This window comes from Bombina bombina, chromosome 9 (genome assembly GCF_027579735.1).
Source record: "Bombina bombina isolate aBomBom1 chromosome 9, aBomBom1.pri, whole genome shotgun sequence".
Taxonomy (NCBI): Eukaryota; Metazoa; Chordata; class Amphibia; order Anura; family Bombinatoridae; genus Bombina; species Bombina bombina.
The window spans coordinates 74,330,090-74,474,268 of NC_069507.1; the positions used below are offsets into that span (position 1 = coordinate 74,330,090).

At 35.7% G+C, this 144,179-nt stretch overlaps 1 protein-coding gene across 3 annotated transcripts; it reads right to left on the minus strand.

Moving 5' to 3' along the window:
• Positions 1-14,512: 14,512 nt before the first annotated feature.
• Positions 14,513-116,518, minus strand: A1CF (APOBEC1 complementation factor). 3 transcript variants are annotated; one of them, XR_008399276.1, is made up of 13 exons: positions 116,439-116,518; positions 96,103-96,246; positions 71,720-71,854; positions 69,773-69,903; positions 60,713-60,951; positions 58,748-58,912; positions 46,180-46,277; positions 41,643-41,922; positions 37,909-38,126; positions 20,350-20,486; positions 19,303-19,427; positions 14,741-16,133; positions 14,513-14,696 (listed from the first exon to the last, which is right to left on the minus strand). XR_008399276.1 is itself a non-coding variant. In XM_053692226.1 (12 exons), exons 2-12 carry the CDS (start codon positions 96,199-96,201, stop codon positions 15,982-15,984), a joined length of 1,755 nt encoding a protein of 584 aa, XP_053548201.1. In that variant the 5' UTR covers positions 96,202-96,246; positions 116,439-116,518; the 3' UTR covers positions 14,513-15,981. The 3 variants fall into 3 exon arrangements, 2 of the variants coding, with proteins under 2 accessions (XP_053548201.1, XP_053548199.1); XM_053692226.1 differs by having other exon boundaries at positions 14,513-16,133; positions 37,909-38,102; XM_053692224.1 differs by having other exon boundaries at positions 14,513-16,133.
• Between the last annotated feature and the right edge of the window lie 27,661 nt (positions 116,519-144,179).

The following is a 144,179-nucleotide window of genomic DNA, read 5'->3' on the forward strand; positions in this document are numbered from 1 at the left end:
CTACAGAAATATTTGGGAATTCATTTATCCAAGTTATACCAATGCCGGCGAATAATCAATAGTGGCATGGTAAGAACAACCATCAACATATACCCAAGGTAATGTTTGACAATGGTCCTCATTGTATATCTTATACGGGGAAAGCAATTGTTCCTCCAGGAAATCATCTTCTAATAACTATTCCCCATGATCCTTAGCAGTACAGTTGTGGAGCTCAGCAAGCCCCTGTTCAACTGGATTCTTTTTGTTTTGCTTATAGAGGATTTCTAAAGGCCAGCCTTGTAAGGAGTCCATGCTGTTATGCATGTATTAGACAAATTCCCATCTCTTATTCTCTCACTTTGCAGATATAGCAAAGGCTGGTGGGCCGTTTCTACAATAATTTTCTCGCCCTGTATATAGCTGCAGAAATTTTGTAGAGCCCATACAGTAGATAAGAGGACTTTCTCGCAATCACTAAATTTTATTTCTACTGGGGATAGAGTTTTGCTTGCATAAGAAATGACTTTGCTTAAATTATCATGCTTTTGGTATAAAACAGCACTGAAGCTTATATCTGTGTAACCTGTTTCTAAGTAGAAAGGTTTACCACCTTCAGGGTACGCTAAGCAAGAAGTAGCAGTGGTTTAGCTAATTCTGCATAATTATCAATACATTTGCGAGAATAATTCGTCATACCCAGGAATGATCTCAATTCCTTTAAGTTAGTTGGGTTTTTAGAATTTATTATAGATTCCACCTTTTTCTTCTGAGGATTTAACCCTTCAGAAGTAACATTAATGTCCCAAGAAGATTACATGAGAGTGGCACCATTGAGCTTTTTGTAGGGATAATTTGACACCTGCCCTTTTAAGTTGGCTGAGGACATGTTTAAGCTCTGTGATGTGCTTTTCAAAGTCTGTGCTTTTGATTAAAACATCATCAACATAATATAAGGTCCCCCTTTCCAGTGCATCAGGCATAGCCTTATGCATGAATACAGCAAATTCATGTCCTGAATGTATGTATCCAAAAGGAAGTCTCTGAAATGCATACTGGATCTTTTGGAATGCGAATGCCAGCTTATACTGGTCCTCTTCATGTACCTTTATGGTCCAATATCCCTGTGCACAATCAATGGCAGTGAATGTTTTAGATCCCTGCATCTGTGCTAGGCACTGGTCAATATATGGCACCGGCCAGCCAGACATGTACACTCGTTTGTTTAGCTGTCTTAACTCAGCACACAAACGCCAATGTCCATTGGGCTTAAGAACACCTAGAATAGGATTGTTATAAGAGATGTGCACCTTGCGAATAATACCTCTTTCTTCCAAGTTCCTTATGATTTCTGTGAGAGAATCATATGAGGCTAAAGGAAGTCTGTATTGTTTAACAAAGGCAGGTGGTGCATTGGGATTTGTTTGGATTCTTGCAATGTGCAAGTCTGTAGTCCCACAGTCATAAGAATCCCTAGCAAAAATATCCTTGTACTCCATCAGGAGTTCTCGTAGCTGTCGGCGTTCATCATTACTGGAACAGCCATTAGCTAAGGAGATTTGCTCTTTGACTATTTGTTGAAATCCTGGAAAGATTTCAGGCTGTCCTATCTCATAGGCTTCTTCCAACCTAGAGGTGAGATCCCCTTGATTATAATTTACATTGCCCCCATGACTCTGGGTATTGGGGTATTCTTGATCTTTGATTGGCTGATCAAATACTAGAGGCTTCTTCAATTTTACAGATGCCTTCCTCTGAGCTGAAGGAATAAATAAATGGAACCTCAACAACTATTCTTGTTTGAGAAGAGGCCCACTCTGATAATTCTTGAATATATCATAGAGCTTTAGATTATAGATTGGCAAATTCGCCTCCTGAGTAGACCAAACCCCCTGCGTTTTCTATCGCATAAGTGATATTTTGCGCTCAACTTGTAATCTGGCCCATAGTTAAAATAAACTCCAGGCCAGCAGTGTACTGCTGAAAGCTAAATGTACACATCAACAATCACTACCTAGTTCCCAGTAGTGCATTGCTGTTCCTAAGCCTACCTAGGTATGCTTTTCAACAAAGGTTACCAAAGGAACACAGTAAATTTGATACTAGAAGTACATTTAAAAAAAAAAATCTATATAAATGGGCAGTTAACCCAAAAATGTTCTCCCCTTTAAATTGTTCCCAATTATCCATTTTACTTGCTGTAGTGTATTAAATTCTTTATAAGTAGCTCCTTTACCCCTATTTTGGCATTTGAAATAGCTGATTTAGTCTGTGGTGTCCCCACCTATAGTAAAAGTTTGTATATTGGAGTCTCAGCTATTGATAAGCCTAAGAAAACACAGCCAGCAAAAGAAATAACACTCTCAGTGGGGTGCAGGATAGTAAAATAAATTGATACTTTGGTTTTCCATTAATAAGATAAGGAAGCATGTGTGTGTACACAAAGTGATAACATAATGAGATATGATAATATTACCTGAAGCTCAACCCATTGTAATAGGCTGTGGTTTAAAAGCACAAAACCAGCTACTTCATATACACAAATAAACCTGAAAATGTAATTTCTCATACATTAATGTAAAAACAATGTTACAGTGTACTGTCCTTTTAAATTGCATGAGAAATCAATAATTTAATCAAATTAATTTATTTCAACTAAATATATTTTGTACTATTTACTAATGTAGCAGGAGCTACTAACCAATAATAATTATATATGTATGTGCTTCTTTTTATACATAAGGACAATATACAACAGTATTATTATTTCTTTCTATAGCGCCGCAAAATTTCATTGCGCTGAGAACAAAGATAGGCGTATAAAGTGAAAAACATTTGTGATAAGATACAAAAAATATAACAGACTAAACAAATCTAGTACAGTAGGACGAGGGCCCTGCTCCGGAGAGCTTACAGTCTACAGGTTGAGGGTGCAGAGACATAAGGTTTGGGGTAGCTTGTCACATGGATTGTAGTCGCATCAGTTAGTCAAGGCAGGTTAAGATTTATTTTGGGTAGGATGAAAAACAGAGTAGAAATGGTAATCCTCTCTGAATAGGTGGGTTTTCAAATAGTGTCTAAAGCTATACAAGGCTGGAGACAGTCTGATGGAGATAATAAGAGGGGAGACATGTAAGAGGTTGCTCAAAGAGGATAGGTCAGGGAGTATTTAGAGATCAGAGAGGGAATAAGGCTGGTCAGTGCCTTATAGGTTAGGTTTAATACTTTAAATTGTATTTTAGAGTGTATGGGGAGCCAGTGTAGAGACTGGCAGAGCGGAGCAGCTGATGTGGATCAGCGACTTAGGTGGATGAATCTAGCTGAAACATTCATAATAGATTAGGGGGGAAGAGATGGTGTTTGGGAAGGCCATTTAGAAGTAGATTGCAGTAGTCAATGCATGACAAAATGAGGGAATTAATTAGTATTTTTGTAGTGTCTTGTGTAAGAAAAGGATGAATTCTGGAAATGTTGTGTAGGTGAGCACAGCAGGATATGGTAAACGCTTGTATATGTGAGTCAATGTGAGTTCAGAGTCAAGTGTGACCCCAAGACAGCGGACCTAGGGTTTGGGGTTGAGAATAGTCTCCAACTGTCAGAGAAATGTCAGGTGCCTAGTGTCTCAAAGAGTGGGAATAAGAAGCAACTCAGTTTTAGATAGATTGAGTTTGAGGTAGTGCAAAGACATCCTTAAGAAAATCGCAGAAAGACAGTTGATAATCTGGTTTGGTAAAGAGGGAGAGGAAACATAGATTTAAGTATCATCAGCATATAAGTGGTACTGGAACCCAAAGGAGGATATAAGTTTATGAGAGGATGGTCAACTGTGTTGAAAGCAGCAGTTAGGGCCAGAAGAATTAGTAAGGAATAGTGGACATTTGCTTTAGCTGATAGCAGATCATTTGTTACTTTAGCAAGAGCGGTTTTTGTTGAGTCTTTAGGGCAGAAACAAGATTGTAAGGGATCAAGTAAGGAGTTAGTTGAGAGAAATAGAATTATAGACTAGTAATTCCAATAATTTGGAGGCAAAAGTAAGTAAGGAGACCAGCCAATAGTTAAGAGGGGTCGAGGGGTCAAGTGAGGGCTTTTTCAGGATTGGTGTGATTGACACATGATTAAATGTATGAGGAAATCTGCCAGTGGTAAGAGACTGGTTAAAGAGATGAGTTAGGACAGGGGTTAGAGAAGCAGAGAGAGAGGGGAGAAGATGTGAAAGAATAGAGTCAAGAGGAAAGATTGTGAGATGAGCAGAAGATTGAATTCAACATCTTCTAAAATTGATTTTAAATGTATAAATGCAGTTTAACCTAAATAATAAGGTAAGTAATAAGTAATTCATGACAATCAAACTTTTTGAAAAAAAGGAAAATATACTCAGACAAGCAGCTGCTGAGTTATTTGTATTCAACGCAGCTTCAGGAGCACCCTTTCAAAAAAGGCTCAGCTTTTCCCTGTGATATTTTTTATTTTTTGCTGCTACCACTTGTTTACATTCTCATTCTATTCCAATTTTACATTTTCTTTTATTTTGGACTAGCATGCTACTAATTATGACAGGTTTTTTTATTTTACTACTTGAACTATTGTAGCTCATAACACCTTTAAGGTTTGAGAAGGTAAAATTATGTACTTTTAGCAACTGTTACCAAATAGTTTTTTTCCAAGTAAACATAGACTTAGATACAGCTGCAGGGTTTTTGAATATTCTTGCACAGTATGAGTTTAGACCACATCTTTTTGGGAGTGAATTACCATATACCAGCACCCATGTTTTAAGTGTCTTATAGGGTTGGCAACTTTTTTGGAAGAAAATAAGAGGGACTAGGAATTTGTCAAATTATACAGTAATTACTTTGGAAAAAACATGTTTTTTTTACAATTTGATACAGTTTGGTACAACAAAATTTTTCATACAAATCATCTTCATTCACACAAGTCTAACTTAATACATTCAACAACTTTCTGCAAATTAGTAAATTCTATATCTAGTGTCTCATGACCAGTTAAACTCCTAGGGGCATATTTATCAAGCTCCGTACTGAGCTTGAATCCCCGTGTTTCTGGCGAGCCTTCAGGCTCGCCAGAAACACCAGTTATGAAGCCCCCTGCTAGCGGCCGATTGGCCACGAATCTGCAAGGGGCGGCGTTGCACCAGCAGTTCACAAGAGCTGCTGGTGCAATGCTGAATGCGGAGAGCGTATTGCTCTCTGCATTCAGCGAGGTCTGTCAGACATGATCCGCAATGTCGGATCAGGCCTTTCATAAATAAGCCCCCTAGTGCTAAACAAATTACCAGCAGCTGCATACCACCTAGAAGCAATTAAAGGGACATGAAACCCAACGTTTTTCTTTTATTGTTCAGATAGAAAATACAATTTTAAAGAAAGTTTCCAATTTACTTTTATTATCAAATTTGCTTCGTTCACATGTTATTGTTTGTAGATATCTAGATAGGTAGCGTGCACATATCATAAGCACTACATAACAGGAAATAGTGCTGCCCTCTAGTGCCCTTGCTAATTGTGACAAAACTGCTGCCATATAGAACTGCAGACGGGCGCACACAGCTTTTGAACAAAGGATAACAAGAACATTAAGAAAATTTGATAATAGGGTTCTTGTCCCTTTAATTGTGGCAGCCATTACTTTCAATGAGAGTGAAAAATCAATTTAAAGGGACAGTAAACACCTTGTAATTACAATACATTTCAGCCATGTCAAATTGACATCCTTTTTTCTGCATTTATTTATTAGTAGTCAAACTCCCCCCACCATTTGCCTTATTTGGTGGAGCCAATCTGGGCTTTAGTCAGCAGACAACAAGGCTAGCTATGGTCATAATGTTAGTATAAAATGCATTTATTTGCAGTTGCTATCAGCTAAAGCTAACTAGGGGCAGATATCTAGCAGATATAGCCTTGAAAGGTCAGCAGGGTACATTTCAAGTTCTGAGTATTAGAAATTGCTCAATTTTCATAGCAAATTTACATGAAAAGGGGGCAAAATAAATAAATGAAAATAGTTTCATTATGCCTAACTAAACATTGTATATAAAACAAGCAAGGTGTTTACTGTCTCTTTAATGGCTCCTATAGTACTTAAAGGGACAGTCTACACCAGAATTTTTATTGTTTTAAAAGATTGATAATCCCTTTATTACCCATTTCCCAGTTTTGCATAACCAACACAGTTATAATAATATACTTTTAACCTCTGTGATTATCTTGTATCTAAGCCTCCGCAAACTGCCCCTTTTTTCAGTTCTTTTGACAGACTTGCAGTCTAGCCAATCAGTGCCTGCTCCCAGATAACTTCTCGTGCACGAGCACAGTGTTATCTATATGAAATACGTGAACTAACACCCTCTAGTGGTGAAAAACTGTTAAAATGCAATCTGAAAGAGGTGGGCTTCAAGGTCTAAGAAATTAGCATATGAACCTCCTAGGTTAAGCTTTCAACTAAGAATACCAATAGAACAAAGCAAAATTGGTGATAAAAGTAAATGGGAAAATTGTTTAAAATTACATGCTCTATCTGAATCATGAAAGTTTATTTTGGCCTAGACTGTCCCTTTAATTGTGATCTAAATCTTTTACTACCAGACACTACCACTGGGAAGTTCAGAAGGATTTGGGGGGGGGGGGGGAGGGCAAGACCTACACTGAAATCTATTAAGGGAAAATTAAAAAATGCAGAAAGTTATTATTATTTTAATTAAAATGAAAAGCTGAATTTTAATTTTATATTATTGGGTCATGTTGGTAATTATAAAAAAGTGCGCAGCTGTCTGTGGGCATTTTTACACAAAAAAACATTGTTAAAGTGACAGTGTACTGTAAAATTGGCTTAACTTTAATGTGTTCCTGATGACTTGTGATACCAACTGCAGACTATAACATTTATGAAAAGCTGGTCCTTAATGTTTATTTTTGTATTTGAAATAGCAGTTTTAGATACTTGATATCAAAACTTATCCAAATGGGCTGAACTTACAAGGAGAGCAGACAACCATAACTTTTTCTCTCTCTTTAAACAATGCCTTCTTTATCTTATCTCAGTCTGGTGATACACAGAATAAATAAATAACAAGTGCAATTGAAAATGAACATTTTACTACAAATATCTACATAGCTTTAATACAGCCAAGACTTAAAGTGATAGAAAGATTAAAAATTAAATTTGCAGGGGTGCATTTCAATTTGAATTATAAGCATTTTTAAAAAAGACTTCCATTAGCAAAAATGCTTCTATTAAAAGTATTACTATTGTTCTGCATCATATGCACGTATCCCGTGAGGGCCCGTCCCCAAGTATTTAAACAAAACACCGTCTCAGAGAGTCAGCAGTAGCAGGAGCCAGGGGGTTTCTAGGTCCGGTCTTCAAACATTTCCTAGGGCTGGTCTGATTTCCCAGTCTGACCCTGTTTATGAGTCAGCACTGATTGGCTAAAATGCAAGTCTGTCAAAATAACTGAGATAAGAGGGCAGTCTGCAGAGGTTTAGATACAAGGTAATCAGAGGTAAAAAGTATATTAGAGAGAGCCGCAGCACTTGAGTGTGTATCCACGTAACCCGGAAATGATGCCTCACAGGGAGCCCTTAATGAACAGAATATTGTTAACAACCCGGAGTGCCGTAGCAAGTAGCGGTGGATGGGGCCGCAAATATCATACACGAGTGACAGGAAGCAGGCAATGCACAAAAGCCCAAGAAAAAGTAATAAAATCCAGAAAGTCTTTATTGAAGTCAATTAAAAACCACAAGCAGACATGGCAGGACAGGTAAAGCAGACCATCTAATGCGTTTCGCACCCCCTAGTGGCGCTTACTCAAAGTATATTAATATAACCGCGTTGGTTATGCAAAACTGGTGAAAGGGTAATAAAGGGATTATCTATCTTTTTTAAACAATAACAGTTTTCAAGTAAGAAAGAAAGATGTTTCTGTAAGGGGGAATACTGTTAGAAACATAATTATGTATTCAAGGGTCTCATGGGTGTATGAAATTTATATCTACAGAGAAAGAATAATTTTACCAACTTCATTGCTATATTATTTTATTCATCTTTTTGCATATGGGTTAAACTTCTAGAGGGTCAAGTGACCTTTCATTTATCCTCTTTATGTATGGCTGTCATGGGTGTATGCATTTATTTTTAGTACAAGTTCAGAGCCTTCCCATAATTATATGAAAAGCTGTGTTTGGACACTGGAAGATTTATATGTCTTATGCTGATGATATCACAGTCAATACAAGTCATTTATTTGACTTTGAAGTTACTTTCTGACATTCAGCACAACTACTTAGTTTTCTGTTCATAAAACAATTAAAGGGACAGTCAACACCAGAATTTTTGTTGTTTTAAAAGATAGATAATCCCTTAATTACCAATTACCCAGTTTTGCATAACCAACACAGTTATAATTATACAAGTTTTACCTCTGTAATTACCTTGTATCTAAGCCTCAGCAGACTGCCCCCTTATTTCAGTTCTTTTGACAGACTTGCATTTTAGCCAATCAGAGTTGTCTCCATGGTAAATTCACGTGCATGAGCTCAATGTTATCTATATGAAACACGTGAACTAATGCCCTCTAGTGGTGAAAAACTATCAAAATGCATTTAGATTAGAGGCGGCCTTCAAGGTCTAAGAAATTAGCATATGAACCTCCTAGGTTTAACTTTCAACTAAGAATACCAAGAGAACAAAGCAAAATTGGTGATAAAAGTAAATTGGAAAGTTGCTTAAAATAACATTCCCTATTTGAAACATGAATTTTTTTTTTTGGACTTGACCGTCCCTTTAAATGATTTCCCATCTATAATCTACCATGATTTATCCCATTAAATTATTGAATAGCATTCTTAGCTTTGCTTCCAAATGCTCTTCTTGAAATGCTGCTAATTTATCTAAGCAGGACCCATTTGAGTTAATCTTAACAATGAACCAGCAAGATGCGCAACTTATGTACAACAAGCAAACTATCTCATCCTACACATATTTCCACTGATATTATAATGCTCAGTGACGTTATTTTTGTCTTTCCCCTGAAAAAAAGTTCTATGTAAACCCAATACTCCCATACATAATTTTACATGTCTATATTTAATTACATTTGCTGATAATCAAAAATGATTCTGATCCGTGGCTCACTGGACTTTTGCCTTTTTAAGCTATAGGGCTCCATTTATTAAGTAGCGGATGTTGCTTCGAAAGCCCATTACTTCAGGCTTGTCTGAAACGAAAGTTAAGATATAATAAGACCACTGCTCCTTAACCTCTCCCGGAGGATTGACGGTCCCTACTAGCGGCCGATTGGCCAACAGTGAGCAGGGGGCGGCATTGCACAAGTATTTCACCAGAAATGCTTGTATAATGATAAATGCGGACAGTGTATTTAGCGATGTTGAGCAGACATGATTCTCTATAGCGAATCATTTCCGCTCAACACTTAATAAATCTACCCCATTGAATCCCCAGTTATATGGAACCGTTTCTTAGGATTCAGACTCTTGGAAAATAAGAGAAGAAGCTTGGCATTTATGGAGGACATGTTCCAGTTGGGCCTGTCATTTCTATACACTTTATTTGATCAAGTTTATTTTTATTTTGTTTAGAAAGTTTTGGGTAAAAATACGTGTTTTATTTGTACATTTTTGTGTATGCAAAAGGTAATAATTTAACCGTTTTGTCTTTGACAATGCTGATTTACCTAACGTTGCTAAATTGTAGTCATTCCCCAATCTTTATTCTTTTTACCATGTATGTTCTTTTTATTATTATTATTTTTTTGTTTTTTATTATGAAGATGTAATTGCCTTTGAAAGCTTTAACACAATATTATATACCTAGAAATACAATTTTCTAGCAACCTGTCTGAATTATCTATATACGTTTTTTTTTTGCTTTATTATCTCTTTTTTAACTCATGTATTGAGCTACCTGAGATTTAAACATTAAATTATTTGATTTAATTATTATATCACAATACAATTGATGATTTATTATAAAAAACAAGCACAACAAAATAATTTAGGCTATTTTTTATTAAACATTTATTATGTCTTTATAGCTTAAATCATTGGTTAGATGTTTATTCATCTGAAATATTTGTTTGTTAAATGCTCAGCATCCCCCCCCCCCCAAAAAAAAAAAGAATGAAACGACACAATCTCATAATAATATGTACATGTTTATTAAATGGAAAGATCTAATTAATGCTTTGTCAGTTCATAATCAGCAATTGCCAATACATTAGTATTCATGATTAACTTACGCATTTCATTCATTTCCCTGTTTTACCAAATTCTTACAAATAACACTTGCAGTGGTTGAGGGGCTTATAATACAGAACTGTGTCTTAAGCACCTGAGTAACTCCTCAAACACCAAAAAAATCACATAATTTCATATATCCCTTTACTGCAAAACAAGAAAATGTACAATATATTACTTTAAAACTGTTCATTATCCAGCAGTGAAGAGATTTGTTGCATGATTGTGATGTTAGCCAATTGACTGTATGATTCAAGAGATTATCTAGAGTGTGAGAGTTCTTTACAAATATAAGTACGACATATACAAAAATAAGTGCTTCTTGCACATTTCTTAATACTGTTCTCATCTTTTTTTTTGTTATACCCTACAAAAGCTTAAGTTTTGTGGATAGCCTCACAAAGGCCATGTAAGCATTACATTTGAAAGAGAAGCACAAATCTTCTTGTTTAGCTTTCAATTGTATTTCTTTTTAATTAAATTATAAAATATATACATTTTGAGTGTAATCAAACCCATCTTTTGGTATAGTTCTCCTATTTACAATGGTCAGACCCTCATAATTCTTTAGCTTAGAGGTGAATCAATAATATTTGATAAACTGGATAATTGTAATATGTTGGGTTTCCTTAAAATATCTACAAAAGTTCTGGGATTTCAATTGAAGTGTCCTTTTTTATATGTCTTTCAACCTTTATTTCTATAACCCCAGCTCTTTCAAGTATAGAATTTTAAAAATTCTAACCATTGCAAGTGGTTTAATTCCAATCAGTCATTTTATACTTTTTTTTGAGGAAGAGATATTTTTATCCCTTTGTTCCCTTATGAACAAGACTGAATATTTTCTTAATAGCAAATACACATATACATTAATTTGTAAGTGTCCAGTGTCTCGTTTATACACACAATCTAAATTTGAAATTAAAGGAAAATCATGAACATGCTAATTTAGCACCGAGATTTTATAATTACTAGTTTCAGTATGTACTGTATCTCACACAGTGCATACATTTTGAGACACTTTTAGAATGACTTATAACAACTCTAAAAAGTTAATTGTGTATCACTTTTATTTTACGGTTTAAAATGGAAAGAGAGTCATGGACTAAACTGTCCATTCGACATGTTCTACATTGGTGTCATTTTTATTTTTAATTTGAACAGTAATATGGGTATTAATGATAATTTAAAAATATTCAAAAATGTTAGGATACACTCAAACAAAATTAAAAATACTTTTCTTTTGCGGAATTTTTTTTTCATATAAATGTAGAGTGGGTTTTAAAATCTCAAATTTTGAAATTTGCTAGGTGCATTTTAAAAAAAAATAATACAATTTTTAATATATACTAATTTAAATTTTCACTGTATACTAAATATTTTCAAATATGATGTGCATTTTCTGAGTTGGTAATATTGAAATCAATAAGCTGTAGTATTATAGTTTACAATTAACATGAAAGCCTGTTACCATTTTCCTTTTGAGTATATTAAGGGTCAAATGTTGATTAATAAATGTATAACTATATTTAGGCTGTTCTTGCCCAAAACACGGGCATATTTCATCAAATACAGGGATACACATATTGATAGCATACAGTTTAACACTACTAAAACATAATAATCTTACAACATTACAGATGATAAAATATTTTTTTCTAAACCATGAAGAACAGAAATAATATAAGAATTTTTAACATGCAAGTCAAATTTGGTAATATTTCACTATCTGTAAAATGAATGTTGCAGATTTCTCCTATAAAAGTGCACTTAAAGGGACAGTCAACCCACAAATTTGTATTGTTTTAAAATATTGATAATCCCTTTATTACTTATTCCCCAGTTTCACACAGAAAACATAGTTATATTAATACACTCTGTGATTACCTTGTTTCTAAGCATCTTCTGACGGCCCCCTGATCACATGACTTTATCTATTGACTTGCATTTAAGCCAATTAGTGCTGTGTTGTTAGAATCTATATGGCTCACATGAACTAGCTTCCCCTGATGTGAAAAGCAAATAAAAAAGCATGTGATCATGGGGCTATCTTTAGGGACTTAGAAACAGACAGAAATTTAGAGATTTAAATGTTATAAAGTAGACATGTGCACATCTGAAAATTTTGTTTCATTTCGTATTGATTCAGTATTTTTTTATTTATTTTTGGATGCATTCGGATTCATTCGATATAGCAGTCATTAGTTTTGAATGCATTCAGATTGATTAGATATCGGATGCATTCAGATGCATTCGTTTTGGATGCATTCAAAAATTCGGAAGTTCGATATGTTCGGATTCATTCGTTATGTTACGTTGATTCAGATGGTTCCAACCAACACAAAAGGAATTATTTCACTGTTCTCTCTAACTATATTTAATTGTAATATATCAATATTCGTTTTTTTTTATAATAAATATGGAATGGCAAAGGAATTTTGATTAGTCCAGAAAGTCAGACTATCGTGCCATGGCCATTTGAATAAAACAAATGAATCCAAACTAATTTGGATTTTTCGTCACAAATTCATTCGGATTAGTTTAGTTTCATTACTAGGGTGATTCGGAAATTTGGATAAATTCGAATCTCTGAATCACTCTAATTTCGTCCGAATTTCGATTCGGAACGAAACGAATTGCACAAGTCTATTATAAAGTGTGTTAATATAACCATGTTTTTTGTGCAAAGTTGGGGAATGAGTAGTAAAGACATTATCTATCTTTTTGAACTATAACAATTTTTGTGTTGACTGTCCCTTTAATATTTAAACAGTGTATACAGATTGTAAGGGCATAAAGGTTCAAAGGCAGTTAAATAGCAATTCTAAATTCTACAAATAAATACCAAACACAATGGTCAAAGCTTTAAAGGGATGGTGGAGAAGTTGTGTGTTATCAATGATCTACAACTGAGGTAATTTCTGAAGAAAAAATGGCATTGTTTATGCTTTGTAGAAAGGTAACATGGATGTTAGTTTGTATATGAAAAAGCACCAACAGCAGACAGAAAGAGAAAGCTATGTCTTTTTATACAACAGATCAGTGCTAAGGGTGCATCTTAAATTCTATTTTCATCTCTGACCAGTGGGATTTATTGTTCTATATTTTTCGCTTACTTTACCAAAAAAACAAACAAGCAGCTAATTAATATCATCAATGCTGAGTTTACACTTTGCTATGATCTTGTGAGAGTTCATAATATTCTCTCAGGATTTCACTGTGATCTCACAAGATTTAAGAGTAAATGTACCAGAAAATACAGTAGCTTTGCATAATCAACAAATGCATGACAAAAAGACAATGCAATAGCACTTAGTCTGAACTTCAAATGAGTTATTTGGGGGGGGGGGGGGTTCTGACAAATTTCAGTTGTGTCTATTTCCACTACTCCTATATCATGTGACAGCCATCAGCCAATCATAAATGCATATATGTATAGTCTGTGAATTCTTGCACATGCTCAGTAGGAGCTAGTGACTCAAATAGTGTAAATATAAAAAGACTGTGCACATGTTGGTAATGTAAGTAAATTGAAAAGTTGTTTAGATTTGCATGCTCTATCTGAATAATGAAAGTCTAATTTTGACTTGAGTGACCCTTTAAGTAAAGGAGTAAAAAAAACTGACTGTGCCTGCACCTGCACCTGCAAAATGCATGCACTCCTGCTAGTCCCAGAACAAGCATGCGGATTGGATGCTTTAAGTCTCACTATAATGTGATTACCTGGGACATTTTGAGGTAAGATATCTTCCTTTTTTTTACAAAAAGATGTTCATGTGATATTTTCTAGTCAGCTTTTTACATATAAGCTGCACTGCTTTCAAGGGAACCAGCATATGGGTAACATGTTCCTTTAAAGTGAAGGTCAATTTTCAGCAATGAGTGCCCGGTTTTTAAAAATACTTTTAAAAACAGGGGCACTTTCATTGATGAAAATTTACATTGCACCGGATTTGTAGAAATACTTACCTTTTACCCCTGCAAACCCGGATCGGCGATCCCAGCCTCAGTTCCTCTGTACTGACGTCAGAAATTACAAAACCGGCTTCCTCCAATCATGGCTTGCACCCCAGAGCGTCCATCTTGTGATACCCGGCTGTGAATGGAGGAAGCCGGTTTCGTCATTGCTGTGGTTGTACAGCAGGAAGAAGAAGGCGGGGGATCATCGATCCGGCTTTGCAGAAGTAAAAGGTAAGTATTTCTACAAATCCGGTGCAATGTAAATTTTCATCAATGAAAGTGCCCCTGTTTTTAAAACTATTTTTAAAAACCGGGCACTCATTGCTGAAAATTAACCTTCACTTTAAGTGTAAATGCACTTTTAAGCAACATTGCAAAGTTACAAAATACCCAATTTCCAAGTGTCAGTTGTTCTGTACTGTAAATATATACAGTTACCTTTCCAAATATCAGTTGTGCTGTACTGTAAATATATACAGTTACCTTTCCAAATATCAGTTGGCTGTACTGTAAATATATACAGTTACCTTTCCAAATATCAGTTGTGCTGTACTGTAAATATATGCAGTTACCTTTCCAAATATCAGTTGTGCTGTACTGTAAATATATACAGTTACCTTTGCAAATATCAGTTGTGTTGTACTGCAAATATATGCAGTTAACTTTCCAAATATCAGTTGTGCTGTATTGTAAATATATGCAGTTAACTTTCCAAATATCAGTTGTGCTGTACTGTAAATATATACAGTTACCTTTCCAAATATCAGTTGTGCTGTACTGTAAATATATACAGTTACCTTTCCAAATATCAGTTGTGATGTACTGTAAATATATACAGTTACCTTTCCAAATATCAGTTGTGCTGTACTGTAAATATATACAGTTACCTTTCCAAATATCAGTTGTGCTGTACTGTAAATATATACAGTTACCTTTCCAAATATCAGTTGTGCTGTACTGTAAATATATACAGTTACCTTTCCAAATATCAGTTGTGCTGTACTGTAAATATATACAGTTACCTTTCCAAATATCAGTTGTGCTGTACTGTAAATATATACAGTTACCTTTCCAAATATCAGTTGTGCTGTACTGTAAATATATGCAGTTACCTTTCCAAATATCAGTTGTGCTGTACTGTAAATATATACAGTTACCTTTCCAAATATCAGTTGTGCTGTACTGTAAATATATGCAGTTACCTTTCCAAATATCAGTTGTGCTGTACTGTAAATATATGCAGTTACCTTTGCAAATATCAGTTGTGCTGTACTTTAAATATATGCAGTTACCTTTTCAAATATCAGTTGTGCTGTACTGTAAATATATACAGTTACCTTTGCAAATATCAGTTGTGCTGTACTGTAAATATATACAGTTACCTTTGCAAATATCAGTTGTGCTGTACTGTAAATATATACAGTTACCTTTCCAAATTTTAGTTGAAATGTAAAGATATATAGTTATCTAAGTATATATAAATTCCTACTGTGCAATATATGTAAACAATTAAAGCAAGAGCTAAAAAGCTAAGCAACATTATAGTTTATATAAACTATGGATTAATAAGTAAACAACGTAATTTCCTACAATACTAAATATTATACTGAATATCTATAAAATTAGAGGCTAAAATCAAAATATCTACTTTACTAAAGTTCATCTTATATCTAGTTACATATTTACCCATCTAATAATGGTCTGTGTCTACCATAGTATTTTTTTTTTTTTACAACCCAAAACAGTTTTTAGCTGTCAGTATTAAACATTAAAAAGCTCCATATGCATCACTACGTGCTGCAACTGCAAACGCTGGATACGTTTCATATGTGGCATAAGCTCCAAGATCTTGACCGAGAGCGACCGCTTGTTTAAGGTGTGTAGCAGCCACAGTTGCAGGTGAATTGGCAATAGTGTACCCTGGAAATAAATGTAAGATAGTGAATTAATAAGAAAGAATAAATACAAAGTAGCCTAGCAGAAAACTGAGATGTTTAAGGGACATTATACACTAATTTTTTCTTTGCATAAATGTTTTGTAGATGATCTATTTATATAGCCCATAACGTGTTTTGTTTTTTTAATGTATAGTTTTGCTTATTTTTAAATAACATTGCTTTGATTTTCAGACGCCTAACCAAGCCCCAAAGTTTTAGGAGAATACCGACAGATACCTACTCCAGCTTGCTCCTGTTTATGTAAAGGGTCTTTTCATATGCAAAAGACGGGGGAGGGTCTTATTTCCCACTTGCAGTGAGCTTTCCAGCTATCTTTTCAACAGAGCTAAACTGATAGCTTCTAAGTAAGTTTTTAAACAGTTTTATACTGGATTTTTATATCAGTATCTGTGCATATTATTCTTTATAGTAGTATCTATTACATGCAGTTATATGAAAATTGGTGTATTCTGCGTCTTTACAGTTATACAGTATATATTTAAAAAAAATAGTCTTCATCTGATTTTTTCTAGTACATTAAACAAAGCAAATTAAAGGGACAGTGAAGACATAATTAAATGATTCATATAGACCTTGCAATTTTAAACAACTTCCAAATTGATTTCTATTATCTACTTTGCATCTTTCTCTTGGTATCCTTTGTTGAAAAGCATAACTAACTCAGGAATAGCAATTAACTACTGAGAGCTAGCTGGTGATTGGTGAATGCACATATATTCCTCTTGTCATTAGTTAACCAGAATGTACAGCTAGTTCTTAGTACTGCACTGTTGCTCCTTCAACAAAGGATACAAAAAGAATTAAGCAAATTTGATAAAAGAAGCACATTTAAAAGTTGTTTCAAATTGTATGCTATATCAGAATCATGAAATACATTTTTGGAAGTTTTGTCCCTTTAATGTTTTAGCAATTAAAACATAAATTTTGTTATCTGATGATAAGTATAAGACACATCTATTATGCTCACAATCTGATCAAAATTAACTTTACGATAATCATCTTCTGATATATTCTCAAATTTCCTTGTTGTTTTTATGTTTGTTAAATATAATGGAAAGTTATTCTGTGTAACAACTCTGCTTTGATAATCTTTATCAAATTACTTTTGAAGCTACCACCCAAATTTGAAATCTTTATATTTTTATTCTGATTGCTTGTTTTAAAAAACAAAACAACAACAAAAAAATAATTTAATTTGAATTTTAAATCCCTCAATATATAATTGTTCTATCATATTCCAAATCTCACTTCTTATAAAAATTGAGATAATCAAGTCTTCTATTCTTCAATATTTACATTTTTGTCTGTAGAACTCTTATGAAATAAATTGTTTCAATTAATGAAATTCTTCCAAATGCTTAATATTTATTTAAGACATTTATTGTTGAATAATATGTTAATTATAATTAAATATTTATTTTGCAAGATAAAAATGAAAAAAAAAATAATATAATAAAAATATTTGTATATTATAGCAAGACAGGAAGCTTAAAGGGACATGAAACCCAAATTTTCTCTTTCATGATTTAGAAAGAGCAAGCAATTTTAAACATCTTTTTAATTTACTTCTATTATCTAATTTGCTTCATTCTCTTGATATGCTTTGCTGAAAAGCATATCTAGATATGCTCAGTAGCTGCTGATTGGTAGATGCACATAGATGCCTCGTGTGATTGGCTCACCCATGTGCATTGATATTTCTTCAACAAAGGATATCTAAAGAATGAAGAAAATTAGATAATAGAAGTAATTTGGAAAGTTATTTAAAATTGTATTCTCTACCTGAATCATGAAATAATTTTTTGGGGTTTAGTGTCCCTTTAAAATAATTAATTAAAAGTTTTGATTGTGGACATTTATCACCTAGTAATTATTCCATCTTCAACTAACAATGCTACCAATATTGACAGATTCTGTAATTTATTTGATATATTGTTCATGGTATTAAAATTTCAAATATAAAACACATTTATTGCAGAAAAATAGCTTATTTTACCTTAAATTGTAGGTTTTAATGGTTGATTTGCAGAAATTGAATTATGTACGGTTTAATTCTGTTCATAAATTGAATCCTTTGTTGTTAAAGTGAAGGTAAAGTTATTCAAATGGAAATATCACTTTATGTTACTTTTCTAACTTACAAGGGAGTCGCTATGTTTTTTTTTTTTAAAAACGTTTATTTTACCATATTTACCAACTTTTATTTTAATGAGCCTTACGATCGTAATCCCCTCCCATCCATCTCTTCCGTGTTTTCAATACATAGACGTATAGAGCGGTCCCACCCGCTCTATACGTCAGAACTACACTCGTGCACATCTATACTCTGCTTGCCGCGCATGCGCACAAAAATGTTTGCCCTCAAAAGCGCATGCGTTAATCGCGCTCAACGAAGTCCTCTTCAGCGCATGCGTCCCAAATAAGCAACATAGTATTGAATGAGTTGCGAGACTCATTCAATATTATATTTGTGAAGCGACACTAATGCACAACTGCAAAACGAGTACGCGCTCGATTTGAAGGAGGAGAGAGAATCACTCGCGCATGCGCACAATCGAGCATCAGCTTGTGATGTCAATTGACGGCCGCCTAACGGCCAGAAAATCAATTGGCTAGATAAACAACGTGATCGTTGTTTATAAAAAAAAAAATATAGACGGGTTGATTTTTGAGAAGCGAAATCGCAGCTAATTATAAAAGAAAACGAAATTAATAAATAAAATTATGAAAAATCATGAATGAACCTCATATTAAATTATAATACTTGATCGATTAGACCATAGAAGAGAGAGTAAGTTTACCTTCACTTTAAATGCTTCTAACTAAAGTATTATTTTTAGACCAGTTACAAAGTATGAGAAATAGGTCTGTAGACTAGAATAGATACTTTGAAATACAAACGCAGGTAAACAAAAATAATATTGTGATTTTAAAATGCAAATTCATGAGAAATTATACATATATTTATGTGTATGAATAACTTGAACAGCTGAATTAATTGAGAGATAACTTTTATATAGTTATTTATTGCATGTATTTGCATGTTTCTAAATGTCACCAAATTACAAATATATATATATATATATATATTTCTATTTTCTTTCAGTGCTCTGTACGTAAGGCTATATTACCTGCAAAGGCTGCTGGGGGCTCAGCCGTCTCAATTGGAATACCTAATGTCTGAAGGGTAAATTCTGCTGCATAGTTCTTTGCTTCCTCCACTGACACACACAGTTTTGGTGGTGTAAAAGGATGTCTTGAAAAAATAAATAAATTATATTTTAAGATATTTCCAGATTATCACATTACTTTATGTATACAGTACGTCTTTCATATATAATCAGCAGATATTATTGCAACTAACCATCCCATATTTTTTAGGAGAGTCTTGATTGGGGGAACTCTGTCCCGGTGTATCTACCACTGTTTTCCCTTCTAGCTAAATCTGACCCAGAAACATTAGCCAAGACTTTGTAACTCCCAGTTTTGTATATTTAAATGAACATTAAATAGTTTTAGACCATAATCACGAACATGCAATATACTTTAATAATTTATTTTGTCCCTTTTTCAGTAATTTAACTCTGAAAAGTGTTGATTTTCTTAATTCCACTGAGTTTCTATAAAGCAATGGGCACAAATATGTTCAAACCTATGTTTCCCTCTTTATCGTTTTTTTTTCTGCTGAGAAAAATTAGGGACAGATATGAAACAGGCAATAAAAGAATGTGTGCAAACAAGCCTGAGTGGAAACCCTTTTAGGAGGTCCCTAAATAACCCTATATTCCATACAGTCTTGTTTGCACACTCTCTTTTATTGCATGTTTTATATATGTCAGCAGAAGATATAGATAAGGGCAAGCCTATCTTTCAACATGGTTGCTCCTATTACATTATAGAAACTAAAGTGCTTAATATAAACTAAACCTTTATATTTACATATTCAATATTTAAAGAACTAATATCATTTTAAAAAATACCTCTGGATATCATTTTCAGGCTAATATTTGCTTTGAATACAGCATTATAGCTAGCATGTATTTACTGTTAATTACCCCTTCATTTAAGTCACCCTCCAGGCTCCAGCTTCCAGGGGTGAGACCACTTCAGTGTAATATTTTATATAATGGCCATATCTATGCAATTAAAGAATCTAATACATTCAGACTGTCACTTACATTGTTGGGTTCTGGGTTGCAAGGAGGGGAATAGTGATCTTATAGAGAAACAGTTGTCGCTGGTCTTGACCAATGGCAGAATGGAGCTGATAAACTGGCTGACCCCAATTATTTTTTTGACATATTTCTTCAAGAACCTAATAAGGTAAAAAAATAGAAAGTTGCAGTATACATTTTATAAGATATAGTCTGCAACAATAAAAAATATATATACAGGTACAAAACCCTTTATCCAAAGGGCTTGGGACCGGAAATTGTTTTATTTATATCTGTAAAATGGACAGCTGGGAAAGGTGATGGGATCAAGTGTAAACAACAATATTTTATGTAATTTAGGTAATATTTCCATGTCATAATACAGCTTACACATGCAACCTAAAGTTATTAATACTTATACTTACATAGTACCATCTACAGTACAGTAATCAGAAGGGTAATAGTTTCTGTAGAAATATAGATAATCCCTTTATTACCCATTCCCCAGTTTTGAATAATCAACACTTATATAAATATACCTTTTACATCTGTGATTACCTTGTATCTAAGCCTCTGCAGACTGCCCCCTTATTTCAGTTATTTTGACAGACTTGCATTATAGCCAATCAGTGCCCTCTCATAAGTAACTCCACAGGCATGTGCACAATGTTATATATGTGGCACACATGAACTAACACCCTCTTGCTGTGAAAAACTGTCAAATGCATTCAGATAAGAGGCGGCCTTCAAGGGCTTAGAAATTCGCATATGAGCCTATCTAGGTTTAGCTTTCATCTAGGAATACCAAGAGAACAAAGCAAATTTGTTGATAAAAGTAAATTGCAAAGTTGTTTAAAATTATATGCCCTATCCAAATCATGAAAGTTTAATTTTGACTAGATTGTATGGTAAACTCTCCCCTTTTTAAAATCAGATCTGGAATGTAAGCGCTATTTTAGATGGGGTTTAATTCATCATGTTCAATGAAGATGCGCTATAACTTAGTTATTTATATAGATAAGAAATTCAAATACCCCACGTTACACCACCCACTTCAAAAGTCAATTTTCCTGTCAGCTAAATGATTGAATTACTCTCCAATCAATGCTCTAGCTACAACAAAAGTGCCAGATGGGGAGAGCGCTGATTGGACAAGAATTCAATCTGTTAGCTCACAGAAAATTTTACTTTTGAAGTGGGCGGAGGAGCATGCAGTATTTGAATTTCCTATCTATATTAATAACTAAGTTACACTGCATCTTCATTACAGCTAATGAATTAAACTCCATCTAAAATAGCGCTTACATTCCAGATCTGATTTTAAAAAGGGGAGAGTTTACCATCACTTTAAATAAATATAGGCTAGTAACTGCATTTTAGAACACAAAAAGAAAAACAAAAGCAAAGATTCAGACAAAGAAGTATATGACTTACTGGTTGGGAATATGTAACTTGTAATAATTCATTTTCATAAAATATATTCATTAAAAAGTCTGGATTTCGGAATAAGTCTGTAGTTTGGAATTCCGGATTTGGGGATATGTACTTGTAAAATTTTGGTTTTGTGTACGTGGCAGAATTTATTTTTTTACAACTATAGTCCGGCAAATACATTTGTAAAAAAACTCTATATTTTGAAATACGTAATTATGCTTTGTCTTCTGTTCTAAAACAATGTGTGTATGGCCTTAAAGGGACAGTAAAGTCAAAATTAATCTTTCAGATAGAGCTTGCGATAATAAACAACTTTTGATTTTACTTCTGTTTTTAAAGTTTCTTCATTCTCATTGCAAGCTCAGGAGTAGCAATGCACTACTGTGAGCCAGATAGTGGTTGGTGGCTGCAAATATATATATGCCTCTTGTCATTGGCTCACTAAGGGATATATTACTAGTGGTGTGCTATCAGTTGTGCATGAGCCAAAAGGGGTTTATCGCAGCTCTTTGTGCTCATCGGAAGTAGTGGACGTTCACTTGAGCACAATTGAATTTAACTCATGTGACATCAGAGCTCTGGTTAACTGTTACACTTGATTAAAAAGTTGCACAAAACACATCAAAATACATTTAAAAGTAGTTACACTTATTAACACTATCTAATAAAAATAATTTTTAAAAATAATGCATTATAAAGTTATAAGGGCTAAAAAATATGAGGTCTCAGCCGGTGTTAGGAAGAAAAAAAGGCTGAAAAGGGCTTTAACACAGAGATACATACATACACATGTCTAAATATGTATATGCATGTATATATATATATATATATATATATATATATATACTGTATATATATAATATATATGTATATAAATGTATATATGTGTGTACATATGTATTTATGTATTTATATGTTTATATATGTATTTACAGACAAATATACACATATAAACACATAAATACATATATATGTATGTATGTATGTATATATATATAAATATATATATAGTAAAGAAGAACTGGATCAAACGGACGGCCTCCGTTGTTAGATGCGATCCGAGAACAGCCGGCACACAGGAAATTTTTCAAACTCCGATTTATTCACAAAGAAGAGAAACCAGACGTTTCAGCTCTATCGTGAGCCTTTTTCAATGGTATACAGACCGGATAATGTGAACCTACATCCACCACCCCTAAATACCAACACAACATTTAGTGATAGCCAATCAGCTTGCAAAGTGGTGCCGCTCCCTCCCGCGCACCTCAAACACACCTGGACATCCGAAGCCAGCTGATTCCCAGCACGTGCGTCATGACGTCATCACGTCATCACGGCAGAGCGCGCTGTGTGGGAATGTCTGTGTCACAGGTATCCATGGCAAACACCGGGTAAACACATACCTCCGGTTGTCATGGTGATGCGTACGAGACGTCGCAGCAGCAGCAAAACATCTGATGGGCGCAAATGTACAGTGACATAGTGGTAAACAAAAACAAGAGCCCAAGATAAGAGCCCCATACAAACATTAGTGCAGCAACTTATAACATAAAGACAGGTATCTATAATACTGGTAATTAGCCACAATTTGTAGGCAATAACTAATCAAGCTACAAAAACCAACGATTCAACATATATCACAGCCCTCTATACCCAATCTGGTATCAGGGCTTGTGGGTTGTAGCTGACAACTAGAAGCTAAAAATGCTAAAGAAATTCATTAACATAGTATTGGCATCGTACTCTAAAGGAGTAGGTAGAAACATATTGTAACCGGATGACTCCCCTAGTGTCCATGGTTATTTGTAACAGCAGCCAAAGTCTATATTGGCATTCAATCCTCGGGGTGTTACTGTGTCCAAGGTGAAAATCCACCAGGCCTCCAGTTTCAGCAATGCTCGTCCTCTGTCCCCCCCTCGCCTATGACGAGGGACATGATCAATAAGAATTACTCGTAGTGAAGAAACACTGTGGCCAGCTTCCAAAAAGTGGCGTGCCACCGGCTGTTCTGACCGTCCCTTATCGATGGCCTGACGGATCGCCGTCTTGTGGTTGGCCAGACGTTCCTTGAATGGTGTCACAGTTTTTCCAATGTAATATTTGGAACATGGGCAAATGATAGCGTAAATCACAAAGTCCGTGGAGCAGGTGAGTCTATATTTAATTTTATACCTCTTGTTGTTGTGAGGATGTTGGAAGGTGGTCCCTGCTAGGAGATTATTGCATGTGACACAACTGCCACATTTGTAGCAACCCGGTTTTCCTCTGTTCAGCCACATCTGTTTTTCATAGCAGTGTGTAGGGTCGCTTAGCACCAGCAGGTCCCTCAGATTACTTGCTCGTTTATACACCACCCTTGGTTCCGGCATATCCTTGAAGGGAAGGCTTGTGTCCTTGGACAACATAAGCCAATTCTTATTAATCACCTCCTGCGTAAGCCTCGATCGTGGGGTGTAGGTAGTTATAAAATTCAGTCGTTTAGGTTGTTCACGCCTAACTCTTTTGGTGGTGGCCAAGTCCTGAGTTAAATCCAGTGCCTTACAGCATTGTTGTTCTATCAGCGTTGGTGGGTAGCCCCTCTCGAGGAATTTTTCAGACATTTCAATCAACTGTTTTTCCTTACGGGAGTCATCCGTATTGTTACGGACCACCCGCAGGAGTTGAGAGGAACTGACACCTTCTTTTTGGAATTTGGGGTGAAAGCTATGATAGTGGAGAATGGAATTTTTGTCGGTCGGTTTCTTAAACAAAGTGGTTTCTAATCTGTAGCCCCTCATGGTTCTGACCTTGGAAATTTCCAAATCCAAAAAATGGATTTTATCCCTGCTGTGTTCCATCTTGAATCTGATGGTTGAGTCAAGGGAATTCAAGCCACTAACCCATTCAACAAGACTCTCTGATGTGCCATTCCACACCAGAAAGACATCATCTATGTACCGTCTGTACAATCTGATGGGGTTCTGTCTGGAGAACACATGATCATCCTCATACATCGCCATGTAGATGTTGGCATAGGATGGGGCCATATTCGACCCCATCGCTGTGCCCATGGTCTGTAAGAAATATTTGTCCTCAAAGCGAAAGTAGTTTTTCTCCAGACAGAATTCCAGCAGATGTAAAATAAATTCAATAGGAGGGCCTTTGTACATGTGGTTGTCTATTAGAATACGTTTTACCATGTCAATGCCATGAGAATGGGGGATCACGGTATATAAACTTACCACGTCCATAGTGACTAAAATGTCAGTTGTGGTCAAGTCATCCATATTTTTCAGCAATTTGATCAATTCCGAAGAATCTTTCAAGTGTGCTGACGTGTTCTGTACTACCGGTTGGAGATATGAGTCAATAAACTCTGCCAGCGGTTGCATGAGTGATCCCCTGGCAGAGACAATCGGTCTGCCAGGAGGATCCTCAAGCGATTTATGAATCTTCGGTAGTAGGTAAAGGATTGGACAAATCGGATGCTCTACCGTAAGGAATCCCAGTGCATCATCATTGATGACTCCTGACTGGTGGGCCAGTCCTAAGAATGAGTCAATTTGTTTTTTAAACAGTAGTGTGGGGTTGGATTGAAGCGGACGATATGTATCGGTGTCTTGTAGTTGTTTATACGCCTCCCCTCTATATTGTGAGTAGTCAAGTATCACGGTGGCACCACCCTTGTCCGCCGGCCTAATGACTATATCCCTGTCAGTAGACAAGGATTTTATGGCCCGTCTCTCTCCACTTGTTAGGTTATCCCTAGCCATGGGTAGGTTTTTATGTGATTCTATGAGTGAAGTGGTACAGATGTGGTGAAATGTTTTGATTGATGAATGGGTATTACTGGGTTCAAAAGTGCTTTTTGTCTTAAAAGGTTTTGGGGTATATTCCTCAGAATCCTTAAAGAAATCCTTAAGTTTTAATTGTCTTTGGAATCTCCCCATATCAACCAACAGGTCAAATAAATCACAGCGTGGGGTAGGTATAAAGGATAGTCCTTTATTCAATACTTTTAATTCGTCAGAGGTAAGTGGGCGTTTGCTTAGATTATAAACTATTGTATTTTTTTCTTCTGGCGTTGTTGGTTTTTTCGTCTTGCCCCTCCCCCTCCTGAGGCGTCCGCCTCTGGGCCAGTGGCTAAAGGGGGCTTCTGGGCAGAACGTGTGGTTACTCCACTTTGTGAGCTGGCACTAGGGGTCTGATTTTTGCCCTCTGATGAGTCTCCCCCACTACTATCCACTGTGGTGAGGTTAATACGTCTGTTTTTATTAAAGGGTTGTCTCCTACGTCCAGTCCACAAATTATCCCTGCCAAACAGCCAACTGTATACTTTTTTCTCTCTGTAGTCGTTTTCAACTGTCACAAATTTTTTATTTTTAAAGGTCAGGAGATCTTGTTTGTACTTGTCTATTTGGGTCTTTAATTTAGTGATCCAGTCAGTAGTGGTGTCAGAAGTAAGGATGGTCAGCAGAGAGTCTTTTACAGTGTCAATTTCTTTTCTAATGTTTGATTTAAGCTTAGAAACCTCCTCTATCACAAGCAGCATCAGATCATGAGAACACTTGTTTAAGATGCCGCACCACCTTCTACAAAAATCAATATTATTTCTACCCAAAGTGGGAATGTTTTTTATCCTAAAACCTCTAGGTATAAATTTTAGTTTATGGTATTTGGATATATAAACCGCATGCAAGTGAAAATCAATCTCCTTCTTTTCAAGGTGTAAAAGCTTATGGTAAATATTGTTAGGTGTCTCACCTCTAGTTTCCTCTAACTCCTGCAGGTCCGCTTCACAGCGGATGCGAGCTGCATCAGCCTCAGTGAAGGCAAAATCCTCTATGTGTCCATATGGGTCTTCACTCACAGGCACCTCCTGTGTAGTGACTGATGTTTCCATGCCAAAATAGTCAGGTGGTAAAGAAATCTCCAATTACCAGTAACTGAGTGGGTCCTGAGTATGATCCACAGGTATATCAGCAAATGTCAATATAGTAAATAAGTGAGTAGGTGCACGTTTCGAAAAATGTAAATACAAATCGTTCGTGGGAAACGGCACTCGCCAGCTAATCATCCACCAGGTGCTCGGCAGAGTAAATACATATAGTAAAGAAGAACTGGATTTATATGTATATAAATGTATATATGTGTATATATGTAAAATGTATATATGTGTATATATGTGTGTACATATGTATTTATGTATTTATATGTTTATATATGTATTTACAGACAAATATACACATATAAACACATAAATACATATGTATGTATGTATGTATGTATGTATATATATATATATATATATATATATATACAGTATATACTGCTGCCATATACTGCTACCAAGAGAACAAAGAAAATTTGATATTAGCAGTAAATTAGAAAGTTGTTTGAAATTGCATGGTCTATCTGAATCATGAAAGAAAAGCTTGGGGTTTCATACCACTTTAATTATTGCAAACCTTCTATTTTATAATGTTGCATGTGAATTTGCTGACACAGCACACGGGCAGGAGCCAAAAGTGCATATAATGTGCTTACTGCAGTATGCCCTAATCATCCATTGAGGTCTATTCATTAAGAGGTGAATGGCAGGGAAATGAAACATTTCAATTCCCGCCATTAACTATGCATTATGAAGGGCCGAACCCATTGAGTATTTCCTGCAAAAAGAGCAGAGTTAGCCCTGCACAATGCATAGTTAATGTGTACAATTCACAGAAAATAGGAGAATTGCAGGTGAATTGTATTCAGCATTAACTATGCATTGTGCAGGGCTAATTCAGCTCTTCTTGCAGGGGATATTAACTGGATTTGGCCCTTGATAATGCATAGTTGATGAAAGATTCCAAGTCACCTACTATTCATCTGCAATTCTTCTATTTGTGTATAGAACCCATTGTATTGCTATGCTGTTATGTTTGTATGGAAATGGGGCTTTGATATAAACCAATTTATAGTAGAATACATTGCAATTACAAAAGTTATTCTTTATGGCACTATAAATTTCCTTAAAAAAATGTAGATTGCATAAATCAATTTTGTAGTCTCAGTTATCTGTATATGTTTATTTCCCTTCATGGCTAACAGACACAAACCTCAGCTAATATAGGGTGGCAAAAACCTTGAAGGGAAAGTTTACATTTAAAAAACTGCTCTGGGGCGGAGCCAGCTGCCGAGGAACATGGACGCATTTGGAGTGTGCTCTTTAAATCTTGCCCTATATTCCCAGTAAGCACAGAAACTCGGTCAGCCTATCAGCTACAAAACAGCTTTACAGGCATCCCTAAGCGACGTTGATCAGTTTAAGAGGTTTCATACTCTTCTTGGCTCCAGCATTATGTAACCCGCAACATTGGCCTACCAGATTACCCACACGCAGGTAGCACAATACAACCAGTGAGACCGTACCTGTCTACTGCTTTGAAAGATAAGCCCAGATTGTGAAGCCTCAGACTGCTGTCACTCACCTCACACCTGACCCAGGATCCAAACAACGATCCGAAAACATACCGTGAGGCTGCTTTCTACTCACGTGGCCCCCCGGGGAAGGAAACTATTGTTGTCCGACCACCAAAAGATGACAAACTAAATACTCCGCTTCAAGTATGGCTAGTGGAAAAAGCTCCAGGGTAATGGCAGCCGTAGAGTTCTGGGAGCAGAACATGCAAGGACTAGTAGATCTTTATTTTCAAGATATCAAAAAAGACCTTGAGCTGATTCTAATATTATCCAAACAAACACTGCACAACCAGCTGAAGTCAGTTGCGGACCAAGCATGCAGACAGCCCCAGCCTCTAAGGGAGATAGCTACTTGGACACTAAAACACTACCCTTACAACCTATTACAGCATTCCCAAACACCCTGAGTGAGAAATGTTCACATTCAAAAGAAGACCTTCTACAGAAGCCCCTGGGAAGCTTGACCGATTCTAGATGCTTCAGATGCACAAGCTCCAACATACCAGCAAAATTTAAAGAGGACTGCTCTAAGATCATAAATGGTGCTGAAGAATCCCTGCCTACAGTTTGGGAGAAAAGGTTTAATATGGATGGCGCAAGTGACCATGTAAAGGGTTGTCAACAGCTTGTCAATTGTGGGCCCCTACCATGCATATATACCCTTATGTCACTAAGTTCATCGATGCCCATCACTCAGCCTTTTGCGGAACTGGTGAAGTCATCGCCTAGGCTAGGCATCGGGTGAGATGTAACATTGCCTCAGCTTACAAAGAGAGGCTGCTGTTGTTGTTCCATGACTCTCTTCTACTTCAAATATCCCAGAGACTGGAGACTTTCGCTTGTACACAGTACATTCAGTAAAAAGAAGGAACGCTCATACATAATACTACCTTACCTCTTACAGTTTCCCACCATATAAACTTTGAGTCTTTAAAATACCTCTTCATATATATTATTTGTTACATGTTAAGAGCTGTTTGTTTTGCAGTCAACAGGTTTTAATGTTTACTATTATATATTATTGTATATCATTTCATGCACCGTCTAGACCTGAAAAGAGATGGGCTGCTACCTGGTTCTTGCATGAGAGATTGTTAATATAGCTTAAATTGTTTTATGGGAGTTCATTTTAACAGAATGTTTAACCTAGCTTGTCGCATATCTCCCTCAGAACATCCTAGAGTTGTGGGATACTGACATAACAGCTTTTCTATATCAGTACACAGGGGAACCACTAATGACCTTTAAGCTTTCTGCTTATTCCTTTTCATGCCCATGCATTTTCTTATACTCGCTGTGTTGTTTATTTCCTAATTCTTATAGGTTGTTTCTCAAGCCTAGACTGCAAATTAAGTTTTCTTTTTTTTTACATTAACATAGAGTGGAATGTTATGCTAGGGGGTACATAATAGTCTTAAAACTAAAGCTGTAAAGCATGAGGGTTCATAGTCAAACGTATATCCTATTGATTATCATGGTGTGGACCGGAAAGAGTTATTGTTTTTCTTACAAACTTACTGCATATATCTGATGTTATAGTTAGTGTACTAGCTTGTCATTTCTTACTTATAGCTAATTGTGAATGAGTGCCATAGTCTAGTTGGCAGACCTATTTAATACAACACACTCCATACCTCCTGCAATGTATCTCTTATGGTTAGCCATTCAGAGTGAAATATAACGCCATGCTATCAGCTGCTGGGACAGGGTGGCTAAGTTTTTTGTCTATTATACCATGCACAACAGATCCATCTACATTGCAGAGCTACTATTACATGTTTGCTTTTGGGGTAACTATTTGTATTTTTATTCTACCTTTATAGCTCTATAAGTTAACCTCCATACCACTAAATGTATACTACTCTCCCTATTGACTTACTGGTCCCAGGCACACTGCCACTATTTTATTAGTAAGTATTATAGATGATGGATTGTATATGTGTTGTCTTCACTGTACCTCATAAGCCCTCAACTTACTTTCACTTAAACTATGCTTTCTCATTTCCATAACATAAGGTTTTACCCTACTATATATTTATGTACTATGTATTTCCAACACCTATGGTTAACTCTCCACTTTTAACTCTAAAAGATCTAAGACTCATACTAAATCCTCCCTCTGGACTACCAGTTTGTCCAGCTACTATGGTTTGGGTCATTCTTTATACATGTTCAGGCAAATGTTTAAGTGTGGCTTATACTTGTTCAAATGACTAATATTTTGAATATTTTAGTTTCTTTTGTGGTATCACACAGCACCTTACTCCTAAAGTCCCTATATGTATATAGTAACAAAATGTTGCAAAACTCCATTAATCCTATACTTTGGAACATTCTGATCTTCAGGAGACAAAGAGTTAAACCACACACTTTACCACCTTGCAAAGATTTGTCACTGCCGGAGCTCTGCACTCATTTACCAGATCCCCATTATATATTGTTTCCAATGCCCTTATATTTATATCTCTAAAAGGACTTCAGTCCAGTATTAATTATTATTCAATAGTGTTCTGACCATAGTCTCTTAATATTCTATATTCTCTTGAGTTTTGACATTATGGAACTCCTCAGCCTCAATTTTAAAGTCCTATAGGTGTATGGATTTATGATGCAGACTACTATAAGCCATAAGATTGCCTTTCCCTAGCCTGAATTTCATACAGTATATCTTTACCCCATTATGTGGTTCTATACGAGCTTTCCTTACACAGTAGGCATTATCTCATTTTTACTGGAGTACAAGTCTTATCTTTCAGTTGACTATATTACTAACCAGGTTAAATTCATTGATATCTACATGTTACTGCAGTAAACAGGTATAATAGCATCTTTATGGTTTATAGATTTAATAAAGTTACCCATACTCCTTAATGGTTCCTTATCTCACCACATTACTCTGTCATCCTAGAAGGCTCTGCCCCTCCCCCCCTCACATCACTCAGAGCGGCAATTGATCGCTGTACTTACCCCCCCTATCAATATTGATTACATGTTTTTGTTTTAAACAAATTTGCAATGTTTGCCAAACCTTCATCTATATATTTAAAAAAAAAAAAAAGAAGAATTACCTTTCAGATGTTGAATGTAGCATTTGAATATTGGAGTTTTAAAAATTTAGGGCCAGATTATAAGTGGAGCGCAATATTGCACTTACGCTACTGTGATATTTGCACTACACTTAAATATGTGATGGTATTACAAGTGCAGCACAATGCGAATGCAACATCACGTTCACATTGGCGAAAATCCAAGCACTCACAAGAGCATGCTTCCATAGGTTCCAATGGGAGCCTCGTTTTCATGCCGGAAGCCACAGCAAACCACCTAGCACATCGCAGGGGGCAAATTGCGCAGCGCTGGGCAGCAATAAATAAATATATATATATACATTTATATTTATGCGTTAATATGTGTATATACACATATTAACACATAAATATATACGTATAGTAGCAGATACATATATATTTATAGTGAAAAAAACACAAACCTCCATGTAAAGGCACTTTAGGTGCTGTTTTTTTTTTAACATCATACATCCCCTTATTTTAACCCCTTATAACTGCTTTGTGCAGTTTTTATAAAAAAAAATAATTAAGACGCTCATATATTTCTCTTATGTTATAGTACTGTATATTTTGGGGGCAATTGGGGCAACTTTTTCTTTTTAACCAGAAGTCTGTCCTTTGGTTTGGGAAACATCATACAGGGGGTCAAGAGAAGTATCCTGGAAATTTTAAGTATCATAGGAATTGTAGTTCTTTGCAGAGTCAAAACGGTACTGGGTGGGGGGCGGAGCCAACAACGCATGAGGACAGTTGCACTTTTCTTAGAGCTCCAGCTATTCACGCTATTTAATTAAAATCAAATGCTTTTCAAAGCAATTTACACCCTCTAAACACAAGGGGATGCTTGTCAGACCTCAGCTTCATAATTGATAAGGGTCATAACATAGTACAGACGCTGCTATTTTAAACCAAAACCGGAGGCCTTCTCAGACACTAATCGGGTGTCAGCCATTTTAACCACGCCATACAAACTAACCCATACCTTCTGGCCTGAATCGCAACATTCCTTAGTGTCGCTTCAAACCTCTACATTCAGGATGGTGGATGCCTTTTGGATTTTGGCCGAACTAAACAAACTACTGGCAACTTATAGACCTGCTATTGCCCTAGTCTTGGACGGAACCCAGGAGCTTGAGGACATTGGTAGATTGCAAGAGGAGATACCTATGGGCTTGGCTAATAACAGAAATGCTGACGGTGATGCTTCGGGGCCCCGGCATCCACTGCATGCATTAAAAATCTCAGCAAAACTGGCTAGGTATGAGATATTTCAAAAAGCTGAATGTCCGGTAAAGAAACTCTTGACAACCACTGCTGTCCCCGCATACTATTCCGGAGACGATATTCCCCAAGAGGAATGCTTAACTAACCTAGGAGGTGTGGGTCCTCCAGTGTTCTTGGACTTGGCAGCTGTGACGGCCGCTGGAGACCGGTCGCCCGATCGGTGCGGATCTCGCGAAGATGGAGCTGAAGGCTTGAGGTCAGAATCCATCACTTCCCTGTGCAGCTTTCCCGCTACTGCTTTGCCGCAGGCCATAACTACGCAAGTACCTAGCACTTCTATCTGTGCGCTGACCTCGGCGGGGGTGCACGCTTCACAGCTCAGTTGCCATGGGACAGAGACTGTACATAGCTATCCTCATGGCCATACACCTAGATGAGAATAAGTCTGGAGTTGGCTTACGATCCGGGGGGCAGACTTTCCTCAGGTTAAACTGTAAAACACGCAACATGTTTTAATTGCCATAGCGGATTATAATATATCTTTGTGGGACTAACTTCCCTTAAAGGACTTCTACATGCTCAAGCCCACTTGCTTAAGTTGTATGCGAGAACTTAGAGTGTAACTGCCTTTGAACATATACAACGGGCGATTGGGACAAACGCCTCGCATCGGGTTCCACAACAGTTATTGACTTTTTGAAACGTCTATGCAGCATTATTTACTAACTGTGAGTCTGGGCGTTCTTTTCACCGTTGGATCCATATGCAGCAACATATGTCCAGATTATCCAGCTCCCTTGTCTGGGAGAACAGGAATGACCTTACGTTCTGGAGTGGGGTAAAAGCTTCTTCTTCTCAGTATGTCGCCCCACTGTGTCATCCCTCACCCAGGCTGCAAATTGGTTAGGGGAAACATAAGGGAAAACGGACACCCTGACTTACATAAGTGTCCTATTAATCTCCTTTCATGGAATCTTAACTTTCTATCCCACTTATAGAGAACTTTATAGAACATAGGTAATCCCTTCCTTGCTGCTGGGACATTGGGGATACTCTCTCCTCCTACCATAATGACCTGCTGGTCTGTAACATACCCTAGGGAAGAGGAAAGATGTTATATTTCACCCTGTGCTCATACTATTTACTACTTAGCTCTGTTAACCTAAGATGTATTGCTCTCCAACTGTATACTAAGTGTGGGATATACAAGTGTTTGAAGTTAGTAGAATCTAAACTTTTCATCATATAATAATTTCATGTCTGTAGGTTGCTATTCTTTATGCATATACCTAGAGTTTGAATGAAGCTTCTAGACTTGACACCTTGCTGCCAGCGGCCGTGGCGGCGTGGTGCCTGTACTTTACATACTTATAGCTCAGAACCTTAATAACAGGCATGGTTCTATATTATAATGCAGATTAATGTTTATCAGTAAGGTTTTTATTTCTTGCTTTTTGTTAAAACTTTTGCAATGTTTCCAGTCTTATATTCACATTTGTTGTACGGGCATGGTAATCACGGGTGACCTAGAACATAGATTATGTTTGGACATACATACAGAAGTGCTATAACCATACTAATTACCAACTTGTATCGTATGTACAGATCCTAGCTACTCCAGGAGGGCTTGTCCTCTAACGCAGGCTGGACCTGCACTAGTATATGGATGCACAATCTTTTCCCCATATATTTTATACTGAAGCTGCATGACCCTAGTTTTCTGTAAATCCCATACCTAATTAGGTCTTACCCACACTAATGTAATGCTTTGCTTCACTATAGCCTGTTTTTGGCTGCCAACACATGGTATATGCTCGATATCCCTCACTTCACACATATCAGCTCTACACAAATAGTTATTTACCTTATCTAATATATTTATATTGTGCAGGATCACCAAATCTGTCTATAGTCGGTACCTAATATTTAAAAATTCAACTTACCTCCGATCCCCCCCCCATAACAATATACCTCCTAATTTAGGAGGTCTAACTACGCGGCTCATCTAACCTATGCCGCAACCTAATTACTGTTTTCTATTAATAATTCCTGTGGTTCTGTATTGTATTGACCTTGGTTATCATATTTAGTGCCGCAGGATTGCTTGAGTTTCTAGTATAATTCTACTTATATATTTTCTCATACTATTTACATAAGCTTATAAACCCAAATGTGACCATTCAAACTGCTAGTACTAATCTATGTAAAATAGAGAAAAAGAGGTTCCAGTTTTTTCCATTAGATTTATTATTGTTGGGAATTTTATCCTTCTGTGTATATGGAAGTCGGCATTTTTGAAATGTAATATGTATGTTTGCTCTCATGATATGTCGTTTCTTATAAGTTGTATTGTTTTCGCACAACCTCAATAAAAATTATATAAAAAAAACAAAACAAACAAAAAAAAAAAAACGGTACTGGGTGATAAGTTGTTCAGTGACTTGAGAGAGCTGGCTTAGGCACATGGAGAGAACAGACTGCCAGATAAGTATCAGTGGTACATTTACCACAATTTGGCGAGGTCAGACACATTTTATGAAGAACATTTTTAAGTGAGGTGTACAGGTTTTTCAGCTATGCAAAATTCAAAAAATGGAAACTCTATGAGGCCTATGTATCAAAGGTCTTGCGGACCTGATCCGACAGTGCGGATCAGGTCCGCAAGACCTCGCTGAATGCGGAGAGCAATACGCTCTCCGTATTCAGCATTGCACCAGCAGCTCACAAGAACTGCTAGTGCAACGCCGCCCCCTGCAGACTCGCGACGCCAGCACGGAGGTGTCAATCAACCCGATCGTACTCGATCGGGTTGAATTGTGGCGATTCCTGTCTACCGCTGCTTCATAACTGCTGTTTCTGGCGAGTCTGAAGACTCACGGGCCCACAAGCTCCTTCCGGAGCTTGATAAATGAGCCTCTATTTCTTTTCCATTTCATGGCTAAAAAAAAAAAATCCAATTTGGGGATACTGCAGTTACCACCACAGAGTACTATTATTACAATACATGATAAAAAAAAATGTTACATCTTAAAAATAAATCAACTATCTTTTTATGGTTATTGGAAAAACACTGCAAATATAGTGTAAAAGGGATTATAAAAAATGTATGTCCATATAAAATGTAGAATCTAAATATGTGGAAATTGTTTATACTTGCATGAAAAAACTGTGAAATAAAAGGTTTCTGAGTTTAAATTGTAATTAATACAGCCGTATCAGTTGTGTACCTCCTGCTAATGCTAATTGGTCAATACACAATACCCAATAATATTTACTGGGTGATAGGCACCTATTTTTAAACAGCTTTTTTATAAAAAAAAATTTCAAGCAAAATGTCTACACAATTGAATGCTGCATTTTCATATGCATGACAGAACAGTTTTGGATAGTGTCCCTTTAAGGATTACAAGCCAATACCCAAGGTGTACCTATATTAAAATATGCAATCTGATGAATGTCAATCTTACATGGATACATTGTGTGTCTGTATATATGTATATATATATATATATATATATATATATATATATATATATATATATATATATATATATATATATATATATATATATACTGGATAGATAGACATACTATACACTTTTTCTGTAATAATATCTTTATCTAATACATTTTCCACACATATATCTAGCCCTATGAAGGTCAATAGCACTATTTAAAAAGAAATTAAGTTGTTGTATTTGTAATTTTGTATTTGTCTATATATTTGTCTATATATGGTGTGCAGTGTTTTTCAAAACAACAGTGGTATAAAAGGATGAAAGACTGAAGGACAAAAATGCAATTTTTAAGATGCACTTACATCACTAGTGCACAATCCTTACTACTTCCATTTTGAGTTCTTATTACAAATCCATATTTATTTTTTTATTACTTGAGGGCTAGTCTAGTTTGTGCTAACATCTGCATGTCAGCTAGCGCAGGTACAATTCTTCCCTCACATAATAGACTTCTACTGGGTCATGTAGTAAAATTCATGTTGGATAATACTCAAGTGCTAAGCTGATGAATCGCAAGTAGTGAAGTTCTTCATTTAGTTCACTGCAATACTTTTTTCAATAAAAGTTAAAGGGATACTGAGCCCATTTTTTTTCTTTCATGATTCCGATAGAGCATGCAATTTTAAGCAACTTTCTAATTTACTCCTATTATCAATTTTTCTTCGTTCTTTTGGTATATTTATTTGAAAAAGCAGGAATGTAAGCTTACGAGTTGGCCCATCTTTGGTTCAGCACCTGGGTAGTGCTTGCTGATTGGTGGCTAAATGTAGCCACCAATCAACAAGCGCAATCCAGGGTTGTACCAAAATAGGCTGGCTCTTATCATTACATTCCTGCTTTTTCAAATAAAGATACTAAGAGAATGAAGAAAATTGATAATAGGAGTAAATAAGAAAGTTGCTCTATCTGAATCCTGAAAGAAAAAAAAATGGGTTCAGTATCCCTTTAAGTATAAAAATTACTTCACACATACATACCCAGTCCAGCCCTTGCCATATACCATATCCCTTTAATTCTGCAACAAAACCTTTGTGTCATAATTAAACCTTTTGTTTCCTAAGCATTAAAGGGACACAAAACACTAAATAAATGTCATGCACCTCCCTCTAATCATGGGTGCTGCCGTTCTGAAACTTAGGTTACACTGCAGGAATTTTGAAGGAGAGTTGCTGCACATGTGCAAACAGGTCGGCACTGGAATTTAGTGAAAGAAAGATTTCAACATGGCGGCACCCATGACTAGTAGGAGGTGGGAAAAAGATTTAATAATTTGCTTATAAAATGTATTTAGTGTATAATGTCCCTTTAAGTCTAAAGATAACTTAAGTCCTTTATTTCTGTAGCATATTTTTGTGTTTTGTAATGAAAACTAGCAAGCGATTATCATTTACTTCAGGTGTCACAAATGCTAAACTTTAAAGCATTTATTTCTTTTGGATTGCACATGAGCGTCACACTTTACTAACCACTTGTAATATTAGCCCAATGAGCTTGATAATACCACTCTGCGCTATCCATTAAAAGTATAGGGCCACACTAAAAAAGTTTAGGCCATGTTAAGATGGGGGGTCAAAAACTTGACAAACAAGCTAAATATCAAGGATACAGAAGGTACTGCTGTGGATGTTGTCTCCTACCTCTGTCCTTGCTAACTGTAGGGCACTGGACATGTAAAAAAGTAAATCATTCCAAATTCCTAACAGCTGACACCAAAAAAGGTTTGGAGCAGTATAGTAATCCATACTAATGCATAGCAACCCCCAAGTTCCCCCTAGAGCTACCACTAACCTTGGTGCCCAAGATTTGTTAAGCGCTGTTGTAAATATTTTAAAATATTTGTTTCACAACACATTCCATGTAATACATATGAAGGTTTAATTATTCACACCTACCTGTGATGCTGGTTTAATGCCTTGTGGTTTTAATGCAACAGTACTCATTGGTGTGAGTTCCATTCCAGGTAAAATGTCATAGAGTTTCTCATCGCCCCTTTTGTCTATTTTCACTTGGTATCCAGCACATCCACGTCCCAAGCCAGTGTATGCCAAATATCCCCGTCCTCCTAGTCCTCTAACTCCCGCAGCCCCTACAGGTACACTCATGTAAATTTCTAGGAATGTAAAAAGCATTAAGCTGTATCAAATCAGCAGAAAATCACCCTGATTCCTAATATAATGAAGAAATTACCCAACGTACACAGAACTGGAATGAGAAAATGCAAGTAATTATTTGTAAGGGGTTATTGCAAAATATAGGTATATGATATACAAGTACTTACCCATTCTTGATTTTACTAAAGGTTATTTGGAAATTCAAACTTCTTAATTTAGTACATATGTACAAATCAACTCATGAGCTTTGTGTTATGTGAGATACAATTGTGTTAAAACTATAGTAAAGATAACATAGTAGATGAGGTTGAAAAAAGACAGAAGTCCATCAAGTTCAACCTATACAAATCTTAATATACATACAATAAAAACTTCAGTTAATCTTAAATTAATCCCATTATGAAAGGTAACCCATTTAACACCAGCAATCATATCCCTGAATTCTGTTTCTAGTCAGAAATGTATCTAAACAATTTTTAAATGTATCTAAGGTATTGGCTTTTACTACCTCCTTAGGTAATGAGTCCCACAATTTGATTGTTCTTACAGTGAAAAACATTTTCGTTGTTGGAGATTAAATCTCTTTTCCTCCAGCCTTAAATTGTGACCTTTTGTCACAAACAATTTTCTTGGAATAAACAGCGCTTACGCCATATCTGTATATGGGCCTTGAATATATTTAGATGAACTAATAATGTAACCTCTCAAGGTAATTATTTTTATTTCATCGGTTGAATGACTGACCTTTCTCATTGTCCTTAATCAAATCCACAGTTTCCAATGCAGCAGTATATATAAATTAACTCTAGTAGGACTGAGTTTCCATAGTCTCAAAATCTTCTATCCAACTAATTTTTTTTTATATTAGTCGGTACTGCCAATCATAAGCCTTGCTACCCACCCTATTTACTTACTTTCATTGCGCCTCCAATTAAATTGCTAAGGCTTGAATGCTACTATCAAGATAGGTGGGGCATGTGCTGTTGTACATCTTGCTAATAGTATAGAAGTTTCAACAAGCACTCACTTTTATTAGCAGGGGGTATGGATTCTGGATGGCCTTAAATTCTGGTGGCAAAACAATAAAAAAGCATTAGATGGGTGGGTAGCTGGGGTACTATGGAAATGCACTACTTTGCTTGTTTAAATATATTACAGATGGCAAAATCTATAATAATGTCAGAGTTTACGTTTCCAATCAAATGTTACTAAAGCATGGAGATTTTGAAATTAAATTTCCCCACCACAGAAAATGTAAAAGTATTATATATTAATAATAATTAATTTTGTAATGTTAAAGACTTAACTTAATATCACTTGGGTTAAAAAGCTATTTATATGAATGATTTATTATTTATACTAATTATTTACCTTTGTAAAATCTAAAAAAGGCAAACAAAAAAATATATAATTCTGTATATATATATATATATATATATATATATATATATATATATATATATATATATATATATATATATATATATATATATAAAATTAATAATGTGAATCCCAGTACTCTACAAATTCAATATTTTATTGCCAAAGTAATCCAAATTGTATTAATATTAAAAACATTTTGAATCTTAGCCTATATGGGTCACAAAACACTCAGACATTCATACAAAAAGCCACACACTCAAAAACAAAATGAACGCCCAAGGCATCATTGGGGGGGGGGGGGGGCACATTTTCATCAACAGGTAAAAAGGACCCTCAATTGCTCTATTTAATATAACTATATATCAAATATGATAAGATTGAAGAATATACACAGATAATACAGCAAATTGAGAAATGCTGTTGCTCTCTTTAACTTATTCATAATCAAAACAATATGTAAGTCAATATTAACATATTTTCTTTCATTTTCCCTTTTTCCTGTTCCATGTACGTTGGTTTCACCATGTTGTTAAATTCATGCACAAATTATAATGTCATTTCCAGCCTTATTTTAAACCATATATGGGGCGTAAAAGAGAGGCCTACCTCAAAAAAATGAACTTCCCAGTAGTACATTTGTATTTAGTATTTCTATAAATTTGATTTATTTTAACTTCTTGTAACTTCAAAGGACATTAAACACATTCAAAATTATACATAGAAATATTAATCATTGCAATTTATTTTTACTTTAGTCCACATTTCCTTTAATTTAATACTGAAAGGTGTGTTTTTCCCCACTGCCCCAGAGAGACTGCATACTTTACAACCCTGATCCTGTGGTATTCCTCACAGTAATTGCATGATCACTGTAGGAGCACATTTATCTATTTTCCACATCAAATGGAAGAAGAAAAATATATTCAAAAGGCTTGTCAAGGGGTATGTCCCTGAACTGCAAAATAATGAAAATTCTGCTATTTTGTAGACAGAAATTATGCAATGCTGTACTTAATTGCTTATATAAGCAATGTATATATTAAATGACTTTAATGTCCCGTTAATAATAAATTATACCACAACTAGTCTATAACAATAGTTTACTGTTTCCTTTGTTTTATTGAAACCAGTTTTTAGTACCCAAATGATGTTAATATATAATTAATAGGGAAATAATACTATTGATAGATATAGTATTTTACACAACACTGGGATAATCAAGCTGTATACAGCTACCTTTCTCACTATTGTGTAGTAAAGGACTGTTGAATTCAGAAGAATTGCATAATCAACAGACACGTGCTAAAAAGTCCATGCAAAAAAACTTAGGGCCAGATTATAAGTGGAACACTAAATATCGCTTTGATAAAAGCAATATTTGCGCCTCACTTTGTAATGCAAGTTTTCAGCAATACGAACGCAACCTCACAAGAGCGCGCTTCTATAGGCTCCTATGAGAGCCTCGTTCTGATGCGGTCAGACACGGCATTAGAACTCGTGCAGAGCAGGGAGTAAGTAGCGCGGTGATGGACAGCAGTTTTAAATATGAATGTATATGATTATATACATATATATTTACTGGGAACACACAGTTCCCATAGATCACAATGCAAAGGCACTTTTCAGAGCCGTTAATTTTCTAGCACTTCACTCCAACCAACTTTAGCCTAGTGCAGTAATTTTATTAAAAAATAAAGATGCTGCCTTCTTTATTTTTTAATAAAATACACTAGACAGTATTTTGGGGGCATTTGGCTGACCTCTGGTTAATTTTATAAGTGCTAAATGCTACCGCGAGCGCGCGGTAGCAATAACCAGCCACTTGTAATGGCTGATAAAATATTATTTGATAATTTAGCGCTACACTCGCTGCGGTCTAAACGAACAGTAAAAGTCAGCTCCAGAACAGCTATGCATTACTGGGACTTAGCTGAGCCAATGGTAAGAGATATGTGTATGTAGCCACCAATTAGCTGCTATCTCCCAGTAATGCATTGCTGCTCCTGAGCCTACCAAGGTATACTTTTCAACATAGGATACCAAGAGAACAAAGTAAACATAAACATTTCATTTTTACTTTCATGTCCCTTTAATAAAGTGTGCAGTAATTAATAGCGTATGATAAAAATTACCTCTAACTGAAGGAGGTCTTAGGAGGCCGCGATTGCTGACATATCCTTTTGCAGTAGGAAAATGAATGCTGGGAATTGCCGCGGTATAGGCTGGACTAGGTGCATAAAATACAGGTGCACCTAGATAGGCAGTAGCTGGGTCGTAAACATGTCCTATAGTGTACGCATACTCTCCTTGTACAGACCCTCCTCTTCCTCCTGTTCCTCTGGTGTATCTTATATAGCTGTCTTTGTCCACTGGTTTAGCCAAGGTAACTTCTATTGGTGAACCATCTATTAACTGGAAGAAAATATATATACATATTACATAAGAATGGCACAAAGGATACTTGTTAACATGCGGCCCCATTGTATGACATAACACTCATTGCCTACCTATAACACAACATGCTGCATAATCAAAGAATGATTCCAATGTTTATGTACAGATTATCTTTCATAGCAATATGCTGCCATGTAAAGGTGAAATGGTATTAAATTGTGACCATTTGTACTTGTAACTTTATGATTTTGTAAAATTGCTGATTTATATATATATATATATATATATATATTTATATATACATACATATATAGAAAGGGCAAAAGGCTGAGGCAAGTAGATGATAAGAGTTAATTCTATTCTATTTTTCTTTTATATATATATATATATCAATTTGAAAATATGTGTCAAATTCAATACATATTTAGAAATATAATGTGACATCCATACAATATGTGCAATATGAATAAAATAACTAAAATGTCCAAAGTATACAGCAACATAAATTGTTAGATATCATTACAAGCTTGGTATCCACCTGTGTTGTACTGATATGCAAGCTCTCCTTATAAGTGCACACAACTTATAGACAGAAGAGCTGTATGTTGCGTTCTCAGACAATCTATCACTAAAACGTAGCTTTTACTTAAAGGGACATAAAACAAGTTGGGATAGAGAGAAAATATAATAATATGTACTTTAATTACTTTACCTGCAAATTTATACTGCAGTGCCTCACGATTAATTCTTTCTTTTTAGTTTTTGAATTGTAAAGCTCTAACTCCCCCCACACATTTGCTTCTATGGGGCCCAATTATCAAGCTCTGAATGGAGCTTGATGCCCCTAATTCTGTACGAGCCTTCAGGATCGCCGGAAACAGCAGCTATGAAGCAGCGGTCATAAATGGTCTGCTGCCTCTAAGGCTGCGGACATCAATCCACCGGATCACATATGTTCGGGCTGATTAACACCCCCTGCTAGTGGCCGATTGGCCGCGAATCTGCAGGGAGCGGCATTGCACAAGCAGTTCACTAGAAATGCTTGTGCAATGATACACTGTTGGCATTCATCAATGTCTGTTGGACCTGATCCCCTGAGCGGATCATGTTGGACAGACCGATGATAAATCGACCCCTATGGGGGATATTTATCAAAGCGTCAACTGATAATACTCTGGAATCCCGCATCGTATTTGGCGCGAGATTGATCTGCCATAGTTAACAAAGCATCAAAATCGTCAAATGCTGAAATGTGTGGCAAAATATACGCTCCCACGATCTCAATCCGACGCAGATCGATGCTTGCGTCATTACAGATGTTTTGAATTCCCATTCGACTCTATTTGACCCTTTTCCCAATTTATTAAACATTTAACAGGTACGCTTGTGTCTATTCTGATGCTGCGTACCTAGTTTTCAAACTACAACCCTTGAGGCCACGGATGCCATAGAAATCAATGGGAGTCTGAAAACACAGAAAGCTTATGTTCGATGCTGCAAGAGAATGAAGCATATTACATAGTAAAAGTAAATTAAAAACTTTATTAAAATTGTATACCCTTTCTAAATCAATCAATATTACTGCTCCACATTTAGTGCACTAGTAGATATAGGGATAAAAAAAAAAAATACATTACTACTTATGGATTATGTTACATCTTTGTCTCTCATTACAAAGCAAAGGGACAATATTATTTCTCTATATTTGGTGCAAAGTTTTTCCCCAAACTTGTTGCACTAATAGATATAGAGCTAAAAATAAAATAAATACACAACATAATATAGCTAACTTCCTTTTTATTTTTTAAATAAATCTAATTGCATCATAATAATACCTAGTTCCACTCTCCACTTCGCACCAAATTTGACGCAACACTTTTCTCACCAATTATGACGCCAACTCCTAAACAACCCATACACTAGTGAATTTTTAAACCACTTTTGATTGGAATATGCATAATCACATGATTTATGACATCAGCCAATCTGATTCAAATATACATTTTAAACTATCACTAATGAATCAAATTGCTCGATACTTGTGTCATTGATCACTCATCAGAACTTGTAAGTGCCATTTGTTACATTGTGTATTATACTTTGAAAGTATGTATATGTGAAATTAGTATTAAAGATAAGCATTGATGCTGACATTAGGACACACAGTGTAATATTTTAGACAATGATTTTAAAATTTGAATGATGTTTGATTCAATATAATCTTAAACTCAAAGGGATAGCCCACCTAACATTAAACTGTCATGAATCAGATACAGCAGAAATTAAAATCACCTCTTTAATGTCATGCTATTTTCAGTGTATTTCTTCCTTCTCTTGAATTTCTTTTTCAGTAAGAAATGTCATCTTATATTCCAGCCCATTTTGTAACACCTGTGTAGGGGTGGTTTTTAAAACTAGATTGCAATCAGGAGGGGTTACACAGGTACAGAGAGAAAACTGTCCCAGCTCTTAAAATATCCATTGATTGCAAATAAATACATATGATACCCAGATTACATGTTATATTCATTAGTATTCCTGCTCAGAATAATAATACATTTACACTATATACATAAAGTAGTATAAATGAACACAGAGATATAAAAGACAACATTGTTTAGAACAAAAAAAAGGAATTTAGGACATATAAATATGTTTGCAAAAGATTTCTGACATAACACACACAAACACACACACACACACACACACACACACACACACACATATATATATATATATATATATATATATATATATACGTATATACAAATATGTGCAAAGATATATGTACAAATTATAGCATAAATAATAATTTATAAAAACAAAACTAAACATGAGATAAAAGCATATCATGACTGCTAGAAATAAAAATATACATTAATTTATGTGAAAGTCTTATATAACAGATTTTTTTGTATAACAAGTAAATATAAAAATAACTTTCTATGAGATATTGTTTGTTGAGGTATAAATCTAGCTATTTCTTGGACATTAACAGATGAAAAATAAAAGATTAGCTTTAGAGAAATGTGCTTGTTCATGGACAGTAATGAAATGGTATAAATAAAGTTAGGGAAAAACAGAATAACCGCAACATCAATGACTGTTAGTTAACAACAGTCCGATGCTCATCACGCCGTACTTGACGCACGTGTTTTTGACTGTTTTTTTTAATAAAGAAGGGCATCATATGCAGATCAGCGGCAGCGATGTCTGGCGAGCGTATTGACGCCGGCGAATGCACCGAGATTGAAGCTTTGATAAATATCCCCCTATGGCATCTATATCTATTGTTGTTTTGGTAGAATGCAAAATTGCAAAAGGGATTATCTGCTGGAGCATGCCTAGAAGCTGTGAGCTTAGTTGAAATACAATGCCTGTGTCTAAACACTGATAAGAGGGGGGGGGGGGGGGAGTTGGCTGCTCCATGCAGCTTAGCTGTGTAATTCATTTTGCTTATTTTTGAAAATTATTTTAAAATACTTGATAGCAATTTTTAAACAATTTTTTTTAATGCAACCTATTTTTAATTAATTAGCTCTATAGGATATGTATAGATCTCAACCTGTTTTATGTCCCTTTAAAGGGACAGTTAAGTCAAAAATAAACTTTCATGATTCAGATTGAACATATCATTTTAAACAACTTTCTAATTTACTTCTGTTATCAAATTTGCTTTGTTCTCTTGGTATCTTTTATTGATCATTGTATAACAAAGCTTCAAATAATGTTGCAAAACACTGCTGCCATAGAGCACTAAAGATACATGCACACTCCTGAGCTCTTATGGGCTTACCTAGTTTTACTCTTCAATAAAAGATACCAAGAGAACAAAGCAAATTTGATAACAAAAGTAAATTGGAAAGTTGTTTAAAATTGTATGTTCAATCTGAATCATTGAAGTTTAATTTTGACTTTACTGACCCTTTAAAGGGACATTAAATAAATTGTAATTACAAGACATTTCTGTGGCGGGGCGAAATTACCTGCAGGTAATTAACATTGCACACGAGCGCAATTTTGCGCTCGCGTGCAATCCTGCCCCCTGCCCGTGCACAGCCAATCACGCGCGGGCAGGAGCTTTCAATCTCCTCGGTCGGATTCGACCGAGGAGATTTCATTTCGCCACAATAGAGGTGGCGAAGATGTTAGGGAAGCAGCGGTCTGGTGACCGCTGCTTGATAAATTGCGGCGAGCAAGTTCTTGTGAGAACTTGCTGCCGCAGGGGCTTGATAAATCTAGCCCTATGAATACTTATATCTATATGTTTCCTACCTTTCCATTTAATACATTCATTGCTTCAACTGCATCACCACGATTGTTAAAGTGTACGAAAGCATAATCTCTGATTTTCTTTACTCGTTCAACTGCACCTGAAAACAATAAATATTTGTAATGAGTAAAATTGTTCATGATTAGCAATGTTAATAATAAAAAAAAGAACATACATTATACGGTTGAACATAAAGGTTTTTTATCTTATTGGAGACATTTTTAAAAAACAGAACAGGAAGCAAATATGTTCTATCTTAAACATTTTACATGATTATGAGGTGTGGATTTGCTTTTGTTTAGTAATGTGTAAGCCAGGTGTGTACCCTTTCGGCAGGGCAATGGGGCACCTGCCCTGGGCCAAACACTATAGGGTGTCCTGCACTGTCATCAGGGGTGAAAGGCCTCTTGGATGTTGATGATCTTGTTTCCTTTTCTGTATCCAATTAGGTATAGATATACAGTAAATGAGCTCCTGCATATATGAACTAATCACTGTGCAGCATGTAGGAGTGTCAATGTTCTGCATTGTTCAAAGTGCACACCAGCATTTCTGGAGAGGGGGTGTATAATAGGGCTGTACTGGGAAACCAGACCGGCCCTGAAAATGTCAGAAGACTGGTCCCAGCCCCTGCCTCCCCACCCTCCTACCTTGCCTAAGGCAATTTTTCATCTGGAACAGGCCCCCGAACCCCGCCACATGCCCTCACATACTTGTCAGGAGCTGAGGTGCCATGAAGAAATGCACTATGCATGTGCATAAGGCTCGCTTTGTGACCTCCCTGACCAAAGATGTGGCCCTACAGCAATGGCAGCCCACTGGTCCAGCACTGGTTTGTAAACACTACAATTTCAGTGTGAAATTACAGGAAAAGCAAAATAATGAAAGTGAATTGCAATTCTTTTTAATATACATGATTAAACATTTTAGGCTAGATAACAAGTGGAGTGCAAAAATATAAGTGCTATAGGGGCCAATTCATCAAGCTCCGTATGGAGCTGTATGCAGCTGATTCCACGCGAGCCTTTCAGGCTTGCTTGAAACAGGAGTAAAAAGAAGTGGTCTTAAGACCACTGCTTCTTAACTCGTCCGCCACCTCTGAGGCGGCGGACAGCAATCCGCCTGATCGCAGCATACGATCGGGTTGATTGATACCCCTGCTAGCGGCCGATTGGCCGCAAATGTGCAGGGTGCGGCATTGCACAACCATTTATAGTGAAATGCTTGTGCAATGATAAATGCCGACAGCGTATGCTGTCGGCATTTATCAATGTGCGGCAGACAGGATCCACTACAGCGGATTATGTCCACCCGCACATTGATAATTCGGCCCCATAGAGTTAAATCAATAGCGCTCCTAATCTTGCGCTCATATTACAAGCTGAAAATAATATAGCATGAGAGTGAAAGCCTCAGACATGCTAACATCTGGAGTTTAAACTGTGTGACCACACAACTCCCTTTCCCCATAGACTTCTATGCGACGCGCTACAAAGCCTCTTCTGGCTTTCGCTTGCCTGCTAACCCAAAAATGTTCTAGCACAACTGCGCTAAAGCTGCAGGTGCGGAATTAAGAAATACTTAAAAAACATTTTTTCTTCATTTAGAAGAAAATTTTCCTTTTATTTTAAAAAATATATGTGCCTATATATTTATGTATGTGTGTATATATATTTATGTATGTGTGCATATATATTTATGTATGTGTGTATATATATTTATGTATGTGTGTATATATATTTATGTATGTGTGTATATATCTTTATGTATGTGTGTATATATATTTATGTATGTGTGTATATATATTTATGTATGTGTGTATATATATTTATGTATGTGTGTATATATATTTATGTATATGTGTATATATCTTTATGTATGTGTGTATATATATTTATGTATGTGTGTATATATATTTATGTATGTGTGTATATATATATTTATGTATGTGTGTATATATATTTATGTATGTGTGTATATATATTTATGTATGTGTGTATATATATATTTATGTATGTGTGTATATATATTTATGTATGTGTGTATATATATTTATGTATGTGTGTATATATCTTTATGTATGTGTGTATATATATTTATGTATGTGTGTATATATCTTTATGTATGTGTGTATATATATTTATGTATGTGTGTATATATATTTATGTATGTGTGTATATATATTTTTTATGTTTTATTTTAATAGAAATACTTGAAATATTTTTGTTCTTTACTTAGAAGAAAATGTTTTATTTTTAAAAAGGATATTTTATATGTCAAGGTGCTTGACTAAGAAGGGCTCAAAGTGTATATATTATCTATACAGTTTGAGCTCTTCTCAGTCAAGCACCTTGACTTTTTACACGCATACATGTGTATATACAGTATATACATAAAGTCCCTTATCTTCTGTATACAGTATTTACACACAGAATATATCTTCACATACATATGTACACATATAAACAAATATAGACACTTCTGAGCCCTTCACAGTCAAATACCTTGACATATACCATATCCTTTTTAAAACCTTTTTATACATTTATTTAAATAATAAGCATACATATAAATAAATAAATATATATATATATATATATATATATATATAATACTAAAACTTTACTTCAGGTCTAAAGTTGTGTTGTTTTAGCACAACACATAACTTTCATAACTTTCAACTTGTAATATGAGCAATGTTTAGAGCGGTTGTGATATTCAGAGAAAGTATAGGCCGCACTAAGGGGCCTATTTATCATCTGTCTGTTCAACATGATCCGCTCAGCGAATCATGTCCGACAGACATCGATGAATGCCGACAGCATACGCTGTTGGCATCTATCATTGCACAAGCACTTCTTGTGAACTGCTTGTGCAATGCCGCCCCCTGCAGGCTCGCACGGAAACAGGGGCATCAGGAGTCATTCGGCCCTTTATATATCGGCTCCTAAGGGGATGTTTGCCACTCTAAAAATTCTCTGGTAATTCTTCTTTATACCGATGTGTGCTTTAATCCTAACGTAGTCCAGTGATATTGAAAGGAATGTTTCTTAAAACTATACACACACACAGTTATCCTGTTCTTTGCAAACATAGATCCATTTTTATTGTAGCCCCCTTAGTATAGTACCACAAAGGATTCTGGGTGATATGCCAGTAAGGATTATGTATGTGCTACACAACCCCAGTGATGTGCAAGGTTTCTTCTTGAAAAAGGCTGGAAAACTAGATTTAAAAAGAAGCATATTGCTTTATTCTTTTACAGAGTGACTCACTTAAGAATGCTATTTTTCTATTTTACTTTTAAGACACTTTTAAAATGTGAAGTTGGCAAAGTAAGGAAACAATAATATGTTTAAAGGGACAGTCTAGTCAAACTTAAACTTTCATGATTCAGATAGGGCATGTAATTTTAAACAACTTTTCAATTTACTTGTATAATCAAATTTGCTTTGTTCTCTTGGTATTCTTTGTTAAAAGATAAACCTAGGTGGGCTTATATGCTAATTTTTAAGCCCTTGAAGGCCGCCTCTTATCTCAGTGCATTTTTATATTTTTTCTCAATTAGACAGCGCTAGTTCATGTGTGTCATATAGATAACATTGTGCTCACTCCCGTGCAGTTATTTAATAGTCTGCACTGATTGGCTAAAATGCATGTCTGACAAAAAAACTGAAATAAGGGGGCAGTCTACAGAGGCTTAGATACAAGGTAATCAAAGAGGTAAAAAGTATATTAATATAACCGTGTTGGTTATGAAAAATGAGGAATGAGTAATAAAGGGACTGTCTATTTTTTTAAACAATAAACATTTTCAAGTAGACTGTCCCTTTAACATATTGGTTTTGCTTGAAGTTCACTGTCCTTTATCAGCTAGATTTATTTAATAAAACTATCGTTTGCAACTGAAGCTCTATTTTATGTCTTTGTCAACGTATTGTATCATGGGATATTCTGATTTGTGCTTATTTAAAGGGCGAGTAAACACTTAGCATTCGGAAGAAATAACTGTTATCTTGATGTAGAATAACATATCAGCCAAGTCTAACCATTGTAAAAACAAATTAACATCATATTAACTGCAATTTATTTTCAATAACTAAACACCACCACCACTTGCCTCATTTGGATGAACCAATCTGGGCTTGAGTCTGCAGCTGACAAGACTAGCTGCAGTAATATTGTCACTATGAAGTGCATTGTTTGGCAGTTTTTATCTGTTAACCCCAATTAGGGAAACATTTGTAGCAGGGTTATCCTTCATAAATCTGCAGAGTGCTTTATCAGTTCTGAGAATTAGAAAAGTCACAACAAACACACAAAAAATTGGCAAAATAAATAATTAAAACATGTGCTCTTTTACTATATACTGTATATATATATATATATATATATATATATAAAACCAAACATTTTATATTAAAATCTCATAGGCCTAGATTTGGAGATTGGCGGTAGCCGTGAAAACCAGCGTTAGAGGCTCCTAACGCTGGTTTTAGGCTACCGCCGGTATTTGGAGTCATTCAAAAAAGGGTCTAACGCTCACTTTTCAGCCGCGACTTTTCCATACCGCAGATCCTCTTACGTCAATTGCGTATCCTATCTTTTCAATGGGATCTTTCTAACTCCGGTATTTAGAGTCGTGTCTGAAGTGAGCGTTAGAATTCTAACGACAAAACTCCAGCCGCAGAAAAAAGTCAGTAGTTAAGAGCTTTCTGGGCTAACGCCGGTTCATAAAGCTCTTAACTACTGTACTCTAAAGTACACTAACACCCATAAACTACCTATGTACCCCTAAACCGAGCCCCCCCCACATCGCTGCCACTCGATTACATTTTTTTAACCCCTAATCTGCCGACCGCCACCTACGTTATACTTATGTACCCCTAATCTGCTGCCCCTAACACCGCCGACCCCTATATTATATTTATTAACCCCTAACCTGCCCCCCACAACGTCGCCGCCAGCTACCTACAATAATTAACCCCTAATCTGCCGACCGCAAAGAGCCGCCACCTACATTATAGCTATGTACCCCTAATCTGCTGCCCCTAACACCGCCGACCCCTATATTATATTTATTAACCCCTAATCTGCCCCCCACAACGTCGCCTCCACCTGCCTACACTTATTAACCCCTAATCTGCCGAGCGGACCGCACCGCTATTATTATAAAGTTATTAACCCCTAATCCGCCTCACTAACCCTATAATAAATAGTATTAACCCCTAATCTGCCCTCCCTAACATCGCCGACACCTAACTTCAATTATTAACCCCTAATCTGCCGACTGGAGCTCACCGCTATTCTAATAAATGTATTAACCCCTAAAGCTAAGTCTAACCCTAACGCTAACACCCCCCTAAATTAAATATAATTTTAATCTAACGAAATTAATTAACTCTTATTAAATAAATTATTCCTATTTAAAGCTAAATACTTACCTGTAAAATAAATCCTAATATAGCTACAATATAAATTATAATGATATTATAGCTATTTTAGGATTAATATTTATTTTACAGGTAACTTTGTATTTATTTTAACCAGGTACAATAGCTATTAAATAGTTAAGAACTATTTAATAGCTAAAATAGTTAAAATAATTACAAATTTACCTGTAAAATAAATCCTAACCTAAGTTACAATTAAACCTAACACTACACTATCAATAAATAAATTAAATAAAATACCTATAATTTTCTACAATTAAACCTAACACTACACTATCAATAAATAAATTAAATACAATTCCTACAAATAAATACAATGAAATAAACTAACTAAAGTACAAAAAATAAAAAAGAACTAAGTTACAAAAAATAAAAAAATATTTACAAACATTAGAAATATATTACAACAATTTTAAACTAATTACACCTACTCTAAGCCCCCTAATAAAATAACAAAGCCCCCCAAAATAAAAAAATGCCCTACCCTATTCTAAATTACTAAAGTTCAAAGCTCTTTTACCTTACCAGCCCTGAACAGGGCCCTTTGCGGGGCATGCCCCAAGAAGTTCAGCTCTTTTGCCTGTAAAAAAAAACATACAATACCCCCCCAACATTACAACCCACCACCCACATACCCCTAATCTAACCCAAACCCCCCTTAAATAAACCTAACACTAAGCCCCTGAAGATCTCCCTACCTTGAGTCGTCTTCACCCAGCCGAGCCAAATTCTTCATCCAAGCGGAGCAAGAAGAGGTCCTCCATCCGGTAGAAGTCTTCATCCAAGCGGGGCAGAAGAGGTCTTCCATCCGATTGAAGTCTTCATCCAAGCGGCATCTTCTATCGTCATCCATCCGGAGCGGAGCGGCAGCATCCTGAAGACCTCCGACGTGGAACATCCATCCTGGCCGACGACTGAACGACGAATGACGGTTCCTTTAAATGACGTCATCCAAGATGGCGTCCCTCGAATTCCGATTGGCTGATAGGATTCTATCAGCCAATCGGAATTAAGGTAGGAATATTCTGATTGGCTGATGGAATCAGCCAATTAGAATCAAGTTCAATCCGATTTGCTGATTAAGGTAGGAATATTCTGATTGGCTGATTCTATCAGCCAATCAGAATATTCCTACCTTAATTCCGATTGGCTGATAGAATCCTATAAGCCAATCGGAATTCGAGGGACGCCATCTTGGATGACGTCATTTAAAGGAACCATCATTCGTCGTTCAGTCGTCGGCCAGGATGGATGTTCCGCGTCGGAGGTCTTCAGGATGCTGCCGCTCCGCTCCGGATGGATGACGATAGAAGATGCCGCTTGGATGAAGACTTCAATCGGATGGAAGACCTCTTCTGCCCCGCTTGGATGAAGACTTCTACCGGATGGAGGACCTCTTCTTGCTCCGCTTGGATGAAGAATTTGGCTCGGCTGGGTGAAGACGACTCAAGGTAGGGAGATCTTCAGGGGCTTAGTGTTAGGTTTATTTAAGGGGGGTTTGGGTTAGATTAGGGGTATGTGGGTGGTGGGTTGTAATGTTGGGGGGGGTATTGTATGTTTTTTTTTACAGGCAAAAGAGCTGAACTTCTTGGGGCATGCCCCGCAAAGGGCCCTGTTCAGGGCTGGTAAGGTAAAAGAGCTTTGAACTTTAGTAATTTAGAATAGGGTAGGGCATTTTTTTATTTTGGGGGGCTTTGTTATTTTATTAGGGGGATAAGAGTAGGTGTAATTAGTTTAAAATTGTTGTAATATATTTCTAATGTTTGTAAATATTTTTTTATTTTTTGTAACTTAGTTCTTTCTTATTCTTTGTACTTTAGTTAGTTTATTTCATTGTATTTATTTGTAGGAATTGTATTTAATTTATTTATTGATAGTGTAGTGTTAGGTTTAATTGTAGATAATTATAGGTATTTTATTTAATTTATTTATTGATAGTGTAGTGTTACGTTTAATTGTAACTTAGGTTAGGATTTATTTTACAGGTAAATTTGTAATTATTTTAACTATTTTAGCTATTAAATAGTTCTTAACTATTTAATAGCTATTGTACCTGGTTAAAATAAATACAAAGTTACCTGTAAAATAAATATTAATCCTAAAATAGCTATAATATCATTATAATTAATATTGTAGCTATATTAGGATTTATTTTACAGGTAAGTATTTAGCTTTAAATAGGAATAATTTATTTAATAAGAGTTAATTAATTTCGTTAGATTAAAATTATATTTAACTTAGGGGGGTGTTAGTGTTAGGGTTAGACTTAGCTTTAGGGGTTAATACATTTATTAGAATAGCGGTGAGCTCCAGTCGGCAGATTAGGGGTTAATAATTGAAGTTAGGTGTCGGCGATGTTAGGGAGGGCAGATTAGGGGTTAATACTATTTATTATAGGGTTAGTGAGGCGGATTAGGGGTTAATAACGTTATAATAATAGCGGTGCGGTCCGCTCGGCAGATTAGGGGTTAATAAGTGTAGGCAGGTGGAGGCGACATTGTGGGGGGCAGATTAGGGGTTAATAAATATAATATAGGGGTCGGCGGTGTTAGGGGCAGCAGATTAGGGGTACATAGGGATAATGTAAGTAGCGGCGGTTTACGGAGCGGCAGATTAGGGGTTAAAAATAATATGCAGGTGTCAGCGATAGCGGGGGTGGCAGATTAGGGGTTAATAAGTGTAAGGTTAGGGGTGTTTAGACTCGGGGTACATGTTAGAGTGTTAGGTGCAGACGTAGGAAGTGTTTCCCCATAGCAAACAATGGGGCTGCGTTAGGAGCTGAACACGGCTTTTTTGCAGGTGTTAGGTTTTTTTTCAGCTCAAACAGCCCCATTGTTTTCTATGGGGGAATCGTGCACGAGCACGTTTTTGAGGCTGGCCGCGTCCGTAAGCAACTCTGGTATCGAGAGTTGAAGTTGCGTTAAATATGCTGTACGCTCCTTTTTTGGAGCCTAACGCAGCCATTCTGTGGACTCTCAATACCAGAGTTATTTTAAAGGTGCGGCCAGAAAAAAGCCAGCGTTAGCTACGCGGGTCGTTACCGACAAAACTCTAAATCTAGCCGAAAGTGTTTACTGTCCCTTTAAAATGAAAGTAAACACATTTTGATATAAAAGGAATTAGATGGAGGGCGCCACATAGTGCAGATCAATGAGATAATAACAAACACAGAATGATCACAAGAATCCTACTCACAATTGGAAGCGCACAATAAAGTGCAGAAATAGCAGTCCGGAACTACACGTCGTCCGGTCGACCACAGTGGGTGGGGCACACAGATGGAGATCCTCGTCTCACCAGGGAGAGTCCAGGGATGTCCAAAATAGGGGGTACAGGTGGAGCTGAACAGCAGATACCCAGCTAGATCCTATAGACCAGAGATCCAGCGGAATTCGGGTAATAGAGGCCAAAGGAAGTTCACCAGGGAGATAAAAATGATGAGGCAGCAACCGGAAATTTAAATAAATATTAAAAGGTTTAATAACAATAAAAACAGCAACGCGTTTCTCAGTGGTACACACTGTTTCATCAGGCTAAGTGTGTACCACTGAGAAACGCGTTGCTGTTTTTATTGTTATTAAACCTTTTAATATTTATTTAAATTTCCGGTTGCTGCCTCATCATTTTTATCTCCCTGGGCTGAGCCTGGTGAACTTCCTTTGGCCTCTATTACCCAAATTCTGCTGGATCTCTGGTCTATAGGATCTAGCTGGGTATCTGCTGTTCAGCTCCACCTGTACCTCCTATTTTGGACATCCCTGGACTCTCCCTGGTGAGACGAGGATCTCCATCTGTGTGCCCCACCCACTGTGGTCGACCGGACGACGTGTAGTTCCGGACTGCTATTTCTGCACTTTATTGTGCGCTTCCAATTGTGAGTAGGATTCTTGTGATCATTCTGTGTTTGTTATTATCTCATTGATCTGCACTATGTGGCGCCCTCCATCTAATTCCTTCTAGATTTTCCATCTGTGTTCCTGGCATAACACTCTGGAGGAGCAGCCTATACTTCATCCTTTCTCTGGACTTCATCTTTTCTCTGGATTTCTGCCCACCCTCGCATCATCTGGGCCCTTACCATTAGACTCTGCTGGACTCGATAAGTCTCCTTTTTGTTTGGACTTTCATTTATTTATTATTTATTCATTATCATTATTTTTATTTTCTATATTTTTATATTTACATATATATTATTTGTTTTTGTGTTATTTTATACCATCAATAATATTTTTATATCTTCACTTGATAGATTTATCCCCCCCACATTCATTATTTCCTTGAAGGGATTATTTATCCCAAGTTTATTAATATTACTCATCTGATTTTATTTTTATTTTTGCTATTATAGTCTAGGCGCCTTTTATTAGTGCCCTGGTGACTTTTGTGTCCCCACTAGCACTGAATTCCTTTGTTTTATATACATTTTGATATAAAATGTTTAGGTGTAATGAAACAACTTTTCAATATATTGCCATTATTTTATAATGCCCCTTTTTCATGTAATTTAGCTCTGAAAATTGAGCCATTTCTAATTCTCAGAATTTAAATGCACCCTGTTGACTTCTCAAGGCTATCTGTTCCTAACAGGCTTTATCAAATAACAACTGTAAAACAATGCACTTTATACTAGCTTTATGACAGTGGCTAGCCTTGTTGCCCGTGGGCTACAGCTCAGATTGGCTCCTTCAATTATAGCGACAGTCTACACCAGAGTTTTTATTGTTTAAAAAGATAGGTAATCCCTCTATTACCCAATTCCCCAGTTTTGCATAACCAACATGATTATATTAAAGGGACAATATACACCAATTTTTATTTAACTGCATGTAATAGGCACTACTATAAAGAATATGCACAGATAATGATATAAAACTCCTGTATAAAACATTTTAAAAACGTACTTAGAAGCTCCCAGTTTAGCACTGTTGATGATATTAGTCTGGAACAACCACTGAAAGGGGCTGATATCAGAGCCCCCCAACTCCCCAGCATATGAATAGACCCATTATACAAACAGAAGCAATGTGAAGTCTGTAGACATCAGTAAACATCTAAAACTTTGGGGCTTGGTTAGGAGTCTGAAAATCTGCACAATGTTATTTAAAAATAAGCAAAACTACACATTTTTAAAAATGCATCCCCATATGGGCTATATAAATGGATCATCTACAACACATTTATGCAAAGAAAATTCTTTAATATACTTTTACCTCTGTGATTACCTGTATCTAAGCCTCTGCAGACTGCCCCTTTATTTCAGTTCTTTTGTCAGACTTGCATTTTAGCCACTCAGTGCTGACGCCTAGGTAACTCCATGGGCGTGAGCACAATGTTATCCATATGGCACAAATGAAATAATGCCCTCTAGTTGTGAAAAAATGTCAAAATGCATTGAGATAAGAGGCGGCCTTCAAGGGCTAAGAAATTAGCATATGAGCCTCCTAGGTTTAGCTTTCAACTAAGAATGCTAAGAGAACAAAGCAAAATTGATGATAAAAGTACATTGGAAAGTTGTTTAAAATTACATGCCCTATCTAAATCATGAAAGTTCATTTTTAACTAGACTATCCCTTTAAGGCAAATGGTAGATGGAGTTATTGGAAAATAATTGCAGTAAATTGTTAATTATCGCATACAATGTCCTAAAAGACAAGGGGAAGAGGCGCCAAATAGTGTGATAATGTAATGGATACGATCTGAAGGATAGGATGTGCAGATGGATACTCACAAAAGGCGTTGCACATCCACTGCAATAACTAACGAACTGAGGCTTCAGAGCCGCTAGGCTGACTCAGGTAATCCGGCAGGACAGCTGGCTAACCACGGAGCTCCTCTCCAATGACGTGTCCCCACCTGGGCTGAACTTGACCAAACAGGAAGTAACACCTACGATAGGTCTACTTGATTGGGATGTTCTCAGCTTCTGTAAATCTTTCTGAGGTCTAGGTATTGCTCTGCTTGGGTGGTGCTGTGCAGCCCACGTGGGGACACGTCATAAGAGAGGAGCTCTGTGGTTTTCCAACTGTCCTGCCAGATTACCATCCAAGCAGCTCTGAAGCCTCGGTTCGTTAGTTATTGCACTGGATGTGTAACGCCTTTTGTGAGTAGCCATCTACACATCCTATCCTTCAGATCGTATCCGTTACGTTATCACACTATTTGGTGCCTCTCCCCCTTGACTTTTAGGACATTGTATACGATATCTTCACTATCTTTTGAGAGAGCTGCTTCACTACAAACAGGGTCTTGTAGACCCTGCTAAGAGCACATGTTACAGACACTGTTTGGCTCATTAATGGACTCATCGTGAATATTTTTATCCTTTACATATATTTGTTTTTTCTGTTTGCTCTGATTGGTATTGATATTTATAGTACCAATTGTCATTGTCATTGTTTCATTTACTATTTTTTATGCTTTATTTTTTTATGTATTATTTTTAATTATATTTTTAATCATAGCTTATCAATTTTATAATCATTTTAATTTATATTATTTTAGTTGGGGCTTTAACTGGCACTATTATCTAGTACATTGTTTATTTGGATTTTAACCAACATATTGGTATATAGGTATATAGGTTTTGATTGTATATTTTGCTGGCGCACCTCTTGGCCTCTAGTTATCAAGCTCCGGCTGGAGCTTGACGGCCCCTGTTTCTGGCGAGTCTTCAGACTCGCCAGAAACAGCAGTTATGAAGGAGTGGTCACAAAGACCGCTGCTCCATAACCTGTCCGCCTGCTCTGAGCAGGCGGACAGACATCGCTGGAAATCAACCCGATCGAGTACGATCGGGTTGATTGACACCCCCCTTCTGGCGGCCTATTGGCCGCGAGTCTGCAGGGGGCGGTGTTGCACCAGCAGGTCTTGTGAGCTGCTGGTGCAATGCTGAATACGGCAAGCGTATTGCTCGCCGTATTCAGCAAGGTCTGTCGGACCTGATCCGCACTGTCGGATCAGGTCCGACAGACCTTAATAACTAGAGGCCCTTGTATCTACTCCTAGTGCTAGATTGTGTGTAAATTGTTAATTTGTTGTTTTTTTATTCTATAGCAACACAACAGAAATGTCTTGTTAGTACAAGGTGATTACTGTCCATTTAATGCAGTTCCCATACCTGGCTTGATGTTATTAAATTCTTTTTCAATTGTCTCCTCTGCTGTGGTTAGCATAAGGTTTCTCACATACAGGATCTTTACAGATGACATTGTATCTTCATCAACTTCAACTTCTGGTTCTGCCCAGTCTACAGCAATTGGGTGACCCCAGAGCTGAATGCGCCCTGTTAAAAATAGCCATTAAAATAAATGCAATTTAGAAAGTATCAAGAGCAACAGTACATTTTCTAAGCTATCCCTACAATTTACTTTTCTTAAAGGGACAGTCTAGTGTCTACATCTTAGTCATCTTAAAGTGTTACCTTAGAGTAAGCTGCAAATAGCCTCCTGCACTCTTTTCTATATCATGCAGCAGGAACGGTAAACAAGTTATTTTAGAGATGAATATTATCTCTGGTCACTTTGAAATGGCTGCCAAACTCCACCCACTAATGACATCACAATCCAAGCTGCATCTGGGCACTCTTCTGAATAGCATTGACAGTCTGCTGAATCCAACTAGTGAGGCTTTTGTGATTGGATACCATATGCAGCTCGGATCATGTAAAAAAATTAAATTAGATTATCTCTTTAATCTACTAACATTGTTGTGATTTGCTGTTAACTCCTGAAAAAATAATATATTATGAACTAATTATAAAAAAGTTACTACTGATTTTATTCATAACTATATATTGCGTCATTTCACGCATCCTCTTCAGTACATATAATTCAGAAATCAATTTCACCCCTAATGCCTCTAGCTCAATATATACGTAATTTGCATAAAGTAAAACCCCAAAATATAAGGCTCAGAAAGAACAAACTTCCATGTTGAACCTAGGGGCATGATTAAAACAAAATTAACTATGTACACTTTTATTATTTTGCCAGATTTATTCTGTTATTTACTTTGAAAATTGTAATTACTCCACTTTCCCCAAAGAGGCTGGAGTGCAGTCTATAAAAATCTGACCCTTTGCCACAGCAAACAAGATAAGATAAGCTTTTTTATTTGTATTGACTGCAAAACAATGGAAACTGTGCTAACAAAATGACAGTGTTAAATGCATTTAAAACATTAATTTTGCATTTGTGATTTACATATAAAATATGAAAGTCCCTTTAAAAAACAAATACAGGTTCAAAACCTCAAATCCGGAATTCAAAAACCCAGATTATTCTGAAATCCAAACTTTTTCATAAACATTTTTTTAAAAGTAAAATTATTAAAAATGACCAGTTTTCAACATCAGTAATTCCCAATATTCTCTGCCTGCGTCTTTTGTTTGCTTTACCTTTCTAATTAACACAATGAACTATCTTTCTGATGTTACTGTGTATATAAAAAATATTTAAAATGATATAAAACTGCTTTTAGGTTACATGTATAAAATGTATTATGACATATAAATATTGCCTAAATCAATGGTCGACAAATCTGTTTAAAAATTAGGAGCCAATAAGAATAATTAGGAGCTACACATACTTTAAAGAGTGAGACAGTGGTCTTTGTATATAGATACATAGAGAATAACCCTAAAAGTTAGGAGCCAGGGATAAAATACTAAGAACCAGTGGTTCCCTGGCTCCTGGGTTTGTCGAGCCCTGGCCTAAATGACATATTATTATTTACACTTGGTCCAATTTTACAGATGCAAATATACAAATATTCTGGAATCCAAACTATTCTGAAAGTCAAACCTTTTCCAGTCCCAAGCAGTTTGGATAAAAGGTTTTGCACCTGTATTTTACTATGACAACATACTTGTTTTGATGACATAAATAAAACAATCATTGTATTTAGTCTGACATCACAGAAACATAAGTTAAACTTAGCTATACATATGAAGTTCAGTTACATGGAATATGTATATATTTGCAGAAAATGGCTTAAAATAATTATTGTGTATCTATTAGACTTATTACCACTGCTTAATCAATCATTATATTAGGATGAAATATTTATAATGCTATATTTATACCTGGTAACAATTTCCTTCTAGCCATTGCCGCAGCTCTATGACTTTCATATTCTACAAATGCGAATCCACGATTTTTGCCTTTATCCGCTGCACTGGGGTATACAATGACATCAAGAACGCCATCTGTGACTTTCTTCATTTCTACTAAAATTTCTTCTCTCTTTTTAGTTTTTGGGATTCCACCAACAAACAGCCGACAGTTATCTACACTGGCGCAAACCCCTAACAGGCGACCATTTCTGTAAAGTGGAAAAAATAGTTTTTACTACCTTGTTATTTAAAAAAAAACAAAAAAAAAAAAACATTTTTTTTTACCCATTATTTACTTTATCTCTTTATGAGAGCCTAGTTTATTTTTTTGTATTATTTTGTGTCCCCTTAAAGGGACATTATATTGCTGAGTACATCTACAATAGAATAGTTACTACTCACCATGCTATAATATTTTCTTTTGTACTTGCATCTCCCGTTAAAGGCATTCTCTTGTTTTAACCCCTTATCTACCGGGACTTTCAGAGAAAAACTTGCCCAAAATACCTTAGAATTTGTAGCATTTTTGCTATCACTCTATTTAAACAGAAATAGAGCCTTGTTTTTTTTATTTTACCTGGCAAAACTATAAATATTTCTCACTGAAATTATTTACATATTGCTTGTGAAATCATGGCACAAATGGTTGTAAAAGTTTATCTGGGACCCCCTTTGTTCAGAAATAGCAGACAAATATGGCTTTGCTGTTGCTTTTTGGTAATTAGAAGGTCGCTAATTGCAGCTGCACACCACACATATTATTCCCAGCAGTGAAGGGGTTTATTAAGTAGCTTAAAAGGTCAATTTTAGCTTTAGTGTAGATATTACCCTCCCATCTGACACTTCCCATCCCCTGATTCCTCCCAAACAGCTCTCTGCCCTCCCTCATCCACCCACTGGTCACCGCCATCTTAGGTACTGGCAGACATTCTGCCAATATGAAAATGTAAGGCTTTTTTTATTTTTTTTAAATAAAATGTACATATATATTTTCTGTGGTGTAGGATCCCCCCTTACCCCCAACCTCCCTGATCCTCCCCAAACAGCTCTCCAAACCTCTCCCCAGTATCTATTAGCCACCATCTTAGGTACTGGCAAATGGTTTTTTTTTTCAATTTATTTTTTTATTTCTTTCATTTTCTGTAGCGTTGTGTGTGTCCCACCTCCCCCATCCTGCAATCCTTTTGTTAGGGCACCCCACATCCCATTTTCTGTAGTGTAGTTGACCCATCCCTCCCTGTCCCTGTAGCGTTTTTCTGTAGCGTAAGGCCCTCCCACTTCCTCCCCTTCCCTCCCCCCTTCGCTGCTGAGCCGCCCACCTGCCCACACTTCCCACCGGCACCAGCAGAAGATCATTACAGACAGTGACACACACAGTGTCACCGTCTATAATTATCAGGCATCTGCCCTCATATGGAGTTGGAGCACCGATCGCACTCAGGCTCCATATGCGGCAGATGCCTTAAGCTTCAGGAACTCCAGCTGTCGGCTGTAACTTAACAGTCGAGAGTGCTGAAGCTTCATGAAGCTAGGACGTATATATACGTTGTGAGGTACGATAGCCAAAGTACAGCACAACATATATATATATATATATATAGATATACTTCCAATTGGGTGAAGGGGTTAACCCATTACAGAAGCCAGTTGGTAAAGCTCTGCATCTTTATACTGGGTACCACCATCTTGGTACACACCTGTGTGCTTTCACAGATTAGTGAGGTTGCTGTCTTTTTAATAGCTGTACGTTACACTTTGGATCAGCTCACACAATAGAAAGAAGAGTTAAATTTTTGTGTTATTTTTCCTAGTGTAAATGTTACATAACAAATATAAAATAAAACCCTCGGTAATAATATAGAGTAATGCAGCCAGTAAAAAAATTAACAGCCCCCGCTCTGTATTGTGTCCACTAAACTGAAGTACATGATATGACTTGTCAAGAAGACAACAATATCACTGATCTGTAACTGTGCACTGCTTCTGTCACATGGTATAAGAATACTTAAATTCCAAGATGGCAGAGCCCAGTGTAAAATGCAGAACTTCAATAATCAGCACTTTTAAAGGGTTAAAATAAGAGAATAGCTTTTATGAGAGTTGCATGCAGGAGCAAAAGCAGTAGCTTGGGGTGTAGTAACCATGTTACTCTAGTTGTACCAAGTCGATTAATGTCCCTTTAAAGCTTTTAATCTACTGATATTACTTGGTAACTGAAAAATGTTTGAACCAATTCACACCTCGATAAAACATTTTCTTATAATTTAATTGATCAATATCTCAAACACAATACACATATATTTATTAGTTCTTTCAAATTACCAAATGGAAGAAAATACTTGTGATCCACAGAAAAGTGTGATCTCCTTAAACCAAGGAGAGTAGAAAATATCCCACTGGAATAGACTGGAAGTAATACAATTAAACATATATTGAATGTAAATGAAAATAACACAGCAATTTAGGTGACAGTAGTTGAAAGAAAAAGCAGTCAACGCATTTCGTACCTTGACTTATTCAAGATGAAGACTATCACAGATTATGCACTAACTATAACTATATTATCATTTCAAATTAATTGATAACTATAAAAAGAATGAAATATAATGAATAGTTATTGTACCCACATTATTTCTTCCACTATTCAGATAGAGCATGAAATTTTAAGCAACTTTCTAATTTACTCCTATTATCAATTTTTCTTCGTTCTCTTGCTATCTTTATTTAAAATGCAGGAATGTAAAGCTTGGCAGCCAGCCCATTTTAGGTTCAGCACCATGGATAGTGCTTGGTTATTTGTGGCTGACATTTAGCCAACCAATAAGCAAGCATAACCCAGGTTCTCAACCAGAAATGGGTCGGCTCCTATGCATTACATTCCTGCTTTTTAAATAAAGATAGGAAGTGAACAAAGAAAAATTGATAACAGGAGTAAATTAGAAAGTCGCTTAAATTTCATGCTCTGTCTGAATCATGAGGGAAAAAATGTAGGTTTTAACGTCCCTTTAAGGTCTAGATTTTAAAAGTGAGTGAACAAGTCAAAATGAACTGCTTACATCAGCAATTAAAGGGACATTAAACCCAAATTTTTTTTTTTATAATTCAGATAGAACATGCAATTTCAAACAACTTTCTAATTTACTTCTGTTTTCAAAATGTCTTTGTTCTTTTGGTATCTTTTGTTAAGAAGCAGTGAAGTAAGCTCAGAAGCGTGCATGTGTCAAGAGAACTATATGGCAGTTGTTTTTCAAGAATTCTATCCATTTGCAAGAGCACTAGATGGCAGCACTATTTCCTGCCATAAAGTGCTCCAGATGCCTACCTAGGTATTTCTTCAACAAAGAATATCAAATTTGATAATAGAAGCAAAATAGAAACTTTTTTAAAATTGTATGCTCTGTCTGAGTCACAAAATATTTTTTTTTACGTTTCACATCTCTTTAAAGGGACAATATAGAGTAATAAAATGGTTCAGAAAAAGCATACAACTGACGTATACTATCAAATTGACTTTGTATTCTTGGTATCCTTTGTTGAAAAGCATACATAGATAGACTAAGGCAGTGATTTTCAACCTTTTTTTTGCCACGGCACATTTTTTTACATTAAAAAATCCTGCGGCACACCACCATCCCAAAATTTTACAAAATCACACATTGTAGTCTAATTCAGCATATATATACTATGTATGTATGTGTATGTATATGTGTGTGTATATGTGTGTGTGTGTGTGTGTGTATATATATATATATATATATATATATATATACACAATTTAGTCAATTCAATTAAGCTTTATTAGCATGACAATAACTACAACTGTATTGCCAAGGCTAGAGGCACAATAATAACAATCAAAAGTTCCACATATTGAGGCTGTTAGGGGGGTACCAGAGATGAAAATAAATTATTAGGTGATATGCAGTAGTTCTGTGCAAGTAAAAGTTCCACTTGTTAGGGCAGTAAGCAGTGCACAAGTATTGAACCCAAAAGCAGAAACTACTGGGGCCCAAGTGATCCTACTGTTAAAGTCCCTAAGCTTTGGGGGCACCAGTATAAGAGTTTCACAATCCGTGGAGGATAAGCACCAATTCACGGCGGCACACCTGACGATCTCTCACGGCACACTAGTGTGCCACGGCACAGTGGTTGAAAATCACTGGACTAAGGAATAGCACTGCATTACTGGGAGCTAGCTTTTCCCTGGTGGCAACACATATTGTCATTGGCTCTGCCGATGTAGTCAGCTAGGTCCCAGTAGTGAAATGCTGCTCTAAAACAGAATATGTGTTGCAGGGTTAGTTATACGCAAGCAAAGTTCTTTTCTGTAAAAGCGCAATTCGGCTAAAAGAAGCTGCTCCCAGGTGGTAATCGCGCCATAGAGCAAGCCACTGAGTTGTTGTTCGTTCCTGACATACTGCTTCCCTTTCCGTATTCATTATGACATATGCCTCATTTTTGTATCACAAATTTGTCTATAAAATGAGCGGTGTTATTGCATATGATATATAAAAGTGTACTATGTTTGTTGTTGTCTAATTTTGTATGTAAATGAATGTTGTGAGTTTTATGTTTCTTTTTTCCTCAAATTTCATGCTCTGTCCAATCCATAGAAATTTTATTTTGACTTTACTCCCCCTTTTAGAAAAATATAATATATCCACACCCCATTTTGGTGGCAGGGGATGATCGATCACAAAGGGCCCGATTCTCAAAACATTTGTCAGCATGGAGAGAAATCATCAGCTAATTTTACTGAGCACTATATTATAAATTAAGTGTCAGCCCTTAAAGGGACATGAAACTCAATTTTTTTTTCTTTCATGATTTAGATAGAGCATGCAATTTTGAACAACTTTCTAATTTACTTATATTATCTAATTTGCTTCATTCTCTTGATATACTTTGCTGAAAAGCATATCTAGATAGGCTCAGTAGCTGCTGATTGGTTGCTGCACATAGATGCCTCGTGTGATTGGCTAACCCATGTTCAATGATATTTCTTCATCAAATCTAAAGATTGAAGCAAATTAGATAATAGAAGTAAATTGGAATATTGTTTAAAAATGTATTCTCTATATGAATCATGAAAGATCATTTTTGGGTTTAGTGTCCCTTAAACATAAAGCATATTAGTGAACTCACCTTAAAGGGGCAATAAACTGCTGAGTACAACTACAATAGAATGGTTACTACCCATCATGCTATTATTTTTCCACCTGTGCCTGAAGCTGTCTTCAAAGTTGTTCTCTTATTTTAACCATTTACAATTATAAGTTAGTGAAGCTCTGCATGTTCACACTGGGCAACGCCATCTTTGAGTTTATATTTGTTATGTAACTTTTAAACTGTGCAAAAAACGACAAAACGTTAACATTTCTACTCTCTATTATGTGAGATAAACTGAAGTGCACAGATCAATTAGCCAGTAACAACACAGATCTGTGGAGGTTCACTGCTTCTGTCACAGGATGCAACAATGGGCCCGATCCAATATACGGCGCAGGTTTCAGAAACCCGCGCCGCCCGTAATTTCACCTCGCACATCGGGGTGTTACATATATGGCGCCAGCATTTCCTCAGTGGCGTAAGTCGGATAAACTGGCGACGTTCAGAAATGTGCGCAAATACACATTTCTGGAGTCACTTTAGAAACTGCCGGCGCCAAAGAAAAGTCAAGAAAATAACAAATCTCCCGTAAAAAGTCTAACACGCCTCCCAAAAATAAGTCTGACACGTAAAACCCCTATATCCGCAATCCCCCCCTCTCACTACTAATAATAAATGTATTAACATCCCCCACAACGCAATATGCCTATTTAAACTATTAACCCCTATATCCGCCATCAAACCCACACTGCAAGTAATAACTAAATGATTAATCCCTAAATCGGCCAACCCCAACATCGCAAACTACCTATTAAAACTATTAACCCTTAATCCACCATTAACCCTCAATGCAATAAACCTATTAAAGTATTAAACTCTAAACCGCCATAGCCCACAATGCAATAAACCTATACAAGTATTAACCTCTAAACTGCCATAGCCCACAAAGCAATAAACTTAACCCCTAACCTAACCCCCCCTAACCTAACACCCCCTAAATGAACCAAAATTATCTTATTCACAAAATACTAAAGTTACTCTTAAATTACAAAAAACTAACACTACTTTAAAAATACAAATAAACTAAGTATAAATTAAAGGGGCAGTCTAATCAAAATTCTGGAGTAGACTGTCCCTTTAAGATAGAATTAGAGAAAATAAAAAAATCTAAGATTACAGAAAATAATAAAGAAAATTACAAAATTTAACCTAATCCCTATGAAAATAAAAAAGCCCACCCAAAAAAACACCCCCTAATCTAATAAACTACCAGTAGCCCTTAAAAGGGTTTTTTGCAGGGCATTGTCCCAAGATAATCAGCTCTTTTGCAAAACAAATACACAAAGCCCCCCCTTAACAGTAAAACCCCCCCACCCACCAAATCCCCCCAAAGAAACCTAACACTAAAAACCCTAAACTACCCATTGCCCTGAAAAGGGCATTTGTTGGGCATTGCCCTTAAAAGGGCATTTAGATATATTGCTGCTCACCCTATCTAAATAAAATAACCCCCCCAAAAAACCTTAAAAAACCCTAAGTCTAACCCCCAAGTGGTCCTCACCTGTCCTGAAGACCGGCGGAGAAGGTCCTGTTCCAGGCGGTGAAGTCTTCTTCCGAGCGGAGACCTCTTCTTTCTTCTTCCAGGAACCAGCCAGCACGGAGCGGAGGGCGGAGTTGAAGACCGATGTCCGCGGAGCTGAAGAGCGGCAACTCTGGAACTGAAGACCGGCGACTCTGGAACTGAAGACCGGCGACCGCGGAGCCATGGAGCGTGGAGGATCCTCTTCATACGATCTCTGCCGTACACTGAATAGGAATTCAAGGTACGCAATTAAAAATGGTGTCCCTTGAATTCCTATTGGCTGATTTGAGTCTTCAAATTCAAATCAGCCAATCGGATGAGAGCTACTGAAATTCTTTTGGTTGTTCAAATCAGCCAATAGGATAAGAGCTACTAAAATTCTATTGGCTGATTTGAATAGACCAATAGAATTTCAGTAGCTCTCATCCGATTGGCTGATTTGTATTTGAAGACTCAAATCAGCCAATAGGAATTCAAGGGACCCCACTTTTAATCGAGTACTTTGAATTCCTATTCAGTGTATGGCGGAGATCGTATGAAGAGGATCCTCCACGCTCCATGGCTCCGTGGTTGCTGGTCTTCAGTTCCAGAGTCGCCGGTCTTCAGTTCCATAGTCGCTGCTCTTCAGCTCCGCGGTCATCGGTCTTCAACTCTGCCCTCCACTCCGCACCACACCGGCTGGTTCCTGGAAGAAGAAAGAAGAGGTCGCCGCTCGGAAGAAGACTTCACCGCCTGGAACAGGACCTTCTCCGCCGGTCTTCAGGACAGGTGAGGACCACTTGGGGGTTAGACTTAGGGCTTTTTAAGGGGTTTTTGGGGGGGTTTATTTTTAGATAGGGTGGGCAGCAATAGAGCTAAATGCCCTTTTAAGGGCAATGCTCAACAAATGCCCTTTTCAGGGCAATGAGTAGTTTAGGGTTTTTAGTGTTAGTTTTTTTTTGGGGGGGGTATGGTGGGTGGGGTTGTTTTACTGTTGGGGGGGCTTTGTGTATTTGTTTTGCAAAAGAGCTGATTATCTTGGGGCAATGCCCTGCAAAAAGCCCTTTTAAGGGCTACTGGTAGTTTATTAGATTAGGGGGTGTTTTTATTTTGGTTGGGCTTTTTTATTTTCATAGGGATTAGGTATAATTTTTTTTAAAATTTTGTAATTTTCTTTATTATTTTCTGTAATCTTAGATTTTTTTACTTTCTGTAATTCTAGCTTAAAGGGACAGTCTACTCCAGAATTTTGATTAGACTGCCCCTTTAATTTATACTTAGTTTATTTGTATTTTTAAAGTAGTGTTAGTTTTTTGTAATTTAAGAGTAACTTTAGTATTTTGCAAATTAGATAAATTTTGGTTCATTTAGGGTGTGTTAGGTTAGGGGGATTTAGGTTAGGGGTTAGGTTTATTGCGTTGTGGGCCTTGGCGGTTTAGGGGTTAATACTTGGATAGGTGTATTGCGTTGTGGGCTATGGCGGTTTAGGGGTTAATAGTTTTAATAGGTAGTTTGCGATGTTGGAGTTGGCGGATTTAGGGGTTAATAATTTAGTTATTACTTGCGGTGTGGGTTTGATGGTGGATATAGGGGTTAATAGACTTTATTAGTTATTGCGGTGGGGGATTGCGGTTGACAGGTAGATAGACATTGCGCATGCGTTAGGTGTTAGTTTATTTTTGCAGGCATTTTCGGGAGTTACGGTGCTCCCATACTCAGTGCAAGGCTTGCTACGGCTGCATTTTCTGACAAGGTGAAAATGGAGTAAGAGTTCTCCATTTTCGCCACGTCCTTGTGCTGGATATTGGATACCGATTTGCGACGCGGTTCTATGTTATCTTATGGGAGTAAAAATTGCGGGCGATGGGTGAAATATACGCGCGTAACTTGTATGTTACGCCGTATATGTGATACCAAAACAGCGCAAAAACCGGCATCGCCGGCTTTTGCGGGCGACGCTGCAAATTGGATTGGGCCCAATATGTCATCTACAAGATGGCGGCACCCACTATAAAGATATATAGCATTACCAGCTGGATTCCATAATGAATTTAAATAAGAGAATGGCTTTAAGGAGAGCAGCAAGTATAGGAGTAAAATGAATAGCAGTAGTTACCCCACTAATGTAGCTGTGCCCAGCAGATTCATGTCATTCATGTCATTTTAATGAGATACAAAGTTTTCAAGGTACAAATTCCCTTTACAACAATCCCTGTGGAGCCTCATAATACTGATGAGACATTTTATAGAATCCCCCCAGACCAGAGAGCTTTATAGAATTTGACCCTATGGACAGACATATTCTTGGTATGACTTCCTGGGTAAACAGCATATTTTCTTGATAAAACCAATATTCTTACCTAATTTCATAATTATTTAATTGTTTGATTGCATTCCTGGCATCGTGTCTGTTTGTGAAAGTTATAAATGCATATCCCCTATTATTTCCATTGAAGTCCATCATCATTCTCATTTCATAGATTCTTCCTATCTGTAAAAAGAATGCCCCATAACATTATTAATCATTCAGAATTAAAGGATAAGCAATTACATTATTATTTGCCGTTATAATTACATTAAAGGGACATAAAACCCATTTTTTTCTTTCATGATTCAGATAGAGCATACAATTTTAAACAACTTTCTAATTTACCTCTATTATTAAATTTGCTACATTCTCTTGGTATCTTTTGTTGAAAAACAGCAATGCATTACTGGGACCTAACTGAGCACATTTGATGAGCCTATGATTGCAGACATATATGTGCTGCCACCAATCAGCAGCTAGCTCCCAGTAGTGCATTGCTGTTCCTGAGCCTACCTTTGTATGCTTTTAAACAAAGGATACCAAGAGAACAAAATAAATTAGAGAATAGAGGGGAATTGGAAAGTGGTTTAAAATTGCAAGCTCTATCTGCATTATGAAAATGTTGGGTTTTATGTTGTCTGTATGCTCTTTGTTGGGTTGTCAATTTCTTTTAACCCCAAAGGGCAGTAAAAATATTAGGATAGCTATTAAATTAATTATATACAGCTGCAAAAAAAGTTTGTGAACTCTTTGGATTGACCTGGATTTCTGCATTGATTACTCATAAAATGTGGTCTTCATCTAAGTCAGAATTTTAAACAAACGCAATCTGACAAAACCAATAACACTTAAACATTGTACTTTTCAAAATTTCACTGAAGACATTGAGTAATCATTCACAACACAGGGTTGAAAAGTTAAGTGATCTCTGTGTTAATGACATCACTTTTTGGAGTCAGGTGTTACAGTTAAGTAGATGAGATTGGACGTGTTGGTAGTACAGGTGCCCTGCCCTTTAACTAAAAGCAGACAACGCCTGGTTACTGACAAATCTGTTTTTTTCAAGAAAGATTGGTTAGTCTAAATCATGCATTGATCCCAATAACTTTCACAAGACCTTATAAAATGCATTATAGAGATGCAGGGAGCTGGAAAACGTTACAATGGTATTGCTAAAGTCCTAGGTGTTCTTCAATCCATGGTAAGACAAGATGAGAAAATTCAGGACTGTTAATTTTCTCCCTAGGAGTTGACATCCTGCAAAGATCAATTAAAGAGCACTATAGGAAATCCTGAAAGAGGTAAACAGAACCCAAGGAAAACAGCAAAATAGCTCCAGAAAACTCTACAAGCTATGAAAGTGTTTGTCTATGTGTCCAATATTAGAAAAAACTGAACAAGATTGGCTTTAATGGAAGGACACCATGAAAGAAACCAGTGATGCTTAAAAAAACCATTGTATCACATCCAAAGTTTACCTAAGACCACCTGGATGTTCCACAATGCTTCTGGGAAAATATGCTGTGGACAGAAGAGAAAAAAGATTACATTTTTGCAAAAAATGAAAAAAGGGCACTGCACACCAACACCAAAACCTCATCCGAACTGTATGGTGGAGGGAGCAAAATAGTTAGGGACAGCGTTGCTACTTCAGGGCCTGGACACTTTGCAATCATTGAGGAAACAATGAATTCAAAAGTCTACTTGCATGTAAATGGCCACAGAAAAACAATAGCGTGCCAGTTATAATATATCCCTATATAACAAGATAAAACCTACAATTAGATTATATGTGTACATTGTTGCATTTATATATTGGTCTCATGACATGTTGCATTTATATATTGGTCACATGACATGTTGGATTTATATATTGGTCACATGACATGTTGGATTTATATATTGGTCACATGACATGTTGGATTTATATATTGGTCACATGACATGTTGGATTTATACATTGGTCACATTGCAACAAATTCTGTACTTTATTCTTTACCGTTTCACATAATGGTATAAGTTCATCCTCAAAAAGATCTCTGGGAAGTTTGCCGACAAAAATCTCACATCCTCTTTCAGGTGCTGGACCTTCCCATCCAGGTGGTGGACCTCCATACCTTCTCTGTCCATTTTCCTATGTCAAAACCCAATGATATGATTTATACTGAAAAATACATCACAGAAACTGTTTCAAATAAAACTCAAATAGCATATAAGTCAAATGATTACATGCTTGTCTGTATCTTTAAAATTATATATGTTTAGAATATTCTGTTAGATAGAATTCCGTAATTTTAAAAGGATATTGATCGCTACAGGAAATATGTAGATAGATAAAGAGAGATACACACACACACACACACATATATATATATATACAGTATATATATATATATATATATATATATATATATATATATATATATATATATATATATAGGCATACCTAATTTTATTGCAATTCGTTGATATTGCTCTTGCTACAAATTTAATGTTTGTGGCAGCCCTGTGTCGAGCAAGTCTATTGGCGCAATTTTTCCAACATATATACACATATAAATCCATAAACACACATGAATGCACATTAGACTTGTGCGCAGTGAAAAAAAATTTGTTTTGGTTGGTTTCGGATCGATTCGGATGTTTTCGAATTTCGTTTTCGGATCGAATCGAATTTGGATACATTCGAATGCATTCGTTTTGGATTCGTTCAGATTCATTCAGATTCGAATACATTCTGATGTATTCGGATGTATTAGGTTCGGATTCGATTTGTAAATTTGTAAAAGACTAGTATTATGTACTGTAATATTAGGTGTAACCTATAGCAGAGTGATATAACCTAATATACAGTACAATACTAGTGTAGTTGTGATTAGTCCATGGCCATCTGAATGTTACGAAAAAATCCGAACTAATTCAAATTTATTTGTTAGATTCGGTGCTACGGTAATTCAGAAATTCGAATCGATCCGAATCTCCGAATTTGACAAATTTGTCCGAATTTAAATTCTGAACGAAACGAAAAGCACATGTCTAATGCACATATATACACACACTTTTAAATACACACCACCAGCAAAAAGATTACAATTTGCAGAAGGCTCAGATGATGTTTAGCATTTTTTAGCAATATTTTTTAATTAAGGTATGTACATTGTTTTTTTTTTAAGCATAACACTATTGCACACTTAAAAGACTACAATATCGTGTAAACATAACTTTTATATGTACTGGGAAACAAAAATATGAGTGTGACTCACTTTATTGCTATGTTCGCTTTATTGCGGTGGTCTGGAACCGAACCCGTTTAATCGCCCAGGTATATGTATATATATATATGTGTGTGTGTGTGAGTTTATATATATATATATATATATATATATATATATATATATATATATATAAAACAGAGCACACTCTCACCAACAGTTTCAACGACCAGGGTGAAGGCAAAGAATTTAATAATCCAAAAAAACGGCATGCACTCTCTGAATTTTTAGTAGTGCTTTATTGTGCACAAAAAAGATGATGCAGGGACGTTTTGGGGATCTCATCCCTTCATCAGACTCAGGTCTGAGTCTGATGAAGGGGTGAGATCTGCGAAACGTCACTGCATGATCTTTTTTTGGGCACAATAAAGCACTACTGAAAATCCAGAGAGTGCATGTCGTTTTTTGGATTATGTATATATACAGTATATATATATATATATATATATATATATATATATATATATATATATATATATATATATATATATATATATATATATATATATATAGCTGGAAACTTTCAATTGTCCTTGTTAACCGCATTTCAAAATTTCCAGGCAACCTCAGCTCCCTTTCTACAATACACTGCATTTCAAATGCACTTCCCTCCCATCCACCTCACTACCACCCACCATTTGATATAATCACAATTTAATTTTAATCAGCTCCAACTGTCACAAAATTTGATTTAAAAATGAAAATAAAGACTTGTACTCTGTCACACTGTATTGCTATTGTACTACAGTATCAGTGCTACATATATGTATGACAGTGATAAATGATTGTTAATGAGCACAAATACATGTAGCTGCAGCAAATATTAGTCATATAGCATAAAAACCTGTCATAAAATGACAATAAAAAGCTGTTTTACTCTAGTTCAATAGTACTACTGCACAGAATTATACAACATAATGATGTGCAGCTTTCTCTTTTTGTAGTATTTACAGTAAATATAATACCAATATCCTATGCTTTAAAGTCAGAATTTACTTTAATCTCACAGCTCACAAAAGTAAATAAATCTTTTTCAAACAGCCAAATATTTGAGTTTGTGGGTAAAAATCATAAAAAATATGTGTTAGAATTTTAATTCTCAAAGATTTTTTTCTTTTCCATTTATTTTGCACAATGCATGCATTATCTGTTGCTTGTGCAGTAAAGAGGGGGATGAATAGAAAATGAATGTAATATTGTCAGCAAAGGCAGAAAGGAATGAATATATTAGCCAATACTGGAGTACTAAATACATTCCTTAGGATTCAAAATACATTTAACTGTTTTACGCATTATGGGCTAGGTTACAAGTGGAGCTCAAAATATCGCTTCCAAAAAAAAAGCGATATTTGCTCTTAACTTAGTAATAGAGCACACGCAAATGTGCACTGGAATTTCAAGTAAGGTGCAATGTGAACGCTTCCATAGGCTCCAATTGGAAGGGGGTAAGTCACACAGTGATGGGCAGCAAGTATAAATATATATGTATATGATTATATATATTTATGTGTTAATATGTGTATATACACGTAGTAGCACATAAATATATATGTATATAAGCATATAAATATATATTTACTGGGAACACACAGTCCTCATAGACCACAATTTAAAGGCACTTTTCAGAGCGTTTTTTTTTCTTCAACACCCCACACCCCCCTTTTGAAGGGACCTCTGGTCTTAAAGTTCTGATCTCTGGTAGCAATAACCAGCCACGCTTGCGGTAGCAATAACCAGCCACTTGTGATGGCTGGACATTTATCATGCTCCCATAAACTGTGATTTTGCGCGTTTATGGGCGTGCAAGAAATTAGCGCTCCACTTATAATCTAGCCCTATATTCCTTTAGTCACATGCCAATCTCAGGCATGAATGAATAACCACTGATGCCCCTTTATTACTGCAGATGTGCATGCAGGGAAGACAGTACGACAAATCTAACACGGTCTCAAGCAATTTTATGAATGGTTGCTGTTTCACTTGATAAAACTTAAATCAGTATTGCCTCTCCTGATTGGCCGCAACTGGAATCCCTCTTTCTGCCCTTTAATAAATGCACTATTTATGGGAAAATCATTACTGACCACTATGAACACTTCAGATAAAAATGATGTTAGTCAAATATATCATGAAAAGAACAGACACAATAAACAATTGGTTAAATGGTGCCAGGCACTTTCATCAACCCAAGAACTGACGTGATGCTTTAATGACTTATTGGTAAATCAATAACATATGGGATTTCTGTTGTTTTGGTTCTTTGATAATATAAAACATCCACAGAGTTGTCAGAAGAATTCATTTAAAAAAGAAACTATGAAATGAATCTCTCTCTTTATAATATCAGTGTATTTTATACTATACAATGCAAACTTACTCCATCAAGCAAGAAAATGTAGGGATTTAGTTGTTATATCTGTTGTTGTTAATTAGCTGCAACTGTCACAAGTTATTTGATTTCAAAATTTCTGTCACACTACTTCTTTAGTATTTCCAACCTTTCTACATTCTGTTAAACCTTTCTTAGGCCTAGATTTAGAGTTCGGCGGTAAAAGGGCTGTTAACGCTCCGCGGGTTTTTTTCTGGCCGCACCATAAATTTAACTCTGGTATCGAGAGTTCAAACAAATGCTGCGTTAGGCTCCAAAAAAGGAGCGTAGAGCATTTTTACCGCAAATGCAACTCTCGATACCAGAGTTGCTTACGGACGCGGCCGGCATCAAAAACGTGCTCGTGCACGATTCTCCCATAGGAAACAATGGGGCTGTTTGAGCTGAAAAAAAACCTAACACCTGCAAAAAAGCAGCGTTCAGCTCCTAACGCAGCCCCATTGTTTCCTATGGGGAAACACCTCCTAAGTCTGCACCTAACACCCTAACATGTACCCCGAGTCTAAACACCCCTAACCTTACACTTATTAACCCCTAATCTGCCGCCCCCGCTATCGCTGACCCCTGCATTACACTTTTAACCCCTAATCTGCCGCTCCGTAAACCGCCGCCACCTACGTTATCCCTATGTACCCCTAATCTGCTGCCCTAACATCGCCGACCCCTATGTTATATTTATTAACCCCTAATCTGCCCCCCACAACGTCGCCGACACCTACCTACACTTATTAACCCCTAATCTGCCGAGCGGACCTGAGCGCTACTATAATAAAGTTATTAACCCCTAATCCGCCTCACTAACCCTATCATAAATAGTATTAACCCCTAATCTGCCCTCCCTAACATCGCCGACACCTACCTTCAATTATTAACCCCTAATCTGCCGACCGGAGCTCACCGCTATTCTAATAAATGTATTAACCCCTAAAGCTAAGTCTAACCCTAACACTAACACCCCCCTAAGTTAAATATAATTTTTATCTAACGAAATAAATTAACTCTTATTAAATAAATAATTCCTATTTAAAGCTAAATACTTACCTGTAAAATAAATCCTAATATAGCTACAATATAAATTATAATTATATTATAGCTATTTTAGGATTAATATTTATTTTACAGGCAACTTTGTAATTATTTTAACCAGGTACAATAGCTATTAAATAGTTAAGAACTATTTAATAGTTACCTAGTTAAAATAATTACAAATTTACCTGTAAAATAAATCCTAACCTAAGATATAATTAAACCTAACACTACCCTATCAATAAAATAATTAAATAAACTACCTACAATTACCTACAATTAACCTAACACTACACTATCAATAAATTAATTAAACACAATTGCTACAAATAAATAAAATTAAATAAACTATCTAAAGTACAAAAAATAAAAAAGAACTAAGTTACAGAAAATAATAAAATATTTACAAACATAAGAAAAATATTACAACAATTTTAAACTAATTACACCTACTCTAAGCCCCCTAATAAAATAACAAAGCCCCCCAAAATAAAAAATTCCCTACCCTATTCTAAAATACAAATATTACAAGCTCTTTTACCTTACCAGCCCTGAACAGGGTCCTTTGCGGGGCATGCCCCAAGAATTTCAGCTCTTTTGCCTGTAAAAAAAAACATACAATACCCCCCCCCCCAACATTACAACCCACCACCCACATACCCCTAATCTAACCCAAACCCCCCTTAAATAAACCTAACACTACCCCCCTGATGATCTTCCTACCTTGTCTTCACCTCACCAGGTATCACCGATCTGTCCTGGCATCCGGTGCTGAAGAGGTCCAGAAGAGGCTCCAAAGTCTTCCTCCTATCCGGCAAGAAGAGGACATCCGGACCGGCAAACATCTTCTCCAAGCGGCATCTTCTATCTTCTTCCATCCGATGACGACCGGCTCCATCTTGAAGACCTCCAGCGCGGATCCATCCTCTTCTTCCGACGACTAGACGACGAATGACGGTTCCTTTAAGGGACGTCATCCAAGATGGCGTCCCTCGAATTCCGATTGGCTGATAGGATTCTATCAGCCAATCGGAATTAAGGTAGGAATTTTCTGATTGGCTGATGGAATCAGCCAATCAGAATATAGTTCAATCCGATTGGCTGATCCAATCAGCCAATCAGATTGAGCTCGCATTCTATTGGCTGTTCCGATCAGCCAATAGAATGCGAGCTCAATCTGATTGGCTGATTGGATCAGCCAATCGGATTGAACTATATTCTGATTGGCTGATTCCATCAGCCAATCAGAAAATTCCTACCTTAATTCCGATTGGCTGATAGAATCCTATCAGCCAATCGGAATTCGAGGGACGCCATCTTGGATGACGTCCCTTAAAGGAACCGTCATTCGTCGTCTAGTCGTCGGAAGAAGAGGATGGATCCGCGCTGGAGGTCTTCAAGATGGAGCCGGTCGTCATCGGATGGAAGAAGATAGAAGATGCCGCTTGGAGAAGATGTTTGCCGGTCCGGATGTCCTCTTCTTGCCGGATAGGAGGAAGACTTTGGACCCTCTTCTGGACTTCTTCAGTGGATGTCTAGCCCCCGCTTGGGTTGGATGAAGATCTTGGAGCCAGGACGGATCGGTGAACCTGGCATGGTGAAGACAAGGTAGGAAGATCATCAGGGGGGTAGTGTTAGGTTTATTTAAGGGGGGTTTGGGTTAGATTAGGGGTATGTGGGTGGTGGGTTGTAATGTTGGGGGGGGGGGTATTGTATGTTTTTTTTTACAGGCAAAAGAGCTGAAATTCTTGGGGCATGCCCCGCAAAGGGCCCTGTTCAGGGCTGGTAAGGTAAAAGAGCTTGTAATATTTGTATTTTAGAATAGGGTAGGGAATTTTTTATTTTGGGGGGCTTTGTTATTTTATTAGGGGGCTTAGAGTAGGTGTAATTAGTTTAAAATTGTTGTAATATTTTTCTTATGTTTGTAAATATTTTATTATTTTCTGTAACTTAGTTCTTTTTTATTTTTTGTACTTTAGATAGTTTATTTAATTTTATTTATTTGTAGCAATTGTGTTTAATTAATTTATTGATAGTGTAGTGTTAGGTTAATTGTAGGTAATTGTAGGTAGTTTATTTAATTATTTTATTGATAGGGTAGTGTTAGGTTTAATTATATCTTAGGTTAGGATTTATTTTACAGGTAAATTTGTAATTATTTTAACTAGGTAACTATTAAATAGTTCTTAACTATTTAATAGCTATTGTACCTGGTTAAAATAATTACAAAGTTGCCTGTAAAATAAATATTAATCCTAAAATAGCTATTATATAATTATAATTTATATTGTAGCTATATTAGGATGTATTTTACAGGTAAGTATTTAGCTTTAAATAGGAATTATTTATTTAATAAGAGTTAATTTATTTCGTTAGATAAAAATTATATTTAACTTAGGGGGGTGTTAGTGTTAGGGTTAGACTTAGCTTTAGGGGTTAATACATTTATTAGAATAGCGGTGAGCTCCGGTCGGCAGATTAGGGGTTAATAATTGAAGGTAGGTGTCGGCGATGTTAGGGAGGGCAGATTAGGGGTTAATACTATTTATGATAGGGTTAGTGAGGCGGATTAGGGGTTAATAACTTTATTATAGTAGCGCTCAGGTCCGCTCGGCAGATTAGGGGTTAATAAGTGTAGGTAGGTGTCGGCGACGTTGTGGGGGGCAGATTAGGGGTTAATAAATATAACATAGGGGTCGGCGATGTTAGGGGTAGCAGATTAGGGGTACATAGGGATAACGTAGGTGGCGGCGATTTGCGGTCGGAAGATTAGGGGTTAATTATTTTAAGTAGCTTGCGGCGACGTTGTGGGGGGCAAGTTAGGGGTTAATAGATATAATACAGGGGTCGGCGGTGTTAGGGGCAGCAGATTAGGGGTACATAAGTATAACGTAGGTGGCGGTCGGCAGATTAGGGGTTAAAAATTTTAATCGAGTGGCGGCGATGTGGGGGGACCTCGGTTTAGGGGTACATAGGTAGTTTATGGGTGTTAGTGTACTTTAGGGTACAGTAGTTAAGAGCTTTATAAACCGGCGTTAGCCAGAAAGCTCTTAACTCCTGCTATTTTCAGGCGGCTGGAATCTTGTCGTTAGAGCTCTAACGCTCACTGCAGAAACGACTCTAAATACCAGCGTTAGAAAGATCCCATTGAAAAGATAGGCTACGCAAATGGCGTAGGGGGATCTGCGGTATGGAAAAGTCGCGGCTGAAAAGTGAGCGTTAGACCCTTTAATCACTGACTCCAAATACCAGCGGGCGCCCAAAACCAGCGTTAGGAGCCTCTAACGCTGGTTTTGACGGCTACCGCCGAACTCTAAATCTAGGCCTTATTATTTTGGATTGCAAGCACGATTTTTTACATAGAAACATAAAATTTAACGGTAGATAAGAACCAAAAGGTCCATCAAGACTACACATATTACATGTTACTGTTTTCTTAGACCTTATGCATGTCCCAGGCATTTTTGAATTATTTTACAGTCCCTGTGTTTACCACAACTTTTGGAAGTTTATTCCATGAATCCACCACCCTTTTTGTAAAAAAATGCTTACTCACATTTTTCCTAAATCTGCTACCGTCTAATTTAAGATTGTTGTGGCACGTGTTTTGGTATTTTTTTATGTGAAAAATGCTTTCAGCTTCCACTTTATTAAGTCCCTTGGTATATTTGAAGGTTTCTATCATGTCACCTCTGTCCCTTCTCCCTTCTAAATTATACATATTTAGATAAAAGAGTCTTTCTGTCATGGATATCAGATCACCAAGGCAACCGCCACCCCCTACTACCTGGCTAACTCCTTTTTACTTCGGATTTGGCCTTTTCATGGGTTACGGGATCTCCTAGACTCTTGCTGTCTGTTGTTTTGCTATGTGTACTTTGTCAGGAAAAGTGCCCGTATCACCCCGGACACCCGCTAACCTTTACCCCAGGTCGCTCCAGTGGCCCTTTGCCCCAGAGCTCTGCTCTTTTGGGGATTGGTAGCCCCTAGGGAGGACCAGAAGTAGGGTGATTACCGGAAAGGGAGCTTCCTTGGGAAACTATGGTTTTGGACACCCCCACCTCCATATCTTTACCAGGCTGTAACTCCGGTTCCCATTAGCGGATCCTGGCGGTTTTTGGACTGTGGCATCTGGGGACCGAGAGCTTTCCAATGACACCCTGGAAAACCACCCCAAAAACCACGACCTAAGTACTGTGGGGACTCTATGGGACTGTGGCTCCTATGGAGGCGCCGGACTGTCTGGAGGGGCAGGAATGGTGGGAGATCTTGGGATCAGATAAGGCTCTGAATGTGTATAAAAGCAGTGTGTGTTTCACAAGTTAGTTCTTGTTTCACCTGACTACTAGTCTGTCTAGTTATTTGGGTGGGCTCCTGAATACTAGTCTGTTCCAGGTATATGAAGGATCCTTCTGGCGGAGCTACCCAGTCGGGGTAGCCGGTATCCATCAGAGGTGGGCTACAATCACTTGGTGGCTACACAGCTGCAGTTGGCAGGGAGGAAGCAGGATCCTTTTGGCAGGGCTACCCAGTCGGGGTAGCCGGGGTCCGTCACACTTTCTTTGTAGGTTTTATATTTTAGACCATGTACCATTTCAGTAGCCCTTCTTTGAACAGTTTCTAGTTTATTTATATCCTTCTGGAGATATGGTATGTGTACACAGTATTCCAGATAAGGCCTGACTAATGATCTGTAAAGTGGCATAAGATCCTTGCTATTTTTGCTACTAATACCTATTCCAATGCAAAAAAAGTATTCAACTGGCCTTACTGGCTGCACTGCTGCATTGTCTACCGAATTTTAAATCATCTGAAATAATAATTCCCAAGTCCCGTTCCATTTTAGTTACAGTAAGTAATGTGCCATTGAGACTATAATTCGGTTTTTGGATCCTGCATGCATCATTTTATTGCATTTTCTCTCCTCATTCTTTCCACTTAATGCTTTTTTCCTACTGTGAATCTTCCAATCTTCCGCTTGTCAAAATATCTATCATACTGATCAAGCCTCTCTTTTCTGATTTCCTCAACTTTTGTTTTAAACACTTTGCCTTTAGATTATTCATGCCCAACATACTGTGCACAGGGTGCATTTGGCCCACCAACATTTTTTTAATGTTGTTCACATTAGAATATATGTATAGTTGTATATTTTGTACATTGGAGTAATATGTTCAGTTAAATTAAATTCACTAATAGTATCTAATTACCTTTGTAATATTAACTAAAGATGGGATTCTAATCTAATTTTGTTTATAGATGTTATCAGAAGGATAAATGTATAAATAATGTAATATGATCCCCAGTCAATCCCACCATTCATGACTGTAGAAATCTTCGGGCATCCCTGGTTAAGATTATATTGTTTAGATTATAAAATTGCTTTTCTCCCTGTCCTGAACTGTAAAACCCTCATTACTAATGCACACCTCCCAAAATGTGTGGCTGGGTATCTGGTATTCAGGAGGTTAAGGGAGGGCCAGGTTTGATGTTTTATGGGTGGGGCCAGGTTAGGAGGACGGGCTCACAGGTGGATAGTGGGCAGCAAAATGGACATGTCTGGGTGGTCAGTGGTTTGTCTGGATGGTTGTGGGTGTGTTTAGGCAGATCGTGAACTTAGATGAAGAGACATTAGACTGAATAAGATTGTAATATAAACTGTTTAATAATGTGCAGTTACAAAAAAAAAATAGCAATATACTTTCATTATTTATTTTGTTCCCTTTTCCTGTAATTTATTGCTGAACATTGTTGGTTTTCTAAATTCCACTGAGTTTCTTCCGCTAGCACGATATATTCATCACACAAAATGCTTGTGCAATGATAAATGCTGACAGCGTATGCTGTCTGCATTTATCGATGTGGGGCAGACATTGATAAGTCGGCCCCAAACACTCATGTACACAAACTTACAAACACAGGCACTCTCACAAACATACCCAAAGTCACACACAAAAACATGTTAACTGCTTCTTCTACTGACTAATAATTTAGTGCTCATATGTATACGTTTATTTTCATTTCCCTTTTGTGGAAGTTTGTTTCACAAGCCCAGACATTTAAGTCTGCACAGTAGTTTGTTTAATATTCCTCTCTGTCTCCCTTTCTCTATAGTTCAGGCAGTTGAGTGAATAGGAGTTATGAGTTATCTTGTTAAAACTTGTGAAGTTGATATGAGGAACAAACTTTTACTAGAACTAGAAGCAAACATAAAACTGATTCCAGTGGATATTTTACAGACACTCAGTACCAATGACTGTCTTACAAGCTATTGTATTAACCACACAAATATAAAACCCTGTAAAGCAGAAATAGCACAGAGCAAAGGCATCAGTTAGTTAAAGGGACAGTCTACACTTTAGTAATTTTAAATAGGGTGAACACGGTGTTCCGGAGAATATCATATCCCTGTCATCCAAAGGTATTTTGGTTAGGGGGATGCACGTCAATGGTTTTTTCTCCTAATTGCCTCATCTCTAATGCGGGGGGGGGGGGGGAGTAAAGACTTTAATTACAGGATATCCAGTTGCACCCAGTCCGGATTTGTTGTTGACTAATACAGTTTATTTGACACTATCAAGTATAAACCACACACAGACTGATCTCCACCTACTTTTTAATAAGTCAGAAATTGTTGTCTGAGGATTTATAAAGTTGTTCTAGCTCTGGAATTTGATATGTAAAAAATATTCTCTTAAAACTGGAGTATGTAAAGTATAGGATCATTTTTACAGAAACGATAATGAAAAAAAGTGCTGTAGATAAACCATGAAAATGGCTGATTTTGATTGAGTCAACACCAAAAAGGACATGATTTTAACTATCAAATATTATATTTGTATTAACCACAAACGTTCTTTGTAGAAGAGCATATCTATATATGCTCAGGTGCATGCGTGTGTCTTAACCAATCATTATAAAGCAGCAATGTTATACATTGCTACAACCACTTCTGCCATCTAGTGTTTTTAAAACGTGTTTAACATTGTTAAAAACATTGTAAACAAGTAAACGCTCCTAAGCATATGTAGATGAACAAAGGATACCAAAAGAATGAATTAATTTGATAATAGAACTAAACTGGGATTTCTTTTTTTAAATGCATGCTCTATCTAAATCATGAAAGTTAAATTTTTTATTTTTTGTCCCTTTAATAAAGCAACACTGGTCAATTAAATAAACAAAAGTGACCCAAACAAATTAATTTTAGTTGTACATAATAATATTTTTATATTTTTGTTTACACATTTTAAAATTCTTCTTCTTGTTGTTAAAAAGAGAAAATAAAAAGAAGAAAAAAAGGGCATATATTCATATATATTCATAATCTTACTAAAATAACTACAAATGATGATCTTCTATTCACATGTACTGAAACCAAAGTCTAATGTTTCTTTATCGCAGTAAAGTATTCAAACTGTTTGCATTTCCTGTCTAGGTTCCCACGTCCACAATAAATAGTAGGTCCACACATTTGTCCTTGTAAATGTATTTACCTGTTTGTATTAGGATTAAAATATAAAACATTCTTCAAAGGGACCATGAAGAGACTAAAATATTTTAATGCTTTTAAAGGGAAATTGAACCCAAATTTGTTCTTTCATGATTCATATAGAGCATGAAATTTTAAACAACTTTCTAATTTACTCCTATAATCAAATTTTCTTCATTCTCTTGGTATCTTTATTTGAAATGCAAGAATGTAAGTTTAGATGCCGGCCAATTTTTGGTGAACAACCTGGGTTGTACTTGCTGATTGGTGGATAAAGTAATCCACCAATAAAAAGTGCTGTCCAGTGCCCAGAACCCCAAAAAAGATTACATGCCTTATTTTTCATATAAAGATAGCAAGAGAACGAAGAAAACTTCATAATAGGAGTAAATTAGAAAGTTGCTTAAAATTCCATGTTCTATCTGAATCACGAAAGAAAAAAATTTGGGTTCAGTGTCCCTTTAAAGGGACACTATTAACATCTTGCTTTTGTGTCGAAATTCTGCTTGTGCCACACTTTCTAGCACCTGAAAGATTACACACAATCTTTGGGGGCTTTTTTTTTAGCATTAAAGGGACAGTCCAGTCAAAATTAAACGTTCATGATTCAAATAGGGCATGCAATTTTGATCAACTCTACAATTGAATTTTATCATCAATTTTGCTTTGTTCGCTTGGTATTATTTGTTAAAGGCTAAACCTAGGTAGGCTAATATGCTAATTAATAATCCTTTTTAGGCTGCCTCTTATCTCAGTGCATTTTGAATTTTTTTTTACAACTGGACAGTGCTAGTTCATGTGTGCCGTATAGATAAACATTATGCTCACTCCCATTGAGTTACTTATGAGTCCGCACTGATTGGCTAAAATGCAACAGCACTCAAGCTTAATTTTGCTTTTTAAAAATTCTTTGAGGGACCTCTCTGTAGTAACGAGACTCAGCAGAGCCCATGATTGTTTGCCTGAGCAAGGCTTCCAGACTAATTTACATTTGAGTCTGTGAAAGCCCCCTTATATGTTAAAGCTAACCTTTAGTTAAAAAAAATCAGTTTTTCAAAACAAAACCCTTTCAATTTAATGTATTGTACTCAGTATATGTTCACTATTACAGCCATTTAAGTATTATGTGTTTTTAGCTTTGTTAGACTATGTGCATATAAATCCCAGATAGTATCAAAAAATTTTTATATATATATATATATATATATATATATATATATATATATATACTGTATATATAAAAATATAGAATATTCAGTACAAAAGTAATTAAACCTATGGGAAAAGCTATATATTAAAATGTATATCAAAATATTATCCTATACAGTCAGATGATATGGGAGATATATTTTTAGTAGCAAAGCAATAAAACTGCAGACAGAGAAATTTATTGTTTTAAAGTAGTTGTAAAATGTTTAATATAAAGAGCTTAGTAAAATAACATTTAGCCCAGTTATGATACAAATGAAAGTATGTTGATTTTGAATCATTGTTCTACTGTATATATTTTGGTATTTTTCTAAAACAGGTATAAAAAACATATAATGATTTATTTGTAAAGAAACTTAATTTTTAAGTGTAAGTTGATTCCCTCTCTCTCTCTCTCTCTCTCTCTCTCTCTCTCTCTCTCTCTCTCTCTCTCTCTCTCTCTCTCTCTCTCTCTCTTACTCTCTCTCTCTCTTTCTCTCTTTCTCTCTTTCTTTCTCTTTCTCTCTCTCTCTCTTTATTTCTCCTATCTACAATGAAGTTAGTTTGACCTTTGATATGGCGTTTGTCCAAAATGATATGAAAACTAAAAATGAAAATAAAATATTGATTTATTGCTTAAAACATAAAATCGCAACAGTGTTGGTATTTTAAATCAAGTCAGTAAATCAAAATGCAACTGAAGCAGTTTTAAAATATTAAAGTGATCAAAAACTTTAACGAATTTAATGTATATATATTTTTTAAATACTTTTGCGTTATAGTAACCGTATTGCTGTTCCTCCGCCCGCATCTCCTACTGTAGTTAGCATATCGATGACGAATCTAGCTTCTTCCAATTGTTGCATGCCCTACGAGCTGGACGCCAAAGGGGGCACACAACAATTGGAGAAAGCCAGATTCATCATCGATATGCTAAAGAAAGTTGGAGATGCGGGCAGAGTATCTGCGTTAAGTTAACCATAACGCAAAGGTAAATATTTTAAAAAATAAACGTCTTTGTAAACTTTACTGAATTAAAGTGCCCCTGTTTTTAAGATTATTATTTGTTACTGGGCTTTAATTCGTTAAAGTTTACAATCATTTTAAAAATTAAAATATAAAAAAAAATACCTCACATACACAAATGCATTCACATATATAAATAGACACATTCAAATTCACACGCACACAGATACACTCTCACTTACAAACACAAACACAACACTCTCACACACATGCATCCAAAGTCACACACTCACAACACCACACACAAACAAATGCCTTCTCACAAACACACACTTACATGCTGTGATACACCGTTAAGGTGCATCCCGCCCTCAATAAGAACTTCCCTTTAAAAGGGGTTGGGTGCTGATCATCAGTGCCTGAAAATTTTGTTGCTAACTTGTGAAGCTCATTCTTAAGCTAAGTTCGTGCTGTTATTTGAATTCAACTTATTCCTTGTTGTTACCTTTTAAACTAACCTCCTTGGACTGCCACCTTGATCTATTTATCTTAACAGTGATTAGGAGTCTCTGAACTCTTCGTTTGAGAGTTTATCCGCATCTTTCACTATCCGGTATTGGACCGGCCGGAACTACTTTCCTTACCGCGACCGGAAGTCGCACTCGCACCGAAGCCTCTGCAAACATCAGGTACGCTACATTGTAGCTCAGCTCCGCTACTTGTAATTCTTATCTTGCCTCTTTCGTGACCACTTGTGCTGCCTGTCGCCATCCTGATTTATTACACCGTTCGTGTGTTTTCTGTCTGCAACATATGGATGAATGACTTGTATATATTTTAGAGCTGTTTGTTGTGTGAGTGCGTGAAGACTAAAGAGGACATCATCCTGTGATATTGCAACAAATGTTTAATGTGCTGCAACATTATACTACATAAAGTTTCTATATTATTCCTTTTGGCAACTCAGTGTAAACCCAGTCTGCTTACATTGATATATTGATTTATATTCATCATAAATAAACTGACTCACTTCTGGAATTAATCAGGTTTTTACAAGAATTAAACTCCTGTTTGATTTTCTAATGAGTTACAATTCCAATAATTAACACACTTCTATTTCAAACCATCACATAATTTTCAGGCCTAATAAAGTGTTAATTGGAATTGTAACTAAAAATGACTCCTGAGGAAATAGAAACCCAATTTAACAGCATAGAACAAAAACTTGATTATTTGGCACATGCCTTAACTGAGGTGCAAGCAGAAAATATAGCCATTAAGACTGTACTTAAAGATTACATGGCTGCAAAGAGCAGTGAGGTACCTGAACCACACATACAGTATCCTCAACCTTTCTCTGGTAAGAGACAAGAGTTTAGGGATTTTAAAACAGCCTGTCACTTGCTCTTTTCTCTGCGCCCACGTACATACCACTCGAACCGTATAAAGGTTTGCACTACCATATCATTTTTACAAGGAGAGCCTAGGACATGGGCTAACCGGTACTATGAGAATAACGATCCCATACTAGATTCCTTACAATATTTTTTCCAGGCTATGGCTAATCTGTATGAGGACCCAGACACCCAAATCCTAGCAGAAACAAAACTGCGCTCCTTAAAACAAGGAAAGCGGACAGTGGAGGAGTATACTACTGATTTCCAAATGTGGGCAGTAGACTCCCAATGGAATCAGATCAGCTTAAAAAATCAGTTTAGGCTGGGCTTGTCTGAGACTCTGAAAGATGAGCTCTCCAGACAAGAATTACCAGATAGTCTCTCAGGTCTTATAAAACTGAGTACTTCAATTGATAGAAGACTCAGGGAGAGGCGTGCGGAGAAGGCCACATATGATTACACACCAAAAAGATCTATCACTTATACCACCCACACAGAGAGATCTACCACTAACCCCGTGCCCATGGAGATTGGAGTAATAAAAGGTCCTCTTTCGGAGGAAGAAAAAAACAAGGAGAACTTATGTCTATATTGTGGAAAAAAGGAGCATAATGTATCTAATTGTCCACTTCTTCAAAGACAAAGGAAGGGTAAGCAAAATAAACCTTTTAATATATGTCTTATAACAGAAACTTTGCAATTGACTTTGATTCTCTCATTACAGTGGGATCAGGAAAATACCCAATGCAGGGCGTTGATTGATTCTGGTGCTTCCGGAAATTATATCGATTCGTTATATGTTGTAAATAATAAAATACCCCTTGTGTGCAAGCAAAACCCTGTCTATGTCAAATCTATTGATGGAACCTTAATCAAAAAAGGTCCAATCACACATCAAACCATACCACTATTAACCACATTAAAGGAAGGTCACACTGAGTATGTTAGTTATGACATCATACCCATTGCCCTTCACACTATCATTCTAGGGTATTCTTGGCTGCAAAAACACAATCCAGACATAGATTGGAAACATTCACAAATTAAGTTAAAATCTAACTATTGTTTGACTACATGTTTTCCCCAAAGTGTAAGATCCATCTCTGCTGTGATGGAGGTTGTCCCAGAACTCTATCAGGATTTGGCAGAGGTATTCAATCTCGTGGAGGCAGAAAATCTGCCTCCACATAGGACTTTCGACTGCCCTATAGATCTCATCCCAGGAGCAGTTATACCCCATGGGAAAATTTACCCATTATCTCAAAGTGAATTAACATTTTTAAGAGCTTATCTGGATGATAATCTGAGAAAAGGGTTTATCTCCCATTCTACATCCCCTGCAGCTGCAGGGATGTTTTTGGTAAAAAATAAAGATGGCACATTGACACCAATAATTGATTATAGAGCTTTGAATGCTGTTACTGTCAAAAATAGGTACCCACTCCCATTAATACCCGAATTGATAGAACGTCTAAAGGGTGCCACTGTATACACAAAATTAGACCTTAAAGGAGCGTATAATCTCATACGTATAAAGGAGGGAGATGAATGGAAGACCGCTTTCCGCACGAGGTATGGCCTCTTCCAGTATAACGTCATGCCCTTTGGACTCAGTAACGCTCCGGCAACGTTTCAGCATTTTATAAATGAAATCTTTCATGATCTAATGGATACATGTGTTATTATCTATTTAGATGATATATTGATTTACTCTAAGACACAGCTGGAACACGAAAAACATGTAAGATGGGTTCTAACACGGTTGAAAGAACATAAATTGTACGCTAAAAAAGAAAAATGTCTATTTCATGTTAATAGAATTAAATTTTTAGGGTATATTATTACCCCTGATCAGATACAAATGGATCCCGAAAAAATCTCTGCAATATTACAATGGCCAATACCATCAACCACACGTGCACTTCAACGATTCATAGGATTTGCTAACTATTATCGTAAATTTATTAGTAATTTTTCAGATATAGTTAAACCGTTAACCCAACTTACGAGTAAAAAACAACGATATAAATGGATTGAAGAAGCCCTGAGAGCATTTGATGTTTTAAAACAAAACTTCAGCTCAGCCCCTTTATTGCATATGCCAGATCCACAGTTACAATATATTGTGGAGGTGGATGCCTCAACTTCAGGGATTGGGGCTGTTCTTTCCCAATATAACAAGGAAAAAACAGTAATCTCGCCTATTGCTTACTACTCTAGAAGATTCACCTCTGCAGAAAATAACTATGGTATAGGTGATAAAGAATTGCTGGCTATAAAAGTATCACTAGAACAGTGGAGACATTTATTGGAAGGCACTAACGAGCGATTTTTAATCTATACCGACCACAAGAACCTCCAGTACCTCCAGCAGAGTAAAACCTTATCAGCAAGACAAATGAGATGGTCGTTGTTTTTAGACAGATTTAATTTTTTGATAACCTACAGACCTGGGGTACTAAATACAAAAGCTGATGCTCTCTCCAGATTTCACGAGCAAACTCCTGTAGATGCACTCAATCCTATTATTCCTCTTGACAAATTTATAGGAATCTTAACACCTATTGAGATAAGGATTAAACAAGCCTTAAAGAAAGAACCTATTCCACCAAAGTCCTGTATGAAAGATACTAAGACTGGATTATTTTATCATAATACCAAACTATACGTACCTACCGCGTTAAGGAAACAAATTCTTCATCACACCCACGATATACCTTTAGCAGGTCATAGTGGTATACAAAAAACTATAGAAAGAACTAGAAGAACATTTTGGTGGCCACAAATGGATCAGTCCATACATACGTATGTTCAGTCTTGTGACACTTGCGCAAGAAATAAAATAGACCATAGAGGTCCGATAGGTTTACTATCTCCTCTGCCCGTTCCTGATAGACCCTGGGAAACTATTTCTATGGATTTCATAGTAGACTTACCCAAATCCCAAAACTACAACACCATATTAGTGGTAGTGGACCACTTGACTAAGTTAGGACACTTTATACCGTTAAAAGGATTACCATCAGCATATACTACTGCTAACACTTTTATAAGACATATAGTGAAATTACATGGGTTACCAAAAAATATAATAACCGATAGGGGTACACAGTTCACTTCATCTTTTTGGAGGTCTTTATGTAAAAGATTACACATAAACCCTAAGTTTTCTACTGCCTTCCACCCCCAAACTAATGGGTTAACGGAGAGATTGAATCAAACCTTAGAGCAGTATTTGCGCTGCTACATAGCTCACCAACAAGATGATTGGCTGTCGTATCTCCCCATGGCAGAATTCGCTTATAACAATTCTGTTTCTTCCACCATCAAGGTAACACCATTCTATGCAACTTATGGTTTCCATCCCACAACCATACCTTTATCCGATATCGAAGTGAATTCCCCTGCAGCTACTGATTATTCCACTCAATTGCAAGAACGATTAGATGCAGTAAAGTTACATCTCTCTGAAGCTAAGACCTCACAAAGACATTATTATGATTTACATCATAGACCTGCTCCTAAGTATCAGGTAGGGGACAAAGTGTTATTATCGACGAAACATCTTAGGTTACGTGTACCTACAAAGAAACTGGCTAACCAGTTTTTAGGTCCTTTTGTCATTGACAAAATATTGAATCCTTCAACTGTACACCTGAAATTACCTACACATTACAAGTTTCATCCAACATTTCATGTGTCACTTGTAAAACCATATCAAGCATCTAAAGTTTCAACTACTCAGGATACTAACCCTATTCTGGTAGATAGCCAAGAGGAATTTGAGATTGAAAAGATACTGGATTCCAGATTGAGAGGTGGTCAGTTGGAATATTTCCTAAAATGGAAGGGTTATGGTCCTGAAGAAAATACGTGGATAAGGGACACTGAGGTCCACGCTCCACGCCTTATCCGTGCTTTTCATCGTCGTTATCCTCTTAAAGCTTCTGCCGTTGCTTTAGGGGGGCTTTGAGGGGGGGAGTGTGTGATACACCTTTAAGGTGCATCCCGCCCTCAATAAGAACTTCCCTTTAAAAGGGGTTGGGTGCTGATCATCAGTGCCTGAAAATTTTGTTGCTAACTTGTGAAGCTCATTCTTAAGCTAAGTTCGTGCTGTTATTTGAATTCAACTTATTCCTTGTTGTTACCTTTTAAACTAACCTCCTTGGACTGCCACATTGATCTATTTATCTTAACAGTGATTAGGAGTCTCTGAACTCTTCGTTTCAGAGTTTATCCGCATCTTTCACTATCCGGTATTGGACCGGCCGGAACTACTTTCCTTACCGCGACCGGAAGTCGCACTCGCACCGAAGCCTCTGCAAACATCAGGTACGCTACATTGTAGCTCAGCTCCGCTACTTGTAATTCTTATCTTGCCTCTTTCGTGACCACTTGTGCTGCCTGTCGCCATCCTGATTTATTACACCGTTCATGTGTTTTCTGTCTGCAACATATGGATGAATGACTTGTATATATTTTAGTGCTGTTTGTTGTGTGAGTGCGTGAAGACTAAAGAGGACATCATCCTGTGATATTGCAACAAATGTTTAATGTGCTGCAACATTATACTACATAAAGTTTCTATATTATTCCTTTTGGCAACTCAGTGTAAACCCAGTCTGCTTACATTGATATATTGATTTATATTCATCATAAATAAACTGACTCACTTCTGGAATTAATCAGGTTTTTACAAGAATTAAACTCCTGTTTGATTTTCTAAAGAGTTACAATTCCAATAATTAACACACTTCTATTTCAAACCATCACACATGCACACTAAACACTCACCGAAACGGCGGCATTGCACAAGCATTTCACACGAAATGCTTGTGCAATGATAAATGCTGACAGCGTATGCTGTCGGCATTTATCGATGTGGGGCTGACATTGATATATCGGCCCCAAACACTCATGTACACAAACTCACAAACACAGCCACTCTCACAAACATACTGTACCCAAAGTCAAACACAAAAACATGTTAACTGCTTCAGTAGTTGGTTTAATATTCCTCTCTGTCTCCCTTTCTTTATAGTTCAGGCAGTTGAGTGAATAGGAGTTATTATATCTTGTTAAAACTTGTGAAGTTGATATGAGGAACAAACTTTTACTAGAACTGGAAGCAAACATAAAACTGATTCCAGTGGATATTTTACAGATCACTCAGTACCAATGACTGCCTTACAAGCTATTGTATTAACCACACAAATATAAAACCCAGTAAAGCAGAAGTAGCACAAAGCAAATGCATCAGTTAATTAAAGGGACAGTCATCTTAAAGTCTTACTTTAGATTAAGTTGCAAATAGCCTCTTGCATCCCTTTCTATATCATGCAATAAAGAAGTCACCGTGATGAGAACAATCACTAGGCTTCTATAGGAGGCGCTTAACTCTTACATAAATGTATATATGGATGAAAAGATATATATACCTATGTAAAAGAGTATCAAATGGCAATGAAACAAATGTCAATATTTAGAGCAATATATAACCACACAAAATATATTCTATATGTAAAGTACTATATGTTAGTTAAAATTATTAATACAAATCAATAATCTGGGCAAACCAGATCTGGAAAGTCCAGCAGATGTCCTCAAGTGTCCCCCAATACTTGAAAAGGCCACTCTCTGTCTTCACCCAGAGGGCTGATGCAATTCTGTGATGTCAAAACAAAAACAAGAACAGAGGCGCCACATGTGTAGGTCAATAAAACCAAAACATCCAATAAAGGAGCAGAATAAGGGTACTCACAAAGGAGGTGGCACTCTCTCGTGCCAATAGGAGCAGGCTGGTTTTCAACAGCAAACCAGCTGGCTGTGTATGGATCTTCCCCAAATACGCTGGAAGTCTCTGTCTTCTGAATCCCAGACCAGTGCTCCTAATGATGATAATGATCTCCAGCCGAAACCAACAACAGCTGCACAAGAAGTAAATGGGAGGCTCCCATTTTCTTCTAAATGTCTTACATATGTCTTACATATGGGAAGTTAGTACAGCATGTCTGGCCATTTTATTTCCACTTTCTATTGGAACAGATATCTATTCTGGTATAGTATTAGGCTCTGTTATTTTACTCCTTATTGACTCTTTTCTTTGTCTAATTGTGTTGTTAATTCATTTTTTTTATATAAAGTCACTCTAACTATATTTGTTCATAATAAAAATGACTTTATCGTTGTTTTTGTCTTATATCTGAACCATGTTATTAAATAGCATATTAATAACTAAAAAAAACCAAAAAAAATTATGTTTTTGCACCAGATTTAAATAAAATTAACTGTTTGCTGCTTGCCTGATTACACTGTCCCTTTAAAGACACATTGTACTAAGCAATTTTTTCATTACAGCGCTTTGTCTTGTTGTTGAATGCTGAATAAAACCATCTTTTTAGTGCTCTTTCATATACATGAGAAAAACTTTGAGTAGCATGTTCCATTAAGCAGACCTGGGTATCCTAGGAATCATCTGGCTGGGTTTGTCATTAGGCAACAAAAGCAGCTGTCAAGGGAGTTCTTGGCACAAATAAAAAGTATTACTTTGCACACTGGTTTACAGTTATAAAAAAATTTGTAATATAAGGATTTCAACATTCCCACTTGTTTCATGTAATGCCAATCTGCAATCTGACATGGACGTTTAAAGTGACAGGATACCCCACAATTTTATTTCATGATTTGGATAGAACATACAATTTTAAACAACTTTTCCATTTACTTCCATTATCAAATTTGCTTTGTTATCCTTTACTAAAGGAACAGCATCCCACTACTGGCAGTCAAATGAACACATCTAGTCAGCCAATCACAAAAGACAAATGTGTGCAGGCACCAATTAGCAGCTAGCTCCCACTAGGGTAGGATTGAGCGCATATTCTTTTTCAACAAGGGATACAAAGAGAACAAAGCACATTTGAAAATAGAGGTTAATTTAAAAGTGTCTTAAAATGACATTCTCTATCAGAATCATGCAAGTTTCATTTTGACTTGCCTATCCCTTTAATGTGTTACCTTGAATCCATCATGGAGTACTAAAAACGGCTAACATTTTTAAAATGTATGTGCACATTTGCTTTGGAAATTTTCCTCCACTTCTTCAAAAAATCCTGCCCCAGTAGTTTTTCTAGGGATTTGCTGAAATGTCTTATTTATAGCTCCTAATATACAGCTTCTGGTTAGTTGTATAGTGAATGTCTCATATTTAAAGGGGTACTGAACCCAAATTTGTTCTTCCATGATTGAGATAGAACAATGCAATTTTTAGCTACATTCTAAATTACACCTGTTATTAATTTTTCTTCATTTTCTCTGTATCTTTATTTGAAAAAGCAGGAATGTAAGCATAGGAGCCAGCCCATTTTTATTCAGCACCCTGGATAGTGCCTGCTGATTGGTGGTTACATTTAGCCACCAATCAGCAAGCGCAACCCAGGTGTTCTACCAAAAATGGGCCGGCTCGTAAGCTTACATTCCTGCTTTTTCAATTAAAGATTCAGAGAGAATGAAGAAAAAATAATAACAGGAGTAATTTAGAAAGTAGCTTAAAATTGCATTGTTCTATCTGAATCATGAAAGAACAAATTTGGGTTCAGCAAGAGAACGAAGGAAAATTGATAATAGGAGTACATTAGAAATTTGCTTAAAATTGCATAATCTATCTGAATCATGAAAGAAAAAATTGTGGGTTCAGTGTCCCTTTAAGAAAAGTACAGAGGCAGGGGGAGAAATAGATTAATGTTTCTAATTGCAACATAAAAAAAATTCAGTTGCATTTTAAAAGTATTTTATGATAGATTAAAATAAAGAGGCTGTGTTGAATCAATTCATTTATTAAAAAAATGTTTTATTATGTACATAATTAAATTCAAGCACCAATGCACAATAAATAACTGTTCGGCCAATCATGAGTGAGTGGAGTGCCATATTTCACCAATTACCATCAATGTCCTGCTCAGGAACGTCAATAAAAGATGCCAGGTGTATCTTTAAAATATTTCTTCAAAGGGACACTGAATCCAAATTTTTTCTTTCGTGATTCAGATAGAGCATGCAATTTTAAGCAACTTTCTAATTTACTACTATTATCAATTTTTCTTTGTTCTCTTGCTAACTTTATTTGGAAAAGAAGGCATCTAAGCTTTTTTTTTTGGTTCAGACTCTGGACAGCACTTTTTTATTGGTGGATGAATTTATCCACCAATCAGCAAGGACAACCCAGGTTGTTCACCAAAAATGGGCCGACATCTAAACTTACATTCTTGCATTTCAAATAAAGATACCAAGAGAATGAAGAAAATTTGATAATAGGAGTAAATTAAAAAATTGCTTAAAATTCCATGCCAAACACATTTTGATAAAGAAAACATGTTACACAATAAAATAAGCAAACAAAATACACTTATGTCCCTTTACTCCATCATCTCAGTGTCCCTTTAATGCACATCTGTAGTTAGATAAATCTGATGATAAATGATATCTTTATACTTCCACACATTGCTGTTATAATGTACATGACAAACTGATAATAAATATTTACTTTTTAACAATATATAATAGGCACCAAGCGGCAACAATGATAGTAATCTCCTCCAGCAAACCCAATGTAGCCACTTTATTAAAACATTTCTCAAGATAACCGTTTCCTACCTGTGTCAAACTATATCCTGTGCGCTGCATCAATGCACGCAGTGCCGCTTCTTTCTGAGTGCCGGCCAATCCATCCCCGGATTTTTGATTTGATTCCATTGTGAATGATTATCAGCAAAAAATCAGGTTAATTAGGTGTGCTCACTGCAATCAGATTTAAGATAAATTATGTAAATTAACATTGCTAAAAGATAAAAAAGCGTTTAATTTTTTTTTCATTTCATTGAGGGCATTTTTCATCATTAATGAATTTGGTAGTGATATATAAATTATTGTAAGTTTTTATGTATATATACAGTAGTTCTTTTTCAATTGCTATATTTGCAAATTGGATCTAGAGAATACCATGGTGCAAAATAATCAGTACAAATATTTATTTGGTGACACAGGATAAGAAACTCATTGTACTTATGAATACACAAATAATTAGATTAGTTTAATTACTATATTGTATACTCTATATTTATGAATTGTATAAAATTATGATTTGATGTGTTGAAAAGATAGGATTCACAGTGTTAGTATGAGCCGGGATAGCAAATCAACCTTCCCAATATCAACAGATTAACTAAGTCCACTTGTGTTTACTGTTTTAGATCTCTGTGCTATTTATTGGCCTAAATGAATGAAAAGGGGCCCGATTATGAAAGGCACACTAACAGTTGCCGGAAGTAGCGTTCATATTACAAGTTGAAAGTAAATGTGATAGCTTCAGCGCAATTGAAGTTATTGCCGTTGGTTTAGTGCAAACTTAAAACTCTGGTTAACTGTAATGCTTGAATAAAAAGTGGCAAAAAGCACATTAAAAACACATGTAAAATTACAAATACACTCATAATAACACCATCTAATAATAATTATTTAAAAAAAAATGCACAAAAAAGTTTTAAAGGCTCAAAGATATGAGATCTCAGGTCAAAGGGCTTTACATAGACATACAAACATATACATGTCTAAATGTATATATATATATATATATATATATATATATATATATATATATATATATATATACAGTATATACAGGGAGTGCAGAATTATTAGGCAAGTTGTATTTTTGAGGATTAATTTTATTATTGAACAACAACCATGTTCTCAATGAACCCAAAAAACTCATTAATATCAAAGCTGAATAGTTTTGGAAGTAGTTTTTAGTTTGTTTTTAGTTATAGCTATTTTAGGGGGATACCTGTGTGTGCAGGTGACTATTACTGTGCATAATTATTAGGCAACTTAACAAAAAACAAATATATACCCATTTCAATTATTTATTTTTACCAGTGAAACCAATATAACATCTCAACATTCACAAATATACATTTCTGACATTCAAAAACAAAACAAAAACAAATCAGTGACCAATATAGCCACCTTTCTTTGCAAGGACACTCAAAAGCCTGCCATCCATGGATTCTGTCAGTGTTTTGATCTGTTCACCATCAACATTGCGTGCAGCAGCAACCACAGCCTCCCAGACACTGTTCAGAGAGGTGTACTGTTTTCCCTCCTTGTAAATCTCACATTTGATGATTGACCACAGGTTCTCAATGGGGTTCAGATCAGGTGAACAAGGAGGCCATGTCATTAGATTTTCTTCTTTTATACCCTTTCTTGCCAGCCACGCTGTGGAGTACTTGGACGCGTGTGATGGAGCATTGTCCTGCATGAAAATCATGTTTTTCTTGAAGGATGCAGACTTCTTCCTGTACCACTGCTTGAAGAAGGTGTCTTCCAGAAACTGGCAGTAGGACTGGGAGTTGAGCTTGACTCCATCCTCAACCCGAAAAGGCCCCACAAGCTCATCTTTGATGATACCAGCCCAAACCAGTACTCCACCTCCGCCTTGCTGGCGTCTGAGTCGGACTGGAGCTCTCTGCCCTTTACCAATCCAGCCACGGGCCCATCCATCTGGCCCATCAAGACTCACTCTCATTTCATCAGTCCATAAAACCTTAGAAAAATCAGTCTTGAGATATTTCTTGGCCCAGTCTTGACGTTTCAGCTTGTGTGTCTTGTTCAGTGGTGGTCGTCTTTCAGCCTTTCTTACCTTGGCCATGTCTCTGAGTATTGCACACCTTGTGCTTTTGGGCACTCCAGTGATGTTGCAGCTCTGAAATATGGCCAAACTGGTGGCAAGTGGCATCTTGGCAGCTGCACGCTTGACTTTTCTTAGTTCATGGGCAGTTATTTTGCGCCTTGGTTTTTCCACACGCTTCTTGCGACCCTGTTGACTATTTTGAATGAAACGCTTGATTGTTCGATGATCACGCTTCAGAAGCTTTGCCATTTTAAGAGTGCTGCATCCCTCTGCAAGATATCTCACTATTTCTGATTTTTCTGAACCTGTCAAGTCCTTCTTTTTACCCATTTTGCCAAAGGAAAGGAAGTTGCCTAATAATTATGCACACCTGATATAGGGTGTTGATGTCATTAGACCACACCCTTTCTCATTACAGAAATGCACCTAATATGCTTAATTGGTAGTAGGCTTTCGAGCCTATACAGCTTGGAGTAAGACAACATGCATAAAGAGGATGATGTGGTCAAAATACTCATTTGCCTAATAATTCTGCACTCCCTGTATATATAAATATATATACAAATATATGTTTAAATATGTATTTATATGTATTTACTGATATATATATATACACATATGAAATATGAACACATAAATACATGTTAAAACATATTTATGCAATATTCATTATAATATATATTTACTGTAAATATTTCACATTCCTCTGCACACCTCAGAATATGTTCTATGTATTCATAAATAGATATTTCTATATATATCTGTATATATCTATCTATATATAATCATGCATATATATATATATAATATATATATATATATATATATATATATATAAAGTGAGTCAGGTGCACTCTCACAAACAGTTCTTTAAATGCCAGGGTACTAGAATAAGAGTAAGATATGGCAAGCAGGAGACAGCACTCCCTGGTCTTAGTAAACAAGTAAATGTATTTAGTGACAATTTATTTGTTTACTAAGACCAGAGAGTACTATCTCCTGCTTGCCATATATATATATAAATAAATATATATATATATAGGTATAGATTTATAGTGTACCAAAATACCATCATATATATATATATATATATATATATATGTATTTATAAATAAATAGAACATATTCTGCTATGTGAAGAACATTGGAATGTGAAAAATTCATATTTTTTATGTAGGGTTAGCGCACTTGAGAATATGTGATTGGGTTAGTGTGCAAGTAGGGTTTTTTTTCCACTTTTTTGCACTATTGTCTTCTATGGGGGAATACATTAATGCACACATGATATTCTAAGTTTGTCTTTTTGCACAAGCAGTAACTTTTTACTTTGTACTTGTTATATGAGCGCTATCCTATGCGTGCAAAATGCTTACTTCTAGTGCAAATAGCGTACAAGTCGGAGTGCAAAATACTGCTCAATTTGAAATCTGGCCCAAAGTGTTTTATGTGAAATCAACCCCAGAGGTTTAATTAGAGACACTGATCCAAACTATCAGTTATCATATTGGAACAAATGTGTATTTTTGGGCTTGAAGTAGTGCTATTCCAAATGTCTAACTTACTAAAAGTTTCTAAGGCTATCACAAATTTTACAGGTTCAAGGCAACTGTTTATTTGCATCTTTATTACAGGGACTGAACACACTTTAGCATAATGTCTTTGATGAAGACACAATTAAAATCCTCAGCTCTGTCATTGTTCTAACTAAACATAATATAGTTTTACTAACTCCACAGGTGGCATAGCTTAATGAAATGACTACCAACAACACATTTGTTTTTATATTTTAGCTATTCCTAGATTCTCACAAACTATGAGATATACCTTTACATGAGGAATACAGAACAGCCTTTGCCTTACCACAAACAAAAGGAATTGCCAATAACCATTTGTAATGTCAAGCACAGTCTCATACTTGCAATTTGGGATACACCATTTACTTTAGTTATATGGTTTCAATACTTCTGCTATTAGACTAGGCCAGTTACTATGCAACTGCTTGGATGCATGGTTAACTTAAATATATAAGTAGATCTTCAAGTAAAAACTTGAATTGCACCAGCCTATGACATGCGCCTGATTTTTAAAAACACATCAGACTATTTATTTTCCAGATATTTTTTTTCTGGTATAATCATTATGTAATTTTAGTGGTTATGGGTGCAATATAAAGTTTAGTTATCTCCTACACTTTAGTTAACTTATTTCATTAAATTCACACTCTGGAGGGAGACCAAGAGGTGTTGTTTAGTTTGGGGCATGCATATTTTTTATGTGCTGAGAAATGTGCACCATTGTAAATGCTGTATATAATTAGTTTAGTTGTACAATCAAAAAAATGGTACAACAAAATATGCCATGTATGCTGCTGGGTGCAAATGGTATCTAAGAAAGTTTATGTAGTAGGTAAAAAGTTTCTACACTACAAACTCTAACAGATTGGAGGGGAGGACCATGTTTATATTTTAAAATACATAAAACCAACATAATAATAATTTAGCATGTTAACAATTATGCTTATCTATAGATTATGAAAATATCATCAATAGATGGTACTTATCTTAGTCAATAGCCAAACTCTGCCCAAAGTTAAGACAACATATTAATTTTATAAATGGAAATCTTATCATTTCAAGCATACGTGCAATTCAGAAGGAATCTCTAGAAACTTTATTTTATAAATTGCATTGAATTACATTAATTGTGCTAGTTATACCTATAAAATAACTTGCTTTATAAATGTCTCACAACTAAGTAAGTATGTAAAAAGTTAACTCATTTTCAAAGTAGATGGTTTAATCCACATATCTTTGTTTCTCTAAGTCCTGAATATATATATATATATATATATATATATATATATATATATATACACACGCATATATATATTTACATATATATTTATATATATAAACACACACACTTTTCCACTATTTTTCTAAAATATTTATATTATCTACTACAGTTAATTTGCCAGTTAATTTGAATATTTACCAAATACATAAAAAAATACATATATACATTAAAATAAATCTATATGACACATGGAAAATAGAAAAATACGGAATCTACCTCTCTATGTTATATTCTACATGAAAATAATGGCAAATCATTTTAAATATATGAGAAAAGAAATTTGTTCTTTAAAATATATTTCTACAAGTAAAGAAACAATAAACATTTACAGTACTGTGCTCTAATAATTAGCTTTGTTCAATAATAATGAATATATCTCACAGTTTTTTTTAGCTGCATCAAACTATTTATGAAAACATTCACTGATGGGTCACTCTACCTCAAGTGGTTCAATACAGCAGAATGCTACCATAGAGAGCTTATATCTATGAAAATGTAAGATTCACATCTGGTCCCCCTCCAGAGATAATCAACCCAAAGTGATGGAAATGTTAAATAAATTGCAATTTCTTGCACCATAAGAACAAAAAATAAAAGAAGTCTCAAATCATCAAATGCATTAATTTACTATGTGCTTTTGTAACACAGAGTTTTATGTTTTAGGGTAAAATAATAATAATTATATATATATATATATATATATATATATCAAAATAACAAGAGTATTGCATTGAGCAATGATACTTTTTTATTGGACTAACTATACATTTATAAGATGACAAGCTTTCGGAAGAGTTCCTTCCTTTATCAAGTCTGAAGCAATACTCAGACTTGATAAAGACTTGATGACTCAGACTTGATAAAGGAAGGAACTCTTCCGAAAGCTTGTCATCTTATAAATGTATAGTTAGTCCAATAAAAAAAGTATCATTGCTCAATGCAATACTCTTGTTATTTTGATATCTAAATCTCTGGACTAACACGGCTACTCCAATCAACGTATATATATATATATATATAAGTTTATTTTAGTATTTATATTTTAATATCTGTTTTTAAAGTCACTGTTCTGGTTATCAATCAAATATATGCTAAACCCCAAAAAATTACTCAACATTTTCATGTCATATTTGTTATTCAGGGGGTGTCAATACACGTTTTATTTTCTTTACTGAAAAGCATTATGTGTTGACAACATTTACAGGATGAAAACATTATTAAACCTTCTACATACTGTTAATCAAAGTATTTCAGACATATTTTTATATCTAATCCTCACCTAAAAGTTAAAAGTCCTAGGATTATTATAATTTCTCACTGCATATCTTTATGATCATATTGCACATGATGTCTGCACCTGTTTGCTTAAGTTAGATTAAAATAGGTCCTCTGGTTAATTTTCTAAAAGTGCCCAAAATGCCCTCAAAATAGAGGGCCTTGTAATTTTTAATTAAAAAAAAAAGTAGCATTTTTTTAATTAAAAACAACTAACTATACTAGGCAGTTATTGGGGTCTAAGGTTGGTGGGAGTGGGATGTTAGAAAAAACGTCACTAAAAAGTGCCTTTACATTGCAGTCTATGGGAACTGTGTGTTCCCATAGACCGCAATGCAAATATATATGTATATGATTACCCCTTTGCTGAACGAGGTTCTGATGCCGTCTGTGACAGCATCAGAATGAGGCTCCTATAGGAGCCTATGGAAACACACTCTCTGGGGCTCAATGCTTCCTAGCAATGCGAACACGAGCTTGCGTCCGCATTGCGCTTAACTTGTAATAGTAGAGCACATTAACGTGCGCTGGTTTTACAAAGTGGAGCGCTAACATAGCTTGCTCGCAAGCGATATTTAGTGCTCCACTTGTAATCTGGCCCAATATAAGTTAATATTATTATTATTATCATTAGACAAATGTCTGATTGTTGATATTTACATGGTAAAACAAATAATCCCCTTTACATGTACTCTGTTGTTTCAATGTCACTGCAAATAAAAATTAAATTACATGTTGATATATCAAATGAAACATTAAGTTTCAATATACTAGTAAAACACAAAACAACAGTAACTCTGATGTTATCAGGGTACTCAAATGTGTACCAAACACTACAGCAAAAATACTATAGACTCCTGTAAATAGTTTCTAGGTGGGTGGTGGTATAGAGACTGTAAGAAAATACAAGAATACCATAAGAATATCCATAGGATTACTTATACATATACTTCAGAAGGAAATAAGGGCTGCCACGATTGTCCTTTTAGTTCTTATCATCTACCACTAAAATCTATTTTTTTGCATTTTTAATATTCTATGATATGGCCATTTTGTTCTCCTTTAAATTCCCTAATAATTCAGTTATCTTTGCAGTAGTAAAAATGTTTCCAGATTTTAGGTTCTTTAATAAATCATACTCACTAGGATTTATGATCTCAGTTAAAGGGACACTCAAATCAAAATCAGACTTTCATGATTTAGATGGAGCATGTAATTTTAAACAACTTTTTGAGTCATCATATCCTACTGAGCATGTGCAAGAATTCACATAATATATGTATATGCATTTGTTATTGGCTTATGGCTGTCACATGATACAGGGGGAGTGGAAATAGACATAACTTTGCAATTAGTCAAAAAAAATTCTTCAACTCATTTGAAGTTTACACTTAGTGCTATTGCATTGTCTTTTTATCATGCATTTGTTAATTATGCAAATCTACGGTATGTACTGGTCCTTTTATCAGTTCTATAAGCTAACACATTGTTTAACAGATCCCATGAACCACCTATCTATCTATCATCTATCTATTCACTCACCTATCCCCTTTTCTGGCTCATCAAAATCTTGCGGCCTCCTTAGTTTTAAAGGGATACTAAACCCACATTTTTTCTTTCATGATTCAGATAGAGCATGCAATTTTAAGCAACTTTATAATTTACTCCTATTATCACATTTTCTTCGTTCTCTTTGTATTTTTATTTGAAAAGCAAGAATGTAAGCTTATGAGCCTTAACCTTAGATTCCTGCTTTTTCAAATAAAGATATCAAGAGAACGAAGAAAGATTGATTATAGGAGTAAATTAGAAAGTTGCTTAAAATTACACGCTCTATCTGAATCATTAAAAAAAATGGGTTTAATATCCCTTCTTTATATTTTTTTTCAACATCTTGGATAATATAGAATTTAGAGAAAATATCTAATCAATTGTTAATGAATCTAGGAAATTATGAGCAAATGTTTAGGCATTTATTTACAAAATTATAAAAAATATCACCTAAATTATAAAATATACAGTGTATTTATAAAATAGGACATTTGAATCCTAGTTAAATAATCTTAGTTTAATGCTTAAGAATAAATAATATAGTAACACTGACCAGGTGTCATACTACAGCAATATTTGGCAGCAGCGCTCTTTAAGGCAACCTAGCTACAGTTTCCATGACCAAGATAAGGAAATGATGTTTATTTTGAGTAGATCAATAGTCTTGTATATTGACTCAAGCACAAGATCATATGTAAATGAGATCCATTGTCTTGCAGATTTCAGCTATACAGACACATGGACAATATTCATTCCTTTTAGACTTCCACGTAAATACAAAGCTTTCTGCTTTTGTTTAATTAGATATCTCTTTATAATGCATATTCATCCTTGTGTTTATGCTGATTTTATCTATGAAGATTCTATTTTTAAAAATAACTATTTATAGATCTCTTACATTTTCTATCAATTCACATGAAGAGAATATTTATTTTATAGTCTAGTAAGTTCATAAAATGGAACAATAGTTGATTCTTTTTTTATTTTTTTATTCTTTCTTTCTCTCACTTTCACCAATTTTTACATTAAATTCGTACAAATTTCTTCAAGTTTATTTCAATAAAGAATCACAATGTTTGTTTCCAAAACAGGTATAAAAGAACATTTAATAATTTCTAATGAAACTGGCCTCATATATCATAATCCAATGCATTACTTTCGATGCTACACCTCAGGAGTATTGGCAGTATCAACATTGGACTTTTTTTTGAAGGGGTTAGTATTATTTATTAAGATATAGAAATATCCTGTATATATATATATATATATATATATATATATATATATATATATATATATATAGAGAGAGAGAGAGAGAGAGAGAGAGAGAGAGGAGAGAGAGAGAGAGAGAGAGATTTATACACACGTATACAGTTTATATATATATATATATATATATATATATATACATAAAAAAATTGGGAGTCTATTATGTGAGAAATTTAACATGGCCATGCTATGTGACCTCAATGTGTTATAACACCCTAGGCTTTAGTTTATGTGCTAATATTTTGCTTAGCACTGATATTATGGATGTTAGTGCACCATAAAGATTTTTACACTCTGCTTGTATTCTAGGTAATAGTTATTTTACATCCATTTAAAAAAACAGAGCTTTCCATTCACTTTTCTTTCTAGCTGTTTCATACATTTACAAACACAGATTAGGCAGAAAGAGGCTGAACCCTAGGCGAGGACCATCCCATAGGGCCGGCTATTAAGTACCATTTATTCCCAATTTAGCTTCTCTCTTTTTGGTATTTTTATTCTCTCTACTGGTAATGGGGAGCCCTTGCTCACTGTGCCTATAGTGGTATAGCTGCAACTCCACAGACGGGGCCCATATAGGCTGAAATGTAAGTTTGGGGTTGGCTGTACACATATTTTGTTCAGATGACAATTGCCTGGTATTTTGGGTCTCGACTGTCGTTTTAGATGGGGTCAGACTGATATACTACAGGAAAGTTCTCTCCTGTGAAAAGCACAGTATGGGCAGAAACAGGCTGCCACGTGATACAGGGGGATTTAAGGAAAAAAAGAAATATAAAAAAGGATAAAGACCTCCTGGGAGAGGATCTAAAAGGTTTTTTTCCATGTCTGGCATGCAAGGCGTGCAGACATTCTGAGAAGAAGAAAAAATTTCATTTGAATGTTACTGGTAAGGAATTCGAAATAAAATCCATAATAAGGTGTACAGACAAAAATATTATTTATCTCATCAATTGCAAATGTGGAAAACAATATATAGGAGAGTCCACAAGACCCGTTAGAGAAAGAGTGAGAGAACATATTTTATCAATAGAGAATGCCACAGAAAAAAACAAATGAAGACCTCCCTGTACCAAGACATTTTCTAACTTGTAATAATTGTGATCTAAAACATTTTAAATATATAGCTATAGATAAATTAAATCCAGATTGGAGAGGTGGTGATGTGCAAAATGAGCTTTTAAAATTGGAATATAAGTGGATATACGAGTTAGAGACCAAATACCCCAAAGGTTTGAACATAGATTTTCACCTAACCCCTTTTTTGCATTAATAATTTTCTATAAAAATAATTGTTTTATAATTTTTTTATATTAATTTTTTATATTAATGTTCAATATAACATATCTGACATTAATTACATGTTTATATCCTCTTTTATATTTCTTATACAATATTTTTTATATCTAGAGTTATTCTAATTTTTTAAAGAAATCTTCTAAAAAAATGTTTTAAAAAAAAGATGATTTAAAAACAATATATATATAAGAATACCATTTTGTTACTGATATCCTTGTTAGCTCAGTGGTAAGACAATCATCCTCCAAACTAGAAGTCTATGAGTTCAAATCCCTATAAGAAAAAGTCTAATTAATATTATTATTATTTTTACTATTAGGTTCCTACCGACGTTTACTTTATAAATACAGTATAAATAAACCTTAATAATAAATAAAACTTTACAAATAAGGGCACCTTGTTCTATTATGAACAAATATAGAAAAAGTCTGGGTGAGAAATTATTAAGTTAGAGCTCTAAATACAATGAATACCAACTGTTATAACTGACTTAGGGATAGCTTAGTGGAGATACCATTACTCTCCCAACTATAAATACCACGAGTTCAAAACCCCATCTGGAGAATATATTTATAGAACATTTTTATAAAAAGATTTTATTACTATTTTATATTTGAATTAATGAACACCTATTAATGATGCTAAAAATTCTAATATCAAAATTACAATATTGATTAATATATTATGTCTCCATTTTTCATCACACGTCTTGGAAGTTTCCTTTTTTCCTTTTTCTTTTCCTTTTCATTTTGTCATTATCGCTATTTGTGATATAAAATAATCAATGTCTATTAGAGCCACAACTATTCAAGTCAATTGTCTCAATTTAATTATCACACTTTGATCTATAAAAGCAGGACAGATAAGGCTAAGAATCAATTCGCTTGAGAAAGGCTGTAGTGACAGCTGAAACGCGTAGCGTTCAATTCTTTTCCAATCCATTCAGGACACACAATTTTGTGGACACCCATCCTGATGTTACGAAGTCACTGCTAAACAGGAAGTGACGGAAGATTACATGTGACGGACCGGCCTGGGATCTGAAACAACCAACGCTAGCGTGAGTAAAAAACGCTACTGAACAAAGGAGCGGTTGTTTTTCAAAACACCTAGGATAACGTTCCCCTTCTACAGATCTGAAAGTAAGACTTACCATAAAATCTTTACCCTAATAAAGGATTATGTTTTAAAGACTAAGCTTATACCGGTATTTGCTGAACATCTCATCATATCTGGACAAAGACCCCTTTTATTGGAAAAGTAATTTCTTGCCTTACCCTGCCAAGAGTTGGACAATAAACATATACTAATAGACATAAGGAACTGATGATATAACAAATATATGTATATACATTACAAACAAATTATTCTTTCTTATTGACTATATTGTTTTTGTCAAACAGATGGCTTTATATCAAAGTTGAATATTTAGTATAATCACATACACAAGATTTATCTATTTTTTTATAACACATTTTTTTAATAACACATTTTATCTATATACATGTCTTTTTGATCTATTGCATATATTGCTCGAATGGTTCCCTTAGGTTACTGATGCAATGTGTCCAATTTATTGAAAAATACATTTATTATAACTTGTCACATTGATTGGCCAATCAACTCTTAGAGATATTTTTTCATATGTTCTTTATTTTATTATTTTCTCTGTTTAATTTCAGTTATTGGATCATATATGATACATTTTTTAAATATAATGTTTTTTAATATAGTGTTTTTCTAATACAGTGTTTTTTAATATAGTGCTTTTATCAGAATAAGATCTTCTATTATCCCATTAAGAATATTCAATAAACTATATTTATAAGTCCTATCCTTATCTCTTTTTAATTATTATTCTCAACTAAGATATATTCTTTCATTATTTAGGCAACTATTTAGGTCAGTTTAGTGCTGTTTTTCACTTTTAGACAATTAGTTTAACCTGGCCACTCAGGTATAAATTAAATAGGCGCAACCTTGCTTGTTGTATTTTTTCACAGAAACAGGCTGTACCCTGGTTGGGGACTGTCCAATAGGGTGTGCTTTAGGGCATCATCCAATCCCAATTGAGCTCCTCTTTTGCATGTGTGTGTATATATATATATATATATATATATATATATATATGTGTGTGTAAACTTTATTTCTTTACAATTTCCACCGTTAAATAAAATAAAAAGGACATCAATAAACTATTATTGAAATTTAGTTTGATACAAAAGCAAAATTTTGTACAAAATCTCTAGGGTAGTAAGTATTTTTTTCCATATTTTTTCATTATTATTTTTTCAGTTGTCATATTGTGTTTGTAAAAAAATGCATAGGGTGTATTTGCATTTTTTTAAAATATTATTTATTTAGCAGTAACCTTTATCTGTGAATTATTTTACACCTAACATTTTGTATAGTTAGGTTCTTTAATTTGTTGAAGATAATGTGACTTGAATTTACCAATTTTGGGCTAGATTATAAATGAGGCGCAAAATATAGCTTCAACGAAAGAGATATTTGGGCTCCACTTTGTACTAGCAGCGCTCGCAAATTATGAATTAGCGCTCCACTTGTAATCTAGCCCATTTGCTATAAATTCAGTTGGATTGGGCAAGAGGACCTCGGCTACCTTATGTATGGTACTTTATAGACTTGAATATATTTTAGCTCAGCAAGTCAGTTAACTTTACAACTGACTTGGATTTTGAGACTTGCAGATTTATTTAACTCAGTTTATAGTCAGTGCATACAACTCTGTTACTGCACCTTTAAATATTCAATCTAAATTTAATCATTTCTATTACTTTAGTAATTTTTAATATTTTCTGGTTGGTATATGTACTTTGGTGAGGTCATCTATGTTAGAGAAAGTTAATACTCACATTATCCCCAACCTTATATGAAAAGGGAAACATTTAGCACTATATCTTGTCAATGCATGTAAGTTCGCCTGCCCATGTGGAAGCCAACCTAATGAGTGAGTCTTGCTCTGTTACATTTATATAAATGATGTGTGCCCACATACCTTGTTTTCATATACAAAATATGACTACATACTTTAATAAAAACAGTCAGTAATCTAATAATTCCCCTTCAGGGTAGCTGCAACATTATAATATCTATATAGCTCATAAAGGTTGATTGTAAGATAGGAAATACTAATATAGACATACAGACAATTTTTATATAATATGAATATATTTTTACATTTATTTTAATAATTTTAGAACAAAATATCTCTCACAATGTAAATGTCCAGGTAATTTCCTGCTATTGCCATTATTATCATCAATCCTGTTAAATTGTAATGAGATATTTCCCCACACCTTAAACACAATACAGTCCCTGCACTTTGTATTCATCGTTATCACTATCAAAGAACAGCTCCTATCACATTTACCGTTCAAGGTTTGTCTGCCTCTAATATATACTGTGTGTCATTACTGGTCTTTATAAACTAATTAGAAAATGGTTCAAGCTACAGGCAGACAAGTTCTCAAGCAAAGAACCTGTTCATCCGCAATCATCACATTTGCTGCAGCATTGCTTGGCTAAATTTAAAGGGACACTGTACACTAGATTTATTTGCACAAATGTTTTGTAGATGATCCATTTATATAGCCTATCTGGGAGTGTTTTTTTTTTAAACAATGTATAGTTCTTCTTATTTTTAATAACATTGTGCTTGTTTTTCAGGCTCCTAAGCAAGCCCTAAATAATCAGATGTAGACAGAAGTCTACAGATTTTTGCTTGCTCCTGTAATCTGTCTTTTCATATGCAGGGAAGGGAGGATGGGGGTGTGTCTGCTCTTCCTGCTTTCCCAGCCCCTTTCAATGGGTGTCTCAGCCTAACCTCATCAACAATGCTAAACTGGGAGCTTCTAAGTAAATTTTTAATGGTTTTATACTGGATTTTTATATCAATAACTGTGCATATTCTTCTTTATAGTAGTGTCTATTACATGCTGTTATATATGTAAATTGATGTATACTGTCCCTTTAAGTGTGCACAAGAGCTCTGTACCTAGTAGGCAAATCCAAAAATGTAAGTCCATTAACAAAATCTTACAACAAGCCCATAGTCATACTATTATTAATAGGCTTAGTGTAAAGTAAATGCAAATTATCGTTATTTGTCTCTGCAGACATTAAAACGATATACAATTGCAAAAAGAATATGTTCTAATATGCTATAGCATTTTGTTATTAAACTATTGCTTCCATATACCTGTCTTTAATCCCTCCCCTTTAATTTGTTCACAATGATCCATTTGACTTGATGGACTGTATTAAATTGTTTACAAATAGCTAATTTATCTTTATTTCGGCATTTGAAAAAGCTGATTTTACCTATGTTATCCTTACCCTTACTGAAAGTTTCTTTACTTGAGTATTGACTATAGAAAGCTGTGTAAACATAATTAATATGTTAATTTATATGACCCTAGGGAGGTCTCCCTATGGGTGATGGGGGAAACCAGAAGTGGACTCCTTGCCCAGTGTGCTTAGAGGAATGTGGCTGCACCTCATTGACAAAGCCCATAGAAGGCTGAAACGATTGTCTGGGGTTGTCATTTTCATATAAAATAATAAACACAAAGAAACAATTGCCCATACATTTTATACTCTGCAGCTTGGATAACAAGTAATTGAAAACACATTAAGGGAAAAATAATTTTCCAGTACACTGTCCCTTTAAAAGTGCCTTAAATTTAAAACACTATCTGAATCTATCTGAATCATGAATGTATAATTTCACTTTAATGAAAGTAAAAACAAAATTCTGAAGCCATAATTAATAAGCAAAAAAATTAAATTGGACATCTTTGTAAACTACCTTGTTGGTGTTAACATTTTCAGCAGTGGGGCTGTTTTAATTTGCCAGTCAACAATCATTAAAGGGACAGGAAACCCCAACATTTTATTTCATGATTTGGATAGAACATACAATTTTAAAAAAAACTTTCCAATTTACTTATATTATCAAATTTGCTTCATTCTCTTCCTTTGTTGAAGCAGCAGCATTTTACTACTGGCAGCTAAATGAAAATATCTAGTAAGCCAATCACAAGAGACAAATGTGTGCAGGCACCAATCAGCAGCTAGCTTCCACTAGTGTAGGATGTGTGCCTATTCATTTTTAACAAGGGATACTATGAGAACGAAGCACATTTGAAAATAGAAGGGAATTTGAAAATGTCTTAAAATAACATGCTCTATCTGAATCATGCAAGTTTAATTTTGACTTTTCAATCCCTTTAACAACCCCAATGTAAACTTGGTCTAAAAAAGCAGAGGTATCTTCACTTGTGCACACTTGCTAGGTTTGTACTTTGTTTTCTTAATGTGTGAATATCAGTTAGACATGTGCGTTTCGTTTCGTTCCGAATTGAAATTAAGATAAATTTGTCAAATTCTGAGCTTCAGATCGATTCCAATTTCTGAATTACCGTAGCACCTGAAACTAACGAATAAATCCGAATTAGTTCGGATTTATTTGTTACATTCGGATGGCCATGGACTAATCACAATTACACTAGTATTGTACAGTATATTAGGTTATATCACTCTGCTATGGGTTACACCTAATATTACAGTACATAATACTAGTCTAATACACAGCACATCCCACCTAACACATACCGAACATCCGAATTTACTAATCGAATCCGAACCGAATACATCCAAATTTATTTGAATCCGAATGAATCCAAAACAAATGCATTCAAATGTATCTGAATCGATCCGAAAACGAAATTCAAAAACATCTGAATCGATCCAAAACGAACCAAAGCAATTTTTTCCGCTGCGCACAAGTCTAATATAAGTTTCAATATTTTTTATAGAAAAAAAAGAAACACTATAAATGTATTTCCTTGTTTTATCTAAAATAGTAATGAACAACTTCATAGCAAATGTGGGCAGCAAATCAATATTTTAGAAGCCTTAAATCCCACCGTATAATTCCAAGATTATGCTATAAAATAACACCTTGTTTTTAAAACAAATTAACAATTTTTACTGCAATTATTTTTCAATAGCCAAACTCTAACGACAACTTGCCTTATTTGGAGGAGCTAATCTGAGTTTTAGTACACAGACAACAAGGCTAGATAAGATCATAGCAAATGAGGATAAATACTACTATATACAATCTGCATCACATGCCAGTTTCAACGGGAATTTAAATGACTGTAAATTAAACTATTATGTTAAAAATATTTTACTAAATGTTACTGCAGTTCTTTCATATACAAAATTATTAACCTATAATAAACCATTAAGATTACAATCCTAACCCTAATAAATTAAACATGATGAGACGCACTACCTTCTTAGCATGCAGCTAACATTCTGGATCTGTTAATACAAAGGGGAAAGTTTACCATCACTTTAAAGGACCAGTAAATACAATAGATTTGAATAATCAACAAATGCATGATAAAAAGACAATGCAATAGTACTTAGTCTGAACTTCAAATGAGTAGTAGATTTTTTTTTTTACAAATTTCTAAGTTATGTCTATTTCCACTACTTCTGTATCATGTGACAGCCATCAGCCAATCACAAATGTATGTACATACATTCTGTGAATTCTTGCACATGCTCAGTAGGAGCTGGTATCTTAAAAAGTGTAACTATAAAAAGACATGTGCACATTTTGTTAATGGAAGTAAATCGGAAAGTTGTTTAAAATTGCATGCTCTGTCTGAATCATGAAAGTTTAATTTTGACTTGACTGTCCCTGTACATTTGGATAAGCTATTACACATATATTTATAATAAATATTAAATCCCATTTTGGTAGGCTGTTTAATGTTTAAGGTCTGGAGTATTAATCATCAAACCAACTCCATTAGCCAATACTCAAGTAATTTAAATTGAAATACATAAAAAAGTAATATAAGGCACTTAAGATGTAACAGTATCTGAAAAATTATCATTAAAAAATTCTTGTAATATGATTTACGTTGTTTTTACGTATAACCTGAGAATAACAATTAATTCACTCATTCATCATTAATAAGTTTAGATTAAATTATTTTAATATAAACTCTTATATTTTAAAAGTACATTATATGTATCTATATTTTCATAATTATATTTTTAGTATTTACTGATTTTATAAATGTATTCATTATCATAATTGTTTATCCCTCATCAAGATAAATGTTATTCAAACAGAAATATCAAACACTTATTAATTTATAACACTTACAAGGGACCATAGAAATGAGTAGCATGTATAGCACATACAATAAAAAAATATTTTTTATTAATAATATTTACTTGCAAAATTATTAATAAAATATAATTATTTACCCAAATATATTAAACATCATTTTTTAAAAAATGTAAATATTGAAATGACAAAGGGTACTATTTATTTTTAGTTTCTTATACATAATTAATAATCAGCAAAAAATATTATTTTTATTATTATTAATAATAATAATAATTAATTTGTTAACTTTGGTGATTTATTTGCAATTTATTTAAACTTTTGCAGAATGAATTCTAATTCGTGTGGTAGACCTAAAACTCAACTATAAACTATACATATCAAACTATTTTAAAATATAACTATTTAATTATGTTGCAAATCTACTGTAATTTTATCAGTCACACTTATTATTATTTATCTGAAATTCAGCCAACAACCAACTGTAAACTGGGTATCATCATACTGTTAAATCTTATATTTTACAAAAAAATCAATATATTAAAATATATTTCATGCATTTGAATGTTTAAGCAATGGTTAAAAAATCGGTTAAAAATTTAGGAGCCAGACATACTTTTAGGAGCCAGACATTCATATTTGTATATAGATATATCGAGAATAATCTAAAAAGTTAGGAGCAAGGGGTAAAATTCTAGTAGCCAGTAGTTCATTGGCTCTTGGATCTGTCGAGCCCTGGTTTAAATTTTTATATTTATACTTATTTTTTAGGTCTATGTATATTTTTCTTTTTTTCTACTTTAAATGAATTGTTCATTTTTCATATTTTCATATTGTCATATAAATATTAAAACACTTCAATGTTTTCTGTGTTCAACTGTTTTTTTTTTTTTACATTTGGTTACAGGATTATTATAAACAGTATTATATGAGGTATTTCAGATATAATTTAATGACATCTTTATCTTCACTGGATTTTTGGGCCAATTTATCTACAGTAAAATGTCAGCAATTAAGTTGACAGTTAAAAAAAAGTTTATTTGCTTGTAAAGTGTTTTGAATTTTGTAAACACTATAAAAATTATTATCTCATGTTTTCATCCTTATTATAATATTGTTGTTTTTACTAACATTTTTAGATACTCTGTTGCATACAACACACACAAATGCTCACAAACAAAGGCACAGACTTACACAGATACACAGACACATATAAAAGCACACAGACACAATATACACACACACAGATTCACACTGATACACACATACAGACACACATAGAAGAACACAGACACAGATACACATACACAGACTCACACAGATACACATAGACAGGCACACATAAAAGCACAGACAAACTCTCACAGAATCACACTGATACACAGATAAAGACAGACATAGAAGCACACAAATACACACACACACACAGACACACAGACTCACACTGATAGACACATAGAAGAACACAGATACACTTACACAGACTCACACAGATACACATACACACACACACACACAAAAGCACACAGACACACTTGTACATAATTACACGGATACACACATAAAGACAGACATAGAAGCACACAAAGACACACATACACATAGACTCACACTGATACACACATACAGACACACATAGAAGAACACACAGATACACATACACAGACACACACACAAAAGCACACAGACACACTTGCACAGAATCACACTGATACACATATAAAGACAGACATAGAAGCACACAAATACACACACACAGACTCACACTGACACATACATACAGATACACATAGAAGAACAAACATAAACACATACACAGACTCACACAGATACACACACACATAAAAGCATGCAGACACACTTGCACAGAATCACACTGATACACACATAAAGACAGACATAAAAGCACACACACACACACACGCACACCGAAACCACTCAAACACACACACATAGATACACACAGAAAAACACATGCACAAACATAGATAAACATACCCAGAAACATACACACAGGCGCATACACAGATACACACACAGCTACACATACAGACATACAGTCATGAAGATACAAACACACACATGTATCTGCAAAAGCTGTTTTCAATCTTGATATAGTGCTTTTCCAAAAATAATTCATATAGTTTTTAATTTATTTCAGTAAAATAATAAATTTAACCTAAAGCACATGGTCAATTCTTTAAGTAAATTAATGATTAAGATCCCAATGATAAAAAATTAGCCAACATGCATAGAATTAACACTTAATCTTTGTTTTCTTTAGCATTATATTGTAATGTAGGTGCCTTCCCTGAACCCTGTGTAGCAAGATGAAATGCTCTTGAGACAAAATTTTCCTTTTAAAGTTCTTTGGGGTACCTCACAGTACTAACAAGACTTCTTATTTAATATCACCAGAACAGAGAGCTTTAGAGAATATGCCCCTAAGGTTTTTTTTTTATTGATATCTTATATACAGAAATTACTAACATTATAGCAATAAAAAAGGTAAATATGTATGTTTTCCTTGTCAATTGAACTTTAAAATTCACTGTTTACACAGCATGTTGCCAGTACAAAAAAAAATGTTATCAGGTCTTTAAAGAGCCTGTTTAAAAGGTTTTACCACCTGCTTTTTTTAGTAGTTTTCTGATTGCCATTTGACTGAATCATGTTTCATTGTTGCTACATCTGTTTACAGACTTCATAAGATGAACAATTTTAAAGATGCAGTTTATGAAACCAGTTATATTATTCCTCTCAGGATTAAAAACAAAGAGACCTATACAAATGTACACATTTCCTATCCAGATTCACTGCTGCTAGGTCATCCTTTTAACTAATGTTACAGTTTTACAAAAGCAAATTTACCTGAGCAATTTGAGAGATCACCTCCCCTTTCAGTTCTCCTTGATTATGGTGAATTTGCAACGTGTACCTCTGGTTACTCTCTAATCATATCAAACTCCAAAGGTTCGTTGGCCTTAGGTTTGGTTTTACAATCCTTGCGTGTTAATCTTTAACAAACTCTATCTTTTAGCTCCATTTAGCCCTTTGACCAGATAATTAGGTTGCAGCATAGACAGGATCATCACACATTATGTTTACAAGGTTTAACAAGACATTATATATCTTTTTTCCTCCCAAATTAAGTAACACATAAAAATATTAGATAGAGAAATAAAATTGTTGAATTCATACTGTTTTATTTTAAAAATATAATAAATATTTTCATTGTGGTTGTACAATATACTGAAATGTTGGTTGTGAAACTGATCTATGTTAACCATAGTTTGTCTCTGATGGCAAAATAAGAGTAATAATATTAACCGCTGTGATGTTGATTGGTGAAAAGTATAAAAATATTAAAGAGCGTTGTAGTCAAATTGTTACATGCAAATGATAGGGCAGCAATTCTTAATTTTTTGAGACCATGTAATTTCTTGCATTCCTCATCTAAGCTAATTATGGTCTCAAAGTCAAGTGATACTAATTGGTATTACAAGTCATTAGTTAAAGGGATATTCAGCAGCACCCCTTTAGTAAAAACAAATATGTTAAAGCAAATCAAATATAAAGGGACAGTCAACAACAAAATTGTTATTGTTTAAAAAAATAGATAACGCCTTTACTACTCATTCCCCAGATTTGCACAGCCAACATTGTTATGTTAATATACTTTATAACCTTTAAACCTTTAAATTTCTGCCTGTTTCTAAGCCACTAAAGGCAACCTCTTATCACATGCTTTTTTATTCGCTTTTCACAACAGGGGAGTGCTAGTTCATGTGAGCTATATAGATAACTTTGTGCTCACGCCCGTGGCTTGTGGCAGACACTGCACTAATTCAATAAAATGCAAGTCAATAGATAATAAATAAAAAGTCATGTGATCAGGGGGCTGTCAGAAAAGGCTTAGAAACATGGTAATCAAAGAGGTAAAAAGTGTATTACTATAACAGTGTTGGTTATGCAAAACTGGGGAATGGGTAATAAAGGGATTATCTATCTTTCTAAACAATAAAAACATCTAGAGTAGACTGTCCCTTTAAGTGAAAAAAACCCAGCAAACCATTCTTGTTTTCTTTCAAATCAAGCACTTAGAATTTCTCATTTTAGCCACTTTCATCAGGGAGATAATAGACCTGACTTTTTATAACTTAAGTTGCATTCTGCCTCTTTTAAGTATGAACAAAACAGACTTACTGTCTTAATAGAAAGGAGACCTAAATTGACTGTTTACATTTCATATTGCACAGTTGGAATAGATTGCACTATATTTTTTCTCTCTTTTTGACTCTCCATATATGATCAAGCTAAATGAATTTAATTTAAACAGCTAGTTAATTTTTTTGTGTTACTATTTTGTTTGCACTAGTACAATGAAATTATTGAAAGACACAAAAAATAATCTGACAACTTGTAAATTGAGTGCAAAAATAGGTGCAGTAAGGATTTAGCATGAGTGATATTAGCACTCCATACCACTTGCATTTTTGTGCTGGGGGGTTAAACCAACAGAACAGCTGAGAATAAAAATATTATAAATATATTAACGCCTTGACACTGATCACAATGTATTGGAAATTTGCTCCTGTAAAGGCTTTTGGGTTTTGGCCAAATTGGTCATCAAGTTCCTTAAGTGATCACAATACATAATCATATTAATTTATTAAAAGCCAGCAACTGCAAATTGGTTTTGAACAGAAAATCTCCAGAAATGCCTTTTGTGTGTTAAGAACCTGTTTTAAAATATAAACTGGGAGTTCTCCCAAAACTGACTGATACAATAGCCCATTAACACTTCTTAAAAGGACATGAAACCCAAAAGTTTTATTTCTTTCATGTAATTAGCAAGAGTCCATGAGCTAGTGACGTATGGGATATACATTCCTACCAGGAGGGGCAAAGTTTCCCAAACCTCAAAATGCCTATAAATACACCCCTCACCACACCCACAAATCAGTTTTACAAACTTTGCCTCCTATGGAGGTGGTGAAGTAAGTTTGTGCTAGATTCTACGTTGATATGCGCTCCGCAGCAGGTTGGAGCCCGGTTTTCCTCTCAGCGTGCAGTGAATGTCAGAGGGATGTGAGGAGAGTATCGCCTATTTGAATTCAATGATCTCCTTCTACGGGGTCTATTTAATAGGTTCTCTGTTATCGGTCGTAGAGATTCATCTCTTACCTCCCTTTTCAGATCGACGATATACTCTTATTTATATACCATTACCTCTGCTGATTTTCGTTTCAGTACTGGTTTGGCTTTCTACAACATGTAGATGAGTGTCCTGGGGTAAGTAAATCTTATTTTCTGTGACACTCTAAGCTATGGTTGGGCACTTTTTTATTAAGTTCTAAATATATGTATTCAAACATTTATTTGCCTTGACTCAGGATGTTCAACATTCCTTATTTCAGACAGTCAGTTTCATATTTGGGATAATGCATATGAATAAATCAATTTTTTTCTTACCTTAAAATTTGACTTTTTCCCTGTGGGCTGTTAGGCTCACGGGGGCTGAAAATGCTTCATTTTATTGCGTCATTCTGGCGCGGACTTTTTTGGTGCAAATTCTTTTTTCTGTTTCCGGCGTCATACGTGTCGCCGGAAGTTGCATCATTTTTGACGTTCTTTTGTGCCAAAAGTGTCGGCGTTCCGGATGTGGCGTCATTTTTGGCGCCAAAAGCATTTAGGCGCCAAATAATGTGGGCGTCATTTTTGGCGCTAAAAAAATATGGGCGTCACTATTGTCTCCACATTATTTAAGTCTCATTTTTTATTGCTTCTGGTTGCTAGAAGCTTGTTCACTGGCATTTTTTTCCCATTCCTGAAACTGTCATTTAAGGAATTTGATCAATTTTGGTTTATATGTTGTTTTTTCTATTACATATTGCAAGATGTCCCACGTTGAAACTGAGTCAGAAGATACTTCTGTAAAATCGCTGCCTGGGGCTGGAGCTACCAAAGCTAAGTGTATCTACTGTAAACTTATGGTATCTGTTCCTCCAGCTGTTGTTTGTACTGTTTTGTCATGACAAACTGTTAATGCAGATAATATTTCCTTTAGTACTGTTACATTACCTGTTGCTGTTCTGTCAACATCTAATACTCAGAGTGTTCCTGATAACATAAGAGATTTTGTTTCTAAATCCATTAAGAAGGCTATGTCTGTTATTCCTCCTTCTAGTAAACGTAAAAAGTCTTTTAAAACTTCTAATTTTTCAGATGAATTTTTAAATGAACATCATCATTCTGATTCTGATAATGGTTCTTCTGGTTCAGAGGATTCTGTCTCAGAGGTTGATGCTGATAAATCTTCATATTTATTTAAAATGAAATTTATTCGTTCTTTACTTAAAGAAGTCCTAATTGCATTAGAAATTGAGGATTCTGGTCCTCTTGATACTAAATCTAAACGTTTAGATAAGGTTTTTAAATCTCCTGTAGTTATTCCAGAAGTTTTTCCTGTCCCTAGTGCTATTTCTGAAGTAATTTCCAGGGAATGGAATAATTTGGGTAATTCATTTACTCCTTCTAAACGTTTTAAGCAATTATATCCTGTGCCATCTGACAGATTAGAGTTTTGGGACAAAATCCCTAAAGTTGATAGGGCTGTCTCTACTCTTGTTAAGCGTACTACTATTCCTACGGCAGATGGTACTTCCTTAAGGATCCTTTAGATAGCAAAATTGAATCCTTTCTAAGAAAAGCTTACTTGTGTTCAGGTAATCTTCTTAGACCTGCTATATCTTTAGCGGATGTTGCTGCAGCTTCATCTTTTGGTTAGAATCTTTAGCACAACAAGTAACAGATCATAATTCTCATAGCATTTTTATTCTTCAACATGCTAATAATTTTATTTGTAATGCCATCTTTGATATCATTAGAGTTGATGTCAGGTATATGTCTCTAGCTATTTTAGCTAGAAGAGCTTTATGGCTTAAGATTTGGAATGCTGTTATGTCTTCTAAGTCTACTCTGCTTTTCCTTTCTTTCCAGGGTAATAATCGTTTTCGTTCCTTTTGTCACAACAAGGAACAAAAACCTGATCCTTCATCCTCAGGAGCGGTATCAGTTTGGAAACCATCTCCAGTCTGGAATAAATCCAAGCCTTTTAGTAAGTCAAAGCCAGCTCCTAAGTCCACATGAAGGTGCGGCCCTCATTCCAGCTCAGCTGGTAGGGGGCAGATTATGTTTTTTTCTAAGAAATTTGGATCAATTCCGTTCACAATCTTTGGATTCAGAACATTGTTTCAGAAGGGTACAGAATTGGCTTCAAGATAAGGCCTCCTGCAAAGAGATTTTTTCTTTCCCGTATGCCAGTAAACCCAGCGAAGGCTCAAGCATTTCTGAAATGTGTTTCAGATCTAGAGTTGACTGGAGTAATTTTGCCAGTTCCAGTTCTGGAACAGGGACTGGGGTTTTATTCAAATCTCTTCATTGTACCAAAGAAGGAAAATTCCTTCAGACCAGTTCTGGATCTAAAAATATTGAATCGTTATGTAAGGAAACCAACATTCAAAATGGTAACTGTAAGGACTATCCTGCCTTTTGTTCAACAAGGGCATTATATGTCTACTATAGATTTACAGGATGCATATCTGCATATTCCGATTCATCCAGATCACTATCAGTTTCTGAGATTCTCTTTCCTAGACAAGCATTACCAGTTTGTGGCTCTGCCGTTTGGCCTAGCTACAGATCCAAGAATTTTTACGAAGGTTCTCGGTGCCCTTCTGTCTGTAATCAGAGAACAGGGTATTGTCGTATTCTTTATTTGGACGATATCTTGGTACTTGCTCAGTCTTCACATTTAGCAGAATCTCATTCGAATCGACTTGTGTTGTTTCTTCAACATCATGGTTGGAGGATCAATTTACCAAAAAAGTTCATTGATTCCTCAGACTTAGGTAACCTTTTTAGGTTTTCAGATAGATTCAGTATCCATGACTCTATCTTTGATAGACATGAGACGTCTAAAGTTGATATCAGCTTGTCGAAACCTTCAGTCACAATCTTTCCCTTCGGTAGCCTTATGCATGGAAATTCTAGGTCTTATGACTGCGTCATCGGACGCGATCCCCTTTGCTCGTTTTCACATGCGGCCTCTTCAGCTCTGTATGCTGAACCAGTGGTGCAGGGATTACACAAAGATATCTCAATTAATATCTTTAAAAACGATTGTACGACACTCTTTGACGTGGTGGACAGATCACCATCGTTTAGTTCAGGGGGCTTCTTTTGTTCTTCCGACCTGGACTGTAATTTCAACAGATGCAAGTCCTACAGGTTGGGGAGCTGTGTGGGGGTCTCTGACAGCACAAGGGGTTTGGGAATCTCAGGAGGTGAGATTACCGATCAATATTTTGGAACTCCGTGCAATTTTCAGAGCTCTTCAGTCTTGGCCTCTTCTAAAGAGAGAATCGTTCATTTGTTTTCAGACAGACAATGTCACAACTGTGGCATACATCAATCATCAAGGAGGGACTCACAGTCCTCTGGCTATGAAAGAAGTATCTCGAATTCTGGTATGGGCGGAATCCAGCTCCTGTCTAGTTTCTGCGGTTCATATCCCAGGTATAGACAATTGGGAAGCGGATTATCTCAGTCGCCACACGTTTCATCCGGGCGAATGGTCTCTTCTCCCAGAGGTATTTCTTCAGATTGTTCAAATATGGGGTCTTCCAGAAATAGATCTGATGGCTTCTCATCTAAACAAGAAACTTCCCAGGTATCTGTCCAGATCCAGGGATCCTCAAGCGGAAGCAGTGGATGCGTTGTCACTTCCTTGGAAGTATCATCCTGCCTATATCTTTCCGCCTCTAGTTCTTCTTCCAAGAGTAATCTCCAAGATTCTGAAGGAATGCTCATTTGTTCTGCTGGTGGCTCCAGCATGGTCTCTCAGGTTTTGGTATGCGGATCTTGTCCGGATGGCCTCTTGCCAACCGTGGACTCTTCCGTTAAGGCCAGACCTTCTGTCGCAAGGTCCTTTTTTTCCATCAGGATCTCAAATCCTTAAATTTAAAGGTATGGAGATTGAACGCTTGATTCTTAGTCAAAGAGGTTTCTCTGACTCTGTGATTAATACTATGTTACAGGCTCGTAAATCTGTAACTAGGGAGATATATTATAGAGTCTGGAAGACTTATATTTCTTGGTGTCTTTCTCATAATTTTTTCTTGGCCTTCTTTTAGAATTCCGAGAATTTTACAGTTTCTTCAGGATGGTTTGGATAAAGGTTTGTCTGCAAGTTCCTTGAAAGGACAAATCTCTGCTCTTTCTGTTCTTTTTCACAGAAAGATTGCTAATCTTCCTGATATTCATTGTTTTGTACAAGCTTTGGTTCGTATAAAACCTGTCATTAAGTCAATTTCTCCTCCTTGGAGTTTGAATTTGGTTCTGAGGGCTCTTCAAGCTCCTCCGTTTGAACCTATGCATTCTTTGGACATTAAATTACTTTCTTGGAAAGTTTTGTTCCTTTTGGCCATCTCTTCTGCCAGAAGAGTTTCTGAATTATCTGCTCTTTCTTGTGAGTCTCCTTTTCTGATTTTTCACCAGGATAAGGCGGTGTTGCAAACTTCTTTTAAATTTTTACCTAAGGTTGTGAATTCTAACAACATTAGTAGAGAAATTGTGGTTCCTTCATTATGACCTAATCCTAAGAATTCTAAGGAGAAATCATTGCTTTCTTTGGATGTAGTTAGAGCTTTGAAATATTATGTTGAAGCTACTAAGAATTTCCGAAAGACTTCTAGTCTATTTGTTATCTTTTCCGGTTCTAGGAAAGGTCAGAAGGCTTCTGCCATTTCTTTGGCATCTTGGTTGAAATCTTTAATTCATCATGCTTATGTCGAGTCGGGTAAAACTCCGCCTCAAAGGATTACAGCTCATTCTACTAGGTCAGTTTCTACTTCCTGGGCGTTTAGGAATGAAGCTTCGGTTGTTCAGATTTGCAAAGCAGCAACTTGGTCTTCTTTGCATACTTTTACTAAATTCTACCATTTTGATGTGTTTTCTTCTTCTGAAGCAGTTTTTGGTAGAAAAGTACTTCAGGCAGCTGTTTCAGTTTGATTCTTCTGCTTATAATTTCAGTTTTTTTCATTATAAGTTTTAAACTTTGTTTGGGTGTGGATTATTTTCAGCGGAATTGGCTGTCTTTATTTTATCCCTCCCTCTCTAGTGACTCTTGCGTGGAAGATCCACATCTTGGGTAGTCATTATCCCATACGTCACTAGCTCATGGACTCTTGCTAATTACATGAAAGAAAACATAATTTATGTAAGAACTTACCTGATAAATTCATTTCTTTCATATTAGCAAGAGTCCATGATGCCCACCCTTTTTTGTGGTGGTTATGATTTTTTTGTATAAAGCACAATTATTCCAATTCCTTATATTTATGCTTCGCACTTTTTTCTTATCACCCCACTTCTTGGCTATTCGTTAAACTGATTTGTGGGTGTGGTGAGGGGTGTATTTATAGGCATTTTGAGGTTTGGGAAACTTTGCCCCTCCTGGTAGGAATGTATATCCCATACATCACTAGCTCATGGACTCTTGCTAATATGAAAGAAATGAATTTATCAGGTAAGTTCTTACATAAATTATGTTTTCATAATTCAGATAGCGCATGTAACTTTAAACAGCTTTCCAATTTACTTCTATTATCTAATTTGCTTTATTCTCTTTGTGTCCTTTATTGAAAAGAATACCTAGGTAGACTCAGGAGCTGCAATGCATTCTTGGAAACTTATATACCACTTGGGTTCAGCTTACTTCCTGTAATGTAATGCTGCTTCTTCAACAAATAATACCAAAGGAATAAAGCAGATTTACTAATGGAAGTAAACTGGAAAGTTGTTAAAAATGATATGCTCTGTCTCAGGGGCGGACTGACAAGTCGGGCAAATCGGCCCTTGCCCGAGGGCCCGGCATCTTAAGAGGGCCCGCCCCATGCTGATCAGATTCTGCAGCAGCCAGCATTTTTTAAAAAAAATTAAAATGTAAAACTACAATCATTTTTATTTTTTGGGATTTTGCACTGGGGGGGGGAGGGTAGAGGGGTCGTGGGGGCCCTCTCACGTCACGTGTGTGGCCAATGTCATTGGGGCCATGATGATCAGCAACTGTCACTGTGGAGACTTGGAGTCACTGTCTGGAGAATGAAGCACTGAGCAGCCAGGATTAGGAGTCGGGCAGTATGTATACTCACTGCACCTGCAATATGTGGACCGGGTTCACTTCGGATGACTCCGGTCCACATATTGGATTACCCTGGCCTGTTGTTGTGGCTCCTGCTCAGTTCCACCCATGCGCCGGCTGCGCGCACACTCACGCAATTTTAACTGCGCAGACAGTACTTGTTACTGGCGGGCGGCGTGTGGGCACGTGGTTACTGGAGGCTGGAGCAGGAGGACTGAACACTGCGGTCAGGTGAGAGAAGGAGCCGTTGCTGCCGGAATCCATATCCTCTTTGAGACGTTGAGTAATTTTAATCCCAACGGTTAGGGATGCAGCGCGTGTGTGTGGAGACTTGGGTGCTGGTGCAGCATGTATACAGGACAGGGGGGGTCGGGTGAGGGGTGCAGCGTGTGTGTGTGAAAACTTGGGTGCTGGTGCAGCATGTATACAGGACAGGGGGGTCGGTTCAGGGTTGCAGTGTGTGTGTGTGTGGAGACTTGGGTGCTGGTGCAGCATGTATACAGGACAGGGGGGTCGGGTGAGGGGTGCAGTGTGTGTGTGTGGAGACTTGGGTGCTGGTGCAGCAATGTATACAGGACAGGGGGGGGGTCGGGTGAGGGGTGCAGACTGCAGTACAGAATGTTGTGTACTAACACCTTCTTTAACCCCTTTCACTCTCCATCGTGTTGCTCCTGAACATGATTAAGACAGGCTTTTCTTTACAATTGCTAGATAGTAGATCCTGCAAAAACTGGGGTGCTTCTGTGATATAAAAGAGGATTTGTGCTTCTAATTTAAGAGGATTTTCTGATCTGCCTTTAAAATAATTTCTAAAACGTTGGTTACATTTTTTTAATTGTGTGTATAAATTCACTCAAGTCAGTAGAGGTAGTAAGAGCACACACTAATTATGAATGGCTTTTTAATGACCAGAAATTCAAAGTGACACTTTTCTTCTTCTTGTCATTAGATTTTTTTTTTTATTTATATTCATCAGTTGTATTTTATTGGAAGATATAGGGATTTGAAGGCATATTTTGCATGAACAATGCATTTTGCAGCCCAGGCCCTGGGAATTGTGAACTGTACTATGAGACAGTAAGCTGCGATTAAGTCATTATTTTAATACCTAAGTGAGCGTCACTTCCTTTCTTGCAGCCAAAAATGTTAAATTAAATCTATTTTTGTATTATCCTCTTACATAGCGCTACACATTATTCACAAAGTACACTACCTGTTAGCTGATCCCCTTAACATAAGTATCTTGGGGTCGATCCGATATAAATCGTCGCCCGCAAAAGCCGGCGACGCCAATATTTACGCTGATTTGGTATCCTATATACGGCGTAACCTAGAAGTTACGCGCATATATTTCTGCCGTCGCCCGTAGTTTTTTGGGCCATAGGCAGGTATACCAAACCAGCGCAGTTTGGTATCCAATATGCAGCGTAAGGACTTACGTGGCGAAAATGGAGAAAACTTACTCCATTTTCACCTCGCCACAAAAAGCAGCCGTAAGAAGCCTTACGCTGACTATTGGAGCCCCGTAACTCCCTAAACTAACTAGAAAATAAACCTAACACCTAACGCATGCGCAATGTCTATCTCCCTGTCAACCGCGATCTTCTAAAATAAACCTAACACCTAACGCATGCGCAATGTCTATCTACCTGTCAACCGCGATCCCCCCCCCCCCGAAATCCCTAATAAAGTTATTAACCCCTAAACCGCCGCTCCCGGACCCCGCCGCCATCTACATAAACTAACCCCCTACTGTGAGCCCCTAAAACCGCCGCCATCTACCTTATCTATCCCCTAATCTGACCCCTTACACCGCCGCCACCTATATAAAAATTATTAACCCCTAATCTAATCCCCCTATACCGCCGCCAGCTATATTAATATTATTAACCCCTAATGTAAGCCCCTTACACCGCCGCCATCTCTATTAAAATGATTAACCCCTAATTGAATCTACCTACCCCGCCGCCAGCTATATTATCTATATTAACCCTAAGTATATTATAGTTAATATAGGTATTACATTATATATATTAACTATATTAACCCTAATTATATTAGGGTTAATATAGTTAATATAGTTACTATAGTATTTATATTAACTATATTAACTCTATCTAACCCTAACTAAATTTATATTAAATTAATCTAATTCATTTATAAACTAAAATATTCCTATTTAAATCTAAATACTTACCTATAAAATAAACCCTAAGATAGCTACAATATAATTAATAATTACATTGTAGCTATGTTAGGGTTAATATTTATTTTACAGGTAAATTGTTAATTATTTTAACTAGGTATAATAGATATTAAATAGTTATTAACTATTTAATATCTACCTAGTTAAAATAATCACCCAATTACCTGTAAAATAAATCCTAACCTAAGTTACAAATACACCTACACTATCAATAAATTTAATAAACTACAAACATCTATCTAAAAATACAATTAAATTAACTAAACTAAATTACAAAAAAAAACAAACACTAAATTACAAAAAATAAAAAAAAGATTACAAGATATTTAAGCTAATTACACCTATTCTAAGCCCCCTAATAAAATAATAAACCCCCAAAATAAAAAAAATTCCCTGCCCTATTCTAAATTAAACAAATTTCAAAGCTCTTACCTTACCAGCCCTTAAAAGGGCCTTTTGTGGGGCATGCCCCAAAGAATTCAGCTCTTTTGCATACAACAAATACAATCCCCCCCCATTACAACCCACCACCCACATACCCCTATTCTAAAACCACCCAAACCCCCCTTAAAAAAGCCTAACACTACCCCCCTGAAGATCTCCCTACCTTGTCTTCACCACACCGGGCCGAACTCCTGATCCGATCCGGGCGATGTCTTCCTCCAAGCGGCAAAGAAGAATTCTTCCTCCGGCGATGTCTTCCTCCAAGCGGCAAAGAAGAATTCTTCCTCCGGCGACGTCTTCCTCCAAGCGGCAGCAAAGTCTTCATTCTTCCGGCGGCATCTTCAATCTTCTTTCTTCGCTCCGCCGCCGCGGAGCATCCATCCTGGCCGACTGCTGTACTTGGAATGAGGTACCTTTAAATGACGTCATCCAAGATGGCGTCCGCCGAATTCCGATTGGCTGATAGGATTCTATCAGCCAATCGGAATTAAGTTAGAAAAATCTGATTGGCTGATTGAATCAGCCAATCAGATTCAAGTTCAATCCGATTGGCTGATCCGAACAGCCAATCAGATTGAGCTCGCATTCTATTGGCTGATCGGAACAGCCAATAGAATGCGAGCTCAATCTGATTGGCTGATTGGATCAGCCAATCGGATTGAACTTGAATCTGATTGGCTGATTCAATCAGCCAATCAGATTTTTCTAACTTAAAGGGCCACTAAACCCAAAATCTTTCTTTCATTATTCAGATAGAGAATAGAAATTTAAACAACATTACAATTTACTTCCATTATTTATTTTGCTTCATTTTTTAAATATCCTTAGTTGAAGAAAAAGCAATGCACATGGCGAGCCAATCACACGATGCTTCTATGTGCAGCAACCAATCAGCAGCTAGTGAGCATATCTAGATATGCTTTTCATCAAAGAAAATCAAGAGAATAAAACAAATTAGATAATATAAGTAAATTAGAAAGATGTTTAAAAATGCATTCTCTTTCTAAATCATAAAAGAAAAAATGTGGCTGGCATGTCCCTTTAATTCCGATTGGCTGATAGAATCCTATCAGCCAATCGGAATTCGGCGGACGCCATCTTGGATGACGTCATTTAAAGGTACCTCATTCCAAGTACAGCAGTCGGCCAGGATGGATGCTCCGCGGCGGCGGAGCGAAGAAAGAAGATTGAAGATGCCGCCGGAAGAATGAAGACTTTGCTGCCGCTTGGAGGAAGACGTCGCCGGAGGAAGAATTCTTCTTTGCCGCTTGGAGGAAGACATCGCCGGAGGAATAATTCTTCTTTGCCGCTTGGAGGAAGACATCGCCCGGATCGGATCAGGAGTTCGGCCCGGTGTGGTGAAGACAAGGTAGGGAGATCTTCAGGGGGGTAGTGTTAGGCTTTTTTAAGGGGGGTTTGGGTGGTTTTAGAATAGGGGTATGTGGGTGGTGGGTTGTAATGGGGGGGGGGATTGTATTTGTTGTATGCAAAAGAGCTGAATTCTTTGGGGCATGCCCCACAAAAGGCCCTTTTAAGGGCTGGTAAGGTAAAGAGCTTTGAAATTTGTTTAATTTAGAATAGGGCAGGGAATTTTTTTTATTTTGGGGGTTTATTATTTTATTAGGGGGCTTAGAATAGGTGTAATTAGCTTAAATATCTTGTAATCTTTTTTTTATTTTTTGTAATTTAGTGGGGTTTTTTTTTGTAATTTAGTTTAGTTAATTTAATTGTATTTTTAGATAGATGTTTGTAGTTTATTAAATTTATTGATAGTGTAGGTGTATTTGTAACTTAGGTTAGGATTTATTTTACAGGTAATTGGGTGATTATTTTAACTAGGTAGATATTAAATAGTTAATAACTATTTAATATCTATTATACCTAGTTAAAATAATTAACAATTTACCTGTAAAATAAATATTAACCCTAACATAGCTACAATGTAATTATTAATTATATTGTAGCTATCTTAGGGTTTATTTTATAGGTAAGTATTTAGATTTAAATAGGAATATTTTAGTTTATAAATGAATTAGATTAATTTAATATAAATTTAGTTAGGGGTGTTAGGGTTAGATAGAGTTAATATAGTTAATATAAATACTATAGTAACTATATTAACTATATTAACCCTAATATAATTAGGGTTAATATAGTTAATATATATAATGTAATACCTATATTAACTATAATATACTTAGGGTTAATATAGATAATATAGCTGGCGGCGGGGTAGGTAGATTCAATTAGGGGTTAATCATTTTAATAGAGATGGCGGCGGTGTAAGGGGCTTACATTAGGGGTTAATAATTTTAATATAGATGGCGGCGGTGTTAGGGGCTCACTTTAGGGGGTTATAGATATAATATAGCTGGCGGCGGGGTACGGGAGCGGCGGTTTAGGGGTTAATAACTTTATTAGGTTGCGGCGGGGTACGGGAGCGGCGGTTTAGGGGTTAATAGCTTTTTTATTGTTAGGCTAGTGAGGGGGGATAGCGGATAGAGGGTTAGACAGTGCGGGCTATGTTAGGGAGGCGTGTTAGACAGTGCGGGCTATGTTAGGGAGGCGTGTTAGACAGTGCGGGCTATGTTAGGGAGGCGTGTTAGACAGTGCGGGCTATGTTAGGGAGGCGTGTTAGACAGTGCGGGCTATGTTAGGGAGGCGTGTTAGACAGTGCGGGCTATGTTAGGGAGGCGTGTTAGACAGTGCGGGCTATGTTAGGGAGGCGTGTTAGACAGTGCGGGTGTTTTAGACTTTAGTCAGGTTTTATAGGCGCCGGCAGTTTCTAACGTGGCGCAAGTCACTGGCGACGCCAGAAATTTGTACTTACGCAGATTTCTGGACATCGCTGGTTTGTCAGACTTACGGCACGTTAGCATCTGACGGCGACCTATATGGGATAGCTCGAGTTGCGAGCTGAAACTGCGGGCGACGCCGGTTCCCTTGCTTGCGCCGCAAACTGCGATCTATATCGGATCGCGCCCCATGTATATGACAATAATACAGTTGTTTGGTAATAATATGTGGCCAACAAGTGCATAAAGGAAATTATTTATTTGCAGGCATAAGATTACTACAAAGTACACACCTTGGGGCCCATGTGTGTACTCTTTAAATTACCACTATTATGTGAGAATGTTGCTGGGACTTTATTGGCTTGACTGCTGGTTAGTATAATCTAGTGTTGGTAATATTAAGTTACTGGGTATCTTGTGATGGTTTTTTGATTGGTGTTTAAAATAAAGTACTGTGGCAGGATGTCAGCATGACATCATACAAGCACTTTACTACATGATTTACAGTGTGATTGTGCTTAAAGGGATGGGAAAGACAAAATGCGGCTTGCATGATTCAGATAGAGCACGTAACTTTAAGAAACTTTTAAATTTACTTCTGTTTTCAAATGTGCTTTGTTCTTTTGGTATCCCTTGTTGAAAAATAATATATGCACATATCCTACACTAGTGGTAACTAGCTGCTGATTGGTGCCTGCACACATTTGTCTCTTGTGATTGGCTAACTAGATGTGTTCAGCTAGCTGCCTGTAGTGCAATGCTGTTCCTTCAGCAAATAAGATAATGAAGCAAATTTGATAATATAAGTAAACTGAAAAGTTGTTTAAAATTGTAATTGTATGTTCTATCCGAAACGTGAAAGAAAATTTTGGGGTTTCCTGTGTCTTTAAGAGCTGAGAAGGGTATTATTGCATTTGTGGAAACATAAAGCCCAAGCTGCAACTAATAAACTGTTATCTAGGCTATTGTTATATAAGAAGATGAAGGTTTTTCATGTTTTGCTTGAATACTAATTATGATCTCTTCCTTTGACTTCCCCACTTTTAGATGAATACTTAAGTTAAGTATCCCCCCATTTAGATGAATGTTTCAAGTATTCATGTAAAGGGGGAAGTCAAAGTGCAATTTTAAGCAACTTTTAAATTTACTCCTGTTATCAATTTTTCTTAATTTTTATGCTATCTTTATTTGAAAAAAGTGGGAATGTAAGCTTAGGAGCTGGGCTAGCCCATTTTTGGTTCAGCGCCTGGGTAGCGCTTGTTGATTGGTGGATACATGATTTAGCCACTAATCAGCAAGTGCTACCCAGGTCCTGAACCAAAACTGTGGCGGCTGGGCTCTTAAGCTTACATTCCTTCTTTTTTAAATAAAGATTGCAAGAGAACAAAAAAAATTGATTACATTAGAAAGCTGTTTAAAATAACATGCTATATCTGAATCAATAAAGGATCATAAATACATTTTGGGTTTAGTATCCCTTTAAGCAAATTAGATAATTGAAGTAAATTGTAATGGTGTTTAAAATTGTATGTTCTTTCTGAAAATTAAAGTTTCATTTTGACTTTACTCTCCCTTTAAAATGGATTTCTCTAAACCTACCCTGGTGTCAGTTAAAATGCTTCCAGTTTTGTCTGCTAGATGTATACTTATAGGAAGGATCATGTATCTCTTATTTAAAGTAAATATTGTAGTGCATATAGGCATAATGTAGGGCATATAGGCATAATGTAGGGCATATAGGCATAATATAGTGCATATAGACATGGGAGACAGATTATATTTATCCAACACACAGAATATACTGAACTGTACTGTTGAATACTAAACACCTGACATCCGTGTACATGTATATAAGCTGGTAAGAAAGAGAATGCCTATTCCTATAGGAGGTAGGTAGGTGGAACAAAAAGGGGGTGGGGGGCCCTGCCATACTTTTGCCCGGGGGCCCTAGTTGGTCTCAGTCTGCCCCTGCTCTGTCTGAAATGTGGGTTTCATATCCCTTTTAGGTTACAGCAAAGGTCTGTTCATGTAACCCTTATTTTCGCTGTCCAAGGCAAATACTCATTTATATGTGGGACATTAACCTATTTTAATTAGAATACATCCTCAACACTTAACTATTTGAATGCCATAGGAATCTTGGGATGATGTGAATTCTTCTATAGTCAATGTTCTTCCAGTTTATAAGTTTAATAACGACAATGTAGCAAGCCAGCGGTTTCACAATTTACAGTTTAAGAAATGTTAAAATTCATTAAAATAAGACATTACAAGTCCTTTGAATATAAACCCATAGTTGCCATTTTGTTTACAGTTCCCAACAAAATCAAAATGGTGTTTTATCAAACAATAGATATAAATATTGTCCAAAACAATACTTGTGAAAGTGACCATATAGCGATAGTAAAATATTGCACTGTCTGCCCATCCTGTTATCATACAAGATTCAGATGGCTTAGCAGTGGTGCAGATGGAAACGGAATGCAATAGGTTCCTATTAAAGTCTTGACAGTGCAATTCCCTTTTAAAATCCAAATTATAAGACGCCAGTACTGTTAGTGACAATCACGACAGTGTGAGTGAGACTTTTAATTAAATATTAAAAATAAATATAAAAGCACAACATTTGTAGATGTTGGGGTCCTGAAGTGACTTTTCCTACAGATATCCTTAGCTGTAAAGGATATCACCTACTTATTACATATTACATATGTATATGAACTTATATTATATAGTGTCCTGTCTGCTGTATACAGCCTCTACAATAGTGATACACAGAGCTTTAATAAATCTATAACATGTATGTTATATCACCTACTCATTACATATTACATATGTATATGAACTTATATTATATAGTGTCCTGTCCGCTGTATACAGCCTCTACAATAGTGATACACAGAGCTTTAATACATCTATAACATGTATGTTATATCACCTACTCATTGCATATTACATTTTATATGAACTTATATTATATAGTGTCCTGTCCACTGTATACAGCCTCTACAATAGTGATACATGGAGCTTTAATAAATCTATAACACGTATGTTAATAAACCTCTACAATGTCTCCTGTGACCATTTCAGTGTTTTGAATATGAGCAAGATAATAGACTGCTTGCAAAAAGCCATGAAATAGTTTTTAGATGTCCAAAATGCCCTTTCGAGGACTTAACAAAAGCGTTTTTTTTCTCCCACAGAAGAAATAGAGCTTTTATTGAGGATTCAAAAACCTATTTCTTAGTGAAGTAAAGAGACAAAATTGTGATTGCACCAAAATAAAATATAGCCAAAAAAGATGCAGCCAATAGATTGTGATCAAGGCCCTTATTTGTTGCAGTCATTGTTAACTCTCCCACAATTTGCCTATTATGTAGGAGCCCATCTGGACAGAGGACAAGGATTACCATTGTCATTTCTTTGCAAACCTTGCATTTATTTGAAGTATTTTACCACCTCGGCTGAGACCAATTAGGAACAGGCATGAAATAGGGATAAAATAAATAATGAAAGTGTATTAAAAACAAAATTTTATTATGCATAATTAAACATTTTATATTAAAATCTCAGAGTGTTTAAAATGATGTTGAAAGTATCAGGAATAGCATGTTTGTGCACAGCTAATACTGTTGTATTAATGTTCAGTGACTGATAGGGCAACTCCTCCAGCTGTGTTGGTGAGGAATACAAGACTCCATCCACCTGGGAAGAGCATGTAGAAAATATGTCTGGAGATGAATTTCAAAGTTCTGCCTTGCACCTTCCAATCCATTTCATAAAGGGAGCTCCAAAATAATGACGTTGTTATTTCTTGCTGACTTATAAACTCCCCACCTTTGGCTTAATTGCAGTTTAATAGCCAACTTAACCTTCAGCTTCAACCTCCTAATCTTAAATGTATTATATTCAATACCTGCTTTATCAAGACAGTGAGTTTGCAATATGAAAATCCTTATACAACAACAATAATATTTGACGCTTAAGGGTCGATTTATCATTGGCTGAATGGCCCCTGATGCCCGTTTTCCTGTCGGAGCCTCCAGGCTCGCCAGAAAAAGCAGTTATGAAGCAGCAATCTTAAGACCGCTTCTCCTTCACTGGTCCGCTGCCTCTGAGGCTGCGGACATCAATCCGCCCGATCCTACAGGGAGTGCAGAATTATTAGGCAAGTTGTATTTTTGAGGATTAATTTTATTATTGAACAACAACCATGTTCTCAATGAACCCAAAAAAACTCATTAATATCAAAGCTGAATAGTTTTGGAAGTAGTTTTTAGTTTGTTTTTAGTTATAGCTATTTTAGGGGGATATCTGTGTGTGCAGGTGACTATTACTGTGCATAATTATTAGGCAACTTAACAAAAAACAAATATATACCCATTTCAATTATTTATTTTTACCAGTGAAACCAATATAACATCTCAACATTCACAAATATACATTTCTGACATTAAAAAACAAAACAAAAACAAATCAGTGACCAATATAGCCACCTTTCTTTGCAAGGACACTCAAAAGCCTGCCATCCATGGATTCTGTCAGTATTTTGATCTGTTCAACATCAACATTGCGTGCAGCAGCAACCACAGCCTCCCAGACACTGTTCAGAGAGGTGTACTGTTTTCCCTCCTTGTAAATCTCACATTTGATGATGGACCACAGGTTCTCAATGGGGTTCAGATCAGGTGAACAAGGAGGCCATGTCATTAGATTTTCTTCTTTTATACCCTTTCTTGCCAGCCACGCTGTGGAGTACTTGGACGCGTGTGATGGAGCATTGTCCTGCATGAAAATCATGTTTTTCTTGAAGGATGCAGACTTCTTCCTGTACCACTGCTTGAAGAAGGTGTCTTCCAGAAACTGGCAGTAGGACTGGGAGTTGAGCTTAACTCCATCCTCAACCCGAAAAGGCCCCACAAGCTCATCTTTGATGATACCAGCCCAAACCAGTACTCCACCTCCACCTTGCTGGCGTCTGAGTCGGACTGGAGCTCTCTGCCCTTTACCAATCCAGCCACGGGCCCATCCATCTGGCCCATCAAGACTCACTCTCATTTCATCAGTCCATAAAACCTTAGAAAAATCAGTCTTGAGATATTTCTTGGCCCAGTCTTGACGTTTCAGCTTGTGTGTCTTGTTCAGTGGTGGTCGTCTTTCAGCCTTTCTTACCTTGGCCATGTCTCTGAGTATTGCACACCTTGTGCTTTTGGGCACTCCAGTGATGTTGCAGCTCTGAAATATGGCCAAACTGTTGGCAAGTGGCATCTTGGCAGCTGCACGCTTGACTTTTCTCAGTTCATGGGCAGTTATTTTGCGCCTTGGTTTTTCCACACACTTCTTGCGACCCTGTTGACTATTTTGAATGAAACGCTTGATTGTTCGATGATCACACTTCAGAAGCTTTGCAATTTTAAGAGTGCTGCATCCCTCTGCAAGATATCTCACTATTTTTGACTTTTCTGAGCCTGTCAAGTCCTTCTTTTGACCCATTTTGCCAAAGGAAAGGAAGTTGCCTAATAATTATGCACACCTGATATAGGGTGTTGATGTCATTAGACCACACCCCTTCTCATTACAGAGATGCACATCACCTAATATGCTTAATTGGTAGTAGGCTTTCGAACCTATACAGCTTGGAGTAAGACAACATGCATAAAGAGGATGATGTGGTCAAAATACTCATTTGCCTAATAATTCTGCACTCCCTGTATATGGTTGGGTTTATTGACACCCCCTGCTAGTCGCCGATTGGCTGCAAATCTGCAGGGGGCAGCATTGCACAAGCAGTTCACCAGAACTGCTTGTGCAATGTTAAATGCAGACAGAATACGCTGTCGGCATTCAGCGATGTCTGGCGGACATGATACGCTACAGTGTATCATGTCCGCCAGACATTGGTAAATCGGTCCCTTAGAATGGGATCTTTCACTTCACAACTGTGGAATAATTAGGTTTTGTCAAAATTATTATAGTTTCTTCCACTTTATGTTTTCTCTTTAATAACCACTATGGGCTCCATTTATCAATCATTTGGGGAATTCTCCTTTCTGTTCTCCTATCAGTTCTCCACAGCTCTCCTTAGGAGAGGAGCACATGTACGCCCATATTTATCATAAAAAAGTTGTTTTTTCTCCATAGGAGAGCTGAGGAGAGCTGAGGAGAGCTGGGGAGAACTAATGATAAATTTCTCCAGTCGGATTAGTATGTTCTCCTTATTTATCACTAAAAATAAGCAACTATTCTCCATGTCAATCATATATAAACCAATAGAAATCTTTATACAGCCTTCCTAGTAGCTTTGTTAACGCCCTTCTTCAGCAAACTTTTATATAAGAAAATAGATCTACATTTTCATTTTTTTAGTGCTTAAATTTTAGAACTTTTTTATATCTTATTTTTATGCCCCAATAGATATCATTTTTTCGCTCTGTTATATATTATTTTGGTGCTCCATTATATTTTTTTTTTTTACTCCATCATAAATTATTATTGCACTCCAATAACCATTATTATTGTGCTTTGTTATAGATAATTTTTGCACCTTGTAGAGACCTTTTTTTGTGTGTAACTGCTTCTACAACTGGTAGAGAATAGATTTCTAATGCTGTTCTCCACTGTAGTTATGGAGAACTTTAAGGTAGGAACTTGCAGGAGAACTTTCAGTCCTCCACAGGAGAATATAAATGATAAATTTGTAACTAGTCGAATTATGAGGAGAAATATATGAAATACGACTAAAAAGATCTAATTTAACCCTTTTTTTGGAGAACATGTTCTCCAAGGAGAGTTAGAACAGAGTAGGAGAATTTTACAGTCGAATTTGCCCAATTTTAGGAGTATTTTTGAATGATAAATAGGAGAATTATTTCTAATTAGAACTTTTAGGAGAAAATATAGGAGAATTGGAATGATAAATAGAGCCCTATGTGTTTACTGCTTGTATAGTGTTAAGGATTTGATTCAGGGTCTATATGTATGTTTGTTCCTTTGTCATATTTTCATTTAGCATCACTAAGAAATAAAAAAGAATTTTTGATTTTGACAAATTGATACAAAATATCTCTGGAAACACAGTACTGTTATTTTTTTGTTTTTCGTCAGACAAAAGATGCTAGAACGCTATAAGCTCTATCTTGAAGTTGAATTTCAAGCAGAAACATTCAGCCACTTGGACTGTATCTCAAACTTTAAGAAACAGTAAACTCCAAAAATGTTATTGCTTAAAAATATAGATAATCCCTTCATTACCCATTCCCCAGTTTTGCATAACCAACATGGCTATATTAATACACTTTTAACCTCTGTGATTACCTTGTATCTAAGCCTCTTATGGCAGCCCCCTGGATCACATGACTATTTATTTATTATCTATTGACTTGCATTTTAGCAATTAGTGCTGTGTTGTGCACAACCCACGGGAGAGGGCACAATCTTTCTATATGGCACACATGAACTAGCACTCTCTTGTTGTGAAAAGCTAATAAAAAAGCATGTGATAAGACTGTAGTGGTTGAGAAGCAGGCAACAATGTATAGGTTTAAATGTTATAAATTATATAAATTTTATAACAATATTGGTTGTGCAAAGTAAGGGAATGGGTAGTAAAGGTGTTATCTATCTTTTTAAACAATAACAATTTTGGTATTTACTGTCCCTTTAACTTTTCTCACCAACTATATGAATAAACAGCTACAAAAAAGTCATTTTACAAAACTGCCAAACCTTTTTTATATGGAGGATAGCCCTTAGCAGTTTACAATTACCTATGTATTTCATTAAAGATAGCAATTTGGAATTCTTGTGTATCTGATATGACTGTGGGTTTAGTACAGCATTCTCTGTCCTCTCTTATCTTTATTGACTCTGATAAGAAAGGTGGTCTAATCAAAAAAGAAATCTTGGCGTTAACACTTTCTTACTCAGAGTTTGACAAACAAGTACAGGTGGCCCTCGTTTTAAAACGGTTCAATTTACACCGTTTCAGAATAACAACCTTTTTTTCCAGTCATGTGACTGCTATTGAAAAGCATTGAGAAGCAGTGCATTTATTAAAATAGCCAGTAGGTGGAGCTGTCCGCTTGTGTTGCAGCAAAGCCAAGCAAGCTGAAATTAATCAGTTTAACCAGACCTGAGCTATCGAGCAGATTTCAAAGGAACAAGATCTTCCTGTCTATAAATCAGTCCAGATTGGAATTCATAGAAAGAACTGTTTGCAGAAAAATGCAAGTGAAGTCTGTGTTGTGCGATTATTTTATTAGGTTTATAATGCTGTTTAGCAAACGTTTTTGTTCATTTAACTTAGTTTAATTATATATTCTGTGTTGTGCGATTATTTTAGTAGGTTTATAATGCTGTTTAGCATTTAAAGTCTTCATTTCAAAGCTTTAAAAATAATGTATTTGGTGTTACTTATGACAATTTTGAGAGGGGCCTGGAACCTATCTCCCTCACTTCCCATTGACTTACATTATAAACTGGGTTTCAATTTACAACAGTTTCGATTAACAACCATTCCTTCTGGAACCTAAAATTCAACATTTAAGTTATCTCTATTTTATTTCTTTTCAATTGCGCTATCTTTGTCTAAAAAATACAGGAGATGAATTATGTTGTACCAATCATGTGTGTCATGAAGAAAAACTTGAGTATTATGTGCTATAATTTATAAAATAGGCATCCTATTCTAATCCATTACAGAAATCTTGTGAAAACAATTGTATACAGTTTCAGTGAGTTTTGTTTATATTGGTGTTTACTACAAAGCCTAACTACAAAGTTAAAGGGACAGTCAACACCAGAATTGTTGTTGTTTAAAAAGATAGATAATCCCTTTATTACCCATTACCCAGTTTTGCATAACCAACACTGCTATATTAATATACTTTTTACCTCTGTGATTACCTTGTATCTAATCATCTTCTGACAGCCCCCTGATCACAAGACATTTTATTTATTATCTATTGACTTCCATTTTAGCCAATTAGTGCAGTGTCTGCCACAATCCACGGGCGTGTTTACAATGTTATCTATATGGTTTACATGAACTAGCTCTCCTCTGTTGTGAAAAGCAAATAAAAAAGCATGTGATAAGAGGCGGCCTTCAAGGGTTTAGAAATTATCATATGAGCCTTCCTAGGTTTAGCTTTCAACTAAGTATACCAATAAAACAAAGCAAAATTGGTGATAAAGGTTTCATTGGAAAGTTGTTTAAAATTACATGCCCTATTTGAAACATGAAAGTTTTTTTTGGACTTGACTGTCCCTTTAATACAATGGAAAAAAAAACTTCATAAGACCATATGAAGACTTTTAGACAGTGTTACAGCCAAAACATCAGCACAAATCTTTATGAAATTTGTCTTGTACTTCATGGCGTACAGTTTCAGTGAAAAATATGCTTAATTGACCCAGTAAAATAATGTCTCAAAATATGGTTACAACAATATTGATCATGCATAAGAGATAATAAGAGATAGCGTAAGAGAGAGAATGAGAGAGAGAGAGCATATTAAACATGAATCCATATTAACTATATTAAAAAATAGTTTTTAACATTGCAAACATGTGCATCAACATTTACAAAATGCATGAGTATCACATATTGATTTGGAAAGGGTTAATTGTACAACCATTAACGATTCTGGTAGCCAAGATACTAAACACCATTGAAATGGCCAAGCAATAAATTCCAAGATGGTTTCTACTATGATAGATTACTTGCCATTATTGTGGAGAATGAGAGTAGCGCAAATTTGAGAGAAGCTGTGCCAATGCAACAGAGAGAAATGAGAAGATTTGAGCCTTTTAGAGGTTGAGTGAGAGGGGTCCCGCTAGCAGCAGTTGACAGAGAGGCGTGTGCCAGTGTGTCAGTGATTCATGCAATGTATGGTTGGGGGAGAGTGGCAGATGGCCCCAAATATACATTCCGTCTTGGTGCATTACCTATTCAGACACATATCAGTATAGGCTCATAGGGTCCAAGCACCTTGGAGTTTTTTTTTCCAATGACTGAAAGGTAAAGAAAATTAAAAAAAAAGTAGATTTTTTTCCATTTATTTTTTATTGAGGAGAGAAAAGCATCCATACAAACATCTTACATACATCATGTGATTGGACTGCTTATCATGCAAGCTAGATTTAGTTAATAGAAAATCCTATCTGCCTAATATGCCAATTTCACCATATACATTAAATTCATCCCTCAACAACATTTTAATATGCACCCACCCTACAGGAAAAAAGAAAAAGAGAGAAAAACAAAATTAAAAATAAACTCTCTCATCTTGTCTTTTCCATTCCCTGCTCTCTCCCATTACCCTTCATGACCTAAAACAGCTATTCTCCTCTTAAATTTGATTCCAATATGAAATTTATATTCCTTAGGGATAATAATTAGGGATGGGCGAATGTTTCTAAAAATTCGAAATTTAAAACTTATTTTGATACATTCGTTTGTTCGAATCGAATTTCAAATGTTTATATAACATTTTAACATTCTATTTTCGAATTTTTGTTTTCGAATTTTTCAATAAAATTTGAAAATATTCGTTTGAATAATAGAATGTTTAGCTATGTATTCATTCAATTTCAAAATGTAATATTCGATTTGGAATGTGACATTTGAATTTGAATGTAATATTCAAATTTGAAATAGTATTTCTAGTCTACAACTGTGTTTAATAAATGTAATATTCGAATTTGAATGCTACATTCGAATTCGAAATAGTATTTCTAGTCTAATACTGTTTTTTAAATGTAATATTCAAATTTTAATTCGACATTCGAATTCGAATGTAACATTCAAATTAGTATTTCTAGTCTACAACTGTGTTTAATAAATGTAATATTCAAATTGAATGTAACATTCAAATTCAAAATAATATTTCTAGTCGAATACTGTGTTTTATAAATGTAATATTAGAATTTGAATGTGACATTCGAATTCAAATGCAACATTCTAGTTTGAAATAGTATTTCTAGTCTAATACTGTGTTTTATAAATGTAATATTCGAATTCGAATGTGACATTCGAATTTGAATGTGACATTTGAATTCGAAATAGTATTTCTAGTCTAATACTGTGTTTTTTTTAAATGTAGTATTCAAATTTGAATGTGACATTCGAATTTGAATGTAACATTCTAATTTGAAATAGTATTTCTAGTCTAATACTGTGTTTTATAAATGTAATATTCGAATTTGAATGTGACATTCTAATTTGAATGTGACATTTGAATTCGAAATAGTATTTCTAGTCTACAACTGTGTTTTATAAATGTAATATTTAAATTTGAATGTGACATTCAAATTCGAATGTCACATTCAAATTCAAAAGTGATAATCGAAAACTGTTAATAACATTTAATAATAGAATTTTTAAGAATATTCTTTTTTATCAGCATTCTATTATGTAAATCGAATTTCTACAATAACATTCGTTCGAACATTCGAATTTGAATATAAACACATTCGCCCATCCCTAATAATAATTTGTCTTTGTATCACAATGTCCAAAAATGTAATGTATATGCTCCATTTTCTGAAATTGTTTTAACATTGTTCTCCAAATAAAATTTTATTTCTACATTTTCAATTAATAATTGATTCAAAAATAATTTTTTTAAATCAGTAAAAAAGTAGAAGGTAAAGGGACAGTATACTGTAAAATTGTTTTTCTAATGACATATACCAGTATAAGAAATTGCGTTTTTGGACTTTTTTGTGTATATGAAATAGCTGGGTTTTGTGCTTTAAAAACCAAAACCGAATAAAATGGGTTAAGCTTGCAAATAAAACCAGATTTCATTATTTTATCACATTGTGTACACGCACATGCTTTCTTATCTTATATCTGTCTGCATACCAAAGCCCAATACTTATGGCCTGATATTAAAAACCTTGACAAATGTTACCTTGACAAATGTTGCTATGTAGTGTTCTTTATATGAAACACAGACTCCTACATTACAATACAAGGTATAAAAAAATCCCAAAGATTTTGTGTGATTTCTCTCTGTGCCGACGAGGTTTTAAAAATAAGACCCTTAGAGAGAACAATGGAAAGATAAAATGTTATTACTTATCTCTTCTACATCCCACTGGGAGGATAACTTCTTCTGCTGGCTGTGTTTACATTAATTGACAATAGCATAGGTAGGGATACCAGAGGGTAAAACAGCTATTTCAAATGCCAAAATAAGGGTAAAGGAGCTACTTGTAAACAATTTAATACACTAATGGACATAAATGGATCATTGGGAACAAATTAAAGGGGAGAAAACATTTGGGTACACTGTCTCTTTAAAAAGCCATTATCCTTTTGCTTTGTATGAGCTGTCTGAGGATGACTTGAAGCCAATGAGGACTATTTATCAAGCTTCGTATGGAGCTTGAGGGCCTGTGTTTCTGGCGAGTCTTCAGACTCGCCAGAAACACAAGTTATGGAGCAGCGGTCTAAAGACCGATGCTCCATAACCCTGTCCGCCTGTTCTGATGAGGAGGACAGGAATTGCCACAATACAACCCGATCCAGTACGATCGGGTTGATTGACACCCCCCTGCTGGCGGCCCATTGGCTGCAAGTCTGCAGGAGGCGGCGTTGCACCAGCAGCTCTTGTGAGCTGCTGGTGCAATGCTGAATACGGAGAGCGCATTGCTCTCCGCATTCAGCAATGTCTGTCAGACCTGATCCGCACTGGCGGATCAGGTCCGACAGACATATGATTATTCGGCCTCAATATCTCATGTTTTACAGGATTTACCGAAGCTGGCAAAGATGTTGACCTACATACATTTTTTGCCCCTGAATGTTTTGCTTGTTAGACTACACTTACAAGGTACTGATAATTATGAAGGTACGCTGCAGAGGTTTATTTCCTTACTACTCAAAACCTGAGGAACGGCACAATGTGAAGAGAGGCTTCAATGCCTTGGTTGGAATACCTGGGAACCATGACACAACGCAATATCAAGAGGCACTTTAAAGGGATATAAAGTTGTATTACTATTTTCTTTCTATTTTACAATATGAAAGTTTGTATTACATTGACAAAGTTAAATATAATACAATATTATTACAATGGCAATACTTTTTTTTCTCTCTCTTTCACCACCAATATAGGTCTTCATAAAAAAACGATGATATAACTGTCTTTAATGATACATTACAACATATAAAGATTATAACAGTTTTTACAATAAATACTATTTATTTAAGTTGATCAGCTCTTGTAATAAGCAATCTAAATGTATGTCATTGTGTCCCATGTTTTACTGTGGTATTTACATATATATGCAGTATTTCCAGAAAGTACTCATTACTCTTGAATACAGTTCTTCTCTTTGATTGGTTGAGACAGATGAATTCCATCAAGGAATGTTTAGTTGGGTAAGTGCCTGTGTCATTTTTACGTGTCTAAATTTCTGCATGCATCCATGCCTTTGCTGGATAAGTAATATGTTCTTTTATTGGTGTTTTTGATTTATTAAAAGAAAATTTACAGTTTTACATAGACATGGGTGTTAGGTCCATGCAAAACTAAATCCAAGTAATATACTTTATGGCAGTCTGGGAAATAACACAGTACTTTTTTGTGCTTATCAGTTTTTTCTCATGTTCATTTATTGTAACAGCAATTTTAACCCTGGAAGAAAACATTTTTTTTCTTTAGCACTGCAGTGAGATCTGCTTTTTAAATATCCTAAGGACACATGTAAGCAAAAGTTCATTTCAACCAGCACTCCAGTGTGTAGATCGTACATGCTATAGGAGTCACTGCCCAGGCTCCAAATATAAATCCAAGACAACAAAAACTTCAGCAGCACAATCTTCTTGCAAAGTAATCTCTCTTTTAATATGAAAGGATGTGAAGATACAAACAAATGACTATGTTTAGGGCTACATACACTTAGTCATGTCATATTATACAATGCTAAACAGTAGCAGTACTGATGTGTCA

Bases quoted from the DNA above. Each gene is read 5' to 3' on its own strand.
- A1CF (XM_053692224.1), bottom strand. From the start codon at position 96,201: ATGGAATCAAATCAAAAATCCGGGGATGGATTGGCCGGCACTCAGAAA. The intron at 69,904-71,719 runs GTAAAGAATAAA...TTCTTTTTACAG, and splicing joins TTATACCATTATGTGAAACG to ATAGGAAGAATCTATGAAAT. The intron at 58,913-60,712 runs GTATAAATATAG...TATTTTTAACAG, and splicing joins TAGAAGGAAATTGTTACCAG to GGCGCATTCAGCTCTGGGGT.